Here is a 121,498-nt window from a genome sequence, read left to right on the forward strand (position 1 = left end):
TCATCCACAGCATGCAGAAACAACTCCACCACACTAAGCTTTATGTTCTTATTGATCATCTCATTTCTTTTTTTTTTTTTTTGTTACGAGACACATATTCTGTGTAATGTATCTTTTTAGAGATGATGATTTTTTTTTTGAGTCCGGTTTCGCCTTGCCTCCTATTTACTACCTTAACCTTCACTACAGGATCATTATTTTATGGACCGGATGTGGATGTTAGAGCTGGTAGGGAAAGTGTGCTGTTAAATTGCTTGTTAATGGCTTGTCATAAGTCGTAGGACCAATACTTTAGGATTTTACTGATTTCCTTTCTCATCTGTGAGAGCCTGATGCAGCGCTGCGTCAGAATTTTCACATTTTAGTTTGGCAAGAAAAGCTGCTGCATTGCTTCTTTATAACACATCTGATGGTTGGTGTCAGGACCCAGACTTTGGCTACGTGCTTTAGTTTGTTTTGTGTCACCTGTCTGCCCCGCCGTTGTCTCTTCCTCACCGCCTCTGCACAACTATTCCTCATGTGTTAATTGTTATTAGTATTTAGTCGAGCCACGTTGCCTTGAGCAGCACGGAATCCTCTGTTGTTGTTGTGTCATCGTCCTGTCGTCTTTTGTCTAGTCTGTGTCCCTGTTTCCTGTTTTTTTTTATTTAATAAACCCGTTTATTTTATGCTATCCTGCATTTGGGTCTATTTTATCCCTGTGTCCCTTGACAGGTTGGTATGTAAGATTTAATATTTGTGTTAGATTGGAAGGACAAATATAATGAAAACACTAATGGTTGAATTATTTTCATTGGTTCCTCGTGAAGGCCTGTATTTGTACTCTAGCTAGGAGACTGTGTTCACACTGGTCAGCCGTGCTGTTCTGTTTCCAAATAGAGCACTTTGATTAACTTTTTATTTCCATTGTATATTATTTGTTCAGTCTTGTTTAGATTATTTTGATTTATAGAACTGTTTAAGTTTATAGAACTTGTTTTTGTATTATTTTATTATTTATTTATTTATTTATTATTATTGTTTTAGGTTTGTTTCTTTATTCTTATTATTAGCATTGTGGGTTTAACCTGTATTTGCTTTAACTATTTTCGTTGGGTTAACTGAGCCTGATGATAATGCCAAATAAAATGTATTCTATTGTTTTTCCATCTACTCCCTGATGTGTATTTTTGTTGGCTTGGAGGGCCTGAGAACCAGGGGTCCTTCCTGGGTGTTGGTGTCTTCCTCGCCATGTGTTGTGCTCTTCACCTTCATGAGTCTGCTTGTGTGTGTGCATGTGTGTAAGGAAGGTATGCTTGGACAGTTTATCCTGACCCTTCACCTCTGTTTGTAGACTCAAGTTCCCTTCCTTGACTTTGTTGGTGACTCTTAGTGGGCACTGGGAAAGGAACAAATGTTGTATTTGCTTTAATATTGCTTTTATCATAGAATTGTTAATAAACAGTTTATTTTTCTATTGTAGCTAATGTCTCTGACCATTACTGGTGATTCGAATCTGTGCATGTTAATTCCCGATTGAAATTCCCAGGGTGGCGTAGTCAGACATTGTGAAGGTTGTTGTTCTGATCAATTTTTCATAGTCATTTGTTAACATAGCTTTCCTCCCCTTCTCCTTGACCTCATTAACACCTCAGTAAGAAGGTCTGCAGTATATACATTCAGACCTTTAGTGGAAGAGAGGCTCTGTTTCTCAATTAAAGGACATTGCAACATGCTGTTTCTAGGTTAAAGGACATTGTATCATGCTAAGCACTGAGGTGAAAAGTTTTCTGTGCTCTTTCTTCTTAGAGGTTATTTTAAGTATACCTGCTTAGGGTCTTTATAACAGATTCATAAGCATGACCTAAATATTTATGATGCAATTCTGCACAAATCCTTTGAGGACTTTGTCTTTATATGAAATACAAATTATTAAAGCATGTGCGAATTAAATTTGTACAATCATTTTTTGTTCTTATGTTGCAGATCATTACTTTGTTTTACTAACACTAGCACTTCAAGACATTTGAAAAAGAATGTACATTGTGCTTCTCAACTGTGTAAAAATAGGTGCACATTTGATTTCTAATTTGGCTTGAGGGCATTTGACTCATCTACTTGGCTGCATACATTCTTTGTAAAAATAAGTTAAGTTGTACTGGAAGAACATATTACCAGTTTTGATTTCCAGTGCACTTCAGGAACCTATTACAAAGGAAGAACGGTGAATGTGCTTCCCATAAGGTAATATGATGCATGAATATTTCATGTATAATAAAAGATTTCTTTTTTAATGAATATTACTGAAGACAAAAGTTCAGATCAAAAATTATACATCCAACATTCTCAAACTGACGACCCAGGTGAGGCGTCTCCTTCCTTTTCTTTTCATGTAAAGATATACTTCATAAAAAAATCATATCTTTCAGGTTTTGAAATAAGCCTTACATAAACTCTCTACTATTGCTTTTTAAAATATTTACACAGTCTTTATGAATGTGTCATGAAGGCCCAATTTTCTTTGGCCCGTTAGATGCTCAACCTTAAAGCTACAAAGACTAAAGCAATGACCTTAAATGATTTCTTTCAATTTCCAATAGACACCATATTTATGAACCTTATACCAATAATTATGTCTAGACCAAATGCAGTCTAGTCACATTCGATTTAAACTAGTAGTTTGGATTTTAGAGATTTGAATTAGCTCCACTCAACTGTATTCAGTTTAATGGATTAATTTCTATGCGTATATTTTATGTTTAAAGTCAATTTAACAAAAACCATTCCCATCCAAGGACGATTACTGTACACAATCTGATTTCATTAATTAGTACCTTTTTTGTTAAGGAATTAAACTAATTATTGAAATCAAAGAGTGTTGTGCAAAGCTGAAATACCTACCTACAGAAACTGCATCTTATGATGGATTTGGTATAAAACTAGGGATCATATTCAAATTCTGCATCCTATTGAACCAGATGGGGAGATTAAGGACTATGTATTTAAGACAGAACTGCTAAGACATTTTCCATTTCTAAAATACAAATTAAAAATCTGTTTTATTCAGTTTCCTGTTGAACCTCATGAATAAGTGCCTTGGTCCATTTAAAAACATAGTCTCCAAACAGTGTATCTGCAATTAATTTCAGAGGGCAGGATGAAAGGTAATGAAAAAAAAGATAGATGGTATGAAGGAATTTTGAATGAGAAAGAAAAACAGAGACAGGGTAATGAGGTCTAGGGAGCAATACACCGAACTAAGGGAAAAATAACAGGTAAGAAAAATGATAACAGATAAACAAAGGGATTAATGGGATGCTGAAGTAAAAAGAATGGAGGCAAGAAGTGAAGAGAGTCGGGAGGGCTGTGGAGAATGAGGAGAATGTGCTGGCATTTGGAAAGTTTGAAGGAGACATATGGCTGATAGCATGGCAGGAGGTCTCCAACGGTGCGTTTATCTAAGGGATTTTAATGGGAGAGGCAGCCAGCATCACAGCACTCCCTATGAGTTAGAACAGGTTCAGTGGTTCGGCAGCAGCCAAATGGTCTGTGTTAATGCTGGGCCACAGAAACATACGCTCAGCTTCAGCGCATTCGTTCTGATGCATCTTGTGTTATGCAAGGTGGCTAGAGAGAGAGGCAAGAGATAGGGAATTCGTCAGATGTGCAGAGTCTCACTTTCACGATAGCCATTTCACCTCAGCCATAGATGTAGCAGAAGCCTGTGGGTGAATCACAAACCAATATACATCCCTCTCTGAGCCATGACAGAAGCCAGGTATAATCAGTGGGCTGTTCCTTCAAACAACACACACACCCACACAAACACACACACACACACACACACACACACACACACACACACACACACACACACACACACACACACTACTGTCTGCACTGTCCCTGTAAGGACTGTAGAACAATCAGTGCTGTCACGGCTGATTTATAATCACACTATGTGCAGCAAAATATTATGATTAAAATATTTATTAATTATTCTACAGATGGATTAATTATTCCATTTGAATAAGCACTCACAAACATGCACACATGGCAGCTTGATGTTATGTGAAAGTGGAGTAGCATAGTTGAGATGGCTGAAGTCCAAGGGAATTTTTCTTTTCACTTCTATTTTCCTACCACACTATTTTTATTTTGAAGAACTCTGCACGTGTTGCTAGTAGTGGTCACAGAAACAGATTTTCAAGACAGAACCTCTAAAGGCTAAGAGTAGTGGCCATCATCTTGAGGAGCACTTCCATTTCTAAATAATTATATCAAAAGACTGAACATGGCCTCCATTTTCACCATTCAGAGTTTCCTTTACGCATTAAAAATTTCATTCCCCCATCTAACCAGTAGTTACACTGAAGCACAATGCCATCACTTGCACAAGGCTGTTATTAAAGCTAAATTATTTCTGTTCATTATTTCTGTAAATTATTTCTGATTGCTGTCTATATCAGTTCAAAACTTTCACCTGTAATATATAATGAAACACGATTCAAAAAACAAAATACCATTTTTAAGATATTATTTTTGGATATTTTAATATAGAAATGTTGTTTTTCAAAATGAAGTCAAACAACAACTAAAGGCTCTCTGTGGCTTTTTGTTGTATGATAAGTCCATAGATGGGTCCGTGAAGCAAGGAAGCAGGTTTTGTGTAAATGATCAAATTTAATATAATAGACAATCAGTGGAATCTCAAGTAGGTCTATAAGATTTTATTGTAATTACAATCATATACAGCTTCTCAAACATCATGCAAGACAATTCAGTACAAATATATACAGTATACTGTACATAATGGTACATGATCAGATAAAGGGCCTATTCTTTATTGGTTTGTTCCAGAATGTAAAAGGTTTGACTCTCTAATTCAGACTACAGTATATGATTTTGCCACATAAAATAAAATAAGAACAAGCAAGTGCTATTGATTTATTTGATTTATTTAGGGTTTAAGCAACCCTAGTTATTTTTTCTAGTTTTATTCTGTATATTTCCTTCAATGTTATCTAGCACCCTTAGGGATGGAAGGGGGTTTATTTGTAAAAGTTTATCCAGAATCATTCTCCAAACAGTTAAAAAAAAGACACAATATCATATGTTCTGATTACTTACTTTGCTCAATGGGCATACACAACACACACATCATTCTGTGTTACTCAATCCTACTCTGGGATGTAATCAATATTTAGAGTAGTTTAAATGTATCTAGGTATTCTAAATCCGCTGTGGATAATCCATTTTCACTTTCTAATAGTAATGGTTGTGCCTAATAAAGAAGTTAAATAAGTGTTTTCTTAATTCATAATCATAAATTTGGTACTGTTTTTACCACTTTTGCAACGCTGATGTCTGAACTCATTACTACTCATTCCTGACTGGCATATGTGCACTCAAAAATGGCTCGGTTCAAGGCTCATATTGTGCAATAAATGTTTTCATTTAAATTTCAGTTTTTAACTGATTGCCCATTGTAATAAATATATTGGGTGGAATAATACATCTGGGCATTCACTGTTAATGTCACACTGCCTTCATTAGACCTTACTGTTAACCCATACTTAATTTAGAAATACTGTAAGATAAAATATAATCAGCAAACATTTCACAATAGAGGGTGGGAATATTTCCCATGATCAAATGCAGCTATTTCTTATTCCAGTCAATGTTGAATTAAGCTTAATCAATGCACTTTACTGTATGTGAGTGTTAGTGAAGCAAACCCAAAACAGACTTGCTTTTTTATATATATATATATATATGGATGGATGGATAAATCGGTTCATTGGCATGGAACTGATGTATGAATTGGTATGAATTAATCATATGAATTAATAATTAAATTAAGAATATTTTTTCAACACAGCCTAATTCTAATGTAAGTGAACAAATCACAAGGCAAACTTGCTTAAAGTTCAGTAGACTTGATATCTTTAAAAACATTTTTCCTTACCATAAATGTATTTTAACTGTTATTTGATAATAAACAAACAAGCAAATAAATGCGTGTTTATGAGGTGTTTGACCATTTTGGACATGAAAGTCAAGCCTCATGAATTCACGTGCATTGTCCCATAGACATAAAGCTCTGGATAGTTGTATTGCAAAGCCATGTCTTGTTCTGCTCTATGTTGCTCATCTTGCATGTATTAAGCGAACAAAGTGACAGGAAAATCCAAGCTTCCAAGTGCTAAACTTTAATACATTTACTTCATTTTAATTTAATAACAATTTGTTATTTTCACTATGACACTCAATAGAGCTCGATAAGGTCAGACAGTCATTCTGTTTTAATGAACTCCACCAACAGGACAGGTGGATTGTGAATATGTGCCCCTCTCCAGTCAGATACATACTGTACAGTAGATTACTGCAGGATATATTATATATTAACAGGCTATATTATTTGAATCATCATAATAGCTTATTCAGTTTAAGCACATGGTAACTCAGTCGGTCATGACTCAAAAACATAAAAAAATAAAATGAAAGTCTCAGATCTTTATTTAGTTTTGAGAACAAAAATGAGGTCAGTGCTTTTTGGCAAAAGCAAGATATCTGAAGCAAGTTTTTGAGCTTGAAGATAATTACTCACCTAGCAGACTAACTGTTGCTAGGAGATGATATTGATTGGTGTGGGAAGTTGTTCAGGGGGAGGTATTGCAAAATGTTGCTGCTTCCTGAATGAGAAACTCTTCAATCCATCTGTGCTTTTTGATGTTTACTGTCCCTACACTGTGACTTCTTTATTCCTGCTATCTCCAATATGGGTATGATGCATTTCTTTTCAATGGGACTTTTTTTTTTCCTATTGATTGCTCAGCTGTTAAGTTTACTAGTTGAAATAAAAGTAAGGATTCTGTCTAGCTGATGGTAATTTTTATGAAAACTGCACATACATGATCTTTTATTCAGTTACCAATGCATACAGACGAAATAAATCTCAGGGAGCAATCAACAATTTTACCAATGCACTTAAGTACTTGGCAGCTTGCTAGCTTTGGATTATTTTTGAATATAAATCTGTGCATAAAAGGAGGTAAGAATTGCCTCACTTAAAGTTTAGTGTAATATACTGTAATTTAGAGAAAGTGGAGCCAAGGTGGATATGTGCTGTGGATTGCTGTCTGTTTTTTAAGCAGGTTTGATTGGGTTGAATGTATTGAACCTAAAATGCTCTGCTTGCCACTGATTAAGCCATTATTCCAAACCAAATTCAAATGTATTCAAATTGAACATTTCAGAATTTCCATAAATTGATGTTTTAATCATTTCAGTGTAATAATGGCATAATCAGAGGTGAGCAGAGTGTTTAATTCTATTCATACCTCCCTTAAAATTATACACAAAACACAACCACGTTTAAATAAAATGAATGTATAAACTTTCAACAATTATACTATTAGTGTAGTCAAAGCATTTCTTTAGTATTGCTAAAATATAAATTATCATTTTAACACACAGTAAAGTCAGGGAAATGTATCTATGGATGAACATCACAGGATTAATTTGCTTGTTCTTTGGTTGCCAATCATTGTGTTGGGTTAGCATCAACACCAGAGTGAGTCTACAGCACCCATTATCCATTGCACATCACACACCAAAAAAATCATAGCCACAAACACAATAACCTCTGTTACACACAATGAGCACATTTGTAAATTATGTTTGTACAGCACTCGTGTTCTAACATCTGTTGGAGGATTTGTTGATTATTATTATATCCATGCCCTTTTTATGTAAATTCCATATGTGAACAACACTGCTCTCTAACTATACATTATGTGACAGAATTTTAAACCGGACCATTCATGCGGCAGAATTTAGAAGATCTAAAAGAATCAAGGGAAGCTTGATCAATTCAAGATGATCATGGACCAGCTTCAGGCTTAGAGCCCTCAAAAAGTACAGTATTTGGGGTGGAGCAGTGGGGTGACAGCGGGGTCCCTCCAGTACACTACAGGCAAAGGCTTGGCCTCAATAAACCAGCTAATAATTGAGTCCAGTCGGACGACCTTAACCAACACAACCCATGCCAGAGGCCAAAAGAGTGGCCTCACCAGCTCAGCCAATGCCAGAGACTGACAGGACAGGCACTTCATGCCAGAGGTCGACCAAATGGCCCCCAAGAGTGAGCCAAGCCAGAGGATGATCAGGCTATCCCACAAGCTATGCCCAAGGCAGACATGACTATATAAATATTGAAACCACTCTGCCCCAAGACAGTGGAGAGGAAGCCTTTCCTCCTACTTACTGCCACAAAGAAGAGGCAATGGGGCATTGCAATGGGGTTTATACCATGTTCTGATTAAGCTGGCTGGAGTTTCCATCAGACCATGCATACCTTGGCTGGTAGTCCAGGACCCCTAAGAAGACAGAGTCATTTTCTATTTTAAGGAATACATTAAAATTTATATCAAAATTTAAAAGAAAAGTCACTCCAGTACATGTTTAGCTCCATGCATTTACATTAATAAATAAATAATTGATTAATAACAGTTATTAATAATAATTCATCAAAATTAATCAAAATGTTGACCATGAGTGTTGACCCTTAAGTTTCTCTTTACTTTTTCCACCTTTATGTCCAGAGTTTCTGTGATAGGTTCCAGATCAAGAAGAACCCTTTATTATTGTCTCATATTCATTACAGCACAGTGTACAGTTCTTTTTTCGCATATCACAAATTTGCAAGTTGGGGTCAGAGTATCAGCCATTATACTGCCCCTAGAAAGGAAGGTTAAGGGTCCTGCTCAGGGGCCCAACAGTAGATGCTTAAACCCTGATCTTTTAATCAACAACCCAGAGCCTTACGCATTTGAGCTACCACTGCCCGTAACAGTGATCAACAGTGTACTAATGGTTGCTGAACCACTGATGGATGGATGGATGGATGGATGGATGGATGGATGGATGGATGGATGGATGGATGGATGGATGGACGAATGGATGGATGGATGGATGGATGGATGGATGGATGGATGGATGGATGGATGGATGGATGGATGGATGGATAATCCATCATAAGCATGTTATATTTTGTTGTCCTTCAACTGCTCCCTGTTTGGGGTCGCCACAGTAGATCGTCTTATCCACATATTTGATTCTGGCACAGGTTGATACCTTCCCATTTTATCTGGGCTTGGGACTGGCAATGAGCTAACCCCTCGGTTGGTTCACTGGGTAAAACCCAGAACACAACCGCAAGATAATGGGGTTCTACAACTTGACCACCAGGGAACATGTGTTTATAATCATGTACATAAAAATACAAATGTGTTGTTCTATAAAGTCCGCAACTTTAGTATTAAAGAGCAAGTTTCTCACAGAGTTTATGCTAAGTCAAGTCAAGTCAAGAAGTAAACATTTCACATTTAAGTTTGTCACATTAAGCCACACAACAGTCATTTCAGCATCAGCCTCACAGTTTTTGGGTACATATCTATCAATTACATAATCAAGAAATAAATAAAGTCAACAAATATCAGAAATATTACATGGACATGCTGGGTAGACAAAATGTTTTATAAAAAGTATATAATTATTAGATTATGTACATATACTTCCTGGTTCCTGTTTTTGAGTTTTATATAAGATATACATTAATATAGCTACATCAAATTAACTTCATGTTAATATTATTGCTTGATTTAACTAAATTATTTGTTGTTATCTGTACAACAACTAGGTAAAATATGCAAAAGACATGTAGATGGTATACTTAAGTGCAAAAGCACAAGATGGTGTCTCCAAGATAGTGTCCTGTGATAAACCCCTTTTCATTTTACAGCTTGTCTTAGTAATAGCCACATCACTGGCAGCATGAAATAATAATTGTAAAATGTGACTCTCCCAGACATGTGATAATGAACACAGCCTTCTTTCTTCAGGATCCTTTACCCTCCTTCTATCTCAGTCTCTCTCTTACTGTGTCTCTCTCTGTGTTTCAGAGGAAGAAGCTAAATCTTTATGACAAGAAATGGAGAGAATTAAAGTGAAGGGACTAATTTGAATTGTTCTCCTCCTTCTCTCTTTCCTCACTGAAAGCTTAGCAGTCCAACAATCTGTGTGGGAGCCCATCAGCCCGTCAAGGGTAATGACAAAAAAAAGCCAATTACAGAGAACAGTAGGCGTGATAATGATCGATTAACAGCTTTCTTACCACTCATGGAATTAGGAAAACATCTGAAACTCATTACCACTTTAAATCTGAATGAATCTGATTGAATTTAATGAATGAGTTCTGTCTGGAAAGTAAAATGTGGATAAGGCCTGTCTGAAAAGAAATGCTTTCACTGGCTTCGGAATTTTACCCAGAAGAATAATTTGCTAATGGTTTTTCAACCAATAGCTTTACTAGTAACAGCATTTATATGGGCAGCATGGATTTACATTTCGTCACTGTCGGGCAGAATCCTCTTATTTCCAAAAGCATTATTTTTCAGGAAATTTAAAAAACGGCGTATTTTTTTGAGTTATTAAACATTGTATTGTTAAAATTGTTATTATACAGTACCTTATATTGCTATCATATACTGTTGTGTACCAACATTAACACAACATTTTCCCAAAGTCATGTTTTATCGGAGATACAATCTTTATGACTTGGGAGCAGGGAGATACGAGATTATGCTGTCATTGATAAGAATGGTACGGACACAGACGTCGCTGCTGTTCAATAAAGTCTACGGTCACATTGAGTCATAAAGCCTGCTAGATGCGTGACAGCCAAAGCATCACCCTTAGCTATCTGGTTGGCACGGACCAGGCTGAAAGCTTTAGAGCCTAGAATAACGCGGAACTTCCTTCCTTAACGTGGGAGAGAGAGAGAGAGAGAGAGAGAGAGAGAGAGAGAGAGAGAGAGAGAGAGAGAGAGAGAGAGAGAGAAGGAAAAGAAGGTGGATGTTGATTTGCATGAATCATAAGATCCCGCCGAAACGCCGGAATCATGGATTATATCTAAACCACGAATGATTTAATCCAGGATAGTGTAAAGCAGCATAAATGATAAGATAATCCATGAATGTTAATTGGAAAGATTTGGAACTGCTAAGAATGTTTTGCTCTCAACTGAGAAATATGCTGCGAAGCTCTTACGTGGAGTGAAGAAGAGGTGAAGTTACGAGAATTCTCAGACAGTTGAAGTGTCTAATGGAGTTAAGAGATTTGCGCTCAAGCTATTTTCAAGACATTAGATTGGTTAATAACTTGGGGACTGACCAATAGCATCGATATGTGAAAAAATATGAAATTGACAAAATTTGGACATTGGAGGCTTCTGCCCGACAGCGACGATTTGCAAATTCTTAACAGTTTAAACAACTAACATACTTCCTTGTGTGTCATCTGGGTATAATCAAATGAAATCTTAAAAAAGGCCTGTAATATGCAAACGGGAAAAAATATGTATAAAATTTTCAATTTGCATTAATTAATCACTCTAAGTTAAACTCAGTGAAAGAACAATTTTTTAGAGGCTCACATTGTGCCATGAATTGATGTTAAAACTAAACTACAAAATGGAAGAAGGCATTTTATTTTAAATGCGCACTGCTAGGCAATAGTAAGCTCATGTGTTTAAAAACATTTTCATCCGTCTGTCCTGTTTATCCTACACAGGGTCACATGAAACCCGGAGGCTATCCCAGGGGACATAGTTCACAGAGCTAAGATCACCCTGGATGGGGTTCCGACACAATCACACACATTCACAAATTCACACACTATGGACAATTTAAAATTGCTAGCCAGTTTCCAAAAAATGTCTTCGGACCAGGAGAAGAAAGCACACACACCATCTAAAACTTTTAAATCACGTAAATGTATCTACTTGGGGTATTTAGCAAAATTTAACATAAATGATGACAGATAACACTGCATTACTATTGTTCTACAGTAATGGGGAAAAAGGACAAAGTTTAAAAGAACTGCAAGTGTTCATTTGTCAAGATTTAAAGGCCACAAAAAATGAAATTGAAATTTCTACCGTAGGTGAGTTTTGGTAGCACCGAAGCATAAACGTATCATACTTAGAACAGATAAATTACTTTTTATACACTACTGACTGGGATATTATCCACTGATCCAACATTAGCATTTGTTTTATAGAAGAAATGAAATGGGAAAAGCACTGAAGCAGTTTTACAGTGGACATTTTTTTTAAACTAGAAAACCACCATACTCCCTAAATACCAATTTTTATCAGAAAAACTAAAATGTCCAGGAGGATAGGGACAGCCAAATAAATAGTAATAGTAATTAAAAAGTTCAAAATGAGATCTGAGACAGTCAGCCAGTTTTTTTTTTTTTTTTTGGTCATCTATTACTATATTTCCTGTTAAAAAACTACAGATAATTTATATTTATAAAAATGTATTTATAAAAATGATAATTTATATTTTAGCAATACTAAAGAAACTACAGGCTATTCAACCATGACATTACACATATAGAAAGTGTATTGAATTATAGAATATAGAATTGATTTCACACCACTTCTGCACCACTTCTGCATAATTTAAGACTATTAATTTAAGATTTTAATTTCAATCTTAGAGATGGTGAAGAATTTTTTACAGACACGCTTATTGAACATGTTTGGAAGTAGTCTCAGGTTTATATAAATGTATAATAAGTTTATAAATGTTTAAAGTATGATATGTAGATCATCAATAAATACAAATTTGTTTATTTTTAGCAAACTACTGTGATTTTAGAGTCTGATGTTAAAGGAAAGTAACTTCAGGTTAGCAAGTTTTATTCATTACTTATATGAAATATGATGTAAACCTTCTGATGTGTCATAAATGTACTTTTTAGGAAAAAATAAAAACACTAAGACACAATAATACACTTAGTAGTTATTTAATATTGTCCCCACGTTATGATACTTTTTTTTCCTTAATTTCATATAAAGGCAAAGTTACATAATGTCATCTCATGGGTTTTTACCTAAACTTCAGAATGTATCATTGAATTATGCAAAGATTATTTAAGTACCCTTTGAATAAAGAATCACAAATTTTCTTATAGCCATTTGAAAATCAGACAGCGGTATTGCTTTACATAACAATAACAGAATAAGAAAACAGTGAGCCTCAAAAAGAGTATCCTTGGTATTATAAATTGCATACCCTTTCTGTCAGCTAGTACTCATTGAACTTTCTGGTAGCTAGAATAATCATTCAATACTCCTACTGTATAAATTTGCCACCCATCATCTAATTGTATTCTAGTCTTCTATGCCCTAAGACGTTTACGCAGAATGGCAGGTAATATATGAGCCTAATATATAAGCCAAAGAATACTGGGGGATGAAGAGGGTATGATAGACAAGGAGAAGAAAAAACAAGATGGGGGCCATTTGTAATGGATAGGATAAGAAAAGACACAGAGGTAACAATGAAAAGGGAAAAAAGTGGTAGTGGTGGTGGGGTGGGAGGAATCAATATAGGCCTTGTACTTGGTATAATAGCTTTTTCAGTCTGAACTGGTGAATTTTTTGTATTTCTTCACTGATATACTCTATGCTCACTGCATCTACAGAATGTTTTCTTTTAATTAATTGCTCACAACAACAACAACAACAAAAACAATAACAAAAATAATAATAATAATAATAATAATAATAATAATAATAATGATGATGATGATGATGATGATGATGATGATAATTATAATACCAACAAGTGAATGTTGCGATGTTCCTCAAATGAGACAATGTTGGTTTAATTTTTATTGAAGAACTCGCATCTGCTGAGAATAATTACATCAAAGAAAAATTTAATTTTAAAATGTTTTAAATTGCTACTGATCTTCTTCCTTTAACAGCTTTAGGAGGGCATGGGAGGAAGACCTTCATGGACCACTCTCGGATGTCACATAAAACAGGTCCACTAATCCTATATGTGTGCTAGTCATTCTCTCGTTCAGTTTAAAGGACTGCACAGAGCTCATATATCCAAAGTTAAATGATCCCAAATGTTACCTGGTAATAGCTCTTTGTGCAATAGATGTCAGTGTGCTGAGGGTACCTTAATTCACATGTTCTGGACATGTCCTAAACTAGAGTGTTACTGTTGATCGATATTTAACACCCTTTTGGCAGTTCTTCAGCATAGATTAGAGCCAGAACCTCTTGTGGCATTATTTGGAGTTGCTCCAGAGGAGTCATATCTGTCAGTATCAATGTGCAAAATCATTGCCTTCTCTTCTTTGTTAGCATGTAGAGCCATCCTATTAAAGTGGAAAGATCAGCCACCAACCAACACATATTCAGTGGATTATTGAAACGATGTCATGCTTCAACCTAGAAAAAATGAGGTTTTCATTAAAAAGATCGTAAAAAGGTTTAGGGGTTATTTAATGTGATTATATTAAATATATTGAAAAATCAATACGAATATTAAAACCAAACGTACTACTGATTAAGACCTGTCCTTTTTTTTTGACTGTCTATAATGTGCTTTTGCATACTCTTAAGCATTTAGATACTGCTTTAATGACATTTTGATTACAAATTTTATACATTTCCACTGGGGATAGTAAAAGTCTTATATCTATTCTAAGTCGAGGGCTGAGTTTGTTTGTTTTTTTCCGAAGAACATGCTTGCCTAAGTTCACAAACTCTATTCTATATTACGATAAAGCATTCTATTTGGCATTTGGCGTACTTCCAGACCCTAACTGCTGAAAAAGCAGGGGTAATGTATGCATGACTTCAGAGCATTCATCCACTGCTCCATTCGGAATCTGTCTGAAGCTGCATAATGAAGTGCATTTCATGGTGGCACCAAAGAAGTACAGCTGAGGTGAGAACACAGTGATTCTTTTTCCATCTAGCATCTGCTGCTGGCAGTGCCCTCTACAACCCCCATGAGAACCACTAACAGCACTACTAACAATTGAATAATCACTGTGTACACTCATTAGTTAAATTAAATATGCCATGGGCTGTATTCTAATGCTGCTGTCTACTGAAGTTATGCTAGAGCAGATAAAGAGGAAACACTGAAGGTCCCATTTTTACAAAGTTAAAGGAATTTAATAAGTTCAAAGAAGTATCTTTGATTTTTCTCTGTGTATGCCTACTGCAGATATTTCTCTCCATAGTAATAGCACATAAATAAAACTTGACTTGTGTAGACTTTGTAAACTTGTGTTGGGTTTTTGAGTTCTGACATTGTGCATGATAAACTGAAAGTAGGCTAATTAAACAATATGCTGTTAAGCTTCAAATTCAGCTGTAGGCATTAAGCTGTGGACTAATCACAGCTGTGGACTAATCACAGTGCTGCAGGTAATCACAGCTGTGCAGATATTCAGTATAAAGGAAGGATGAAGAGTGGGGTATTGCTTTTAGACAACAGTCCTATAAACAAGAAATTAATATTGGTTAACTCGGACAAAGTATGGCCAGATATTCTGTATAATTTGGCTCTATTTATGAAAATAGTTCCCAAAGAACCTGCAATGCAACTGGATTGTGTGTTGCCTTCCAATGTACCAAGCTTTTGGTAGAATTCTTATTACTATTGCCTAGAATGTTATGTTGGGAATACAATCATACAGTACAAGCAATGAAATGTACTAGTGCTGTAATAATAATAATAATAATAATAATAATAATAATAATAATAATAATAATAATAATAATAATAATAATAATAATAACAGCAATAATAACATTATTGCTGTTATTGTTGTTATTATTATTATTATTATTATTATTATATTATAACAATAACAGCAATAATAACATTATTGCTGTTATTGTTGTTATTATTATTATTATTATTATTATTATTATTATTATTATTATTATTATTATTATTATTACTATTATTATTGTTATTAATAATAACAATAATAATAGTAATAGTAATAATAATAATAATAATAATAATAATAATAATAATAATACATGTAAATACTCTTGGAATGCTGATTGTCTATTCATCAAATTAGTGGAACAGATCTCACTAGTGTTTAAAACAGTATTTTATAGCACCAGCAACAGAATATATGACACATAGACAGGAATGAAGTAACACATGAAGTAACTGCACTGGACCAATTTTGTTTGTTTGTTTGTTTGTTTGTTTGTTTGTTTGTTTGTTTGTTTGTTTGTTAATTCTTTCTTCTGGGCTCAATTAAAACATTATTCCCACTAATAAAAGTGACACAAAAAGAGATGCAAAACTATGAGCTTAATTAAGTTTAAGAATTGATTGGCTGTTCTAATATTTTGGTTAATTGACTCTCTTTTAAAGAAAACCTTTACATTTATGGTTTTATGGATTAGCTGACTAAGCAGTTATCTGCTGTGGTTATGGTTCACTTTAGGTAGGCCTAGATGGAGTAATAATCATCATACTGTAAAAATATATATAAAAAAGGTTCACACTCCACAGTCGTGGTTAATGGCTCATGAAAGTAGACACACAGGGTTTTAATGTTAAGACTTTGTAGCTTTTCTGTTTGCACTTATCCCAATAGGTCCAATATTTCAGAGAAATGTTCTAAAAAATACAAAGGTTTCACACAAATGTTTATATCTTCAGAGTAAACGAAATCAAATGCATTTCTGCTCTCAGAGATGCTCCAATTGCTTGTCCGAAAGTTATCTATACAGAGAAAAGAACATCTTGCAGTGAAAGCCAAGTGTCCTGGCAAATTTTATATCAATAAAATAATTCATTTGATCGATATACTGATTAATAATGTCCAATAAGTGTCTTTGCCAACTTACTGGTAAAAGGGTTTTTTTTAAAAAAACCTTCCCCTTCTTAAATATTGTTTTTTGTAGATTGTCAGAGAACATTTCCAACAATCTACATAAAGCTAAACAACCTTAGGTGTGTGTTTGATTTTAGATTTGGATCTGGCTGTAGCTTCCACTGAATGATACAAAAGAAACACTGCTTTGGTCAGAAAGCTTCCTGTCAACTGCTTTGTGGATCTGTACTATTTCCCAACACAAAATCGCACACCATTGCTTTTAATTAGCAGGGTTCGCAAACCCTATTTGTTGCCCTGTTTACAGCTCACTGGAACACAGAAATATCCATTTATTTTTTCTGAGTTTAATTATACTTTTCAGGCTTCAAGTGAGAGGGAAATAAAATGTAGACAGTAAGGGCTGTAAATCCTGTAACCATTTCAGCATATGTGAAAGCCTTCAAAGTTAAAAAAAAAATTATATTTGAATATCAAAGAGTATTTTTTAAATTTCCTGGCATGAGATATTGTGATAGTGACTTTATTGCATTGCTGAAACATATCTGACAGCACATTTGTGACTGAAATGCAGAAATCATAACAGTAACCCACTTTTATGAGATACATTGAGTGCTTCGAGTTAAAAATGTGCAAATGGATCAAGAGTTTAACACAGCAAAATGTGACATCTTGAATATAGCCACATTTTTCTAGTAGTTCCTGTAGAATATGACAAATATAAAATTATTAAAGCTATTTCTATTTTTATTCATGTCAAAAATCAAATGATTTTTTTCTGCATTAAGCAATTATTTCCACAAAGAAGCAAACTTTCTGGCATTAAAAAGAGTAAAAGAATGTAAAAACATGCTGAAAAAATCATTCATTCATTCATTTTCTACCACTTATCCGAACTTCTCGGGTCACTGGGAGCATGTGCCTATCTCAGGCGTCATCGGGCATCAAGGCAGGATACACCCTGGACGGAGTGCCAACCCATCACAGGGCACACACACACTCTCATTCACTCAGGCAATCACACACTACGGACAATTTTCCAGAGATGCCAATCAACCTACCATGCATGTCTTTGGACCAGGGTAGGAAACCGGAGTACCGGAAGAAACCCCTGAGGCACGGGGAGAACATGCAAACACCACACTCACAAGGCAGAGGCAGGAAACCCTGGAGGTGTGAGGCAAACGTGCTAACCACTAAGCCGCCATGCCCCCTTATTCTAATCAAATAATATATATTAGTATAATAAATATTTGATTATTTTACCCATATTTATGTTGGTTTAACTTGTTAAGATAAGGTTAACCTGCTTAACATTTGCTTAATGTCACCCAAATGACATTCAAAGAGAATGTAAATCAGACCATGCTGTGTAATTATATTAGCATATATCTAATTATAGAATACATGGTTAATACAATCTAATTTAACCTTAAAGGTGAAAGTGGCATAAGCACACATCTTGATTCAAAAGTTAGATAACATTGTGCAAAACCAATGATATAGAATGTATTTTATTGATAAACCCTTTAGGTACCCTTACCTTTAGTGATCTAGGAACAAATCCACTGTGAAGATGTTTACTGAAGACATATAAACACAACACTGCTTATAGCAACTATCTGCTCTGAAACCTTACTGTTTATTGGCTACAGAGAAATCATGTTTCTCATTTTTTCTTGTGGCGGAAAAGTCTTTGGCAGAACAGCTGTGTTAGACATACAGCTGATGTTCTCAAGTCACTAGTGTGAAATCAACTTCAGGACTTTTTACACCTGTCATCTAATGTGTCATCAGTAAGGTTTACAGTGTGATTTTTTTTACATTCTGTCTGCTGTTGCCCTCTACAAACATAATTTATAATTCATATATATTATATATTATATATACATACAAACAACACGTGTGTGTGTGGGGAGGGGGTTACTCATATTTATCTGCTTCATCCTTTAAGATTACATCCTTCAATCTCTCTCTCTCAGCAGCAAACTCTTTTACATATGTTTGTCATATCAAGGCTTGTCATTACCATATTTCTATGCAGATGTAATAATTAAGATGTACTGTACATGTATAGTGTTATTTGGTACCATGTAAGAAACTTATAACTTAAAGGTTGTAATTATTACTATTACTACTATTAGTATGTATGTATGTATGTATGTATGTATGTATGTATGTATGTATGTATGTATGTATGTATGTATGTATGTATGTATGTATGGTTCATAAAATCCCATGTTCCTGTCTATGGCAGAAAATCAAAAGATAATAAATGGGAATCTTTTTATGCTTCTCCTCTTATTTGATCAAATACTGTTCTGGTTGTTAATTCAGAATTAGTTCTCATAGGTCATGTCATATTGTTCTTTCGAAATGTTTCTAGTCTTTCAGATATTCTCTTAATCTCTTTGGCTCCTGACTGTGTTCATTTCTATTTTTCACTTATTCCTCACAATGCTTAAATATTTTTATCTATCTCACTCTCAGTGTTCAATGTTAACAGATTTGTTCTTCTAGACAGCAACTAAGGGACATAAAGGTTAGGAAATGAAAAGATTGAGAGATGACAGTGTAACAGTTATTTTGCTCCTCACTCTTGTACTACAGTATTTAGCTTCCATCAGTCAGCCTGTCACACAGACAAATTTCCAAGTTAATCTGTAATAGAAATCCAATACAATAAAGGCTCCTCTAGATCTCTGAAGGATTACTTCATAACTCATGTGAAGTGCTGAATGAGGTGACCATTACAACTCTGGATCTGGATTTCACAAACCTTGATCTATAACTTAATTAATGCTGCACATTACATATGACAACCCTCACGCCACTCAATGAAGCAAGTTAACTATGTTCAAAGATTAGTTGCTTCAACTCAGCAACAAATGAGTATTTATTAATAACTGATTTATAAAACCTGTATATGATCTTTATATGTGATGACAAATCTTGCTTCATCACTGTCATAATTTAAAAAAACAAAACATTGTGTTGATTCTAGGAGATACCTAACAAGCTGTGGTTCATGAATGCACATTTCAATTTATTTATACAAACTCAGTCAAATTGAATGAACCCAAGATATCAAATAAATTTGTTGAAATATTCTCTCAAATATAAATTTCCCCCGTGAATGTGTGGTCGAAACAATTATCGCCGTTGAAAGATTCAGTCTGAGTAGAGATTGCATGTAAAGCTGCCTCCTGATGTCCAAGTGAAAACCACACAGAGAATTACCAATATACACATATGGCCGATATTAAAAACACCTGACCATTACACCCATTGTCATGACGCGGGGCAGGAAGTGGACCCAGACGCAGGATAGCAAAAATAAATACAGGGTTTACTAACAGAGGAACACGAAACACAACACAGACTGAAGACAAGACAAGACAAGACAACAGTAGATTCCGCGCTGCGATTCCGCGCTGCAAGGCACACGGCGAGGCAGGTGGGGGGAGCAAGGCACATGGTGGCGCAGCCAGAGAGGAACGAGCAACGTCAACAGCCGAGCCGGGGGAACGAGCGACGTCCACAGCCGAGCCGGGGGAACGAGCGACGTCCACAGCCGAGCCGGGGGAACGAGCGACGTCAACAGCCGAGCCGGGGGAACGAGCGACGTCCACAGCCGAGCCGGGGGAACGAGCGACGTCCACAGCCGAGCCGGGGGAACGAGCAACGTCCACAGCCGAGCCGGGGGAACGAGCAGAGCCGACGGGCCGACCCCCACCCCCGACGAACCGCAGCCAGTCCAACCTCTCAGGAGGGAGGGAGGGCAGGGAAGAAAAAAATATCCTCCACAGAACAGAAAATCCAAAAAATACGGGCCTGCAACACCCCCCACGAACAGGAAGTGGGGCAACGTCCTCCACGGAAACAAAATGTGAAGCGAAGTCAACAGAAAAAAAAACGAACAATGCTCCCACAATAAGCCGGTCCAAGCTGCTATCCTGCTGGGTCCTGGTGCGGCGGAATCTTCTGTCATGACGTGGGGCAGGAAGCGGAAAAATAGCAAAAATAAATACAGGGTTTAGTAACAGAGGAACACGAAACACGACACAGACTCAAGACAAGACAAGACAAGACAAGACAAGACAAGACAACAGTAGATTCCGCGCTGCCATCGGCTCACATTTATACACAAGACAATCAGATACAATTAGGTGCAGGCGTGGAAACAGGGCAGGGCAGACAAGGGCAGGGCAGACATGTGATGAGGAACATACACAAACAAATGCATAACACCCATATTTGATTCTTCCCCAAACTTGTGCCACAAAGCACAAAATTGTATTAAATGGCTTCATGTACTGTTGCATTTAGATTTTTACTGTAACTAAATGACCGAAAGATGTTTCATCATGACAATGCCTCTGCATGCAAAATGATCTCCATAAAGACAATGCATGCCAAGGTTGATATGGAAGAATTTGAGTGGCCTGGGCACTTGAAAAATCCATGCAGCCACATTTCAAAATCTAATGAAAGTCTTCTCGTAAGAATGAAGGCAAAGTGGTTTCTCCCTTAATTTATTTTTTTATTTAAATTGTCCCAACCATAAATGATTTCCTTTTCTATTTTCTCTCATTGTACATAATAAATCAGTTTTATATTATTTTAGAATGCTTTGTTTCTCTCGGTCTCCAAACCAGCTTAGTGAGTTCTGATTTTCTTCAAATCTGAGGACTTATAATTCTTCAAAGGAAAATATAAGAGTAATATTTGTGGTACCCATAAAATGTCATGGAAGGGAGCAGTTATTACCCTCATGTGGATAGGAGTGGGCTGTCAGATATAAAGGCAAAAGAAAGGCATGTTTACCACCAATAAGAGTAATAGTCTTACTTATTATGTCTTACGTAGCACCAACTGCTAAGGCACAAAAACGTTGAAGATGTCATAAAATACTTTGCAAATTAATTTATTCATTGTGATCATTTGCATGTCCAATAACAAATTACAAAGGATGCCTAAAGATATATATAAAGATATTATAAAGATAATAATAAGATAAACCGTGTACTCCGGTTTCCTCCCCCAGTCCAAAGACATGCATGGTAGGTTGATTGGCATCTCTGGAAAATTGTCCGTAGTGTGTGATTGCATGAGTGAATGAGAGTGTGTGTGCCCTGTGATGGGTTGGCACTCCGTCCAGGGTGTATCCTGTAGGCTCCCCGTGACCCGAGAAGTTCGAATAAGCGGTAGAAAATGAATGAATGAATAAATGTTCTGAAATCTGCTTTGAGACAAGAATGCTGTTGTAGTCATGAAATATACACAAAGGAAGAGGTGAAAGTTGGATAAATTTGCTTTACTTGTAAAAGTAACAAAACAAAGGTGATCAGGTGCTGGTCGATCAGTGATTAGATGATTAGTTTTAACAAGTGCATCTTAGTCACGTTTTACACACTGGAGTGAGTCAAGTGAGCATGCTGTCTCAATTAGTATAATCAGTTATGACGTGAGCTAGAACTTTGTCAAGAAAGACGAAGACTATCTGAAGAACTTAAAGGTTTTTTCCAGATTTAATTATTGTCATTTATACCAGTCATAAACACACACATGCTATCTGTACCTTGATTTTCTTTATTACTAAGCTCAGTGTGATTGTTCAGCAGCCACAGTGCAAGCTTGCTTTGCTTTCATGTTATTGCTGTTTTTTTTCAGACTCATTCTCACTAATGCTCTGTCGTGTTTCAGAACATTTTAATGTGCCTGATTTAAAATAGATGTACATCAGCTTAAATTGTGTCTATACTGTACAGTATACATGCTTCAAAGCGTGTGTATTCTTTTGATGTTTAGTGCATTGCAATGATGACAGGACTTACAACCAATTTCTACTTATAGTAATAGGCCACTAAACTCAAGCCATAGTCTTCTGAGGTTCTGAGGTGATACCGAGGCAAGAAATTATATGACATCCAAGTTTTCCAAAGAATCAATCAGTCTTGTGTGTGATTCATAAAAACAATGCAATGTGGCACTATGAACTGTGATTAAAGTCTAAAGGCTGAAAAAGACTTTATAGTTGGGACTTTGAGAGAGTGATTGAGTGAAAATGAGAAAATGAGAGAGTAGTCACAGCTGTGATGAAGCATTAAAAACTCTTTGGCTAATTCTAATGCTGTCTGTTCATTCAGTGCTGATGCAGGTGGCCTGGAGCTAATGCTGTGTATTTACAAAGTAGGAAAAACCATAAGGCAGAGAGTACTTCATATTCCTGTCCCATATGAACTCTCCATAACCATAAGAGAATCTAAATAACTCTTATAATCTTATGACTTGAAAGTTATGTTAACGTCAAAGTTACTTGTATACAGAGATGAATTATGTGCATGGTTAAGTTGGCCTATTGAGATGCAAATTATCTGTGTAATTCATGCCGCGCAGGTTGCTCAATATTTTTATAAATTGCAAATAACCCTTTTTATTATTCTGTGTCATAAACAACATAATAAATGTGATTATTGTCGGTATAATACTAAACAAAATCCAAAATCAGTCTGCACTTTTTTTTAGTTTGGCCCCGGTTTTACCTTGCATAACCCTCACATGTTATCCTGGCTTAGATCTTAAAACTAAATAAATAAAATACATTGGTCACACAAAAGGGGGGGGGGGGGTGTGGGTGGAAGAGACACCACTTCCAGGTCTGTTTCATGAGCACTGAAGATTACAGCTGGTGTTGTTGGAAAGCTAATGAAGTGCTCCTTTTAAATGTTACACGATTGGAACCATATTACATATAATGTGTGTCAGTCTTTGTACTGTCGGTTAGCGTGCTCTCAATATATTTTATGGCATAAAACATTTGGGAAATATGGTGCTCAAATAGTGCAGTTGCATTAGATGCACTATTAATAAAATGATGATTCGCACAAGTTGTACATTCCCACAATTCACACTGTCAATTTTTTTGCATCAAAATGCATCATGTCACATTTATTACACCCCTACGTTTAAACACAAGAACTCGCCTTATTATTTATGGAAAATAATCTAATACATTGATTTTTGAATGGGAACAATTATACAAATAGATATCAAATAAGATAATATTTTATACATTTCTTAATATCCTATTGATAAATGAATAGAACTATTTCTAATTATCACATTAACCACTGGAAATTTGGTTGAATCTAAGTCATTTTGTGTGTATCTACATCGTAAAATATACATTTCAGCAATTCATACTGTGATTACTTCAAATTGTAGAGCATTGTGTAGAGCAACAAGGTCATGAGTTCAACTCCTAGATGGATCATATACTCATTAAATGTATACCTTCCATGTTCTGTAAGTCCATTGGAAAAGGTGTCCTATAAAAGAACAACTCTAATGCAGTGTATTTACAAAGCAAACACTCATGTTCATCACTGCATCTCCATTGCTGCTATAATATTTATATAATCTGGCACAGATTTTAAGAGCTTAGTTATCTCATTAAAGTAAACAGACTGTTCATAGTGACCTAAAAGACCTTTGGAAAAAGTGGCAGTATAATAAATGATCATCATGTTGCCACCGTTGCGAGGTTAACAGGCAGTAAAACCGGTTGTGTACTGCCACAAACAGTGAAAGAGAAAAATAGCCAAGAAAAAAAGTAGGATTTTTTTTTGGATGCTGTCCCAAATTGTAAAGTGGCAAACTATAAATTTGTCTTCTATTTGTCAGTCTTTTGATCTCAAGTGTAAAGTCCATTTGACATGGAATCCAAAAATCAGGAGATGCTATTACTGTGAAAATGGTGAGGCCAACTGTGATGCAGATGCATAAAGAGAATCTGTGATTGCTGTATAATGTCAGCTATGACATGCATTTCTTTTGTCTGAACACTTCATGTTCCATCTTTTTGGGTTAGATTGATTTTAAATTGTGGCATGAGCAGTATTTTAGAACTACAGGCAATGTTACTTTAATGCCTCATTGCCTACTTACATGAATTTTAGAAGAAGACAGGAAACAGAGGGAAAAAATTGCTGTTGAAAATTAGACAACCAATAACAATAATAACAACAGCATTTTAGCCTTTAAGTAAAGCCCCTAAATAGAGGAAAGACTCTATTGCATATTTTACCTTTAATAAAGGCATATTTTACCTTTAATAAACAATCTTTTAAACAAAAATATATTTGTAAAAGAGCCAGCAGCCTTAGCAGAACCCAGCAGGGAAGTTGTGGCCAATGTTGGGAAAATAGCAGTTGATCAATTGAGCATTTATATTTGCATGACAAAGAATAAACAGAAATAGCATTACACTATCAATGAATAGTGTTACAGAACAGGCTATATAGTAGACTGACAAATGGGCTTTCACAAGCCTCTGTTTAACCAAAGGCAAAAGTGACGAGCACTGCAGGAGGTATTGAAAAGCAGTAGTAGCATGCTGTGTCAGGCTGAAGGAACCTCAGTGAAACAAAATTAAAGAGCTTAATGTAATCTGCCTCAGTATCTTCCTTAATATTAGGAAAGGCTCATGGCTAAATATTAAAATCTGTATTTTTATAAGTGTAAAATAATAGTGACAGAGATAACAGATTAATATTTTACACACACACACACACACACACACACACACACACACACACACACACACACACACACACACACACACACACACACACACACATTGCTGCCCATGAAGTTTGCTAAAGATCATGTGGACAAGCCAGTGGACAATTGGAAAAATTATTTGTGAAGGAATGAGACCAAAATAAAACTTTTTGTTTTACAATGAGAGGAAAATTTATTATTTTGGGGAAAAACAGGAAAATATTGAATTCCAGGATAAGAACCTTACACCGTCTGTAAAACATGGTGGTGGTAGCCCCTAAGATATCCATACAGTATATACTGTATGCATGTTTAGATGCTTTTCTTCTCACCATAGTTGGAAAGTGTTTTTTTGCACCATTAAACTCTGGAGATAGTTCTGTTGGAAAATCCCAGGAGATTAGAAGTTTCTCAATTACACAGACCAACATCCAAGTCATACTGTAGGTCATAGAGAACACACTTTTTCTTCATTTTGATGCTTAAAGTAAATTAACTGAAGCAGTATGTGTATGTGTATTTTATGAATTGTGCTGTTGCCACATGATTTTTTTTTTTTTTTTAAAAGATAAGGTTTGCAGGTTGTATAAACACTCCTTATCACCTGCAGCTAATCTTCTACTAGCAGAACAGGACACAGAGGGCTTGGCCTCTGTAACCCTATGGCTCATTATAATGTGCTCATTATTATGTGCTCCTGTCAAATTTGGAGATAATGCTCCCAAAAGCAAACCCATTTAGACTGTAGTGTCAGCGCTATAAATGGCCAGCTGACATGGAAGAATTTTGTAATGTGTAGGAGCAAGCAGATGAAAATATAAATCTACAGTACTGTATTGTGAAAATATTTTAAACAAAATGTAAGCTACGCCATCCTTTTGATTTCATTATTTATTGGTGACATTTAAGTCAGGTAATTACAATATACTCTAGTGCCCACTGGTGTTAGTTTGTTTAAGCCAGCTTCTATGACACATTAGCAGCAGTGATTGAGAAGGCACGTGTGAAATTCAATAAAGGGTTTTTTTTTAAATCATAAAAAATGTTAAGTATACTTAATTGATCGAGTGCCTTTGAAAAAAAAAGTAAATAGAGTTAGCATTGTTCAGTACAGTATATATTAGGAGCAGGGATGCAGGAGATCATATTACATTAAGGGTTCTTTCATTATACAAGCAGCATACATATGGTGTGATGTATGACATCACTATTCAATTTAATTCAATTCGATTCATTTGCATAGCGCTTCGCATTGTCTCAAAGCAGCTTTACAGAAGTACAGAAACGGAAGCCCATCCTCATTTGGGCAACACTGGACAGCAAATAATGTAAATGTAAGAGTCTGGGAGCTCAGTAAATTTCCCTTCATGAGATTTCCCTTTATCCTTATATATTAGGAGCTTTATACAGCTGTTCACTCAATGATTTCTTTTTACCTTTCTTTAAGTTAATGAGAAGAAAAAATCCTATACTCTGCTTGTGCTTATATGGAAAAAAGGGTACATCATTGTGCCATTCTGTTGGTTTGCCCCCTCCAGTAGGCAGAAAGTTTCATGTTGGTCAGATCTACAGAGACTGAACAGGAGACACTAGTCATGTAGACTGCACACTCATGGGACCTTTATGCAATTACCACTGTGATTTAATTATTCCTGTATCTATTTATCTGTTTCTGCACTCTGGCTGGAACACACACTATCTAACAGGCGCGCTTCATTACCCTCCATTAGGAGCCAGGCTGAAAACAACATGGCGAGGTTAATGTCTCACATGCTGCTCCCAAATGAGAGCTGATTGAGTACTGAAGCTGAGCGTTGGGATGAAGCAACTGTAGCACACCAGCCACCAATGTGGCAAAGTTACTTTAGAAGATTATGCATTATAGTTCTCTGGTATTTGGCATGGATGCCATAAAGTGCAGTTTTGCTGTTATAATGGTTATACTTGCTATTTTATTATAAATGTATAGTCTAAAGGTTCTATAAGCATTATCTTAACGGTTTAAATAATATGCTAGTGGGTCATTATTGGGGTTGGATATGAGTGGGAGAGATGTACAGCTGACTTCAAAAGCATTGAACATTAATTACAAGGAGAATCATAGTTACTGAGACCTTATATAAAATTGGTCATTCATGTTGCAAATTACTGAAATTTCAAATTCACTTGAATTCAATAAAAATGTAAATTTAATTAAATTTTAATTGTTGAGCACTTTTAACAATGAACATTGTCACCATACAGTTTTATAGAAATTATGTAAAGTCAGGATTTAAGATTTATGTACAGTAAATATGAATTTTGTATTGCCTCCCACTAATAGGTTTAGTGAAGAATCCTGATCATATTTTAATCCTTGCAGCATCATTTGTGAATCTGGACCACACATTTTTTTTGAATAAATACTGGGATAAATAGGATAATAGGTCTTTCAACCAGACAAGCATTTTAGATTGCCTATCTGCACAAACATATAAGAGTTGTGAATATGTCACTGGTTACAATAAAGCAAAGTCTAAAATACTTGAGCAATGCAAACTCTATTGACATCCACAAGAAAGTAAATGTACAAAGAGAATGAAATGTCTCTATGCACTATATGAAAGGCATTTTATATAGTGCATAAAGGAGAACCAGGCTGTTCAAGAAATAGCATAATAACCGATGACAGGCAAATTGCTAAAGCTGTGAAGAAAATCTAAAATATCCAAAGACCATCTGCAGTGGTCAAATAAGTCAACATTCACAGATGACTTTGAGAGGAGAACTGCAGAGGCTTCACAGCAGGATACGGACCACTAATTAGCACCAATACATAAAAAGTGGAATATTAAATAAATACAAAAAAGGACAGGATAAGGTTTAGAACTTATTTTGATACTGTAGATAGGGGTTGAAAGGAATAAAACATGATGTGACTTGTTTTCGTAGTAAAATAATCAACAGTGGAGTGGTATGACATGGCCAAAGTGAAAGCTAGATTTTATTATGTCAATTTTGCCCAAGTTAAGACAACAAGAAGACCTACGTACACATACTTATATATTTTTCATCAACACATTCATTAGCTCAATCATTGAACAAATCATTAGTAAATAGCTAGAAATGGTGTTATGAACATCATTTCACAAAGTCATAGAGGTTCACATGTAAACATTTGTTAATGTTTATATTCAGATAGACTAAGGATACACAGATATTACTGATATACACACAGTAGTGTGAAAAAGTGTTGGCCCCTTCCAGATTTTACATTTTTTTGCACGTGTCACACTTTAATGTTTCAGATCATCAAACAAATTTAAATATCAGTCAAAGATAACAACATGCAGTTTTTAAATAAAAACCAAAAACAAAATCCAAACTATCATCTTAAAACATAACTGTGCTTAACTGTGGTTTATCACACCTGAGTTCAATTTCTCTAGCCACATCCAGGCCTGATTACATCATGTCGAGATCCAAAGAAATTCAGAAACAAATGAGAAAGAAAGTAATTGAGATTACAATTACGAAAAGGTTATAAAGCCATTTCTAAAGCTTTGGGACTCCAGTGAACCACAATGAGAGCCATTATCCACAAATAGCGAAAACATGGAACAGTGGTGAACCTACCCAGGAGTTGACAGCCGACCAAAATGACCACAAGTGCGCAGCTATGACTCATACAAGATGTCACAAAAGACCCCACAACAACATCCAAAGAACTGCAGGCCTTTTCATGACAGCAAAAATGGCCTGCATGGCAGAGTTCCCAGACGAAAACCACTGCTAATCAAAAAAACATAAAGGCTCGTCTCAGTTTTGCCAGAAAACATCTTGATGATCCCCAAAACTTTTGAGGAAATACTCTGTGGACTGATGAGACAAAAGTTAAACTTTTTGAAAGGTTTGTGTCCCATTACATATGGTGTAAAAATAACACTGCATTCCAGAAAAAGAACATCATACCAACAGTAAAATATGGTGGTGGTAGTGTAATGGTCTGGGGCTGTTTTGCTGCTTCAGGACCTGGAAGACTTGCTGTGATAAATGGAACCATGAATTTTGCTGTCTACCAAAAATCCTGAAGGACAATGTGCGGCCATCTGTTCATGACCTCAAGCTGAAGCAAACTTGGGTTCTGCAGCAGGACAATGATCCAAAACACACAAAGTCCACCTCTGGATGGCTGAAGAAAAACAAAATGAAGACTTTTGAGTGGCCTAGTCATATTCTTGACCTGAATCCTATTAAGATGCTGTGGAAAGACCTTAAAAGGCAGTTCATGCTCGAAAACTCTCCAATGTGGCTGAATTACAAAAATTCTGCAAAGATGAGTGGACAAAAATTCCTCCACAGTGATGTAACAGACTCATTGCAAGTTATCTCAAATCAAGTTATCTTGATTGCAGTTCTCGCTGATAAGGGTGGCTCAACCAGTTATTAGGTTTAGGGGGCAAGCACTTTTTCACACAGGGCCATGTAGGTTTAGATTTTGTTTTCAATTAATAATAAAAACCTTCATTTAAAAACTGCATGTTGTGTTTACTTGTGTTATCTGTGACTAATATTTAAAATTGTTTGATGATCTGAAACATTAGTGTGAGACACGCGCAAAAAAATAAAAAATCAAGAAGTATGTGTGATATATATATATATGGCACATTAACAACAAAATGACCTATTAATTTTACACATTTCTGAATTGTCAAATGATGAATAACCGGCAATTTCCGCATACCTGTGAATGATATATTAATGAAAGGTATTATGGAGTATTGAACTAAATTTCATTAATATGCAGCAAAAACAACCCATTTTATTTTACTTCCCAGTACTTCAGTGGCTCACAGCATGTTCATCAGCTCTAATTGAGACTGGTGGATGCTGAATGGACTTCTCACGGCCAGGTAATGAAAACATAATTATAATGCTGTAGCCTGTTTCAGACTCTGAATATTCATGGTCCAGTTTAGAGTACCCTAGGTATTCTTTTATACTGACGTTAATTTGCCTTAACATTACAGTACTGCATTTTGAAACTATTTCCATTAATAAAGATTGACACAAAGAATTTAGACACACAGAATACTCATATAGTTTAAGCTGAAAATTACATTTGGGAATTTATTGCAAAGCTGTGCATACTCTTGTGTAAGACATCCGTGCTATAGTTACTGAACTAGAAAGAACCAGCTGTGTCTGTATGGTACATAAGAGGCATTGAGTAAATTGTAAACAGCTTGGGATTAGAGAGTTTGCAACAGAGCTAAAGTGGAACATCAATTTCTGTAAACATCCCTCATGCATTTACCAAGGAACGAGGCTTTCTTGTCTTAGACCTAGAGAGCACATTTGATGCAGCTGCCAAAGGCCTTTGTCTCTTATCTTCATCGGTATCCAGGGGTTCTTGGCCTTGCCTAATCCAGATGTCTCAGCCATTTAATATCAGATCAATATCAAACATTTTAATCAAAACACAAAGAATTCCATGTAAACTATCTGAGACAAAACCTTTTAACAGTGAAGAACATAATCATGAACATAATCATGAACATAATGTACTGTATAGGCATAATAATTGTACTGAGGAGGAAGGACTGTTAAATCTTACTATATAATATTTACAATAAAAAAAGACTTCTTTACTCCTCATGTTTTTTGTTTAGATCTAATCCTTCTTTGCAAATCACAAATGACTCTTTTTGTCAAACCCAGACAGCAACTGTACACTATACACACATGAACCATAACGTTAAAACCACCTGCCTATTATTCCATTAATCCACCTTGTGCTGCCAAAACAGACACATCAGCAGATGGACTCCACGAAATTTCTGAATGTATGCTGTGGTATCTGGCACCAAGAGGTTAGCAGCAGGTCTGTTATGTCTTGTAAGTTGTAAGGTGAAGCCTCAGTAGATCAGACTTCATTGTCCAGCTCATCCAACAGATGTGTGATTGGATTGAACTCTTTGTCATGTTCCTCAGACCATTCTTGAACGATTTTTAAAGTCTGACAAGGAGCATTATCTGGCTGAAAGAGGCCATTGCCATTCAGATAGGCATGAAGTATTTTATGTTCTGACACCTATTTGTTCTTGCCACCATTAACTTTTTCAGTTATACAATAGCTCTTCTATGTGATCAAACTAGCCTTCACTCCCAATGCACATCAATGAGGGTGCCCATGACACTGCCACCAGTTCACCAGATGTCCATTCTTGGACAACTGTTAGTACTAACCACTGCATACTGGGAACAATAGTAGATTTTTATTATGGCTGATCGATGTATATGAATCAAATGGGCTTAGTTAAGCATCAAGTCAATTCAATGTGCCAACTAATCAAGTTATTACAATACAGAAGAATACAAATTAAAATATCAAGAACTGTATCATCTTATCATCTGTTTTGAGCTTTTCATACCCTACAATGAATCTAACACTATAAATGTCTATGTGTTTGAAAATAGATAAGCCACAAGATTGTAGTGTTACTCTTGAGGGTAACTCATACTCAGGTTCAACACTACAATCGTACTATCATACCTCAGTAAAGTGTTGGAGACAGCAAAACAGTTGTCACGTTACCTTCCTATGAAACATGTTCTCCATTTAATTTGAAACAAGTGTCTTGACTAATTTTATATCAGACTATTTGTGTATACTTACTTAAAATGTCCAATAAGTCAGTTTCCATACAATCAGTTGAATGGAACACCAGTGTACTTCTAAAAAGGGTTAAAATGAAAACCATCATTTCACTAACACTTTTAAATATGCAAAATGTTATTTTCACATAAAAACTTTCAACTTTTCATCTTATAAAATGTACTTTTACTTTGTAATACTATATTTATCAAAAGATTATTGAAACTTTTTGAATTTCACTTGCCTTACACTTGTTTTTAGTTCAATACATCCACTTTTTAATAGAGAAAGATATCATCTCATTATGTAAAATTTCACAATTCAATTACGAGTACGGTTGGAGTACTTTCTCCAGCCCTGATATGGAGTCAGCTCTGCCCCTTGGAGACAGGGTATTCTTGTAGAGTGCTAAAGCTGTGCTTGTGGTTTGTGAGGTAGGTGTTGCTGGCTTGAGAAAAAAAAATCTCTTTTTTAATTAGTCATGAGAGTCCAGAGTACTCATAAAAGGGAACCTTCTGGAAGGAAATGAAAATATAATTCTGCAACTAATGACAAGAGCAAGGCAGAAGCCTCTAAGGAGGCGCAGACAAGAAACACAGTATAATATTTTCAGATGGACACTTTTTTTAGTGAAATAAAGAATAGTGGTGGAAATGTATTACAAATAATCCAGTGGCTCCCAAATGGATAAAAAAATAAAATGTGTGTTACATTCATGCATGTTTTAGTTCAAAAACAGTGATAGTCTTTTAGTCATATATTATAAATTTGGGGTTCTCAACTCTAGTCCTGAAGATCATGGTGGTTTTATTTCTGTGTAGTAGGCACACCTTATTTCAGGAGATTGCTTGGGTGGGTTGGGAAGTAGAAAACTTAAGACATTGCAAGTTTTGGGCCTTCGAGGGATAGAGCTCTGAACCCTTGCTATAAATAAAGCAGCTTTCACAAATAAGGTATATATTAGTTTTCAGTAAGCCAATGAGTCTTTGAGTGTAATGTAATTAATAAAGCAAAATTATGTTGTCCTATTAGAAGGAAAGCAATCATAATTCTCACAAGTAGACATATACTTATTTAAACCATTTTATTACTGTGCATACTCTTCATAAATCCAGGGAACGCTCATGATCTACACTATTTTTAACTAAAATGCATGGTTGCTTTGTCCCACTTGGGCCATAAGGTCTATGATAGTTCTCTAAACTACCACAAACTTTAATATTGTATTATACAAAAAAACAGGCTTACTACTTTAGTCTTAAAAATAAAAGTCAAAGTGTTATGGACACAAAGGGATTTAGCAAAAATCCATTACAGGACACAGTGGGTGAGTATCGTACACAATATTGTCTGACATTGAGTCCAAGGACCCATGGGTCCATATAAAGAACCAAAGACTTCCCATTCAAGGACAGATCACACTTATCACAATTAGATATGCAAATTGAACACGTCATGCATGGACAGAGTAATAGGTAATTTAGTGCTTGACTTCCCCCCCACAGCTATTGACATAACTAGTACATTCAAAGGACAAAGGACTTAATCTAGCACATCACATCATCTGTGTTGACATGATAGCTTTCCATGTGTCAGTGAAGAAACAGAAGAACACTAGATGAAATGATATTGCACAAGTGTCAGCTTTCTGTTAAAAAGTATTTTCCATGAATTTTAATATTTGTTATAATGTGAACATGTTTATATTCTGTACTGATAGAACTGCTGATTTGATTATTTTCTGATTAATCTCATGCATACCAAATAAAATTTAGTACTGATGCTTCATAAATAACATTATAAAGGCACAAAGTAATAATAAATAAGATAACAATAAATTACATCCAGGACACATGTCTTATGCTTTCGGGTGATATGATATAAGTTTTTGGAAGCTAAAAATGTTTTTTTGTTTTGTTTTGTTTTTGTGAAGCTAATAATATTTGACAATACCACTGAATCCGCAAGGATCTAGTTATGACACAATTAAATTTTACAGTCTTATCTAGAAATTTGACATACTTTGTTCAAAATCTGGGTTTGGTTTTATAACATTTTATAACATGTACATTTTAAAAATGTTTATCATGTAAAGAAGACAATTAAAGTATCAAAGTTAGGGCAAATTAGAATGTTCACACATACTGTAAGTTAAAAATTGGAACTGAAAAAAGACTCAAATAGGCTGTGACATTCAAGCAGTGATGGTTAATAATGGAACCAAAGTGACAAGTAAACATTGCCTACACCATCACACCATCTCCACAAACTCTGACTATTGACATAAGGCAGCTTGATCAATGTATCGGCGTGCCTCAGCAAAAATCAAGATCCATCAGACCAGGTTACATTTTTCTAGATTTTAACTGACCATTTATGGTCAATAGCCATAGCATTTAAAAGTGGAAATGGTCTTCTACTGTTCGACATGTTCGAAAATGATTTTCTGCTTGCCAAAATTGTACAGAGTTATCTGAGGTTCTGTAGCTTTTCGTCAGTTCGAACCAGTCTGGTGATTTTCCACTGACTTCTCTCATCAACAAGGCATCACCATTTACACATAATTCTGAGTAAATTTTAGAGACTGATGTGTGCGAATATTTCAGGAGATAAGCAGTCGTAGAAATACTCAAATCAGCCCGTCTGGCACCATCAATCATGCCACCATCATAATCACAGAGATTTCATCCTCTTTCTGATGGCTGATGTGAACATTACCTAAAAATGCCAGCCCATTATTTTATGCACTGCTATATGCACTGCTGTAACACACCTGGCTGATTAGAAAATTGCATGGATGAGTAGGTGTACAGATGTTCCTAATAAAGTGCTCCGTGTATGTGAGAATACAATGTGTACATATCACAGGTAAATCATGTGCTTATTCAAATTGGCCAAATTATGTCACTTCTATAAAGTTAGACTTCGAAGACCTCTTTCATCAAATAGACATCTCTTATCAAAGTGATCAAAACTTAATACCAAGCACATAAGCCTTCCTTCCTTCCTGAAAAACACAGCATTCAATTTCCCTTAGCAGAAGATTACATTGCATACTGAGCATTGAGCAATGTAAGTGACACCAACAGAAACGACTAAGAAGCAAAGACAAAATTTAAAGTGCCTATATTCAGGAAACAGGTGACATAACCCCAATATTAAAACATTATAGAAATGTGCATATGTATGCATATGATAGGAGAGAGAAAGTATCAAGCAGCAAGAGAAAGTGAATGAGAGAAAAACATGCAAGTGCATCTGTGTTTTTCCACACCATGGTTGTAGCACAATAAGCAAACATGCCTTGTGGGTATTTTTACCTAATGTGAGTTTGATGCAAATCTAATGTAGGTCTAATGTAAATGTAATCTTTATATGATAGAAACGCAATGAAGCAGGGGGTTACCAAAGGGATTTTGAGTGAGGCATGGTCGAAGATATATTACATGTAAATCATTTGCTGCAAGAGTTGCAAAACTAGCTGCATAAAATTGTACCTGAGAGACCGCTTAGTGCCACAAATTTGTATTCTAAAAGCCTAAAACGGTTCTCTGCAGCACAACCAGCAATCAAATTCAGTTGTCCAGTTCATACGTGCAAACACACACACGCACACACACACACACACACACACACACACACACACACACACACACACACACACAAACACACACGCACACACACACCTTCACTCCAACTACATCCTTCTCAGATCTAATTTTACTGTTTTCTCAGCATGATAGTGCCAATATAAGAAGATTGCATGCCTGCCAAGCCCAGGTTCTGGGAAATAGGCAGGATAGTACAGTCCCACTGCAGGAGTAAAAAGCTGATGAGGTTATTGCTGTCAGTGCAAGGAACAGCACAAAGCTTTTTTTTATACAAATTTGGCAAGCAGTAAATTATATATTGAACACCTTGACTATGAGGTTGTTTTTTTCTTCTTCTTAGAATTAAGCTCTCTCTCTTCTCAGTTTAATTTAATTTGTATATTTTATTTGAATTTAACACAAAGAAGCTTTGCAGAAATATAGATTATAGATTTAAATATTTATATATTTTTTTACAAGTAATGTAAAACATTCAGAATCTTCTGAATAAAATAAAAGTGCTTTTAATCTTTAAGAAAAAAAATAAACAAAAGACATTTGAGCTGCCCCATTTTTTAAACATTAACTACATTAATAACACAGGAACCTTAGGCAAAATGACATTTCAAGTAAAATAGAACTGGGCAGAATTTACTGAATAAAAGAAAAGTGCAGAGCTTTGAGCAGCTCCCTTTTTCCTCTCTCCTTTCCCCCCTTTCCATCTTCCGTTCCTAGTGAGAGAAATGGCCATGTATCTGTCCTGCCAGCAGTTTGAATCTTAATTGTCCTGCCAGCGTAATTAGGTGCATTACTGCTACCTTCTGCTCTGGAGTATGGAACAGAAACAATCTGTTTTTGGCTTGGCTTTTGATGACGCTCCTGTCGCAATATCTAAATTAACTGTGCATAAACGAAAGTTTTATCTTTTTATTAATATCAAAGAGCTTATATCATCTTATAATATTAGATTATAATAAGGAGATGCTTAATATGATAACATTAGAATTTTAACGGGTCCGGGCAGACCCGTCACTCGGTCCGGATCCGGACCACGGTCCACCATTTGGTGATGCCCGATATACAGTATATGAGTCGCAGAAAGCTTCAAGAAGAAGGGTCAGGATGAATAAAGTTGGCCTTTTTTTCAGTAAAATGTATATACAGTCATGTAAAAAAAAATAAAAATAGGACAACCTATTAAATATTAAGTTCTTAATTAAGAAATGTCAACATGTCGATTTCTGATCTTGTTTTAATTTGTACCTGTAGATAAAAGTGATGTAATTGCTTGCAATCAACAACAAAAAAACACTTCTCACTTATTAAGCAAATGAAATCAACAAAAATTAGTTTTTCAACTGAGGAAAAAGTTAGGACACCCTATGCATTAATAGCTAGTATTTCCCCCTTTGGCTGAAATAACCTCAGTGAGACCTTTCTTGTAGCCATCTACCAGTTTCTGACATAGACTGGAATAGAGTTTCTCCTACTCTTCAATGCAGAATTCTTAAGCTGTGTGATGTTTGAGAAACCTTCTTGCATGCACAGTCTGTTACAAATCACCCCACAGGATCTCAATAGAATTTAGATCTGGGCTTTGACTTGGCCATTCCAGAATTCAAACTTTTCAGTGAGTCCTTGATGGATTTTCTGGTATGTTTTATGTTGCAAGGTCCAGTTCCACTTCAGCTTCAATTTTTTGACAGATGGTCTCACATGTTCCTCAAGCACCTTCTGATACAATGCTGAATTCATAGTGGATTCCATGATGGTGAGCTGGACAGGTCCTGCTGCAGCAAAGCATCCCCAAACCATAACACTTCCACATTCATGTTTCATAGTTGGTTTGAGGTTCTTTTCGTAAAATGCTGTATTTGGTTTATGCCAAACTTGCCCTCTGTTATGGTTTCTGAATAATTACATTTTAGACTCATCTGTCCAAAGAATATTATTCCTGATGTCTTGGCCTTCGTCTCTGTGTTCATTCGCAGACTTCATTCTTGCCCTCATGTTGTTCTTAAGCCAGAGACAGCAGAGATTCCCTCCTTACACACCTCCCATGATTAAAGCTGTGAAGACTCTTTCTGTTCTAATAATTTGCACCTATACCTTACTGGTATAATTTTGAATTTGCTGTCCTGGCCCAGATGCAGAAATACAGGCTAAAAACAAAGCATTTCTCCAAAAATATCGCTTCTCATTAAAACCAAAAAGTTTTATTTTGGTCTCGTTCCTCCATAAATTATTTTTCCAGTAGTTCTCTGTCTTGTCCACATGATATTTAGCAAACTTCATGGGCAGCAATGTTCTTTTTGGATGTTCTTTTTCTCCTTTCTGCCTTGCAAACGAAGGTTGTTTAGTGTTCACCTGATGGCAGACTCATAAACATTAACATAACCTAAAGTAAAAGAGGCCTTTAGTTACACTTGGTTCCTTCCTGATCCAACAGACTATTACATGTCTTGCTTTTGGAGTGATCTTTGTTGGTTGACCAATTCTGGGGAGGGTTTCAAATGGTTATATATTTCCTCCATCTGTAAAGATTATTTCTTGCTATAGATTTTTTGAGTTAAAACTCAGTATAATTTTGTAATCTTTGCCAGCCCAATGAGCAACAATAACTCTTTTTTGCAGTTCACAGAAACCTCCCTTGTTTGTGCCATTATCCACTTCCACAAACACATGTCATGAACATCAGACTTTGATATATCTCTGTTATTTAAATTAAATAGGACACTCACTGAGACCTGATTGTCATCCCATTGACTGAAATCAGATGGACTCTAATTAAAAACCTTGAAATGAAAGACAAATCCTAGAGGTTCATATACTTTTGCCTCTCACAAATACAGTATAGAATATTGGAACATTCTCCTGAATCAAAAAATTACCAAGTATAATAAATTTGTCTGATTGGGTTCACTTTGTCTGCTTTTGGTACTTGTGTGAAAATCTGATAAGGTTTGGGTCATAATTATGCAGAAATATATATATAAAAGTATATATAGTAGGTTTACTGTATATTTTAGTCAATTATTTTTATATTAATTGAATAAATTATTTTTATTCAATAAATAAAGTACTATATATAGATATAGTATATTCAAATTAAATTCAAGTCTTTGTATTAAACACATTAAAATGTGTGTCAGGGTGGGTTATATGTGTGTCTTAAGCCCTACTAAGTTTAATATACTGTAGCTACAAATGTCGCTTCTAAAGGATATTGCATAATATCAATATTAATATTTACATCTTTAGTGATTCCAGTAATTTTAACAAGTACATTCAGAACCCTGCCGCTGATTTCTAATTAATGTCCAGATATTATATGATTTCTAGATAATGAGAAGAGTATTGTTGTACAGTAAATATATGAGATGCCTCCTCCTATGATATTGGTACATATTCTACATGGCAAAACGTTTGTGGACCTGATATTCGCAGCCATTTGTGGTTCTTTCCCAAAATGTTGCCACAAATTTGGAAGCAAACAATTGTACAGAATGTCTTTGTAAACTGTAGCATTACCGTTTCCCTTCACTAGAACTAAGGGACCCAAACTTGTTCCAGCATGACAGTGCCCCGTGCACACTAGGACTAGGTCCATGAAGACATGGCTTGCCAAGGTTGTGATAAAAAAAAAAAATTGAGTGGCCAAAACAGAGCCCTTACCTACACCCCACTGAAAACCTTTGGCATGAAATGGAATGCTGACTATACACAGATTGCTTGCCATCATCATCTGACCTCACTAATGCTCTTGTGGCTGAATACTGCTCGAAGGTCTAGAAGAAAGTTTTCCCAGACGATTGTAGCTTATTTCAGCAAATGGGGAATTAAATCTGGAATGGGATAAGACATATTTTGATATACTTGTTTGGGCTAATCCAAGTGTCTGTAAAATAAAGTGCATTAAATACTTGTCCAGCTATACAGTAGTTTCATGTACAGTAATCACTTTCAGTATAAAACTAATATTTATCAACCATTAATAGATATAGAATTCCTGTGCATTTAGAATTTCATGTACAGTATTTCATGTACAGTAATCACTTTCAGTATAAAACTAATATTTATCAACCATTAATAGATATAGAATTCCTGTGCATTTAGTATGATCTAGTATTATGTCCATTAACAGTAACAGTAAACTCTCTAGAACTGTGTTCTCAGCCCACTCCTGTTCACACTGCTGACAAATAACTGTGGTACAGTTCAAGTACAGTTCAATCAAATCATCAGATTTGCTGATGACGCTACATCTGTCCGCCTCACCAGCAACAATGATGAGTCAGCAGACAGGGAGGCGGTGAACCAGCTCACAAAGTGGAGTAGACAAAAGAATCTATCTTTTAAAGCTGATAAGATTAAAGATAAGGATAAAGGAATGATTGTGGACTTCAGGAGGACACAAGTGTGCCTTTAAATACCTTCACTGTATAAAGCTGTATCAGACAGTCCAACACTAAATATATTGTTTACAGTTTACTGTGTTCTGTGCATTTATTGTCATGTGTATTTATTGTTTTGTTCTGTGTATTAATGGCTCTGCACTCATCTAACACTGGTGTGTATTTACACTTCATGTAGTCTTTATTTCACCATGGTCCTAGAAAAATGACATTTTGTTTCAGTGTATACAAGTTGAAAAGAGGAATGACAAGAGAAACCCACTAATGTAAATGAATATAAATGCAGGTACATTGTAGTCTGTTTTTGTTTTTTGGTTTTTTTTTGGGGGGGGGGGGGGGTATGAATGATTTTTGCAGCAAGAACTGAATTCAAATCTATGGCAACTCACATGTCCTACTTTAAGACTTAAACATGCTCACTGATTTTTAAGATCGACAAGATCAGATCTGTCTCCAGCACTGTATCTATCCCTCTTTTTAAATGAGCTGCCTCTTCATTATCTAGCATGTCACTATGCTATTTTTCTTCTAGTCTGATCAATTATCATTTACTGTCTTTAGCATTAGTTAATATAAATAATGTAAATCTTTATGAACTTGAGGCTTCAAATGCTAGTTCCTAGCCCACTCTAGCACTTGTACAAAAAAACAACAGCAATATTTTGCTTTTGAGATTATGAATCCTTGCAGATTCTTTGTATGCGAGTTTGAAAATACTTTCTATTGTTTGGTAAGTTTCTATGAATAAGATTATCTTCAAAAGACTAAGCAGCATAGAACATTTTTTTTCCACCATGGATAAAAGAATTGCTAACAAGAATACACATTTAGATATAAAACTTATGGTTTGAATCAGAATTTTCCTAAATACTATTTCAAAAGTGGATGTTTTACAGCCAAGAGCATGATTATGTCAGCATTGGAATTGCTGCAATTTTGTAGATGAGTACTTCACACTGAATCACCAAACCTGTCTATTGCACATCAGTGCCTTTGAAGAGAAGCAAACCTTATAATCAGTCAAAAGAAATATTATTGCCTATAAGCTTCCAGGGCTTCTTTACAGAGTAATCTTTACAGGGAAAGTCTAACAATAACAATTTCTGCAATGTAACATATACCGAATTTTAAGCAGTCACCAGGTTGCAATCATAATGCGGTGTAAATGCGGTGTGTCTCAAGGATTTGTTCCATTTGAGTCAAAACTATTCATTCATTCATTCATTCATTTTCTACCGCTTATCCAAACTTCTCGAGTCACGGGGATCAAGGCAGGATCTCAGGCATCATCAGGCATCATCGGGCATCAAGGCAGGATACACCCTGGATGGAGTGCCAACCCATCGCAGGGCACACACACACTCTCATTCACTCATGCAATCACACACTACGGACAATTTTCCAGAGATGCCAATCAACCTACCCCGAGGCCCGGGGAGAACATGCAAACTCCACAAGGCGGAGGCAGGAATTGAAGAGTCAAAATTAGCTCTTTATAAATAAATCAAAGCTAATAAAAAGGCTACCTCTTGCAAAGTGCTCTTTTAAGCATTATAATGCATCATAATGAGCAAACTCATTAAGATTATCATGGTACTTTGGGTGACTCACAGTTCTATTGGATTTGTGTCAGGAACTTCTGGGACAATTCCCTGCCAGACTAATAGAGGGGGTGCTGGCAGGTGTTTCTGCTTGTTAAGGTTGAGTTCTCCCACCTGTTTCTTGTTATTCCTAATCTGTTGCCCTATTTATACCTGCCTTTTTGGATCTGGATTTGTCTGTCATTGTTGAATGTAGTGCTTTGTTTCTGCATGTTCCTGGCCTGGATTACTTATATCATGTCTTGCGTGAATAAATGTACGGAGACTTTTCCTGCATTTGGGTCTGATTCACAATGTTTCCTTGAAAACATGACAGTTTGGTTTCTTAATGAAGAGGTGGCACAAAAAATTAAAGATCGTTATTGTCTTTTAGCTCTAATAATAGAATGCAATTATTTGTTTAAATCTGTGTTCATTAGCATTGTAAATTCTCAGGATTTCATAAGAGATAATGTTGTATAAATGGTTAACCAAAGAAAACATGTAATGTGGTTTAATACAACAATTGCCATCAAATGTGCCTGCACTGAAGCTATGCAGATAATTGCCACTTGCGGTTTATCAACGAAACACGTTTAGCTACCCAGTAATTTTGTTAAGTCAGAATTGGTAAAGGCATCATGTTAAATAATAAGAAATTGGGCAACCACTCCTAGTTTAGAACACCAATGCAGACTTTAACTCTTACACTCACCTGTACACAAGATTACCTGTTCCCTGTGTACTGTAGCTCAAATCAGTTCTGTCTATTAAACCCCTTACATTGTTGTTGTATTTGTCGCCGTGTTCATGCGCAATTCTAACTTCTTTGTGTTTGATCTGGTTTTGCCTACATTATTTTGTTTGATTGGCCACTCCCTGTTTACTGGTAATGACTCTGTCTGTTGACTTACTGTAAGGTTTGCTCACACTGACTTCCAATTGCCTCATTCATTGATTCAGAATAAATGCCCACTAAATTTGTATAAAAATCAAGGATGACTATCATGGAAACACTTTGTCAATATACTGGCTATGCACGACTGCATGAGAATGGACTATGCTATTTATTTTTTGTTCTGCCCCTGAAAGATCAGGATCTAGAATAAAAAGTCTTGATAATTTCTGATTATAACATTATCACATTTTAACATAACCGTTTACTATTCAACCTTCCTGAACACTTTAGTAAAAAACAAGGGAACATTTTGCGCTTAAATTTTTACAGAACCAGACATTTGAACTGATCTAATCGCCTGCCTGTGAGCATACAAAAAAAGTTAATTATCCTTGCTTTATCTGCACACTCAATGATATACAAGCTTCTGCATTTCTTCTAAACTCATTTTTTAGCAGAGCGCATTGCTAAAGTCCCTTATGTACTGTCGTTCTGCATGATCAAAGTATCAGATCAGTGAGAGAACATGAGCGCAAAAGTTATGATGAAAATGGATCAGGGACCTGCTGCAGATCAGTGGACCATAACATATGCTGGGGATGCAGATTCGACAGTGTCGCATTTAAACTGACATTAACTGAATCTAATAGATAAGTAGATATATAGACAGACAAACAGGCAGATAGATAAATAAATAAGCATTAGTGAGCTGAATGTGTTCTTTCTTTTTCTTCTTTCTCCCATATAACATGCAAGCTAAATGTGTTTGTCAGTCACCTTGCCTTTCCAAGGCAACTTTTTTTGCTTCTTGTTTTTAATTTCTCTTCTCCATTGCCCCATCAGAAAAGTGCATGAATTAGTGACTGAATGGATTGAATTGGATTAGCATTTATATGAAAGTGTTTCTCGCTGAGACTGACAGAGGGAGACACTCTCTCTTGGAAGGCTCAGTGTGGTGCCCACAGATGAGGAATAGGGTAGGCGGATTGGCAACCCAGTGAGGAAATTAATACCTGCACCAAACGAGTTAGAAAGGAGAAATTAATATTAGCTTTAAAATATCTGTACTTTCTTGAAAGAAAGTGGTGAACATGATAGGTTAGTATCACTTATCTAAGAAAAACGAGAAAGAAGGAGATAGTGGATAGTGAAACTCCTGCTTACATTCTGTCTTTAATAAGAACAAAAAGTCATAATCATTTAATAATTTCAGCTGATGAAACACTGAAGTATGCCTGTGAAGTCGTGCCAGACAGGTTGTAAGGAGCAGGAAGCAGACTTGTTGTTTATTACAGGAAGCATTCATGCTCACTTTCAAAGGGACATTTACTGTGACAAAGTGTTTTTTGAATGGCAGCATTGGATAAGTAATCAAAATGGCCCTCAGAGAATGCTCTCATGTTAGAGGCTTTTATAATTCACAAATAAAAGTCTTTTTGTGATTATCAAGGATGTAGTGAAGAATGCACAGTTCAGAAACAGAAGAGTCACTGACCTTTCTCTGCAGATCAAGAAAGTTGGGCCATGCTCGGCCAGACAGAGCAAGAACATGGTGTAACAGATGAATTATTCATACACAACATAAACACTTCAACTACAAACAGAGAAATGAAGAGCCATTACCAGAAACAATGTTATTTCAAGCCAAAGCCATATGTAAATGAACCAATCTTGTCATTTTTGGATAAAATAGGCCAACCGTTGGCAGTTTTAAAAAAATATTTTACTGTTTCAGTGCTATCAACTCATTTGGGTCTTTTGTCACGCTCTCCCGCCACACATCATATTTCTCACGCAGAAAAACGTACTATTTATCATATATTTAACATGCCGCAGCACCCAAAATGTATCTGTCCGCACCGCTGTCTCTATGGAACCGGGCAGGAATCAAGCGCGTCTCCCCTGGAGCTCTTAGTCGAGCCTGACATTTATCAGCCAATCAAAAATGAGGCTACACAATAGCCAATCAAAAAATAGCACAATTGTATATGGGTAAGATTTAACGCAACAAACAATGAAAAAAAAAACATATTCATTAGAGAGGCTATTTTTATTTTATTTTATTTTATTTTATTTTATTTATTTATTTATTTATTTATTTATTTATTTATTTATTTATTTATTTATTTATTTGGGGGGGGGGTCCCTTGCCTGTCTTCAAATCTTGAGAGCCCTGCTGTTTAATGATGTCATTATTTTCACAATATTGTTTCCCAATACCTCTATGAAAGGCTATTAAATGTTAGGAATGTTCTGATTAAGGCAACATATCAACCCCCAAACATATCAACACTTCCAAGGGCAACAATTCAACGGGCAAAAATGATTGCATAAACATATAATATTATTCTACCTTTTCATGTATGTTTTTCATACATACATTACAGTAAACTGATTTTAAATGCATATCACAGCTTGTTAGCAAGTTTTGGTGAAAACTCAAGGTCAGTCATGATACAACATCCCTGGAGCAGAAAGGGTTAAGGGCTTTGCTCAAGGGCCCATTAATGGCAGCAACCTTAACCTTTTAATCTGTTCAGTAACCCAGAGCCTTAATTAGTAAGCAACAGTTGACCAAAAATACAATTGGAAAAGGAACGCTTTATCCAGAAAGGGCACTTTTAGACATTTAAAATAATGTGGAATTTCCATTCATTTTCTAGAATACCTTTTAATAATACTTTACTCTTTATGCATTATAATTGCATCCACTGGAACTAACAGGCCTAGCCCAAACTTGTTGCACCATGACAATGCCTCTGTGCATAAAGGGAGCTCCAACAAGACATTGTTTGGCAATGTTAGCACAGAAAAACTTTAATGACATGCACTTAGACCTGACCACAACACCACTGATCATCTTTGGGGATTCCTCCAACTCTGACCTGCTGCTAAACATAATACTCTAGAAGACCCCAAAGATCATAATTTCAGAATATTAGACACTATATAAAAAAGCTTGAAAAAAGGTTTTCTGTTAAATAACATACAATCCATAAGACATCACTTATTGCTTGTGTTGTTGATTTTATTTATTGTTCATTTTCCCTAAGAATGCCATAAATTCTATAGTTGATTGTAAATGATAAATTTGAATACAAGCCTGTTATACTGATGGAATGGCTGAAAGTCACACTGAGATGCCTATTTCCTGTTCAGATTTTTATCTTTTCTCAGCAGTGTTTACTAGTAAATTGCAGAATTTTCAGAATTTCAGAGCGGTGAAAACAAATTCTCTACTTTCTGTAACGTACGTGGAATTTTTATTTCATAGTAATGGATCTGGTAGTAAATTGGGAGCAGATCAAAGTTTAATGTCCTTGGCAGAGCAATCAGGTACTCCATAATTAGGTACGTTTAAAAAATGCCTCCTTTGGTTAAAGAATTACTTTTACAATGATAATTGGGGTCAGACGTTAGATGGCTTAAATAAATAGAAGATCTGATTTGAGCCAGTGAATGTCATGCTTTTTACAACGATTTTACAAAATGACCCGAAAAGATTCTAAATCTTTTATTTGTTAGAGCATTACACTGTCTGTTTCTAGCATCCACTAAAAAAAATTTAAGTAGAGAAAGAACAGATAGTCACTAAAGGGACATTCGGGTAGTGCTTTAATCTCCGCATAGCTAAATAAATAGGCAAGACTATTGTGAAGTGAGTGCTCTGGCAACAAGATGCACTAATGCAGGTATCAAAGTGAGAAGCTGGTTCTAAGGGAAACAGTGGAGGAAAAAGAAATAGAGAGTGAGACAAAATGTGAATAAGGATTAATCTTTAGTGCAATCTATACCATTCTGGGCTTTGGGTATTTACCTTTGGGAATTGCTCGAGTTCATCGTGCATTATAGGATATCTATAACTACTCCAAAGCATCATAGGAACACAGGAGGTTTTGTTGTCTCTAGATAACCCTTCCTTCCCAATAGGCTTATCTGATCCAAGATGTTAGGAACCTAATTTTGTCTCTAACTGGAATGGACAGAGGGGGCTGAGAATGCTATCAGCAAACTAAATTAGCTTTAATTAAAGCCGTTAAGCAGAAATAGCTGATCTGTCAATCTTTGCACATTCCTCTGTCAGGTGAGACGGTGGGAGAGATGGAGGAGCGGTTGGTTGGGGGCACCTGCTAGATGTAAATAGTGATTCATTAATTACAAGTGCCTAAGAGAATACTCTTGAGAAAGAGGGGAAAAGATGTAAAGGGGAAGATGGGCAAATGCATTTGAAAAACTTCATCCCAAGGCTATAGGTTAGTGTTTGTAGTGTGCTGCTGCCCTCTGTGGGTCACTTGTCCTTTTCATCTACCCCTGGCTTTGTGTGGTTGAGCACTGTGAAACCTTTTGAAGGAAACCCGGGGACTGAGTGCTGGAGGGAAACGAGTAAGCCATGGAAGACCAGCACACCAAAGAGGAGAGGATTAACAGAAAGTAATAAATCTCCCTTGCCCACTCCTTCTGGCTGGCCCCTCTCTCTCTCTCTCTCTCTCTCTCTCTCTCTCTCTCTCTCTCTCTCTCTCTCTCTCTCTCTCTCTCTCTCTCTCTCTCTCTCTCTCTCTCTCTCTCTCTCTCTCTCTCTCTGCTTCCAGGCAGCTAAGGAATTTCAATGCACTGCCATGACTATATTGTTGCACTTCAGAGCACACACAGACACACATACACACACAGAGCTGAAGCTCACCCCAGGATATTTTGCATGCAGACATGTCGTGTACTAAAATAATGATACTAGGTAAGGAATTATGGTATATCCACAATCTAACCTCTATAATGAGAACTGTGTTTAATCAACAGGCTCTTCGCATGTCAGACATAGCTCTCAATAGTCAGTATAACACCTTGATGATGGCAAAGTAAGACATTTATTAAACGTAAAACAATAAATAATGAAACAATGAACAGTCATGATCTGCATAAATTCAATTATTTTAATACTTAAAGACACTGTGTGATATGCATATATTCCAAAACATAGAATATACTGTACACTATCAAAATAGGTGGCAAATCAGCAGGGCAGTTTTTTATTTCCACCCAAATTATGTGTTGCCGCTTCACAGTTCCTGGTTCCCCAGTTCTGTCACTGTTTTTGTATAGTGTTTGTGCATGTTTTTACATGAGTTTCCTCTGGATTCTCTAGTTTTCTCATACTCCCAAATAGATATGAATAGATAGAGAAATTACCCTTACCGGCGGATGAGTGTGTGAGTGTGTGTGCATCATGCCATGCTACTGTTTGGGTCATTCCTAATTCAGATCTAGTATTCCTGAGATGATGGCTCCGGGTACACCAGTGGTTAATGAAAGTGTGGTGTCTATAAAGTCTTCCCACAGAGATTTGTTTTCTTTTGATTACTTTGATTATGAGAATTACTTGTGCCTGACATACAGTCAGGTGCAGAAATACTTGGACTTTGACAAAAGGCACCCATAGGATATTACAAGTAGCCAAAGGAAATTGGACAATCTTGCAAAGTGTTTTATTGTCTGATTATTATTATTTGGAAAATGTTGCTGTTAATTCTCAATATGAAGTCTAAAGAGCTGTGACCAGCAGTGAAGCAAGCCATCAATAGGCTGAAAAATCAAAGCGAACCTATCAGAGAGATAAGTCAAGTTAGCAAAAGTATTCAGATTAGCCAAAGCAACTATTTGGTACTTTCTTTTTAAGAATGTTTTTGATAAAGGTCAACTTATGAAATGTTAATTTATATAAACAAAAATTGCAAATGCTTGGCAAGCAATGACTGTCTGGAGTCTAGAACCCATGGGCATGTAGTGTTTTTCAATGGTGATGCTCTGTCAGATATTTTATTTACTGCACCTGTATTCAGTTCTTGCTTGTACTTGTGTCTTTTGCCTTCAGTTAGTGAAATACATATTTAGTTGGATGCAGGTCAGGTTTAGTCATCAGATTTAACATTGCACTTATTTGCTTTTAAAAAAGTATTGGGTTGCTTTTGAAGTACACTTCTGGTTATAGTTCAGCTGCACTGTGAAACGTTGTCTAAAAGGTTTTGGAAGTACCATCCAATTTGGCTGAATGTGAGCAGATAATATAAACATTTACATTTACATTTACAGCATTTGGCAGACGCCCTTATCCAGAGCGACGTACATAAGTGCTTAAATCTCTAAAATTGAATACATTAATGCTGGTTCACTAGGTTACATACTTAAGATTAAAGTTGACATGAGTTTAAAACATTTGTTCAAAGTTACAATGAAAAAGTGTCAAAAGTTTTTTTTTTTTTTTTTAAATGCAAAAGATAAGGAAAGAAGTGCTAGTTGAAGTGTTTCCTGAATAAGTAGGTCTTCAACCGCCGCTTGAAAATAGCCAGTGACTCAGCTGTCCGGACCTCTAGGGGAAGTTCATTCAACCACCTTGGTGCCAGAACAGAGAAGAGTCTTGTAGTATACTTGCCTCTTACCCTGAGAGATGGTGGAACCAGTCGAGCAGTGCTGGTAGATCGGAGGTTGTGGGGTGCAGTGCGAGGAATGATGAGGGCTTTGAGGTAAGAGGGAGCTGGTCCATTTTTGGCTTTGTAGGCCAGCATCAGTGTTTTGAATATAAAGATATATATACTTCAGAATTCATCCCTGCTGCAGTCACATCCTCTGAAAATACATAGAAATCAATTCCACTGGCACTCATATAAGCCTATACCATAAGATAAGGTAGTTAATGAAATGATTTGGGTCATGAGCAGTTACTTTCCTTCTCCATCTTGTCCGTTCCAACATTTAGATACAAGAGTAGCTAAATCTTATCTTCTCTTCCTGCTTTTATGACTTACTGTACCAATGGTTTACATCTTGTGGTAAACCTTCTACATTTTCTATGGTAATGACTTCTCCGGACTGTTGACTTTTGCATAGCATTCATACATGTACCCTTACCTCATGGTGGTTTTTTGTTTGATGGGGCTTTTCTTCACCTAAGAAAAAAATCTTCCACCACTGTTTAACATGATTTGCCAATCCTTTTTAATCCTTTTTAATCCTTAAGTTTCTACGCTTACTTTATTGCTTGTAATAATGCACACAATAGTTCATTTTGGTCACATGTTATTGGTATCTCTCTGATGGGTTTGTTTGGATATTTCAGCTTATCGATGGCTTGCTTTTCTAGAATATCTCTCAATATGAAGTCCAAAGAGCTGTCCTACAACAACAACAGATTCCAAATGCAAATACTACACTTGAAATCCCTTACTTTTAATAGATTGAGAAGAGAAACAAGAGTTTCATAGAGCTGTACAAATAATTCTTACTTATAGATGCCAAATAAGTTGAGAAAACAATAGAAGCCATTTCACATGGTAATTTCTATGTCCTTACCATTAAAATCTTAGGTGATGGCAACATGGAACAAAGACAGCAATCAGTTCTAACAGGTGTTAGAGATTTTGTCCTTAGTATGGTTTCAAAGAAACAGAGTAGCAATTAGCCATCAATTACATGTCAAAATGTCCTCAGTATCCTGCCTTAAGAAAGAAAATAATAGGTTACAGCTGATGTGCTCTTCCTGAATCGTCTATTTGCATCCAAGAATAAAAAGCAAATATCGATATAGGATTTTCAATTGTCTACATATTTAGATTCTGCCTGGCCTCATGTGACACAAATTAAGTATTGGATGATTTGTTTCATACACAGAGATTGACTTGTATTTGTACTATTCACAGAAACATTTAGACCAATTACCATACACTGTTACACTATGGCACCTTCTTAAGATCTGGTTAAAATCCAATTATAAATGCCTATGATAAGGAGTATTTAAATTTCCAAACGGCATTCAATAGAGAATCATTAAAGAGAGGTTCTCCTGTTCCCTGGTCATTCAACCATTCAACCATGGAAAAAATATCCTCATTTGTTAAACAATTTCCTTTACAAAGGAATGATAAAACTACCTCTGATTAAAGAACAAAAAGTAATTGTGAATTATTTTTAGATGAGAGACGGGTTCTTTTGAAGATGAGTTTAATCAATTGTAATTAATTCTTCTGGTTATAGGCAGTAGAGCCTGACAAGTCAGAGATGGGGGTGAGGTTATTGAACTGAGTTGAAAACCCATTAATAGCTAATAAGGCCATGATAAAATAGATACAAATGTCTGAAGCTGAATGTAACCTCCCTGATGATTAAGACTTGAAAAGGATCTAAAGACTGAAAGGCCTGTACCTTTGCCAGTGATGGTATCTTTATAGCCAGTTATTACAACAGCTTTATCAGATTGGTCCGTGTCTTGAGTTTGCAGTTTGCTCTCATTCTGTGTACCTGTCTAAATGTGCAAAGAAAAGTTCCCTTATTGAACATCTGGTTTTAAATTATGTGTCTGTAATGCCAAATGATGCAACCATATGAAAATGAATAAGAAAAGAAATGAAGAAGTGGGTGCTGGAAATTATTTGATGAAGGTGATTGTGAAAAAAAAAAGCAGTGCAGATACTGTAATCATGTCAAAAATTAAATCAATCTGAAACCTATCCAGCTTCTTACCTAAAACTCCATGACCACCTAGTGCTTGTCTAATCACTACTTTTCTGCATTTATTTTCAGCAGAACTGAAGTGCCAACTTGTCATTTCTTTTTATTTGCAAAATTCTGTTTCATAATGCAGACTATGCAATGAAACACTGCATTTGCATTTCAGTACAGGAAATAAATACCTAAATATACCATATATGAACATACAGTTTACTCCAAAGGCACATAGTTCAGCTTAATAGGCCTATGAATCTCATGCTATCCCTGCTGCAATCATTCCACTGCAGTTCAAAAAGACAAATATTTCTCAATTTCTTTTGTATGTGCGCCATCTGGTGGTGATGTGATATTAACAACAAACTGGTTCAGTAGTGACAAAGAACACAAAAAGTGATAGATTTGGTGAAGGATTTATCAAACCTATTTTTTAAACTGTTGCTGTAATAATAAATACTCTTTCAAACTTGTCCCAGGGCTAAGTCACAATATGTTTACATTTAGGACTGTTTGACAAACCCAAGATTTCTTACCTCACTCATATTTCTGAAACAACATAAATAAAAACCTGTCCTCAGTCTCTCATGTTCTGTCAATGGGTTTGAATATTTTATGTTGTAATAACATATAGATTTTTATTCCCCCTTTATTCCAATACATAAACTTAAAAACTGGCCTGTCTGGACTTGTTAAGAAAGACAGGTCTTATCAGCAGCCCACTTTTATAGCATGTATACATGCATGTAAGACGAATTTCATCGAAGTTCAATAATCTTTTCAAAGAATTTTTTCAATAGATTGATAAACAGTGACAAAGCATTTGTAATCAAAGCTCCAAGCTGTATACATTTATGGCATTTCAGACACCATTATCCAGAGTGACTTACAATTTCTTACAATTTATACAACTGAGCAATTTAGGGTTAAGGGCCTTGCTCATGGGGCCCAGCAGTGGCAGCCTGGTAGACCTGGGATTCAAACTCATGACCTTCTGGTCAGTAAACCCGACACCTTAACCACTTCAGTGTGTCAATACTCTTTATAACTTGCCCAAATCAACTTCCACTCACAACATGGAAGTGCATAACACCTAAGTCAAACAAGTAGGCACTTGCTGACAAAGGTATCAAAGTTTCTGTGCCTTCATTTGAACTTTGATATGACGGATAAAACCATTTCCTAAACAAACATATGCCTTGCTGTCTATCTAGCAAAGTAAACAAGGTTTCATTATCGTCAATTGCTACATGAAACGCAGCATTTGTCACAGTATTTTATAAATGTTTCTCAGGCTTACACATATAAACAAATATTATTAACATCTTCTGAATTGTGTCCAATCACAACAGCCTATGAGATAGTTCTGCTGATGAAGTCTACATCTTCTATGTGAACTCATGACATTGATCCACTATGCAGTCATACAGCAAACTTCACATGAGCTAGCAAAGTAATTGTGGCCCTTAAGGGCCCAGGTTAGGGATTGTGGGAACAGGTCAGCTAGCTTGGCTTGTTAAAAAGTATATTAAAATAAAGCAATTAACTCCACTTCAAAGTTCTGTGTATGTTCTTACAAAACCATGTCTTAATCTAAGGGGTAAAAAAAACATGTCTTAATCTAAGGGGTAAAACTTTCTAATAATATAGATGTATTCGACTGCACAGCTCAGTCATAAAATAGTAACTGAACGATGAAGAATTTAATTTTAATAAGGTGTTTAACGGTTATTTAAATATTATCTTTTTATTTTATTATCTTACCATCTATAAGACAAAAGACGACTTTTATTTTGAAAAGACGTACTTCAGGTTTCGTTTGTTGATAGAGTTGCTTCGTTCAACGGTTGTTTACTGGTACATTGGCTGTGGATATTGTCCTTTTGCTTTTAGATCACTAGTTTAAAATTATTATTATTATGATGTACAATGGCCAGTGCTGCCAGTGACATTAGTCAGAGACCGCTTCAAAATGCTATGAGACTAGTAAAAGTGGCTATTCAACTGGATTCGGGTAATAAACATAAGGTATCTAATGTCAGATTACAGACATCAAAATAACATACCGTACTAAATAGTACCCAAGTCTGATAGCTCTAGACCTGTAATAATGACTGCATGTCGTTGTACTGTTTGAGTATTTACTAAAAATAAATAGCACTGAAAATGCCGAGCTAAGCAGTTTGTGAGGATGTGGCTGCTGTGAATCATGCTGTTAAGTAGAATCATGTAAAGGATGTTAGACCAGACAGATCTGTCCAATAATCTATTTAAATTAGTTTCTGTCATCCTTACAGTGCCATAATCATGTGTTTGAGGAAACTAATTATTTATTTATTTCTCCTTTTTCTTCTTCTTCTTCTTCTTCTTCCTCCTCCTCTTCTTCCTCTTCTCCTTCTTCTCCTTCTGCTTCTGCTTCTGCTTCTTCTTTTAGGAAGCTTACTGTGAATACTTGAGGAGTGTCAGCTACATCTCTCATACCCTACTTCAGGATGCAGCATGTAAAGGTGGAGTTAGTGGTTTTAAAGTCACAGTACTTTATTTTTTATATAAGCAATAAAATGCTCAGAGGGAAGGGCACGGTGTACGTAGATGCAAATGAAACAATTATGTGTTGGTATGATGGAGATATAGAATTTTATTTATTTATTTATTTTATAGGAGGAACTTCTATTTAGTTTTCTACTAATATACAAATACAGCCACTAGTGGAGAAGGATTTCTTTTTTTCCCCTCATATCCTGCAGCTTTCATACAACCAAACCAATAACCAGACAAGCGGTTATTAGTAATTTCACATATCAGAAAGGACAAGGCTTAACCACTTAATATGAGTTTGGAGGGATTTCAGTTGGAATTTTACCCAACACTATTAATTCAATTATGTTACTATTGACCGTGATCCATTAATCCTGTTTAAGATATTTATTTCATTTGTTTTTTGAAGTCTTGTCGTATTTCGGTCAGATTCCACCAGTTTATAGTGTTTTGTTGCACATTTTTCTCTGAATTGTTTGCCAGCTGTTGGAGAGATGGAGAGAGTGGAAGTGGAGAAGATGGTAAAGTTGGCTGAACAGTGCCTAGAAAGAATAAAGTCCTTTATAAGCAAGAGAAGTGAAAACTTTCCTCCCAATTCTTCTACAACCCCGGTCCAGGAATCCTCACTTGCACAGATAATCCCTCAAACCATTACCCAAGCCTCAGGTGAGCATGATTCTTTGCAAATCCGATACGTGTAAATGCTACACCATGAAAATTCAAGTGTATTTCTTGTTTAGGGACTTTCAGTACAGCAGCGGTGGACCTGAGTAAATTATACCTGATTGAGGAGAACTCTCGACATCACAGAGTGTTCTCAGAAGGTAAGGGGGAGGACTGTTTTTTCCTGCCCCCCGAGCTGTTCCAAAAGCTACATGTTCTGGAGTCACAAGATAAAAAGTGAGTCACTTATTGCTTCATAACTGTTCCACTAAACAATCGTTGGGGTGCAGAGTCCCTGTATTGGCCTGTTGACCATCAACTATAACATTTTATCTTACTTTTCTAGGGTACCTTAAAATTTCACATAGCGTACATTGATGTGCAACACAATATAACCGTGAAGTGAAAATTAAGTTACCCAAAACATTTGTGTATTTCACACGTATTCACATACACTAACATCTTCACTTAACTTCTTGTCACAGCTTATTAAGTTAAGTAAGACCATTACTTATTGATCTCAAATTTTGTCTAATGATACTTTCAAGAATTATTGATCCCCCAACTTATTACACTACATTTTTTTTCAGGGGTCAATGCAGGGGCACAATATGTAGAGCAAATGTTCTCACTTGAGAGGTTTCCTAATCTCAGTGAAATATCTCTAAAGAATCTTACACAGGGTTCTGTTGCCAGTTACTGCTCATGATTCAGCTCACACCCTTAGAAGGTCACTGTTGTTATTGTTGTTTTCAATAGACCTTTTACTTTATTTTCATGGAATAGGTTTTTAATGTTTTAGCGTAGTTATAATTTTCCTTCTAAGTTAATAAGCCTTTAATTTTTAAGCCTTTAATTTTTAAGCCTTTAAAACACAATTTCAGTGATTAACATTTATTACTAAATGTTTTTTAAAATATATTTATTTTATATATACTTTTTATTTACATTGAATTGAAATAAAAAAAAAAGCTCTAATTTCAGAAAGTGGCAACATTTGGCTCAGTAATTGGTGTATTTTAAATGGTTTCTTTATTTTGATCCCTTTATAATCTTTCTGAGAACAATTCAAAATCCTATCTGTGGTGCAATCTACATGTTTAGGTGTGTGCTGTGTGTAGACGTATATCCAAGGACCTTCAATGAAGAAAAGAAAAATTCATATCTCAAAGAGCTATGATATGGACACGTTCTGCTATCATCATGAGACCTTTCAGTCTGTTTAGCTATTTTTATTTTATGGTCTAGAACACTGCACAGATCTGTCCCTGGGATATTTGCTCTGTCTATTGACCTGAGAAATTGATTTGTCGTGTTTATTGGATTTTTGATAGAGGATGGATCCATGCAGCATGTCTGTGAAGAAAGTGCTGTTTGATATCATTCCAAATGTCATCAAGATCAGCCCTTACTTTTATCCACATGGCATCAGCAATTCCCAAAACTTAAGAAATTATCATTGTGTCATTGTGTTTTTGTTGTTGTTGTTGTTGTTGTTGTTGTTGTTGTTTTAAGTGTTATTTGATATTAAATATGAATGTTAATTCTCAGTTTCACATGTTCTCCTCCTGTCTGGGTTTCCTCTGGGTTCTTTGGTTCTCCAAAGGCTGGCTTCCCATTCAGTTTACTGTATGTAGCACATCATGGAATGTTTTCCTGGGTTAGGCATGGGATCCACTGTGACCCTGACCATGATAAATTGGTTGTTAAAGCTAAAAAGAATGATTAAGAAGTTCATACCCACTATTATAAAAATTGAAAGAAGAATGCTGATTCACAAGAGAAGGCATGTTACTCTCTCTCTCACATTAGATGAGGAACAAATAAGAAAGATAATATAATTGTCTCACAACCCAAATTTTGTGTTACAGAGAATTAACACCTATTGAGGAGGCTTCATGTCTGAACCAGAAACTAAAAGCTACTTATGAGGCACGTCTGGCAAGACTTGCCCCCGGTCAAGCCACACAGAAAACATCTCTGGTAAATATGTCTTCTCAAGCAGTTCTCTTTCTCTTTCCAGTTCTCTCTCCTTTTGGTTCTCTCTTAGAGGTGTCTGATTAATTTAACACTTTTCACATTCATTCATGTCCTCACCCTCAATTTCATACCCACTTTTAGAGTATAGCTGCTTGGTATAACTGACTTATACCATAAGTCCTTTGTACACAAATCCAAACATGATGTCCTTTTATGTCAAAATTCCCCACTCATCCCTGATTTTTTTTTTTTTTTAAAAACTCTTATATTAAATATAACTTAGCTCTCAATGTAGAAAGGTGGTTTGAGCTAGTTTTGGAATGATCATGGATCATGGCTCATTCCAAATGATGGAAAGTTTTTTATTTTTCAATTCCATGTACAGTAGCGTTCTATAGGTTTTTTCACTCCAGTAGATGGGGTAGGATCAGTATAATAGCAGATCCTCCACCTATATAGTAATATGATATTACTCGCTCTGGATAAGGGCGTCTGCCAAATGCTGTAAATGTAAATGATATACAGTATATGCTCAGAAGTAGTTGGACACCAATATTATGGTCATTAATATGGGTCCCCCTATGCTGTTATAACAGCCTCCATTCTTCTGGGTTAGCCTTTCACTAGATTTTGGAGTTTGGGCTGTATTAATTTGCTCTTTTGGCTTCAATAACAATATTTAAGTCAGGCACTGATGTTCTTTTGAGAAGGAAATTTGTCTTCTTACACATCAGCCATTGCAAACCATGTCTTCATGGAACACACATGGGCAGGGATGCACAGGGGTCATAATGAAGCAGGTTTGGGGCATAACCTTAGTTCCAGTGAAGGGAAATTTAAGGCTACAGCATACAAATACATTTTAGACAATTGAGTGTTTACTATTTTTTGGGTAACAGTACTGGGAAAAACAAAACAAGGGTGGAATGGTGTTCACAAACCTTTGTCCATATAGTGTAGTTATTAGCCTGTTTGGCTGGTCACTTGTAAAATTTGGTCCTAATATGTTCAAGCATAAAATAAACTGCTGCAATAAACACCAATATTATTGTACACATTTGAATAATGGACTTTGAACAAGGCCCTTCACCCTCACAGGGGTGCTGTGAAGATCCATTAACTGAAGTCTATGACAAATTACATTTACTTCATTATTTTAAGCTAGTGTATGTTAACCTGGGTACACACATTATAACGGATATTATAGCCAGGGGAAGCAAAAACAAGCTATTTGCAAAGTTGGTCTTAAGTGATACACACCATAAAGGTCCACATTAAAGAGAACAATCCCTCTGCAATCGTATGTGTTTACATAAAGGTATTATTTACTTTAAAACGGTGATGTGTCTGCGGTTTGTTTGCGTCCCTGACCCCATTACCTCCAAATCAGCTGACAGTGTTTGTTGTGTCTTGTCAGTTCAAGACTAGCATGTAGTATAATATAAAACTTTTCTGACACCCTTTTCTTGTTTATTTATGAATCATAGTGCTTAGGTTTATTATAGGGCATGAATAATGTCGAATAAAGAGGCTGAGCATGTTACGATATTATTTCTATTAACAGCAAGAATTCAACAAGAATTTAAATGTTCCTACTGACCCAAAACTTAGCAAAAACTTTCACTTTTCAATTTTTTGGGTGTAAATGGGAGGATATTGTTGTAGCTGATCACAGTGTTGTGATTGGTCCGTGGAGTTGTGTTCTGTGTTCTGAATGGCTCTTGCAGATGAGCTCTGTGTCGTGATTGGTTCGGTGGTAAATTCACGATTTTAAAAAAACAACGGCTAGGAAACATTTTTTCAAAGCGTTCTGTCGGAATCGATTCATTTGCGGTGCGAGTGTAACGTGTCTCTTTTTCGACACGTCTGAAGAAAATATTATTCTTCTTATATAAAAGTTAGAGTTTTTTTTTTAATTATGTCGTCTGATCTGATCTGATCTAGTCTAATGAAATTTCACAACAATCAGGCTTCACTTAGGGGGTTAATTAACTAGGACGGGGAGATATTCGATCCTAATGTAATTCTCAACCCGATCGACCAAGAGTAAAGGAGTAGAGACGCAACAAATAAGTAACATCAGGGGTCCTGTTTAGCATACTATCTACTAGCAGTGTGCTAGCCTTGTGCTTTTGTAACCATGTCAACGCGAGGTCACGGGCCTGATTGTTTTTTATGGTAATGAGCGCGCGAGTCACCTCTCAGGTGACGCCTTAGCTTTAGAATCGATTCAGCCGTTGATTCACTCAGTGGGCAGATCAACAAATTAGTGGTGGGCAAGTGTGTCATTCCGTTCAGGCTGGTGTTCAGTTAGTCTTGAGTTTTACTTGATATTAATGTAGTTAAGCTTTATTGCAACTTAAGTTTGGAACCAAAGAATCAGAAAATGTATCGACGAGGCGGACAAACTCCCTTGGGTCTCCCAACATACTGGAAAAAATTCAAAATATTTATGAAGGTAATATTTCATTATTTTCAGTTTAATCTCCGGTTTATTTCTGTTAATTAGCCTAAGTGGGCTATTTTAGCTAAGTTAGTTCGACCTGTTTTCCATAGCACGGCTAATGTAAGGTAGCTTAGCTGCTTATAAACAGTAAAGCGTTACAGTTCATTTGTATAAAGAATATAGACATTTGTGCCTATTTATCATTGTGAATAATAAATAATTACAAAGGTTTAGTAATGTTTTAAATAGTTACAGAGATGGGCCTCCATAAACAAGCACAAGGCTGAAGCTATTCTGAGCTTAGTCCAGAAGTCACTAAATCAAACATTGATTTATTTTGTCAACATTACTAATCTAGTATGTTTGGTATTCAACAAAAAATAAATAAATAAAACAAATTGCTTAAGAAAGTCTGCATAAGCAGAAACATGACAGTTTGGCAACATGGTGTCTAACCCTAAGTGATAAATCATTTAATAATATAGTGTCTCTTTTTTTGATGGTTCATAGTTTTTGTTTTTTTAAACCTATTGCTTATGACTAGTGCACCGACTCTGAACAGATAAAACCTCTATAGATTTATTTTAAGCAGAGAATAAATAATCCTTGGGAAATAATCAGTGAAAGTCTTTCCTTTTTGTTTTTTTGTTTTTAAAATATCGTGATGCCTTAAAAGAGAATCTGAAAAATAAATTGCACTTGTTATGTTCACAAAATAAGTCTCTGAAGTCTGATGGGGTTTTTTTTTCATCCCGTACATTGATTGTTTCTGCTAGAGTATGTTGTGAAGGTTCAATTTGCTCTGTTGGGTTCACATCTGAATCCCAGTCTGCAATCCCCTGGTCTGAGATTTTTACACTCTGGTGTTTTTTGTTTCATTTTTGCTGAAACTGTCTAGCCTTAAGAAAAATAAAACACATTACATGATCTTTGTGAACTGCTGAAATGATCTGTTTCTAATGGTAGTTTTTTCCTCACAAAACAGACTCTCTCGCTTCAGAGACAAATGATGGAGAACCTGATTATAGCCAGAGCCAGGCAAGATGCTGTATCCTTTTGTATGTACATGTCAGACTGCAGACAGATGCAAATATAAGTATTTAGCCATTTTATGAGAGAGAATTTAAGTTCAACATTACAATGAATAATTTCATACATTTCTGAGAGTGTGCTTGTTTAATCTTTTTTGTTTTTTGTTGTGTCCTGGGGGTGCACGGCAATATGAAACTATTATGATAAATTATTAATGATCCTTGTTTGCCTGTACGTTAGACTCTACATACGTTCTCTCCTGCAATTCATTCAGGTATTCTGACAATTACAGCACTTCCAAAAGAATAATTTAACCATATTATTTACATGTGATTTGTGTAGCATGTAACTGTTTCTTTATTTGATATGCAAAGATGTGTGAATTCACAGAACAAAAAGCAATAAACATTTGAATTGTTGGAATCATACATCATCAGTAGGGTTACAAACAACACTTTTGTTCTGAAGTAAAATTTAAGTTATTTGAATTGGTGCAGATAAATTGCACTATACAAATATGGGACTATACAGACACAAAATAATCAAAAGGAAGAAATTAAGTCTGAAAAGCACTTGTCTTTATTTGTTTCAGAAGCCTTAACAACAGATTTGTGTACTATGAAACACTATAGGACACCATAAATATAACGTTTGTCTGAATTTTTCACATTAACCGTAGTTTTCCTGAATAGCTATAGCTCCAAAGGAAGATGGAAGAGAGACGACTCAGGCTACAGGAGCAAGCTAACAGGTAACTCTTTTCACCTTGGAAACACCTTATAAAATCACCTGCTAATAAAAGGTTTGGATGAAGTATGTTTTAAGTTGAAGCCCATGCCACCAGTCAAAAGTGGTAACATGAAGCATAACTATGAAACAAAACCACTGTCTACTATAAGCATGAACTAATCGCTACCCATAATTCAGTAATATTAGTTTCTATATTACTGAATTATGGGTAGCGATTAGTTCATGCTTATAGTAAAGACAGTGGTTTTGTTTCATAGTTATGCTTCATGTTACCACTTTTGACTGGTGGCATGGGCTTCAACTTAAAACATTCATTTGCTTTATTAATAAAACCAGTGGGGATTATAAAAGTCTGAACTCTGTGATTCTATGAGCTGTCTTCAGCTAAATTATCCACATAAATGCATATGTTTGGCTTTGATTTGATTAGAAAATTAAGGTAGAATATCGTAAATCCACTATTTTTCCAGCAATATCACGTATTTGATAAACTGTTAGTCCGTTAAACATTATGCCTCTCGGTGCTGGCAGTAACATTGGCATTAATTTTAAATAATAAGCAGAAATGTTAAACACTGTAAGCTCACCTTTATATGATTTGTACTAAAAGTTATTGGGAACATGCCATATTTTTGTTTATCGTGCAAACTTTGAATAAAGGACCTGACCAAAAAAAAAAAAATCACCTGGTTGCTTTTCTTTTTAAATCACCCTTTTTACTTGATTATCAAAAATAGTGGTTCTCTTTTTTTGCAATTTTTTTTTCCTTTACTATTTGCTATAATAACTTTGTGATGTGTATGATTTTCATTACAGGAAGTTTTCATCTTCCGTGATGTTGACACCCGAGGAGCAGGAGCAGCGTGTTCTGTATGCAAATATATTGGAATATGAACAAGATCATGTGAGTGTATGTGGTAATTAATGTAGAATTCTCCAAATAAGAATAACTGTATGTTGTTTGAATAAGGCAATTAATCTCTCTTTGATACAGACCATTTATTAAATGATGTTTGGTTCTTCAGGATTGGCCTAAAGTATGGAAAGCTAGCCTGAAGAGGAATCCAAATGATGCAACTTTGGTTTCAGGCTTGGTGACCTATCTTCTTGGGTATGAAAAGCTCAGATATGCTAATTATGTTTAGTTCAAAAATATGTTTTTTAAATTAAAAAAAAAGTAGTTTAGCTTTATTATCTATTATATTGAATGTTTAGAATATTTTTAATGCCATGTATTTATCTTGGCCAAAATTGATCAATCTTTCTCATTTCCAAGCTGCCCAGATCATCCTGTTGTGAAGCTATTGAAGAAGCTTCAGTATCAAGTGTATAACAGGCTATATCCCATAATAAGCCAGACTGTTCCTTCAAGCCCAAAACCTGGCCACTCTGTGTCTTTAAAGCCTTCACACAGTGCACAGAGCTTGTTGCTCCCTCGTAGTCCTCCAAGTCAGCTCAAGCCTAGCTTAATTCACAGCCTGTCCGACGCCTCCATCTCGCTCTCACCACTCCCCGACCTCAATGCTAACAATACAGCATTCAAAATGGATTCAGAAGAGATACCGACCCCAGTCCCTCCGGACCGGGAGAACTCCTTTGAGGATCTTGAGCAGTATATGACCCAGCTGGACTGGGCTTCAGCTTGTGCAGATGACACAGTTTCTGATATGACCTTTGAATTGACCCAAAGTGACATGACCACTGACATTCAGGACCTGGAGGAGCGTGCTTTAAAAGAACACCTGAAAGCTACAGTCAAAGACATTCACAACGCAATTGGTGAGCAAGTATGCATACGTTTAAATCAGGACAAAAACATGACCCTCTACAGCTGCTGAAATGATTCTGTGATGAATTACTTAATTAATGCTTTAGTCTTTCTCTGCTTTAGATCGTCTGCTCTCCCTGTGTCTGCTTTCATTTGAATGTCTCAACACAGCAAGCGCCAAAGACCAGTGTGTAGCATGCATAGAGGAGGTCTTCTTCACCCCAATATGGGGCCCTCTACTGGCACTCTTTAGGTATTTCGTTTTTGTAGCATATGATCTTGAAGAGAGTAAATATCCATTAGTTAGATTTAGAGTGGTACTACAGATTGATTTTAATTATTGATCATTATCAAATGTTGCACTAATAATTTTTTTTTTTTTTGGTAGATTAGTCCATGGACATTACCCTAAATAAACTTAAATAACTAAATACAGTATGCAAGGTTTAAATAAATGCAACATAATTATAAAGCAATTACAGCTGTTGCCTAACGCACAGAGTATGCATGGGTTTAGACAGCATTTCGCAAACAAGAAAATTGGCAAGTCACTTGCTCCAGCGAGTTATAGCAGAGAAAACACTAAAATGGGGGAATTGGGTGCACTCCAGGAGTCAAGTAGAATAAGTTCCATCTAGTAGGTTCATTTAGGTTCTTTTAAGGGAACTTGCCTGGTCTTGAAATGTTTCTTTTGAAATTATAATGCATTTGCAATAAGGAGCAGCACACTGGTCTGCTGAAGAAATAAATACCATCTATGCCAAGAGCACAATTTCAATAAAGTATACAGGAGTTGGAAAAGAAAGCAAAACTTTCAGATAATGGTTTAAAAGGGCTACATTATTTTTGCAAGCAGCTTTTGAACATTTACCAGTTTTGATTTGTGTGTTTTCTCAGTCTAAACAATAGATGGTGCTCTTAAGTTAAAAGCAAATGAAGTCGCTCCGAATTTCATTTGAGTGAATTGGGGCATGGAAGCCTTTATTATCGCCACATATACATTACAGCACAGTGGAATTTTTTTTCTTCACGTATCCCAACTGAGGAGGTTGGGATAAGAGAGCAGGGGCAGTTATGATGGTGTCCCTGGAGCAGGTATGGATAAGGGCCCTGCACAAGGGTCAGCTTTTGAAACCCAATCCTCCAATCAACAACCCAGAGCCTTAACCACTTGAGCCACCAACCATAGGTCTCTTCTTGAAGCATCTCAGGTTCCTCACATAAGTGTTTTCCCATTTTTAACATTCCTGTTTCAGATAATCAGTTAAATACCAGCCCTTCCTCAGTTAAAGTTTTCAGAGCAAAATACTAGTTCTGGTTACTGCAGGATGGGGTACACCGGGACAAGGGTTGAAAAACTGATATGGCCTGTTGCAATAAAGGTCATTTGTAGCCTTTTAAATGCAAAACACTATTTAGAACATGTCAGTATAAACATACCAGGTTTTGGCAATATAAAAATCATATATTCTGTTGTATGAATAACATTTTTTTCTGTAAACTAGTTCAAGTTGTCCTTCTAAAGGCTCACACAAATAATTTATTTTTCAGTTTTTCTGTACTTGTACAGCACTGTATTTAGGTTCTGTTTATGAATACTTTAGGAAGGTGTACCGAGATCGAGAGCTGGCTTTTGAGAGCAGTGTTCTCCTGTACCAGAATGCCTCACCTGCTGATGTTGGTGTAGCAGATAAACTATTCCCCAAAGACACTGCTGTTTTGCAGGGTTCCTACCCATATGAGTCTGCAGTGCAGGAAATAAAACTGCTGTGTAAAGGCTGTTGTCCTCAAAAGAAGCTAGAATGCATAGGTGAGATCCCTGACAGTGATAAAATGAATAGTAGTAAATAAGTAATTAACTGATCTAATGATTCTTATTTTGTGTCCCACTTCAAGCAATGGATTTGAATTTTTTTTTAAACTGATTTGTTGTTGTTTTTTCCATTTCAGTGAGAACATTAAGACTCATCTGTGCATGCGCTGAGCATTACCGTCTTCTTCAAGACAATGATCCATCACCCAAAACAGCAGCCATGTAAGTAGGACAAGTTTGGCTTGTTTACTAGTAGGTGCTCAGCTTACTTTAAAACAAAAGTTGGAAATGGATGTGAGGAAGTTAGTGTAGAAGATTTATAATTGAGTATGCGACCTCCTGCATATCCTTTTGGCAGTCTGTCAGAATTCATCAGACCACACAGAGGTTAAGCATAGCAGGAGGGCTGTCTCAGCCCTAGGCCCTCAGCGGGATGCTCTGAAATGGTGAGCGTGCTACTGTATGTGGGTCGTGCTGTCTGGACCGTGCTCCAGCTTCCACATGGTGTCACGGAAAGTGACAAAGCGCTCTCGGAAGAAGGGCCAGAACATTAGTCAATTACCTGTCAGGGAAAATGGAGAATTCAAGTATAACTGAAATAGTTTGCCTAAGGTTGGAGGTTATTTAATCAGTTTTTGAAAGAGTATTAAAGGTGGCATCATCTCTGCTTGTTTAACCATTCTGTATGAGCTTGAGTAACTGTTGTTTATGAATATCTCAGGAGTTTCTGAAATACTTGTACCAGCCCATTTTTCTCCCCATTTTGGATGAACATTAACGAAAGCTCTTGTTCTGTAAGTGCATGATATTTTGCACTGCTGTAACATGATTGGCTTAAATGAGCAGGTGTACAGATGTTCCTAGTAGACCATGAATGTACCTATTTCCTATATTATTTAAAACATTCGTGTGTCTAACATGTATAAACTGAGTCAAATTCTAAATGAATATGGATTGGGAGTGTATGCTTTTATTTCCAGTACAGACCGGACAATAGAGTGGTCAATGCCTCAAGGGCTCTCCTCCTCCCACCCCCAATCTTCTAACCCTAACTGAACTTTTTTTTTTTGTTGACCCACTGTGGAATTTCCCTAGTTTTCCAGATTTCCAAAATTTAGTGGCTGATTTGGATTCATTGTTTAAGAAGTGAGTTTTTGTGTCCTGCTTTAAATCAATGGTTCATTGAAAACTCATAAAAGGTCATATTCCCATAGCTGCATGTGGTTGAATTTATTAAAAATTTTCAAAGGCGATTTTGGTGCTGGATGATGAATATGGTTTTTAAGTGGCAGCAGGTATTAGAGTAATTTGTTGGCCTTATTTTGGTTTAGTGTGTGCCTGACTGTAATGGAATTTGCTCATGCATGTCTGCACAGGAACAATTAAAGTATTCCAACCCGTTCTTGTTCTATTGCATTGTCTCATTTCTTTTTGTCTCTTTATTACACATACTAACATTCATTTAAACAGCTTTAATTTTCCCTCTTGAACATTATTTGTTCCCACATACCCTTGTTCTTTGCTGCATTGTCTCCTTTCTGTTGTTATTAAAAGGAAGAGGGAAACTCATGGTGCATTGTCTGAATTGGTCTTGGATTGTGATTGTGAGGTTTGACCAGCATAATATCCCCTTCACATTTTTTACTCTCTTACTTTGGGATCTTTTCACTAAGCTGTGAAATTTTCATTCTTTTTCCCCACATCTTAAATATCAGTAGGATTTTTGGTACATGAATACACCCTTTTATAATTTGGCAAACCCAAAAACTGCAAAGTTCAGCTATTCCCGATTGATCCAAGAGAAACTTCAAATTATCACATTTAGTCATTCAGACATGAACCTGAAACTGAATGTGGATGTTACTAGAAATTGAGAAATATTTCTATAAGTCTGGAACTACAGCTATTTTGGCATGGGTCCACAATGTGAAGCTTTGTTGCTATGTCCACCACTCTCTTGCTTAGCTGAAAGATATCCGGTGTCCTCTGGGCCAGCAAGAAAGGGGACACCCAGGTACTTTCTCACGCAAGCACTCTGTGACCCTTAGAGCATGTGAATGCTTGTGGTTATTTGCGAGTGGTGACTCTAAGGGATTTGTATTATGCACCATCTGAAATATCAAGCATGATAGTGGCTTTCGATAGTTCTTATACAGGAGGAAGAATAAAGTATTTCTGTACATCTTGTATTCTGATTTATCTGATTTTTGTTTTTTAATTTTATTCTCTCTTACAGTGGAGCAGATGATCTGTTGCCTATTTTGTCATATGTGGCTTTGCGCAGTGAACTCCCTCAGCTAGTCTCTGAATGTGCTGCACTGGAAGAGTTCATCCATGAGGGGTGAGTCCCAGAAACTCAGCACCCATTCATTCTTCTATAGTCTGAAATGTGCAGTATGACTAGATAATATGAAAGCAGTTTTAACAATAGCAAATTGGTGGACAAAGGCAATTATACACTCTTTCAATCATTGGAATTAGTATATGAATTCCACTCTTAATGCTGTTGATTTGCAAATTGCAATAGTATTCAATCCCACAGCGTTAGCTCCTGTTTCCTTGTTCTCTTGGATTTCATCTTGCCCCTGCTCTTGGGTGCTAGGGTGCTATTGCGTGCCTTCCGTGACCACAGCTCTGTTTATCTGCGTAATAGCCACCCCTTTTTACAGCCTGGTTAGATTGGCACTGATGAGGGAATTTCCGTCACACTCTGGTTTGCCTTTTTCCCTTTCTATAAAATACAAATAAAATTCCTCACAATGTTTGTGTAACTTGGTGGTTTAGGAATATCTGAGGACAGAGCAGTTGAAACTTGGTGTGCTGTATGCTAGAGAAGACCACATGTGACTCCTTAAATATTCAGACTTTAATTATTAGTACACATTTTGTCAATTTAAATTGCAAGTTTGACATTTGTTCCTGGTCTTCACATTTTGCCTAGCTAGACTTATTTAAAATGCCTCCATTTTATCATATCTGATATCATTACTCAACCAACTGCCCTAAAAGATTGTGTGCCATGTATGTTATTGTTGTACTGGTATTGTCCCGTTCCCCCCACCCCCAACCCATGAGATGTTGGATCAGTTTGAAAGGGTTTGTAAATTCTTTCCTCAGGTATCTGATTGGAGAGGAGGGCTACTGTTTAACTTCAATGCAAAGTGCACTGAGTTATGTGGAGTCACTGCACTTGGGTGAAGCTTTGCAGCTGGCTGCCAAACCCACCTGAGTCAGGTAAGAGATACTGCACAACTCCTTCCTTAAATACACTGTACACTGAGTCACAGTAGGTGTGGATGGTGCACACTCATACTCAAGTTATTGAAAGCAAAATTTAATTTAAGCTCTATTGTCACAAAATTGTTCTTTTTCTAAATACAGAGCATTTTATACGTTAAACGAAAAAAAAAATTTTATTTATTTATTTTTCTCATTATGTTCCAAGCATGTAATGCCGTGTTCTGTAGAATACAGGACAAGGGGCAGGCAAGTTGGTGTTGCCTGAGTTCTCCCCAGAAACACACAAAATGTTAATAAAAGCTGTGACAGCTCTGTTGTGTAACCTTAAAATGCACTTTTATTAAGCTTTAAAGAAAAAGATCTTTCATCAAGCTCTTGTAGTGTGCGTGTTTTAAAGTCACAACCTTAGTATTGTGTTTTTACTGGTGTTGTGATGTAAACCACTATGAACTTGGGTATTTTCTTATAATGCCATGTATTGATACCACAACAATTTTCCAACAATTTTATTTGTATAAAACCATCATATGCTGCATTAAAACTAAAGATTTATACATACACACACATTTAGATGCATCCTTTTTTATGCACTCTCTAAGTACAAAACATTATAATTTTTGATTGTTTAGCCTGTCACTGTAAATCATCTGTTCTCTGAATTGCTTGTGTGACTAGGTTGTTTTTTGTGTTTACACAGTGGTAAGGAGATGCATATTTTGCAAACCGCCTGCTTTTCTTCCTAGTCCCTCAGTCCAGGGCATGAACTTCTCAATCCTACTCATCAAAGCTGCAAAATTAAACACCCATCTTCCATTCAGCACAGACCATAGGAGAGGTTACACACACTGAGATTTCCAGCCTCAAAAGCATGAGAACTCTGAATCCTTCTGTGTTGCAGAGTTACGTCCCAAATGGTCTCGGGTCAGAGGAGTGGAATCAGGTTGACGTTATGAGGGAATTGTTTCGGGTGTATATCTCATTTAGTGGAAAAATGAAATCAAATTGCGTGCATAATTTTATTGTTTCTTCATCCTATTTTGTTTACCTCATAATGTAGTTGTTTGAAGTGCTTTGCTGTGACTGAATAGAAAGCTAAAACACTATTATAACCATGTGCATTTACCCAGGCTAGTATAGATATTTTCTCAAGAAGTGTAATGGCACAATGTTCTGTGACTCCTGGACATTCATTTGTAAAGAGATTGGTTATGACTAACTTTTTTCCCTCAAATTTTGCTGTTTAAGTTTGTTTTAGCATTGTTTAAACCTTGAAGAAAAACTTTTGGCACAGTATAGTTAATGCAACTGAGTATGTTTTAGGCAAATAGAATCCAACTAACTGTTTTTGGGACCTGTATGCAATGATGTTCTCCCAAGGCATTGCAGGTGGGACTGACTACTATAGTCACATCTGATCTTGAAAGAAGAATGTTATGAGAGATGTTCCAGACATTAATTTTTATGTCTTCTTTTTCTCTTTTTTTTTTCTCCCCCCCTCCTTCCTTTTTTTCTTTTTTTCCCCCCGGGGTTTATAGTAGGTGACATGTATCAGCACTCTGAGAAGCTGAACACATGGTCCTGGACTGCATATTTAAACAATACTGGATATTACTTTTCCTGGATATTATCTTTTAAGGTTTCTTTAGTACATTATTAAATTGCACTACACCCCACCACAACATTCTTGTTCTATACTGTTTGTACAGCCAATTATATTTATGGTCATGTTTACTGTACTGCTGCTTTAAAATGTTTTACTGAACTAAAGTTCCTGATATTTACTATTGTACAAAAAAAGTGTTTTCTTTTTTTCAACATTTCAAAAAAAAATTGTATCGAAAAAGGTTTTGAAACAGTTTCGCCAACATTCACTTTTCACCTGAAGGTTTAGATTTTATAAAAAATTTTTTTTTTTTTTTTTTTTTTTTTTAATATGAAACTTTGATGCATCAGTGTATTTTAGACTCATTGCAATCATGCTAACTGTAGAAAAACCTGTTGGTGTATGAATGTTATACCATGTATCTAATGTAAATATGTATCTAACCTAAAATAACAAATATCTAATATAAATATGTGTTGTGGTTTATGTGGATCACTGAATGCCATCATTTCAGTCTGTTGTATGTTTGTTGTATTGCATCTGTTGGTCTTTAATGTAGATTTGTTGAAAAGCATGTGTGGGAGTGTATGATAGGATTTGGATTTTCTAATAATAAAAACATGAGTAATCAGATAAGTTAAGGCAAAAGGTTGTTCAACTTTGTTTTATTGAAAATGTCTTGATTTTCAGCTTTGTGTGCCAGGAATAAAGAAGAAGCAGATTTATACTATGTAGCAAGATTTTTCGTGCCAGGTAAGACTCGATAAAACATGCCATCAGAGGGAGGTGTAGCCAGTAACCTCTGGTATGCCCTCTCTCATGCTTATTGTTAACTGTTATAGCCTCTCTCTCTCTCGGAAAAATCCACTCTTGACTGACTAATCATCCATAAATATGTAATGTAATCAATGGCATCCATGATTTATTTATTTTTTTAATAAAATACTGAGTTGGCTGTTTAAATTTAAACTTTTTCATTGATGTGTTGGTCTGTCTTTAATTTGGTTAACAATTTCCAACATTACCTACAATGCCATTTGGTTAACTGCTTCCATTTGTTTAACTGCTAAAAGTGGTACTCGGCATATCTGCATCACATTTTAGGATTTGAGTGTTTTCGCTACTTGTGTTGGATTTGTCATCACTTTAAAATTGCAAATTGGAAATAGTGAATGAGAAAAGGAAATTTACTCTTCTGTTTTTAGGACTCTTATCACTATGTTCAGAATAAAATACCATTTGAAACTGTACTACAAATGTCCTCCTGTGTTTGGCTAATCACCATGGCAGACAACCATTTCTTTCAGGAATAATGATCGCACTGACCAAAATACTGCACCAGAATTAATACACAGCAAATATTTAAATATAAATGTAACATTTCACTGTGGAGTTGTAGCTTGCCATAGACAAGCTTAAGCCTCACACATTATCAAGCTTTGTTTCCTTTTCCAAGTAGAATTAATAGTTTATCTTCCTTGCAAATTAAACATCTGCAAATCTGCAATACCACTACTTCCTAGAAATCCTGCCTTGAATCATGAAAGCGGTACATAGCGTGACTTGACTCACTGGCTCTCTGTGACCCCTGATGAGATTATACAGTCCATTCAAGTATGCTAACAGTCAAGTGACACATTAAAAATGATTGTAGTGGATATGATACCAAATCGCCCAGGGTATGGTTTCAATATAGCACAATAATGAAAATTTGTCTCTGATAATTATTTTTCAGAAACTGATGTGAATACCACATTGTCTCATGAAAGGGTGGTGTTGCGTTTCACAGAACGATGTTTAGTTTTTAAATCTGTTCCAATATTTCAGTTCCTGTTTATTTTAAAGAAAGCAAAGAATTCCATTTTTAATGGTATCCAGATGAGAGAAGCAGAGCTCACACCCTCATACCCTCATAAGGCACAGGTGACTCACCCCCTTCAAGACCAAACACGTGTAGGTTTGCAGAATCCAGGCACTTTTGGATATCTCTCTGGTCTGTTCTGTTGCTCTGTTCTCAGTATTGATGATAAACAATGGGTTGACAAGGAGATCAATTACTACATACAAACAGATATTATGATGCTGCAGAAGTCATGATACGGTCTTCTGCTAATTTGCTTCAGCCATTTCCTATTATCGCAATCCAAACCCTGTCTTTGGAATGCCAGATGCATCACTTTTGTATTCTTATGTCCAACAATTTGTATACAGAATGGGATAAAAAACAGAAATGATGAAATTGGGTCTGGTGAAATTTGTGAGCCTAACTGGTCACCAACCACTCCTGTGATTTAATTTTTTTTATTGGATATACAAATACAGATTCAAGCATACATGTAAATTACACCATGACTGTAAACACACAAAAATGATTTACCATCTATGAGATCTCTCTTATTTGGATACTTGGACATTCTACTCTTACATTTCTGTTTATTTTCAGCCAGTGTGGCACAGGATAAATGGAACCACATAAGCAGAACAGATGTAGACTGAAGAATATTTGTGAGCAGTGCAGGGAGTCACGCAAGGGAGATCAGATCACTCCTCCAATCCTAACACTTTCTCATCAACCTGAAGCCTGGATTAAACTATAAAGCTGGAGTGCAGTCCAAGATATTGCTTCTTTTTTCATTCTCACATTACCATGAAGTCTTTTTCTGTGCTTCTTCGGTCACACGGCTTTTTTCAAACCAAGCATACTTTTACATGGCTAAACACTGCAGACGCTGTGCAGTTCTACTGTTTATTGTATTAGTGTTACCTAAATACTGTGGAAAAGCATTTGCAATTTTTAAGCTTTGTGTATTCATTGGCATGCAAACTAAATAACACAGATAATCAACAATAATCTGGATGCAATAAGAAAGTATAACTAATGTGCTGTATTTCTTGTAGCCTGAAGGGTGCTCAGGGATGCTAAAGATCAGCCTCATCGCTACAGGATGACAGTTTTTAGGTCAGCAGGGCAGTTTATGGTGTAGACAGTGTGAGATTTTTCCTTCCTTTCCACCAGTGCAGCCACAGCCTCACCTAACTCCACATGATTCAGGTACCCTGGCCCCATGCGTTCTGGGGTTCCAACACCTGTGTTAATCTTCACCTGCAATGTAAAAAAAAAAAAAGAGTTTGAGCTTTTGAGTAGCACAGAAATCAGACATTATCAGATTTAACAATTAGTTCACGAGGGAAGCTTCGAGACTGCTTAACAGACCTGATTAAGTTTGCAAGGAACCTCTGGGTACTCTTCTCGCAGAATCTGACAAAATGCCAGCGTGCTGGCTGAGCCCACTGTCAAGAAGCCTGTGCCTGGCATCAGCAGCTTTTCCCCTATGCCCCCTGCAGGAGAGAAAACAATGCCCAATATATGTGAATGCTCAAAGAGGTGATTTTAAAACAAACATGTAAATATTAAATGAATCCTTCTGCAACATACATTTATGTCAGTTAGCTATTAAATACCGAACCTAGATTCTTACTCCTTTGGTATATGCATATTAATGGCACCCACCTGTAATAAACGTGTAAGTGCAATTGGGATCGTCTCTCACCAAGGGGAAGAACGTTTTCCATGATACAAATGTGCTAAACAGAAGTGTCTCAATGACCTACAGTAATCACCAAAAAACAGAGGCAGGTTTTATCAAGGATGGATATATTGTGTATTAATGGTTAATAATAAAAAGCTTCAATACTTACTTACAAATGATCAATTCCTGACTATATGATTTCCATTTCCTGTTTGCACAAGTGTCTGGACATTCTGAAAAAGAGCTCATAAGTATACTCACCCACTGGAGTTCTTTGAGTGGCTGCGTGTGTGGAGGTCCACGCTGCCACCAACTGAAGCCCAGAGATGACACCACATCTGTAATCTTTCCCACAGACTTCAAGAGGGTTTGCTTCGCTTCTTCAGCCTCCTCTTCTGAACCTGGACAGGAGTGCAATTTTTTTTTTTTAATAAATCCATCCACGCTGACAAAAAATGTCCTACGTGTGCTCACTGAACGACTTTTAAGATAAAAGACTCACCAACATTCCCTACCAGAGTCGTCAGGTTGCCTTTAGTGGAGGGCGAAACAAAGCCTCTGAGCTTCTCTAGTTTATTCTTGTCTCTGGAGATCACAGCAACCTTAAAACCTTTGTAATAATAAAGGGAACGTTATCTGTATGGTATCTTTTACACACTATGAAGCAGCAGAGGGTGCTTCAAATCAAATACACTTCATAGCAATTAACAAACTTCTGTTTGTACAGTGAGGACTTAAATTCATCAGTGAAGTCATGCATTAAATCAGCTGCCAAAGAAGTTCTGCAAATCTTGCATTAGTCATGAGAGGAGACTAAATAAATAATGCAATTCTAAAAATCTTTAATGCTAAAATATGATACTCTCATTTTGTTTACTGTGGAGTGTGAATTCAGCTTCAAGTGCTTGCTTGTTCTTACCTCTGTCCAAAAGTGCCTTCACCAGACCCGAGCCCACAGTCCCCGTTCCACCGAGGGTCAGAACCACGCGCTCCCGGTTCGACATCTCCATACACACGCACGCGCACACAACAAGCACCTGTCCTGTACTTAAACTCACAACTCTCACTGTGTGTGTGTCTGGATATTGAATGATCAGAGGCGAAGATGCAGAGTTTTAAAGAGATCGCGGGTAAACTGTTCCACCCTCCAGGTATCCTAACCACGCCTCCATGTGGGCGGCACATTATTTATATTATTATATATATATTATACTAATTATAATATAACACATCATATAAGAATCAAACACGGCGGAATAACGTCCTTTACGTAAACAAAAGGAGGAGAATCCTTTTGAATGTGCAATGCATGACATTATAAAAGTTTGTTTGAATTCATATTGAAGACAGTGGGTTTTTATTATTCAATTAATAAAGATGGGTTTTATGCGTTTTGGCGCTATCTGGTGGAATTATTTTTACACTGCACCCTTGCAATTCAATTCAACAAACAAACAAATAATTATTTATTTATTTATTTATTTATTTATTTATTTATGTGTTTGTTTGTTTGTTTGTTTAAATAAATTGTACATTAATTTAACCCACATCTGTACTGTTAAGTTTGCTTTCTCTGAAAAGACTTAAATTCTATCTCAAGCTCTTTGTGATTCTGATTCTGATTCTAAATGTCATTTACAATTTCTCTGGTGCACCATATTTAGAAATGTTATAATTTTTTTTTTTTATTCTTGTCACCCAATACTTCATGCATAAATGTAGTGATACCGCTCATAGTTTTAACATTTGGTGATGGTAGAAATTTATTTTATACTTAAAACTCTCAAACTCGTTAATAACGCAAAAATAACAGATTAGATTAAACGCTTTGTGTGTAAAATAAAATGAATAAATAAATAATAAAATGGGATTTTTTTGTACATATTTATAATAACCGAACATTCGTACTTCGAGAACGACGTCTTTTAAAAGTGTAAATTGCACCTTTTAATGCAATTTATTTATATTTAGGAATTGGGAAATTTCTTTCCTAGTAGGAAAAAAGAACTGTTTGAAAGATTCGACTCTCAGAACTCTATAAACACTTTGTGTAAATTTCGGCGCTGATCGCAGTGAATTATCACTTCTACTTTCAAATTTAATTAAGCAATAATAAAACTTTAATTCCTGCCGAGAGTACACTTTTTAGTACAGTTTTGTAGTACACTTTTTACTCGATTCAGAACCGTTTGTGATTCACTCCGAGGTCGAAGTGCCACGTGACTCAATTTCCGGAAGTTGCGTCAAAAAGTTGTTTTTCTGATTTCACTTCAGCTTCGGTCATTTTACGAAGCGTGCTGTTGTTCAAAGTTATTTTTTTCCTAATATAACTCTACTTTAATCCGTAAATTCGAGGGCGGTGGACAAATAACAGGTTATTAATAGTTTTATGGATGATAATATGGTTAAAATGGATCATATTCTGCCTCTAAATTAAAAAAAAAAGTTAAATTTTTGTCGGCAGTAGAAAGTCTCAGTCAACTGACAGGAAAGTAGGAAAATGTCTCTGTTTTAGCCAAACAAAAGGCTGATGTTGTGTATAAATAGTGTCTGAGTTGTAGTTTGTTATTTCCCACAGTCTTTGTCGGATATAAACAGCTTTCGGTTTTGTTTCCAATCTTGAAGCTAAATGTTCATACAAATGACACTGAGCTAATTTTGTTAGCTGCTTTTAACGTTTTTCTTTTTTTTTTTTCCAAAACATTTCATATGAGAATTTAATTTAAAAGTGTATGTTAACGGTTTTTTTTAGTTCACTATGTTATTTTAATATAGTGTAATATTTTCGTTTGTTTATTTTATTTATTTATTTATTTTCACACGTCACGTATTAAAAATCCATACAAATAAGTCATGTTTTCAACGACGATTGAAAGCAAAATGAATTTTAAAAAAAAGTTTTAAGGTGTATTCTAAATCCGTTCTGTGTCCTGTTTTCTGTGTCAGGATGAGTTCTGGAAACTTGAAAAATGGGATCGGGTACTTGGAAGATTATAAGGCCAACCTTGAACGACGACTTCAACAAGGCGACTGGGATCTGGTGTGTAAAGATGAAGAGTTGTGTAAGGAAGTTGAGACAAGTTTGTCTGAATGCAGTAGCCAAGGCATCCACCCTCAGCTTGGGTTAGACACGCTGGCGGTGATAGAAACCTCACTCCGAGCATCACATCACACACACAGCCAAAATAGGTTGAAAAGTCTGGTTAAGGCGTTTGAAGTGCTGGAACTTGCAGCACTAAATCTTTATTTGTGCCCATGGCGGAAGGAGTACAAGGTTGTGAAGGTATGCTGATTTGTTTTAATTTTGTTTAATGTTTGTGAAACGAGATATTAAAGCTTGATTTTATAATCTGTTCAAACGTATATAAGTTTAAGCAGGGAGTCCAACCTCCTTCTTTTTAGATGTTCTCAGGTATGTTCACTCACTGCGTCAAACCTGCTCTGACAGCACAGCAAGCTAAAGAGCTGTTTGCATTGCTCGGATACCACCCGGGAGGCAGCAACGTAGAGGAGCTGAGATTAACTGCAAAACCAGTTCATTCACACACCCTTATCCAGCTAGCATGGGCTTTCTTCACAGCACGTATAGAGTGCCAGCTGCTGCTTACTGCTGTGCACACCTTGGGTGACCGCATGGAATGTGTGCTCCAACTTATTCACGAAAGAAAGCTTGGCTGCACTTTTCAAGTAGCACTTGACAGTGCAAAGAGAAAGCTGGAGCCTGATCCAGCCCTAGATGCAGCTCTAGATCTGTACACAGACAACAACCTGGCAGAGCATGGTCACATGGCTTCACCACCCAGTCTTCCTTATATTCCACCCATTGAAGATTTTTTAACAAATAAGATGTTTCACAGTAGCATTTCTCAGTCAAACCTTATTCAGAGGAATGAAAAGAAGTCACAGAATGTCTCCATTTCATCCCTAACCCATCATATCAATGCAACACAACAGAAGACTGGCTTAAGTCTAAATATGTGTGAAAATGAAAAACAATTTATGCCAACGCATTATGCCCAGCTATGTGCATCAAAAGAAGGACAAATAGTGTGTAACTGTTTAACTTCATGTGACTTGCATCATAATCAGTGCCTCCAGTGCAGAGAAGTTCATAGTATGGATTGTCCTTGTTTAAGGAGCTGCAAAGAGAAAGGCCATGAGGTCATTTTTGCACAGGAGCACATGATGAATGTACTATCCCTGACTGGAAGGGGGCAAATCCAAAGCTGGGAAAAACCACCAAAAGACAATCTGAAGCAACACAGCTGTACAAACAAAACTAGCAATGATATCTACTTTGTGTGCCATGATTGTCATTATATTCATGATGAAAATTGCGAGGAACTTAAAAGGTGTTTCCAAATAACCCATAATGTGCAAAGAACAGGAAGGTTACAGCCAGCTCAAGTAGAAAGACAGGTGATTCCACATACATGTTTGAAGGTAGAAGGTACAGACTATGTATTGTGCCATACTTGCAACAAATCCCACGATTACCTTTGTGATGAATTACAGATCTGCAAGGTGTCTAGCCATAATGTGATATACATGCTTGAAAATAATGAAAAACCAGCTCAGGCCATGCCCATGCCTTTACACAATTGCTGTGCATCCACACAGCCAGAGTTTGCTTGCCACACCTGCAGAGTTTTCCATGGTGTTTCTTGTGATGCTAATCAGTGCCAAAGACACCATAATGTACAGAGTCTTAAACATGTGTGCTGCACATGCTCAGACACTAATCTTTTCATCTTGTGCAGGTATTGCTGTGCCCAACACTGCAAAAACTGTTGGTTTAAAAACCCGCTCGAATGCAAATGCGGCAAGCCTTTTGAGTTCTCTGCTGTATAAAAGAATAAATAACTTGTATTTATCTAGCTGCTAAGGCACTTTACCAGATTTACCACGTTTTCACTTGTTACTTTAGCCAAATTATCATACCTACATTTACTAGATAGACCTAAGGACTTGTATGAATTATAAGAGGTAATAAAACAAAAGCCTTATGGGGGAGAATATAATAGCAACTTTGATTTGTGTTATGAACATGTTTTACGGAAAAGCAATGGTATTGTCAGACTACTGATATGGTTCCTAAAAACTCCGAAGCTTGAGTTTAATGTCTTAATCTCTTTTAAGTTTTGTTTTCTCTAGAACAAATAGTTTTCATTGCTTGGGCAGTGGTGGCTCAAGTGGTTAAGGCTCTGGATTGTTGATCGGGGATCAAGCCCCAGCACTGCCAAGCTGCCACAGTTGGCCTTTTGAGCAAGGCCCTCAGCCTTTACTGCTCCAGGGGCTCTGTATCATGGCTAACTCTGTGCTCTGATCCCAACTTCCAAAGTTGGTATATGCAAAGACAGAATTTCACTGTGCTGTATTGTATATGTAACAAATAAAGGCTTCTATTTTGTTTTTCTGACAGTGCGCAACTTCAAGCAAAACGGTCAAGAAAAAATGTCAACAATTACCGTGGCATAAAGATAACGCACATCACATATTTTTGCATCTTTTTCAGGTGTGCAGGTCTGTGATTTAAACTACAGTTGACACCTTAATCAGCTTGGTAATAGCGTTACTAAGTTAAATAGGATTCTTCACACAAATGAGCATAAATTTATTAAAACTGAAATAAAAAGTTTCAGTTTAAAGCACAATCATTGGCAAGCTTATGTATATTTTTTAATGTTTCTCATTGTATTCCTCCCAGTTAACATTGATAAATGTTTTACTGTCCATATGGTCAATATAAAGAACTCCATCAAGGTGATCCATCTCATGCTGCAGTATCCTTGCTGGCCAGCCACTTGATTGCCAGGTGACAGGCTCGGCTTTTTCATTCAGTCCTTCAGAAAGAAAGAATCATCAGTGGGTTACATCACTAAATAGTTTCACATAGTAACTGTTGTCCCAATATGCTATCCTATCTCTAACTTAATTGTTAGCATTTATCTGTTTATCTTCAGTAAACACTTTGTCCTGGTTTATATTTTATACCTTTTTACATGAAATGTCATTGGTCTTTTTTGGCTTATGATTATTATTATTACTTTTTAAAGAAATAAAAACATGGTGTTTATATTGCATTCAGTGTATTGTGATCTGAGATTCTGGCAATAAAATAAAAAGTATCAGAAATATTTTATTTAGTTTATTAATCCAAAATAAAGTTTACTGTCATGTGCATAGACAATCTCCAACATGAGGTGCCATAATCACTGAAATATTTGTGTGTGTGTGTGTGTGAGAGAGAGAGAGAGAGAGAGAGAGAGATTCAGTTTTAATGATCATTTATGCTGTTGGTTACTGAGATGTGCTGCCTGACAGCTTCAGGATCCTACACTGGATCCTGGGTTCAGGTTACTGCTTGGCACTGGGACAGATGATTAAGACATTGGTCTACTAGTTGGAAGTTCAGCGTGTGTATAAAGCAGAGATTTGTCACCTGAAACTTCTACAGAGATGTATCGTGGAACAGAAGCAGAGAAGCCCGAGATGCTCTCACAGGCCTCCTGGAAGTTAACAGTCTGTCCATTCAGCACACGGAGCTTTGGATTAATAAACACCTTGAGGGGAACTGAGACCAGACCACGGGCCTCGATGACAGCTGGTGAGTTCTCCTGCAGCATTTTCTCTGTATACTCCACAGATATGATGCGCAGAGGAACCCCGAGCTGCGGCGCGCTCAGTCCCACACACTTCAGCCTGCGCATCACCGTTACCATGGTGCGGATCACGCGTTGCACATCTGGTCCCTGCACATCTGCCGGCGCCACATGTGAGGCTTTGCATCGCAACACCGGATCTCCGACCTGACACACGTGGCTGTACGGAGGCGCTTTCGGTGCTTGTATTTTCCTCTTAACATACTGCAGATACGAGCGCGTTTTCACGCCCATGGAATGAGCCCGGAAAGGTGCAGTGCACGTGTATGAAGTCCTGCTGGAGGATAAATCAGCCCTGACTCTTAACAAACAAGCTAGACATGTTCTCAATTGTCTGTTCATTATCACTGCAGGTTAGATCCTCTGTGTGGGAAATTTCAAGAGATGAAATACAGAAAAGCAAAATGACGCACAGGCTGGAGTTAGATGAATAGATACTCCTAAACCTTTCCTCGTTTGTTTGCCCTTACTCGGATCCAATATGGCCGCCAAACAACCTCGGGATTTTTCAAAATAAAAGCACGAGATCCTTTGATAGAAAATCTATCGTCGTAATTTCCTGTAAACACTCATTTTGACTTTTAAGGTTTGACTAGAAGATCTTCTATTTTATAGTTCATATTTCTGGAAATCAATAATAATAATAATAATATAATAATAATCCAAAACGCTGTGATTGTCCAATTAAATGTTCAGATGAGGGTCTTGCTCTATATTAGCAGTCCGTCAGCAGTAAATATTTGGCCTTACGTTCTCATCAATCACAATTTATTCAACTATCACTTTTAAATATCCTCTCTGTTAATGAATTAATTATCTCACTATGCTATAAACACGTGATTGTTTTTAATTTGATATCTAATCACTAAAATAAAATTATTTCACACTGCAAACACAGCTCTGTAAGCAAAGCTAACTTCATATAGCAATTCTAGGGTTTCTTTTATACAGTGACTGCAATAAAATTTTAGTTCATAGATATCTATGATTTTAGTTTAGTTCATTGACCTGAATTGGTCTGCGTAAATTGAACGCACCTACAAACGCCTCGATGTACCGTCACGTGTCCTTTAACGGAGGTGGTGTTGTTATTGAGAGACAAACATGGCGCAGGTGGACTAGCATTGCTGACGATTTGGAATAACACAACCAGACGGATTTATTCATTTCGTTTCTTTGGAAAAGCTCGATCTTGTACGATGCAAGGGTGAAATGGTCTCAATCTTGAATTGTATCACTTCTACAGCTTCGTTGATGACTAAAAGGCGACCAGGACGCAGGAATACATTCAACGCCATTCATAAACATTTCTATAGGACTTCAAACCCTTGAGTGTTGTCTGATATCTGAAACCATCTGTTACGGCTTACAGCAGAGCATGGCCAGTAAAATGAAGATGAGCAGTGCGTTACCTAAAGGTGTGGATAGATTAAAGGAGGAACACAGAAAGGTAATGAATAATTATTCAAGCTCTGTGCACGCTTTTAAGTGTGTGTGTGTGTGTGTGTGTGTGTGTGTGTGTGTGTGTGTGTGTGTGTGTGTGTGTGTGTGAGTGAGAGAGAGAGAGAGAGTGAGTGAGTGAGAGTGTTTGTGTGTTTTCACACGACTGCAGATCTTACTTGTTGATGACTATATAACCTGCTTGTAGTGTTTTAAGTGATCTCACTGCTCTATTAATCCACCTTGACGATGAAAGAAGACGCTTTACGACGCTTTCTAGATTGTTCTAAACTATCACGTGTTTTCCTGGTTGCTGCAGTCGCCACTCGGGAAGACGACGATCACAATATTTATGCAGTATTTCTTTCAGTCAGTTGTTTACATGCAAACGACAGCAAAAAATATTGTCTTATTTTCGTGTTTATTTTTTTTTAATACTTAATACACACGAGGAACCTCGCCTTTGTTTCAAACCTGCACATGTTGTTGTTAGACAAAGTCATTGTTGTTGGTGGTTTTACTCTCATGCTGTATGTAAGCAAAGAAGAAGAAAAAAGTCCACATAAGTAAAATAACTGAGTATATAGAGCTCATGTTGTACCAACTACTAGATGGTTGTGTAGCTATTTTAAGTTGCTCATGGAAAATTGACCCCCTGCACAAATGGAGAGGATTCTGTTCCAGTGCAAAAGCTATCATTATCATTATCAGAATCAGAATCAGTTTTTTTGGCCAAGTGTGTTGACACACACAAGGAATTTGGTTCCAGCTGTTTGTCACTCTCAAAAGTACAGACATAAATAATATTATACTATACAAGACAATACAGACTATACATGATAATACAGATGTGATACAATTGACATTATGAGTATTAAATATGAGTACAGAATATATGACTGATCAGTTATGTACATAAAGTGTTGGAAGTGAAAATAACAATATTGTGCAATATTATGCTTTTTGTACAATATATAGCAGCAGTAGTGTGTAACATACACAGATGATTTGATGACTGACAGTTCTGATAATGATATGAAGTACTTATAGATATGAAGCAGTGAATATAATTATGGTGAGTTAATCAGGGTGATTGCCTGGGGAAAGAAACTGTTCCTGTGTCTGGCAGTCATAGTAAGCATTATTATATTTCACTCCTGATCTGCTTTTTAATTTAAATGTAAAGCAGAAGATTTATTGTCTTGCTCCTATGGTTGTTGAACTCTTTAATGAACACAATCAGCAGAGCAAAAAGAAGTACAAAACACAAGCAGTGTCTTTTTTTTTTTTTTTGCAGAAAACATTCCATAATCAAAAGCAGAACCTTCACTGGCTTCATGGCTACTGATATCTCTGATTTTAATAAGCAAGAGACGGCTAAGGTCAAAATGATATAATAAAAGAGCATTTGTGCATGCATTTGTGTCTGTGATGTACTGAAAAACACTCTCTTTGTTGCATTGCTCTTACGTTTCTTGATATTGATATTACGCTGCTTACTAAAAAATTAAACACTTCCTTTTTGTCAGATATTAATGGAATTTCCCCTTTGCATTGCAGTTCTATTTCACTTTTGAATTGCAATACAATCGCAACCATAATCTCTCTTATAGGGGAGAAAACACTGATAATTCAAATATTGTCCATGTTAAAGAATAATTCAGTTTAATTCAATTTAATTCAAATTTATTTCTGTGGCACTTTTTACAATCGACATTGTCTCGAAGCAGCTTTACAGAACATAAACATAAAAAAAGGTTATTATAAAGAATAATATAAAGAAGATAAGAGTTCTTCATACACGTACAGTATATACAATGTTTGTCATCTTTTTCACACTAAACATGAGAGCAATTTGTTGATTTGTCATGAACGTGAGTAGAGAGACATTATATTATTGAGTAGTGAGAGATTTGTCCTTAATACATGTGATAAATTCTGCTGTTTGTCAAATCGAAGTGAAATAAATGTATTTACTGTATGTATATGGACACAGCTCGTCGTCGGTCTACAGTGTTTTTTTTTTTTTATTTGTAGCGGTTTTAACAACGGATGTTGTCTCCAAGCAGCTTTACAGAACATAAGAAATATAGTACAAAACCTTCATTAATATTAGATAGATTTAAATGTGTATGTATTTATCCCCAATGAGCAAGTCTGAGGTGACTCCGGTGACGGTGGTGAGGAAAAACCCCCTTAAATGGAAGAGGAAGTAAACTTGAGAGGAACCAGACTCAAAGGGGACCTCATCCTCATTCGGGTGACATCGGAGGGTGTAATTATAAATATACAGTCTGATAAATGTTGTAATGATGAGGAGGTTATTGTCCTCAAAGCGTACATGGAGTTCACGTCTCCTCTTTAGTATCGCAGAGTCTAACTGGAGCTGGTAAATGTCTAGATGTCTCAGGATCCTCACAGAGTCGGCCTCATCTCAGTGGAGGTCCAAAATCTTCATGGCATGGAAGACAAAATACTCTTTATGGGTTTTATTGCCTTGTTTTTAATCCCTACAGCACTGATTGTTTAATTCTTAATCATTTATCTTTTCAGAATTACTACAAAACCTGGCACCAGGACCAAGTAGTTAATAAACATAATTACAAAAAAGTGATCATAGAGAATGATGCACACTAACTGTTTGCATCCTTGGTCAGTTTTAATAAGAGTTTTTAAACAAAATACATATAAGGGACAGATGAAGGTTAAAAAAACCTAAAAAACCTACAACATTGATAGGTACTTCATTTGGTTTATCAGTGATCTGTTTTTTTTATAGCTCACGTAAGTGTGTTTGAAAATTTTTTTTACAAGCTGTTTATGCTGAAAATATGGAATTTCCTCGGTTTTAAACACTTATTGGTAAGTGATGCTATATATAAGCTCCTGTGTCTAAATCAGCTGTTTGATGGAAAGTTGTTTAAAGGCGTTGGGTTTTGTCCCCTCCCCTCAGTACAACTGTTATAACATGTGTCACTATTCCAACAACAGGTGATGAAAGACTGCCAAAGTCAAATTACACATTGGTGAGTGTGATTTCTCATTTCTTCTGTCAAAGCACCCATGAGCATTATACAGGCGATCCCCAACTTCACTACCTTTTTTACTTCCTTAATGAATTTTAATTGAGCTTTTTATTTCTTAGCTATAAAACTAATCATGGCTCTATGTGGATATTACACATTGTCTAGATAAAGAAATGGAGAAAGATGCATTCTCGTTCCTGCAATGTTACTCTGTTGTTTTCAGACATTGTTACACAGCAATAGACGATTACTTACTGCGTTGTTTTTTTCTTTGTCTCTACCAGGAGAAAAGTGGAGAATGATTATAAAAACCTACAGGAACGTCTCAGCACATTGCCTGATAAGCTGTCCTATGATATTATGGTATATACGAAGCGTGACAGTTTTGCGTGCTTTTGCCCCGTGATTAGTTTTAAATTTCTATGTAATTTACAGAATATTTGTGGAGATGGATTGTCTCTGTTTGTCTCTGCTTTATACTAGTGTAATCCTTTAATCTGTTCTATTACTGACGTGATGCAGGTTTTTGTAAAGATTTATAATATAATATATTCTCTGTCTGTCATTTTAGGTACCATTTGGTTCTTTAGCTTTCATGCCTGGGAAGCTGGTTCACACCAATGAACTCACAGTTCTCCTCGGAGATAACTGGTTCGCAAAGTGTTCGGCTAAGCAGGCCCAGACACTTGTAGAACACAGAAAGAAACGTGAGTTATGTTTGGATTCACTGGACCCTCTCTGTTTTTTCCACAGTATTGTGTTAATGGGCTTTTCGACGACAGTTAGGTCATTCGCATAGTCTTGGGTCAAATGTCATGTCCTACTCTTCCTTCATGCTTTTTCGTAGATGTTGATAATAAACTGGAGGATCTGCACAAAATGATGAAGAGTTTTCAAGACAGAGCTGGCTTCACAGAAGATCTTGAAAGGATGGCTTGTGTAAGTGTTTCAACTTCTTAGGTTTTTATACAGCTCATGAAAATCTTTGTAATAACAAATCGCTGTGTTCTCTACAGGACAGAGGAGATTTTGTTGACATCAGAGAAGAAGTGGGAAAACAGGAAGCACTTACCAAAGGTAACTCTACGTACACATATAAGTGGTGCAGTAGACTGTAGGATGTTCACTTTGTTTTATGACGGTGGCATTGACCAAACTGTAGAACAGTGATTCTTTTGTCGGTAAATATGGGGAGTGTTCCAGGAAGCAGAATTACATAAAAGATAAGATGCAATGAGAATGCAAATGAAGATTCATAAAATCTACCATTGTTGTTACCTTGACAGTGTATGTTCTCAAACTGCAGTATTTTAAAAGGCCAGAATCCAATCCTGGGCAATGCATGTACATTTCCATATTCTCATAAAAGTATTGAATATTGTGTGCCAGGTAAATAGGCAACAGAACATCAAAAATTACTTTATAGGTTTTGTTTTTTTGTCTTTGTGGGTTTTTTCTCCATAAGTAGCTTTAGTGTTAAAACAGTATCGTTATTTGCGAGCTTGACGGCAACCAAACCGACTTGACTCCGAGTGATTGGAGCAAGTGTGTCCCTGCGAAGTGTGTGCAAAAGATTCTTTGTCTGCACTGTTCTCTGTCCTGCTCTTTTTCTCTTAATAATAAGCATGCTTAGTAACACTGAATACACTGTATAAACTCTGGCCACCCCTGTGGCCACCCCTAGAATGAATTTGAATTTGAATGCATTATGAAAATTCACAATAGATAAATAAATAAAATGAAGCACACACTGCAGCCACCAAAAAAATGAGTGATGATATCGTTACATTAACCAGAAACAAAACTAAACAAGTAGAACCCACACTACACTGATTTTTTTTTTTTTTTTTTGGTGCCACCGCAAGATTTGCTGTGGCCTCCTCTGGCCCCTTATATGCTTATCTAATTGCATGAGGTATGAATTTTGATTCTGCATAAATATAGAATATTAAAAAGTAAACAGATCATCCACTATTAGATTATATTTTATTCAATTTTCGTTGAATTAGTTTTATTGTTATTGTGCAGTGTGTGTGTGTGTGTGTGTTTTAATAAGGTAATATTAGTAATAATCTTCCGCTGTCCATTCAGGTATAAGCAGATTTTTTTTTTAATAAAATATTTGGTACACATGGGTTACACAATAGGTGCACATGGGTTAAAGGGTTAAAAAAATAATTTTTTCAAAGAAAAAAAAATAACCCAGCCAAAGGCATACAGTGGATTCACAAGAACGTTTTTACTTTAGAAAATTAGTCAAGCTTAATTTAACAGCAGAATAAATTAACAGCTGCAGAAAGGTCCAGAAAGTTATTTAATTTGTTTATTTGCAGTTTCTATCATCACTACATAAAAAAGGGTTAAGAGCCTCAGGCTTAGCATAATCCATTGAAAAGGTAAGTGTGCTTTCTGCAGTATGATGAAGTATTGTGTAATTTGACAGGTAAACAACGTGTGGCAAACAAGCCCAACTCCAAGCCTAAGGAGGAGTATGTGGTGCAGATAGAGGAGGAAGAGGAGGAGGAGGAGGGGAAGAATGTAGATGGAGGTAACAGTAAAGGTGTGTTGACGGAAGAGGAGCTGTGGGCACGGCTGGATGAGCTGGAGCGTTTGGAGGAGGAGCAGGATGAGAGAGAGCGGTGAGAAACTCCCTTGTTTGTGTTTTGTGTACCAGAGGAGGTGACTAAAACACTTAATTGGCTTCAGCCTTTTTAGGTCAGAGCCTATTACAGAAAAGTAGAACTCGTGGAAGTGAATGATGTTGCATAAACTATTGGCGGAAAAAAAAATAACCTGACAGATTTGCTTAAAAAAAAAAAGCAAATTTGTCAATCCTTTTCTGTTAATAATGTTATCAATGTGACTCTCAAAAGTATAGACATATATAACACTATACTATACAAGATTACACAGGCTATACAAGATTACACAGACTATGTATATAAGTGCTCTCTCCATTTTCCATCTACTTTGTGGCTACAGTGAAGCCTATGATCAAACTTCAACAGCAAATCAGTCCCCTCAAATACACTAATGATGCTTAAATTATTAAAAACAGCAATATGGACTTAATCATGTGTTTAGCAAAGTAGTTGTTGACTTTTCTTTTGATTTCCAGGTGGCCATAAATTTATTTTCCTGGCAGTTGTCAGTGCTGTTGTCTATATTCGTTTTTTTAAGTTTTATATATATTTTAAATATATTAATTAACATGCTTATCTAACATACCTCAGAATGGACAGCACAGATACCAATGGTGAGGACACTACTTCCTCTTCATCAGAGGAAGAGAAGGAGGCAGATGCTGGCACTGAGGTCCAAGTTAATGGACATGAGCCACATAGAGACTGTGCCACTGCCACTCACACAAGCCAAGTCAATGGCATCAAACCACAGTTTGAGGAAGATGAGCAAGAAGAAGAAGACGAGGAGAACGACAACGCTCTGCCAACTATCTATTTCAGTCATACGGTAGAGCCCAAAAAAGTAAGTCACTACAATATCTGTTGCTTCTTTTTATAATTGAACACCTTTTTAGACTTGATTCACTGTATAACTACTGCTTTAGTAAGTCTGAGTAATTTTCTCTGTTCATCTTCTGTGGTTTAGGTGCGAATAAACACAGGAAAGAACACTACTCTGAAGTTCAGCGAGAGGAAAGAGAAGAAAGAGCAGGCCAAACGCAAAAAGAAGAATGGCAAATGCAACGGCCATGCTGTTCATGAGCATCATAAAATCACAACTCCTGCTGATATCTACAGGTACCAGGCAATGCACTGGTTTACAGATTTCTATCAGAGCCAGGCCCAGAAGGTATTTTAGAGTGACCCCAGTAAACATGCAGTCTTGTCTAACTTGAGATTTGAAATCTGACTCTTGGAGCCCTGACATGAAACTGGCATCCCAGAATTAGTGCCAACCAAGGATCACATGGTTGCTTGGGGTCATGCGAAACACTGAATATGCCGCAAATGATATTGGGCATGCATGATTATTGATGACTTTCCCTTCCAAGAGGTGGCAGTAGTGTGTGTTTTTAAAGAAAAAAAGGCTACAGGGTCACAGAAAAATGACTCCAATCACACAATACTGTTATTAATATGCTGAAATGGTGTGCCATCTATCAGTATTTGTACCTCTAGTGTCTGTCTCATAATGGCCTCCAAAGCTACTTTGCAATGTGCTGTCAGACTAGAGGTACAAGGGCAGACTAGCGACAAGGGCAGACATGAAAATGACCTGGCATTCAAAAACTACAGCCTGTGGTTTTCTTCAGCTTTGGTATCAGGGTCTTTAAACAGCAGTGTTCGACTCAATTGTTGGTGTTTTATCATAACTGTGTGTATGCGTGCACACAGGGTATTTGTGGATGTAGTAAATGGTGAGCCTGTTCCAAGGAAATCCATCCTGAAGTCTCGCAGTCGTGAGAACAGCGTATGCAGTGACACCAGTGAGAGCAGCGCAGCAGATTTCGAGGAGCGCCGTGCTTTTGTTAACCGCGCACACAGCCACGACGACGCCACCCCCAGTGACACCAGCGACAGTATTACTGAAGAGGACAGCCCAACCAGAATAAGTCTTTACCCTAACGGACGATTCGAGGTACTGAAGACCTGTGTAGCAGTTGAAAGAACTTACTGTTAAAATGGAATACAAATAGTGCAAATATCATGTGACCTTGTGAACTTAAGCTCACTGTTTTTCAGGCTTTTTCAGGTACTGTGATTGAGAAAGATCCATTGCCCTCAACGATCCCCCACCTGACGATAACTCCTCCTGCGTTACCCACAATCCTTGAAAGAAAGCAAGAAGAGGTGGGCTCAGAAGTGCCGCAGGAGCCACCCAAATGGGTGTCAAAGTTCAAAGCTGCCCGGCTGCAGCAGAAATGAGGCATCAGACATTTAATGGTTGTTTTTTCTTTTTTTTAAACTCCCTTTTTTATGAAAGTAATAATTGGTGGTCTTGCATACCTGTCCTGCCTTTCTTTCTCTTTGTCTTTGCTACCTTCTCAAGCCAGTTCAGTCATTTTCACTGAAATACATTACGTGCTATGCATTTTCTAAACATCCGCTTTATTCTGTCTTGTCCTGAGAGTAGGAGGTACAACTCTGCACAAACATGTCTAGTGTATCTGCTCTGCTGGACTGGCTAGGCACTATTTATGGCCAGTTTACTGGCCAGGCTGCATATCTCATTTCTTCCATGTATACCTACTGCCTTCACATTGTGTGTTCCGCTAGGCAACATCTATGTGAATATATAACAGTACCATTAGAAATCTTGTGTTGTACACACATATGGGAGCAGGTTATTGCCTTTCTGATTTTACTAGCTACTCTGGTGACCTGTCTGATGTTTTGTACCATAAGAATCTCAACCTGTGAACGGTCCGCTTTAACTTCTAAACCTTTCTATATCTTCTATATTGATTTTTTTTTGCTGTCTCTAGTCTTTGGATGTAGATCAGCTTTTTGTGATTGATTACAAATGTTAACCAGAAAATAAATGATTTTGCCTATACTGACTTTAGTCCTGTTTGTTTTTACATGACCCAAAAGTGGTTAAGTTTGTGTTGGAACTTACAAGAATGCACCTTGTAAAGCCAAAAAAAAAAAAAAAAGCCTTAATTTTTGTGTTCTGTAAAGCTGTGCTTTGGAGATACAGCCACTAGAGGGAGACAAAGTTCAAGTCTTTGTTCTCAATGAACCAATTACACTGTTGGTGGTTCAACCTAGAGCCAGTAAAATTGCTCACCTCAGAATTATTTGGAAATATACTCATTATCTTCAGGAGGGAAAAGGGATCTCTGTGTACTGAAAAGATAACTGATATCTGTATGAGTATGCAAGTGATGCAAAGGCACATAATTCCTGAAAAATTTCTGTTTGTAATTTCACTTAACCATACAGCACTATATATATTCATAATAAAGATTGGAAAATTTCAGTTAGCTTTGTTATTTGGTCTGTCTTCTGCATCATGCGAGGTTATGATTATCTTAGGCTGTTAAAGCCAAGTCTATCATATCAGCTTCTCTTAATCATGTTTTCAGCTGTTCAAGGATGAAGATTTAAGAGTAAAGCTTTCTTAGCAATTGCATTACATGGGATATCCAAGGAAGAGCACCCATATCCAAATTTAGCACGTCTATATTATATTATATAGTCCCAAGAAAAACTATGTGAACCCCTTGAAATAAACTCTTTTTCTGTATTAATTGGCTATGAAATGTGATCCGATCCTCATCTAATTCACACAAGTAAGTCGATAACACAAACAACTTGAATTTCTTGTGACTTTATTGAAAATACCTTTTGAACATTCACAGTGCTGAGGAAAAAGTAAGTGAACCCTTGTAGTTGATAGCTGGTCGAACTTCCTTTGGCAGCAAGGACTTCAAGCAAGCACTTTCAGTAGCTCTGGTTCAGACCTGCACAACGTTCTGGAGGAATGTTTCAGGATCTCTAAGGGGATATTGTCTGGGCTCTGACTGCGCCACTCTAAAAGGTGTATTTTGTTTTCTGTCTGTGGTGAATTTACTTTGATGCTTAGGGTCATTGTCTTGCTGCATCACCCAACTTCTATTAAGATTCAGCTGGTGGATGGCCACCCTGAGATTATCCTGCTGGATGTTTTTTTTAAACTTGGGAATTAATTTTTACCCCTAAATGATAGCAAGTGTTCCAGGCCCTAAGGCAGTGAAGCAAGCCCAAATCATGATGTTTTTTCCACCATATTTTATTGTTGGGGTGATGATTTGATGTTGGAAAGCTGTGCTGTTTTTGCACCATACATACTGCTGAGTATTCTTCCTGAACAAATCAACTTTAGTCTCATCAGTCCATAAAACATTTTCATTTTCAGGAGAGCAGTGCCTTTCTCCGTGGTGTTCTGCCATAGACACCCTGTCTGTTCAAAGACTTGCATATGGTAGATTCGTGAACAGAGATGTTTTCAAGCCTGTGGCTGTTACTCGAGGGTTCTTCTTTACCTCATTGAGGATTCTGCGTTGTGCCTTAGGAGTCGTCTTGGCTGGGTGCCCACTTTTAGGAGCCACAGTACTAAACTTTCTCCATTTATAGACAATTTGACTAATAGATGTCTAAACACTTTGAGATTGTTTTGTATCTCTTTCTAGCATTATGGAGATCAACCACTCTTGATTGTAAGTGTTCAGAGAGCTCCTTCTTGTGAGGCAAGGCTCACATCATTTGATGCTTCTAACAAACAGCAATCTTAAAATGTTTGTCTTTTTATAAATTACTTTTTGTCTTTTTATAAACCACACTATAAACAAACTATATTAATTTCATTCATTTGAACCCAGGTGTGCTGAATTTACTTACATAAATTCACTTTCATCTAAGTAATTAGTCTATGGCTTCACTTACCTTTTCCTCCAACACTGTGAATGTTTAATTGGTATGTTCAATAAAGACACAAGAGATTCAAATTGTTTGTGTGTCGACTTAAGCACAGTGTGTTGGTCTATTGTTATGAATTGGATGACAATCGGATCACATTTTGATGACGAAGACACACGATTTCACACGCTATTTCTTCATGTAGTTAATTGAAACATCTGATACCCATCTTGAAGGAACAACCATTAGAGATAATTACACACTAATTAGTAAAGTGCAAAACACATCTACTGAAGAGTATCAACATGCATTTGTCTGATGAGGATAAACCTCAGTATGCATAAAAAGCTGTACCGTTACCCAGTGTACAGTAGCTCACCTTTGTGCATATTGTCCTTCAGTCCTTTATCAGTAGTCAATTTCCCAATAATATCAGCAAACAGTAGCCTTTTAGTGGATCTACATATACTGGCTAATAGGGCTGACACATTTTATGTATGTGATTAGAGAACACAGAGCAAGAATCTGAAAGCACTCCTTAATACAGAATTTCTCCAGGACCCAAGGTCACAATTAATTGTGGCGTATTTTCTTCAGCTTTCCAATGGTTCGATTTCTCTGATGTTTTCCATGTGAGATTAAACTAATTAACCACAAAGACATAATAACATTTCTTAAATCTTTAATATATACCATGTATTTCCCTTTGTGTTTTCTGAATATTCTCAGAAAATAAATCTGGTCATTTCCAGCTGCACAGAAGACATGCACACCTGTTCTGTCTCCTCTTCCCAGCCCAGCTTTTTATTATCACAGTGCATATGTATGCCTGCTTTCGCCTTGAAAAACAACAGATCACCTTGGACAGCTGTGCTGCCTCCCCCGTTTTCGTGGCAGAGCTGATGATTGACAGCTGCTCTGACAATTCCATTCAGCCACCACCTGCTTGCTGTCAATCAAGTTTGCCATCCTGGGGCTATTGACAGAGCTGTCAGCCTGTGTGAGACATGTCTGTCAAAGCCCCTCTATACAGTTAGACCGGGTACCTTTTTTCCTCTGTTCTTTTAGTCCCCTGTTTACTTTCCCCTTATTCCCATTTGAAATATGAGTTGATCGACAGTTTCTGCCTTTATATGTTACCTTTTTTTTTATTTTGAAAGTTAACCTGGACATTGCTATGGTATTTGGATTTGGATATTTGGAAATATAATAACGTATTTTCTCCATATCCATTATATGTATGCCTTGCCATTTGGAATTCCAAATGAAAAGACTAAATCACTTTGTGTACTATGTGGTTAAGATTGATTCAAATTACTGAATCATATTCATATGGATGAAACAATTCGCAGAGGTTTGAAAATTGAAAGAACTATAACTCATATCCGTGCTTGACATGCTTTGCCTGAATTATTATAGTTGCACTGAATGCTGTCCTGGAAATTTACCATCACCATGTTAAAAATTTGACAGTTATTGTGACAAGGTACTGAAACTGTCTTCATGTGCATTTGTTTCTGCCAAATTCATGTACTCCATAGTGTAATGAACTCATAATTTATCCTTGATGTATCCCTCTACACTGAGCATTTATCATAACATCAGAAGCTTCATGCTATAATTTTGGAATGTTCATGTGAACATACTTGATGATCTTACGCATGGCATCTGGAATCCATATCAGTTCTAGTCAAAACTGTAGAAGTCTGTCTGTTGATTACTGATTATATATGTTTTCAGAAACTGTTCGACTTTTTAAGCACTTTATAGCCTAAATGGTATAAAGAGTTGTCCGTCTCTTGTTTTGGGAAAGAAAAAAAAATTAAAAGTAGGACAAAACTGATGCAGCTTGTCCCAAATCGTTGTACGTAACAACACAACACAGACAACAGACATATTTCTGTAAGGGTTATTAATTCCAAAATAGTACTTTTTAATCAATCCTGTGAAGTGTGTGTGTGTGTGTGTGTGTGTGTGTGTGTGTGTGTGTGTGTGTGTGTGTGTGTGTGTGTGTGTGTGTGTGTGTGTGTGTGTGTGTGTGTGTGTGTTTTTATTGTGTACTACACAACTGAGACAAACACAACACAAGTTTTATTATGGAGCTGCCAAAAGACCAATCCACAAATCTCTGGAGATGTACTAAAGGGATGATCACTGTTTTTCCAAAATATAATTCCTTTATTGTTGCTTTGGTGATGGTACTGAAGAGTAATGTCTAGCATGTCAGTCCAAATTTTCCCTAGGTGTTCAATTGTGAAGGCTATGACATACAATTAACTTCATCCTCATCAAACCCTTCAGTGAGCCCTTGGGTTCTGTAGATGGGGCAGAGCCACCCTGAAGGGGCTACTCTCATTGGGGGGGAAAAAACAGTCCATCAAAGGATGATGATAATGAGTCAATAGAACTGTACACCTAGCCTACCTTTTACGGGGACAAGTAGGCATGAAGCAGCAACTAAAGTAGTAAAGAGCAACCAGTCTTTTTCCTTTAATTTGTCAGCCATTTGTCAACCATTCTGTTTGATGCAGAGCTCTGTGTAGTGAGAAAGTAGTGAGGGATTTACTAGACAGAATTCAAATAGAAACTAACTATGTTAAAATGATCCTGGTGGTCCAGCAGCAGGATCACCGCCACAGCCTGTATTTGATTTCCAGTCACGGGACCAACACAGCCCATAAGGTGTTAATGCTCATAGGAGGGCATCTAGTGTAAAAAACAAACAAATAAACAAAAAAACCTGTGCCAAATCAAATATGAGGATCAGATGATCTGTTGTTGTGACATTGAAGAGCTGAAGGACAAGAACAATAACAACAACCCATTATCACAGATGAAAGTTTGACTGTTATATAGTTATTACACCAAGCTTCTAAATAATGTAATCACATCCAAGGTGTATTAATGTTTCACACCCAGTGTACCTGGGATTGGTTCCAGAACCACTGCCATCATGAAAAGAATAAAGAGGTTACTGATGATAAATGAATGAATTAATGAAGTATGGCCATGAACAGGTAAACTTCAATGGAAGTTTAGATATGTGTTTGGGATTTTAGCTTAAATAATCTTTCTTGTTTGAGGAATATAATTTTTATAATTAATTATATAATTTTTATAATTAATAAAATTCTCACAATATGTTTATTCTCTATATGTAGCCAAAACATCACCAAAGAAAGATTTTTTAGAATTTGGTCACATTGTATTTTCTAACTTAACAATAAAACAACATATTTGCACAAAACTTTGTGGTTTATGGCTAACAATTTTAGCTTTCTAAAGTGGTTGCTTTAAAAAAAAAACCTAAGGGAAACGTTTAGAGTAATTTGTGTTTGGGAAGTGTGAAAAAATTAGAGAGCCTGGAGGAAACCCATGCAAATACATGGAGAGCAGAATCCGAGCTCAGAATCAAACAAACCTTGTGTGAGACTTAAAGATTCAGTGCTACCTGTGCTTCAGTTTTGCCCTAGATTAAACTTTTACTTCAAAAGTTTACTTTGCAATTTAGAGGTGACTGAGTTCAGTCAGGTTTTCAGATAGGTTTTATTTGCTGTTAAAAAATAAGTGTAAATATGAAAACATTACTCCGATTTGCTTAACATTTCAGACAGTGTTCTCTAAATTTGATCAGATGACTTGAAAATTGAATGAAAACCATTTGACTGTTCATTTGATTGCTCATTCTGGGTTTGAAGCTGCCACTAGTTTGACTTGTGTACAGTGGAATGCAGAGTGAAGTATAATGATTTAATGATTCCTCTCCTTCCCTTCACCCTATCTCTCCTCAATGTTTGCGCTTGCCATCAGCCCAGCAGAGCTTAGCTCAGACTTGACAGATGACGAGCCGCAGCCCCAGGGCTGACGCTGTAATCAAAGTCCTGTCACACTTGTCAATAGTCTGCTATCACAGCAACACTGGTTGTGAGTGATGTATAGAAGGGTGACGGAGGGGGTTATCCCACACTTTGAATAAAAAAGACAGGTTGTGTAAATGCTAGGTAAACCAATATAATACTAAGTAAATATGCAGTACCTCTGAGGATTTTTTTTACATCAAGATGCCATTGTTCCTGCTTAAAGTTATGCTTTATTTTAACCCCTTATTAAATACTTTTCATTTTACCAATTTTGAAATACGTACACCTATACATTTCAACGTTGTTTAAAAAAAAATAGTATTAATCTGAACCGTCAATGTTTTGGTTTTGGGCAGTTAGAGTAGCTAGGTAATGTGTTTATTAAACACGGATGGTGTTTTTATTTCATTATCTTTCTTTTCTTTTCTTTTCTTTGGTGCTGCTCACATCTCTTTTCCCTTGGGTTTTATTTCCCTTTGTGCTGTCCTTAATAAATATTATAAATATTTGTTCTTTTGTACTTCTCCCGCTATCATTATTATTTGCCCCAATATGTTTTCTTTTCTTTCCTTTCTGCCTGTATATAATAAATTGAATTATTTTCCATCGTTTCTGTATTTTTGTACTTTTGCCAACCACACACATGCTATTATTATATCCTAAATGTTGCACTCTCCACCCTAGATAACATCTGGCGTCATAACATCCACTGAGAAAAAAATAAATCTCACATTTATGGCTACATTCACCCTTACAACATTTGGCACTCATTCTGAATTACAACACTTCCTCTCGAGGAACTCTTAAAGGTTTGAAATTGAACTAAAAAGTACCCTCAGGAACGAAGATTTCATGAACAAATCAACCAAAATACCGGTACTATATTTGGAATTTTTAATTAATTTAATAATGTGGAATTCAGTGAAGATTGTGTGAATATGTGCAATGGCATATTACAATAATAAGAACGTTTTCTAAAATGACTAAATTTCATCACGGCAAGGTCTGTTTTAGAATAACGTTAATTATTTGCTGTACCTCAGATTCAAACAAGCAACTACGCGTGTAAATTATGAACAGTTATTACGTTTATAGAACATTTCTTTACTAGGCATTGTATTAGACAAGCAAATGTAGTTTGAATTTACTCCTCCACAAGTCTCTCAGAGAACTGAACTCACTGCAACTATTAAAAACAAATAACACACACAACAATCCTATTTGCATAATATTTTCCCCAAAATATTTCACGATACGATTGATCCCATTGCACAAAGGGCCTTTAATAAGATCAGTGTGTTTCCTGTCAGAAAGTGTTCAGAGAGAAACCCTTAACTACCCTTGCATAATGCTTGTATTCGCTATCGTTTTTCTAGACGTGTCATCTTGTGAATGTGATTGCATATACTGTATGATAAAATACTATGTAATGTAAGCATAATATTTGAAAAAATAAAGAAGGATCTTGTGGGGTATCAAATATTCAAACATTCCTTTTTTATAGCTATTTATTAAAGCACATTTTTAACAGGAGTCATATTTGCCATCCATTTCTCAGAAAAAAAAGAGTAAAGACAAAAGTTAAAGGTTTCAAAGTGAAAATACCTACTTCATATCACATAAGAATGATCATTAAATTGTAGGCTTCTATCTTAGAGCACAGAGATACAGAAGCTGACAGAACGTGTGGGAAGTTTGACGAGGAGTTGACAATATCATAACTAGATGACAGTTTATTCATAGATCATTTCGGAAACAAATGAAGTGCTTGGCAAACTTTATCAAACTAGAAAATAAGCTTAATGATTTGCGAGGATACAGAACAAAGAAACTTAAACATATGTCTGTCAAGAAAGAGCCTACACTTCTAAACATGATCAAAAAGCCTACAGATCAATCCTGAAAATGTACAGATGTACAGATCCTGAAAGATAACAAACAAGGTTTTAACATGTCTTAAGATTTTATATGCAATTTATAAAAAGTAAATTTAAAAAAACTTCAAAGAAAATGTGGAAGATACTATATGCTTATAATTTATTTGGTTAATTTACAAATTAATAAAATCATAGTCAAAAATATACAACAGGAACACAGTGTAGCCCTCTTTATGCTCTTTGCTAATTACAAAAAAAGAGACACACTGACAAAAATGATATCCAGCAGAGCAGTGTTTCTTCATTACACTTCATTTCATCTCACACTCACTGTAATTATCCATGCTCTAACACACCTGATTCTCATAAACGCCTTTCATGAATTTATTTTTCAAGCATAAGTGACAGCATAATTGACTAATTCTGTACAGATTTTCAAGTGGTCATTGTTAATTTTAGTGACAGTTTTCTCAAATTAGATTTCTGTAAAAGTTTTAGTCCTAAATAAGACTCTACAAAACTGAACTTATATTTAGATTTACATTTACATTTGTCAGATGCTTTTCTCTGCAGCAATTTGCAAGTGAAGCAGAATCCAATCCAATTTAAATACCAAGGATATTGTGCACAAATATATATATACATGCTGTACATATGTACATACACACTGACTATTTCTATTTACCTAAACCTTTTAACTTTTTATTACTGTAAGTATATGTGTTTCTTTGATGTTATTCATCTTACTTCCAGTGCAATGTCACCTTGAATTTCCAATATAGGGGATTAATTATACAGTAGGAGCATCTCATCTCATCTCATCTCATCTCATCTCATCTCATCTCATCTCATCTCATTGAAGTGAGCATGTGCTGATACTCAGAAGTGCTACAAGACTCACAGATCTGATAGATAAGAAAGTGTTTTTTTAATTTTTTTAATCAATTAAAAAAAGAAAAAAATACTTTAAAATACTTTTAAAGGTAACAGCAATTTTAGTCACTTCACACAGCCCTGATAATTAGTTCCAAACACAATACAATGTATGACAAACAAAATAACAAAATTAATTTAGTCATATATTTAAATGAAAGTGACAGAAGTCACCAGTCAAAGTGACAGTATGTCAAAAGCATGTTTTGTTGCATCGTTAATATAATTAACTTTGATTCTGAACCACTTCAGGTAGGACAGACACAGATGACACTTCTCTCACAGCTGCTGACATTACTGGGCCATTTTTATCTGAGAGAACAAGTCACCCTGCCAAGACCCTGATGTTCACAGCTTTGACAAGATTCCACACCTCTTTGACGTGTCTATATTCTGAGGGCTCTTGCCAACATGTTATCACGTCTCACAGTCATTCCTCAGCCCTGACCTGACACATTGAAGGTGTGTATAGGACATTCTGAGACGAGCAGAATGACAGACTGTTTACACTCCACGCAGTACAGTGCAAAAGTCACAGGCCAACATTTTTTGTATCAGTTTTGTTTTCACTTTTTTTGAAAAAGACATTATGGAGGCTGTATTAGATCATACCTTCAGAGAGTAAAACTAGTCAGATAAAAAACTTTGTCTTGAATTATCATTTGAAACCTTTTGAAACCTACCTGTCATTTTCTTTATAAAGCTGAATGACAGGTTTAAAACTCAAATACATTATCATGCAGCATGCTGTTATGAAGGGTAATTTATTTTAAGATGCTGTAACCATGTTCTATAAAAATACCAATAAATATATTATTAAACTAATAAGTATATTAGTCTGATCTTCAGCTGTCCAGTTTCAGTTTGTTTGTGCCTACTGTGGTCTCAGATTCCTGTTCTTGGCAGACAGAATTGGGGCATGAGGTGATCTTCTGCTGTTGAAGCTCAGCCAACTCAAGGAAAGAAGTGTTGTGGATTTTAAGAAGCTTTTCTGCTTACCTTGATTGTAAAGACTGGTTACCTTATATTTCATGTCACCTTGGACCAGCTAGGCATTGTCTTCTGACTTCTCTCATTATTTCCTTCCTCATAATTCTGCCCACTGAATGTTTCAGTTTTCACACCCCTCTGTATAAATTCTAGAGAATGTTGTATGTTATAATCCCAGGTAATCAGTAGTTTCTGTAATGTTGAAACCAATACTGGCACCGAAACATTGGCACTAACAATCATCCCTTGTTCTCAGTCACTGAAATTCCCATTCTTAATGTATATGAAATCTGAAATCTTCTGAAATCTGCTTCACAAGATTGGCTGATTGGATAATGAATGAGCAGGGGTAAAGATGTTCATAATAAAAATTAAACAGTATGTTTTAAACTGGATTTTTTTTGTATATAAATATCCAATCTTTGTCTATCCTGTATATTGGGGTATCTGGGATATTAGGGCATATATGAGTGCAAAACAAAATCTAAAAAAAAAAAAGAAAAATGTAGTTGCATACATTTGAAAAAAATGTTCCAGACAGTGTTCCAGCAAAAGCAAAAAATGACAAGTGTCCAACACTGTGCTTATTCTTCATATTATCTACATCCATCTAACATGATGGCCGTGTCTGTGTGCATGTAGGCTACCTACTGAGTCTTCCTGTGTTCACCATCTGTGTCCACATCTCTAATCCTGCTAAGTGCTGCCACTGCTGTTGAGTGAGCAGCTTTCCACACAAAGAAATGACAAGTCAAACAGCTCATCCAGACAGGCATACACATGTCTTCTCCCTGATCTTCAAAACGCTGGATTTCATCTCCTACAATGTGTGAATAAATGGGACAGGAATGTGGCGCTTTGGCAGCTCCAACCGGGAGTGTCACGCCAAATCGTGTCCCCTGCCATCTCTGGATGGACGGAACAGCGCAGGAGGTCACAACCAAGCACTCAGCTCATTTCTGGCACGTCGCATTTGAGAGGCTCCTGAGCAGGGAGACAGCGAGGCAAAGACGAGGGAAGGACAGTGACGAGACTGATGCCACATTGGCCGAGCTCTGATAGAACATGAGTAGGTGTCTTGTCACATCAGCTTCCTGCTCTGCAATGTCAAAAAGGCCGACTAGTTCAGTATTCGGTTCAGTTAGGCTGCCTGCATACTAGAAGTGAAATGTTGCATTTTCTCTTCTAATGCAGTTTGACTTGATACTGATTCCAAGCAAGCAGTTAATAGGATGGTAGACTTTGTGAGGTGTTTAGCTTTATTTTTCGTCAAATTTGACAGAATTATGTACAGTTCAACACGAACAACATTCATTTCTTATTCCTGCAGGAACTTATCCACCCTTATCCAGAGTGACTTACATTTTATTTCAATTAATTCAACTGAGGAATTGGGGGTTAAGGGGCCCAGCGGTGGCAGCTTGATGGGCCTGGAATTTGAACTCATGACCCACCAATCAGTAGTCCAATGCAGGCAGGAATACACCATGCACAGCACACCAATGTATTGACACTTAACACTTTTCTGGAGGTGTTAGTCAATCTATAAGAATAACATGTTTGTACCACATAGTGGAAGGAAACCTGTGTGAACACTGGAAACCCAAGTGGACATAGGAAGAACATGCAAAATTCCACACAAACAGTAACCAAAGCTCAGGATTAAATCCCTGAGGATCTGCTGCTGCATTCCCTGAATGTGAGACAATAGATACATACACAAAAATAGTAATGCTCATACAGTATTTGAATTTGAAAAGAATTGTATTTGAAAAGAATTGTCATTTCATACAGTCAGCATTTTCCCAAGTTGGGCATATTGCTTAGGGTACTGGGTCAGATGGCAAGAACTACTGGATTGTTACACAGCTTTTGACATGTTATTTCAGCATGTAGCTCACTATAATTGGTGTTGTCAGCAAGCATTAATTTAGTGATACATGACTTCACACACTGAAAGGAGCATCTTTAGCAAACGTCAGATCTTATTCTAGAATGTTCCAGGCAGTTATTTAAGGAAATGGCCCAGCAAATGATTATTCTGGAGTCTTTCTGGAGCTTTTATTTTCTTTTTTGTAACATTTACCTTAACTGTCAAAATATTATAATGACAAAAGAAACTTTTGAAACACCAAAAGCAGTCATGATTTAGAATCATTCTCAATGTGGGGTCTGTGAAGCATCACCATGGGGGACTGTTTTTTTATTATTATTATTTTCTTACATTGATGGAAATCACAAACCATGCTTATCCAAGCTGTTATACATGTTGTACGATTGCTCTTTTCAGGCTAGTCTTAAATGCATTAAAGGCCTTTTTCTTATTAACCTACATGACAATTATGTCTAAACAGTGTATTCGGCTGGTGGAACGTCCAGGAATAAAAAGCTACAGTATACTCCACTGTGATGGACTAGTGTTTGTTCCAGTGTTCCCGGGATGGTCTCTGAATCCATCAAAAACCTAAACAGAATAAATCACTGATGAATGAATGAATGAATGAATGAATGAATGAATGAAAGCTGGATTATGTTCCTAAAACAAATTTGTGTTGAGACACTCAGTGGAATTTATTTTAAAACTAAACAGGTGACTGCAAAACGTTTAAAAACCTCATTTAATGGTATTCACTTAACTGTCCTTCGAGGATGAACTCATTAGAATGTTGGTTTAGAAATCCTCATTTTATTTTCATCTAGCCTCCTTTTCAAAAAGATACACTTGAATATTTCTTGAAGATGACTTGGTGTGTAAGTCAGTCCGGATGGACTCGTTGGACAGTGAGTACAGCCACCTCCTCTCTGTCCCACAACTCGTCTAGAGCTGTCACACACTGTCATGTCATGTCAACTCAACCCATAATAAGATCTGACATCTAAGGAGAGACTGAGCATGGTCTCAGAGGAGCTGAAGTGAAATAGAAAGTCTAACCAATGATTCATTTATTGGGTTTAGTCCATAAAAAATATTTAACAGAAACATAGATTATATTACAGGAATTTAAAGCTGTGCACATCAACTTACGCAAGAAGCACATATTATCTGTGATATTACACTGCGTTGTGGATGAAAGCGTCAGAAACGATTAACAAATCGTTCAATTTCCCTAATATTTTTTTCTGAATAATGTTTTGAATAAACTGTTTTTCAGCTCCAGCTATTTGATAGGCATTTCTGTAAAAATCCTTGTTCAAACTTGATCTGATCGGTTTGAAGCTCATCACGCTGTCAAAGCCAGCTTTCTTCTCATTATCTGGAGCCGCTGTCGTCAACATACACTCTCGAATTAGATTGACATCCAAATCCCTCAAATACACAAAGCAATTTAGATGATATTCATCAAAGTGGTGACAGAAATACATAGACAATAGGCACTTCTCTTTCTTTTTATATCTCTATTTTTTATCATAGGGATTAAAACAAAGCAACAAAAACATAAAAGAATAAGTGACACAGTTGGTCAAACCAAATTAACCAGAAAGGCTTCTGACATTTAAGTGCTGTATGGCCAATACTTTGCGGCTCATTTTGAAACCATGTAAAGCAAATAATGTGCAAAATAATAATAGATGTAATTAATTAAGATTATTCAACAGATGTTTCAACAGGATAATACATTTGTAACTATAGTACCATTAATGTGTTGTATTGCAATATCGCAGATATTTTTGTCAATGTCTAGCTGTAAATACTGCTGTGATATATACACACTTGAAGACCACACTTAGTCCATGGCCATATATGTCTTTTATACTAACACTGGGGAAATTATTGCATAGTGTATGTGTTTATGTGGACAAACAGAGAGTATTTACAGTAAAATGCACCATAGGGAAATGGTTTTACATTAAATAATACCTTTAAGGTGAAAAGAGATTTGTAATTATGGGAAATGCATTATTATCAGAAATGGCTCCTAGAAAAAAAGCTAAATAAATAGTTAGATATTTTACTTTACTAAAATGCAGATGTTTTACATTATAAAAATATATACTGTAAGAAAAACCATAATAGTGAATAGTTGTTGTTTTTTTTTACTGAAATCACATAATCATTAAAGTAAACTTACAGTAAGACTAGTCATCTTACAAAAGCCAGTAATATTTGCAATATATTATTCTTTATATTATAAACAATACCATATATTATGCACCCACCCAACACTTTAATGGTGTTGTAGGGAACACCTGTACACCTGCTTATTTATATGTAAGGTGTATAATGTATAAATGAGCAGGTGTAAAACTGTTCCTAAGTGGGTGGTAAGTGTTGATCGTATATTAATATTTTAGTTCTATGGTCATCAAATTGCAATGGGTCTGTGTGCTGTATAAAATTGTAAACTACCTAACAAACCTATGAAAATAATACTGATTTTATGTAGAAACAAATACAAACAGATTTAAACCACAGGAAAGAGTTTCAAATAAATAATATGATTAATGAGTCATTATGAAAATTATTAAACTAGCCCTGTACAAATGAACAACTTACAACAAGTCACTTACTTGAACTGTATAACCTCATCAGTATTAAGAAAACCAAAAAAAAGGCATCATGTATCTATCTATCTTCTATATAATCTTCTTAGGAACTGTGTGATTATCATATACAAATCGTTTGAAGAATAATTTCTACCAGATATTTATTTTATTTATGATGTTAATGTACATATTATGATAATATACTCTTTTGTATTTTTTATTAACATACAATACACATCCTGTACAACAATTACACAATAATATTCAATGTTTCAGTTTTTATAAATTCCTATCACTACATGAAATGTTTTCTGAGCTGCTAATTAAGACCAATAGCACGGTGTATACACTCAGGACAGCTACCTGGAACCTTCAGCAGATCATAGGAATGACAGAACAGTTTGATCCAAAATGTTCTTTGAATGCTTTGCAATTGTCTTGTTGGGATTTTTACAGGACAACTTAGCCAAGTCCTGTAATCTAAAGCCAAGATGTGACTCAAGGTGAGAGATGTATGTTGAACGTGTTTGGATTTGGGTGGCACATTCACTGCAGAAGAAAACAGGGTGACCAGAGTCAACGTTTTTCAAAAACTTGGTCCTGCCTGTGCGCCTCAGCTGGTATTTCACATTAGCTAGCCAGTGGCTGATGGTTGTCATGGAAAGACCTGTGACATGTGAGATGACCATTCTTTCTTGAGGACTCAAGTCTGATATGATGTACTTCCCATCAGTTGTCTTTCTGAGGCAGGATGAGAACTGGGCTTGCAGAATTAACAAGTGTTGAGGATTCCACTGCGACTGCCTACCCTTGCGTTTGTACAGCATAGATGCATCATCTCCTGCGTTTGGCATGTGAGTCTCGTTAATACATGAACTTACTGCTTTATGGGATGAAGTCTGCGACTTTAAGGCATGAGTGTCTGACAAATTCCGTAACATGTCTGATATGTCTGAGAGTGCACTCTCATGCACTGGGCTGACTGGAGTGCACTTTATTGTATCAGTTAAATCAGTCTTGGTCATAGCAGGAAGAGAGTTTAACACTTTCCCTGGGAGAGAAGCAGTAACTAAACACTGGTTCCTTTTGCCTTTGGATAAATCTATAGGTTGGTCTTTGTCAATCTGGCAGATTTCTGGATGTAATGGCTCTGGTTTTGAGGTGGATATCGGAGCTGAAGCTACCGCAGCCCTTTCTGCCATGCTGTTGCTCATCTTTAGAAGCATATTCATGGGATCCTTAACTGGCTTCACAGGATTGGCTGCTTTACCTAAATGAAGATTCATGACTGACTGAAGGGCATTTAAAGGACTAACAAATGGTTGTTTTGGCTCTGGGTGAACAGTTATTACGGCGCTGTCGTCACAAAAAGCTAAAGACTCGTTACATTTTTTTGATTCCCTCTCACTTGTATTATTCTCAGAGACAGTAATCTTGTTACCTTTGATCTTTACTGTGTCATGTTGCTCTGCTGATTTCCTGTCTGCGCTTATAGTTGAGGTGGTAATAAAATGCCTTGCTAAGGAAACTTGTTCATCTTTATCCTTTCTTGTTTCCTCAGCAATGTTCTGTGTTACTTTCTTCACCAATTCCTCCATAGCATGCAGGTTTACTTTGGGTGAAGGAGCTCTACGTTGAGGGCTGGAAGAGAGTTCACCTTTGTCGGTGCATGGAACTTCCACACTGTTCACCAGTTGTTGTATGGAGGAGTTGTAGAGAGAAGGCTTCATGTTATTCTGGAACTGATAAGCAGCATGAATGCTCTGATATCCTCCCCAGCTGGGAGTGCCCTTCTGTGCTTTGTTAATGGCAGAAGTAACAGTGCTTTCCAGAGACTTGAGAATATCTAGGTTCATTTTTGGACTTTCCTTCAGGTCCTCCTCAGTAAGATAATCAAATGTTGAAGGAATACTGTACTGATCATCTACATTGTTGTATTTTTCTGGTTCTTCACAATGCATTTCCTTTAGGAAGATGTTTCTTTCAATTTTTGACTTTTTAAGAGGAGGAGTTGCATGTGGTGATTTAGTGGTTCCATTTGGTGAAGATGTAGGGGAACCTTGCTTCTCTATTGGTGTCTTCTCCTTTTTCATTTTACTTCTCCCAGGCAAGGAAATTTGTTCGGAAAAGCATTTGTCCTTTTTTTGGAGAGTCTGACTGGCTTTAATAAAGTGACCTGTCTGCATAATATGAGCACTTAACTGCTGTAAAGACTCAAACGATTGTCCACACTCTATACAGCTTAAAATCTGTGACTTAATATGTGCAGTGCTGCTCATACCTTTATGGTCCATGACACTGTCCTTCTTATTAACATCAGAAACATTGGGAAGACTAACATTTACTGTGCTTCCACCAGAAGATGCTTTTTGATCAGTGGCATTCAACTTAGTTATACCTATATCCACAGGTACTCTCTTTCTCAAAGATGATATAACTTTAACAGCCGCAATCGATGTTCCAGGTTCCTTCAGAGGCACTTTTTGGTAGTGTTTGGTCTTGATCATATGTACACTGAGGTCTTGCAAGGATTCAAAAGAGTGACCACAATACATACAGCGCAGTACCTTCTGAGCATCCTCCTTACCCTCCATTTCCATTAAAGATCGTTTGCGTGGCTTGGACCAGCTCTTGGCCCCCTTTTCAGCCTTCTCATGGTTGTCATCTCGGTAGTGGCCTGTATCATTCATGTGAACTGTAAGATCAACCAGTGTATCATAAGATGCACTACAGCTTTTGCAATGAAACTTGCTTGCCCCACTAAAGATGGACCCATACACCCTAGCACTTTGGCGGTAGAGCTGAACAGTGCTGAAAAGATTAGTTTCCCTTTGTGAATGATGCTGTTTTTCAGAAACCTGCTGCAAGGTCTTTGCAACTGCAGACTGGTGCCAGTCATAGCAATTACCCCCAGGGCTGCTGCTGCTGCTGCTTGTCTCACTTCGTTTCTCTGTACATGACTGAGAAGGATTAAGACTTGGTGAAGACCAAAAGGAATTAGAGAGAAAACCATTATAAATGGCTTTTATCTGTTCCAGACTATCTGAACCACACACTGATTTCTCAGATCCCTCATTAAGACAGTCTTTCATTGGTTTGTCTTTATTATTAATTGAGCTGCTTTCAACATCTGACATGGGTTCATTTGCCTCATTAATGTGTAATTCACTGTCAGTCTCAGAAAACTCAGCAGTAGTGGAGCAGTGTTCGTCCTCTGATTTTTGGAAGACATAGTCCTTCCTGAAGTTGTTGTTACCCAGTGGTTTCGTTGTGGTTGTTGAATCTTCCTTTGCAAAGTCCACATTCTGCCTGGCAGGTCCTTCAAGATCCTCTGAATCATAAGCTGAAGGGGGGAAAAACGTTGGATATATCAGATATGTCAAACCATTTTTATATAAATTACATAGTCATTTTGCATTCCTTCTATAAGAAACTATAAAGACACTTATAGCCTAAAGGCATCTTTTATGTGAAATATTTTCAGCAGTACTAGAGGACATATAGAATAAAGTAGTAATTTTATATGTCTGACAATGTGTCTGACAAGTTTATGGGCTCATGATCTTGCTGTTGGCCTGAAGCAGCATGTCACCACTTGCACCAACTTATACAACTACTAGAACTTATTACATTTAATCATCACTGGTGTTTACATGGTTCATCAGATTATACTGTACCTCAAGCCCTCAAGAAACTGTCCAGGGTGCAAAATACCTAAGCAGTGGGTAACACTACGTATCTGCACCAAATGTGTTTTTTTTTTTTTTTTTTTTTTGTCCCTGTCTCGGTTATCTATACCAAATAAATTAAAAGGCAAATTATTTCAAACTTCAAACTGCTTTATAAGATTATTTCATTCTACACACATGCACAGCAAATACTGCACACATGTTTAAGTCTTGATAAAATTCAACATTTTAAAAAAGCCTTCTTGGCTACTTCATTTCAAATCTATCAACTACTTGGCCAGATATGAAGCTGTCAGAATATAAAGTTTCGTTTCATTTTTGCTTGAAGAAGCCAAATGATTTTTCCAGTCATTTTTTGAGCTGAACTATTTAGTGACTTCTAATGAGTTATTGGGCATTTTATAAGACTGTCCGACTGTCTACCATTCTAAGAAGAAGACAAGCTCTGTTATGATAAGTATATCTTTGGAGTCTATCTTAAAATGTAACTTCTCTACATCAAGATTCATCATAACAAATTAGAAAAATTGCTGTATCTTTTTCTACTGTTCTAAAGTGCAAGCCTAAACAAAAAAGGCCTGCTTACACACACAAAATTGTTTAGTCATAGTCCATTCCTGTAAACCATTTGTTTTTAGGAAGATAAAATGAGTGATATACATGGTACATTTTACGAAAAGTATGCAGCTGCTACCACTTAGTCGACATCACACCTGTTCGCAGGAATAAATAATGAGAAGAGAAAATAAGGAAAAGGTGGACAGATTGTAGTCCACGATGAGCGTATACAAGGGAAGACAAAAGACTGCAACGCATAAGCCAGCTGTCACTTGAAATCCTTTCTGATGACTGTTTACCTTAGACAGGTGATATGTGGGGAGAAAGGTGTCTGGCTGACCACCTTCATGTGACAGATTCGATGGGACATCGCTGTCCCTCTTGGTGCCAGCTGCACCAATCCAACAACTCTTGGAGTGACTATTTCCTTTCTTGACAGCCTGTCCCCTTCTACTTTGACATTGTCTTACTGATGCTGTAATCATTCCTATGAAAGCCACATCAAACTTTGACCTTCTCTGTTCCCCTTCATTCATTCTTGGTGTGAAGTTCATGTCAAACTGTTTATAGTGGAAGTTGTTATACCTGTCTAATATTTTGTTTCTAATTCAAACCCGATTCCAATATACCCTTGCACACAGATAATCTCTCAACTACTTTTTTTTTGCTTTGATTGTACACACAAGATCTAACAGGACAGCTAGTGTGAAAGCACAAATAGCTCTCATTTCAACTGATAATACACAATCTTCAGAGACTGTGCTTTTCTCATTTAGCCTCTCACTAGATGTCAGCCAGGATGCCTGTAGGATTGGGACTTTAAAGGATAATTGGCAGGTGCAGGCCAGTCTTATTCCCCTTTAGATTTGGATTGTCACTAGGTATCCATTACCTGCCAATCTCCTCTGATCATTCCTGGCAGCCTTGATCAAAAGATGTCATTTGAACTGCCTGGTTTGGCATGGATTCTGAAACAGCTCGTAAAGAGAATGAACCAGGTGTAAATACAATGACATGATCATTTTCCTGCCCACTCATATCACAGAGACAATTATAGAGACACACAGTAAGCTAAAAAAAAAACCAAATTCTCTTTTTATTTTTTTAGGTCAGTGCCAATAAATATGCTAAAATGATCCAAAGTAAAAACCCAAAAAAGTTTTTATGCCCGAGTAAAAGCAAATGAAAAGCTGTTCTTATTAAACTCCATAACTATGAAACCATGCAAAGTCCTTTCTACAAGTAAAGAAAGATTGAATATTAATCCATCTCGAGAGGCAACTATCATAACCAATTATTCCCTCAGGCTTGACTGACAACCATGATAATTTATTTCGTTAATAAAAAGTGATGTGTGCACCAATCTCTGACAAAAAGGCAGAAATAAGCATTTTCAGGCATTATGCTTCTTTTGATTTATGAAAGTATAATGTCTGGAGCTATGTGTTTGGCTTTGGGTCACCATTTGTAAAAGCATCAAAACTTAAAACATAAAAATCCAAATTTAAGCCTAATTACTAAAAACCAAAAAATTCTAAAAACCAAATAAGCATTACTGTATGTAAGGAAGCATGGAGAGCACTACTCAGCTTTGCTGTAATTCAATACATTGAATAGCAAATTTTTGCTTCTGTGTAATTCTGATTTAGAGTCAGTGTTACTATACAGTACATCATTTGAATGACTTCACAGTTGGATAGTGGGCTTTGTTTTCGATCGGCAAACCCAAATTTTGTTTTCTAAAGACAACAAATTTTTAGCTCATGTGACAAGTTCAAAGGTGTAGAATGCATGATATAGATTGTTAATGATAAGTTGTTTATCCCCAAAGACAATGCTAATAGGGGCATTTATCCAAACAAAATAGCACAGCAGTAAGAACACTCTTTTATGTTATCACTTAGTAACAGACATTAATGACTTCACTAGAAGAATACCTGCACATTCATGCAGTTATCTAATAATCATCCAATCATGTGGCAGCAGTGCAATACAAAAAAGTGAGAGCTTCAGTTACTATTCACAACTAACCTCAGAATGAACATGGACGTAGGTATCACAAGGGCTGGTTTGAGTATTTCAGAAATGGCAGAAATGGTGTGAAAAACAAATACTTTGAATGAGTGACAGTTCTGTGGGAACAAACACCTTGTTCATAAGAAATTCTGATAAAATGGCCAGGTCTGTGCTGTCAGGAAGACAACAGTAACTCAAATAATTACACTTTACACCTGTGATGACCTGTGAAAAGCATCTCAAAACATAAAACCTTGAAGTGAATGGGCTACAAAAGCAGAAGACAACATCAGGTTCCACTCCCGTCAGCCAAGAACAAGAAGAATCGAGCCTATTATGGGCTCAGACACTTCCAAACTGGGCAGAGAAAAAGATTAGAAAATAAATCACCTTTCTTCAACTGACAAGTTTTAATGCTTCTCTGCCCATGGGTTACATCAGACCTCCTGGCAACTCAGACCAGTCTGGTCATTCTCCTCTGATCTCTCAACAACAAAGTGTTTCAGCCTCCAGACCCTTTAATCACAGAGGGTTTTTTTGTTTTGTTTTGTTTTGTTAATTTTGTGTAAAATCCAGAGACTGTTGTGTGTGAAAATCCTATCAATTCAGGAGCTACTGAAATACTCAAACCGGCCCATCTGCTGCTATCCATGCCATGATCAAAGCCACAGAGATCACAAATTTTCCCAGTACTTATGTTTAAACTCTTGATTAACTGAAGCTCTTGATATTGAGTGTATGTATGTATGCAAACACCAGCCAGTTTATTATACTGTATACCAGCCAGTTTATTATACCATATACAATGATCTAATCAGTCAGTCTTCACCTGTCCGGATTTGTTAAGCCTCAGATTCCTGTGTTTGGCCGATATAGGGTCTTCTGCTATTATAGCCCATTTTAAGTGTTATGTGTTCTTAGATACTTTTGTGTACATTATGGTTGTAAAGTGTTTATTTCAATTACTTAAGCCTTACTGTCAGCTTAAATCAATCTGCCCATTTTTCTAAAACCACTGTCATTAACTCGGTGTTTCCACCCACAAAATGCTTTTGTTTGTTTGTTTGTTTGTTTGTTTGTTTGTTTGTTTGTTTGTTTGTTTGTTGTGCTATTCTGTGTAGGAGATTAGCCTACCTCAGGAGATTAGCAGTTTTTGAAATATTAGATTAAAAAAAGAATGTCCCTACTGAAATTCTATCTGAACCAAAATACACTTTCAGGGGACGTATCTCTCTCTCTAAATATCACTCTACATGCCTTTGATTCTCTGTTCCCCTTGACAGTGGTGTGTCTGATGTGCCTCAGCTGCCAAGAGTGACTGGCAGCGATTCTGTATGACTCAAAGCCAACAGCTGCTAGATGATGGTGTAGCAACAAAGGCTTCTACCAGATGGATTGGAATCATTATTCCTCTCCAGAAGGAAAAAGGTGAGACATGTAGAGTAGAAATATTACCATTAAACAGAGCAGCCTCTTTCTCTTTGTCTCAACTGAAGCACAGGCCCCAAATAACACTTTCTGATGAGCTCATAGCAAGTTAGAATAAAATACCATCTGGTAGTTTATTGTTATATACACAGCTCCTGCAATGACGGACCACTACAGAATTGGTGTCTAGTAACAAACAGATAGAAAGCACCACCATTCATCATAGAACACACATCTAAGGCTGTCTCTGTCTCTTGAATTCTCAGGTTACAAGCTTACATGGCCCGTCTAAATAATATTCACCTTGATGAATGACCCTGCAAGCCTCCTACCTCTCATTAATCTCTTTCCTTAAAGGAGCATCCATCACTGAGCTGTGGGAGAGCACGTAGGGTTCATACTGAGGCCAGCCAAGCTTGAGTGATGCATGTCACTCTGAGCTGCGGCTGGAATGCACAGGCAAAAACAAATGCTTATTGCAGCATGTATGTACCTTCAAGCACAGAAAGAATTCTCAAGAGAAAATGCACACAGTGTATATAAAATAATAAAGTAAAATGAATTATGTTACATAGCCTAGGCCTAAAAACTATTCTGAACAGCTGAAGTATGTATGAGTATGCATTACCTTAAAATTAGAACATGCTTGCTCATTCTTTCAACATGTAATACATCTCTATCTACAATTAATCAGGATCACTCTTCCTTCTGTAGGCCTCCCGAGTCTCTCAGCAGGATGACTAATTTTTCAGAACTGCTCTCACTTTCCTTATCACTCAACTCTCACCTTATCACTCGACTCCACTTGGCACCGTTTTATATCCTGTTTAACAACCTCCATGCCGCCCACCCTTTTCTCTTTGTCTTTATTCCAAAATGTTTCTTGTGTCCCATCTGCACGGTACTTTTCTTACTTACCACCTTGTGTCTTTGGAAATTGAGTGTGATAGATGAAGTGTCATAGTGTCAAAAATAAAGAGTGGTGGCATGATTAACAACTCTGTTGAGAGGGTAATTGAAGGTTTGGCATGGTGCTGATCTTCTCCACCAGGGTTTGAGTTTCTGGACCCCTAAGGGATATGTTGAGTCACTTTCCTAAAATGGAGCCTACATGAAAAAGCACCTCCCTGGAAAAAGGAGGCACATTCCTCTTCTCCAAAGAGAAGATTGATGTCTCCATTGTCGTCCCAGGGAGGAGATGTCAATCCCACAGTGCTGCCACAGAGATGAAACTCACATGTTCAGACAATAACAAGTGTGTAGCTTTGCTGCAGATTTTATTTCAGGGTTAGATGGGGGAATTCACTGCTAGATGTACGTCCATACTTGGAAATCATTGGGAATAGGTGTCTTAAATAATCACATTGAATAATATATATGAAAGCTGGGGATTTAAACAGGAAGGCGAGGTGGAAAACTCTCCTGGATTTCCAATAGCTCATGGCCTTTCTGGCAGGCCTCACCCCTGTGTCAAGAAGCTCAAAAGGCACACGTCAATCATTATAGCAAGCTACACCATTATGGAGGTTCATTATGAACACATGAAGAAAAGATCATTTGACACTGTGGGACTGCAATTGAAAAAAATGTTTGTTATGTCTGTACCTATTCAAAGACAAATTGAACATAAGAAAAAGTATATACAAGGATAAAACTATTCTATCCAGAAAAATGGTTAAAAAAAAAAGTTAGTTAAAAAAGGTGCAGAATATGTAGCCTTGAAGGTGTCACTCTAAAGAAAGGAATGTAGAGGGTATAGAGTAGTGTGCCTGTACCAAATGCCACTGTAGACACTCCCATACTGTTCACATAATTATTAGTGCCTGATCTTGTAAATCTTGCCCTGGATACATTAGATGAGCTGTGGTGTGAACTAGCTTCACATCATGAGGGCTGATGGCCAAAAACCTTTTTTTGTACTACAAAATCATGGGCTTTGATAGTGTTCATTTCATCTCCATCATCACATTCAGGCTCACTATGCAGTCTGAATAATCTCCTCTGCATTTCTCAGGCACTGGATTTCCTCCCCACAGTAACAGTGAACAAGGCCTAGAATCCAGCCCAAAGCCATTAAAAATTACAGTTACTAAAACATGTTTTGGTAATAGCTCTGTAGCATATCTAAATCTGTCATTTATGAACTAATCAACCTTCAGATAGTCTTAGAGTCAAAAACAGCAACAAGTCTCGAGCACAAAATACATGATAGGTATGGTACTCTAAAATGCATACAAAATATGGTCGAAAATATTTGCATAAAATGATTTCATGTATTAATTTCCTCATAGCAGTTTACGGCAGCTGCATTCAAGTCATGTACCAAAGCTCATTTTTCACCTGAAATTTTAAATTAGGTTAAAGCAATAGTTAAGGCCAGCAGTAGCAGCTAATATCTACTTGATTACATCAAAGTACCAGAAACCTAATTTGACTTGGTGACAGGGCACACAGCTCGTCATCTCCGATCATTACAGCTGTCAGCAATCCATCAAGTTTACAGCTAATTGGGTGTGCACTAATGAAGCTGGTAAAATGACTTTTTGTATGAGAGAGAGGGAGAGAGAGAGAGAGAGAGAGAGAGAGAGAGAGAGAGAGTTATGATAGGGAAGAGGGAGAGAAAAGAAAAAGTAACAGACAAAGAGAAAAAACATCAGGCTTCTTAAGAACACAGTGATATGAGGTTTTTGAAATTCAGCTCCACATTCTGGAAATATTTTTAGGCTGCCCATTCAAAATTAGTATAGAATGGAAAATTAAAAACAGAATTGTGTAATTTTAAAAGAATGTAATAATAAAAAGATAAAGAATGTAATAATCAAAAACAAACGTGCAAAACCATTTCCACTACTTGTTTAACACTATGAAATTGTGCAGATCCCAGTGAAACAGTGTGATGAAATAAAAGGCCAGGCATGTGTATGGGAAAAGAATGTCTGTGCTCACATGGCCTTGCTCTGATTGACCATTAAAGCCTTTGATGGATGAGCCTGTCACGGGGATAACAATTAAATCCAACATGAGACAAAGCTGTTCTGACAGGCCAGAGTAACGGAGCAAGCCGTAGCCATCCATTAGGCACCCAAAACCCCTCCACCCACCCCGCTCACCCAACGTATACTTACTTACACACACACACACACACACACACACACACACACACACACACACACACACACACACAAACACACACACACACAAAAACACCCGCAGTTGTCTTATTATGTTGGCAATGTGACATAATGTCCAGTGACATAATAATTAATGGCAAATAAAAACCTTAAGCTCACAATGTGCTAACTCTACAAAATTTCCTTACAACAATACTCATTCATTACTAAAATTCCATTTCTTTATTGTATTAATAAACCAGCCATGTTTTCAACTCATAGTGGCACAATCTCTTCATCTGCCTTTTGTGCCTTTGTTTTATCTGAATGATCCATGATGGGAAAATTAAGACTACTACCAATGAAAGAATACTATTTCTTTCCTTTTTCAGCGTGGTAGAGATTTCAGAAGTTGTAAGGACAAGTTCAGCACAACAGCTTAGTAAAGTCGAAGAAGAGCAGATGTGCTAAATGGCACTAAACTAAATCTTAAAGCACTAAAGCTTCGTGGTGTTAGACTGAGCTAAGATTTTTGTTTATTTGCATGATCATTATCACAATATAACGCTAGATTTAATTATCGTCTAATACTTTTATGACTGTAATTGCTTTCGTTGTTACATTTCAGGTTTATGGATGGATGTATGGATGGATTTGCGTAAACACAGAGCGCGTTACAGGGAAAGGAAGCAAAGGAAACCGAAGCAAGAAAAATAAATAAATAAAAATAAGGTTAATGAAGAGAAAGATGGTTTTCAACCATAAAACAAAAAAGGATACCTGATGTAAACAGACGAATAGATGACATACCTGGTGCGCGCTTGGGTGCTCGCTGCTTCCTCCTGGCCATGCTTATAGATACGGTGCGCTCGATCCGCTCCTCACCAGTTCCTCCACTTATTTCAACCCCCAGCTACAAGCTATTACTGTCTCTACCGCGCTAACGTACATTCACAACGTTAAAAACAGAGCAGGTGGATGGTTTGGAGCTGCTGTCCTTTGTCTCTTGTCTCCCGGTGAAACGATATGCTAACAGGAACGAGTCACGCGCCTCAGAGCGCGCTCCGGGCTCATCACGTCACTCAAAAGTCCTCGAGCTAGATTTCCCCCAGCAGAAGTCGGACACTCCCACGCCACGTTTCTGTTACGACATGCTTCCTATGATCCCTTTAATACACTGATGATTTCACTAAAACTCAAGGGCGTTTTATCTCCTATATTCATTTCATTCAGTATCCATTTTTAATTCTCTTAATTTCCCTGACTCTGTCATCTTGAGATTTATGATATAAATTAAATTTCTGTGCTTTAGTGAGAATACAGTAAGTTATACTTCTTTCTTATTCTTCTTTTGCACAGAAAAAAACCCTCTTTCCTCTATATCATCTTCCACACTGCTGCCAGAAGCAGAGAGGTTCATTGATTTCTACAACACATGGGTGGGGAACAGCTAAGCAAAGCCAATAACAACACTAACACCGAACCATATATATATATGGAAATATATATTAAATATATATATAAAATATATATATTTAGAAATTCATTCAATTTTTTCTAATTTCTACTAGACGTACACATGCTAACATCGTATAATATAATAATACAGGCATACATCCAATATATTTATTTGCTTGTACATGTTTTATGCTGGTCATTGTGTCATATGCTTATTGACAGAGAAGAGAATAACTGCAAGTTAAGCCAGACCATAAATAATAGAAGTCAGCTGTAAAAAGTTGGGGAAAATAGTGATTTATGTTATATTCACATTGGCTAATGGATAGTCTTTGTCATCATCTTGTTCATTCATTCATTCATTCATTCATTCAACTTCAGTAAACTATTTATCCTGATCATGGTCACTGATGGCTCTACAACCTATTCACCTATCACCTACAAATGGGAAATACACTTTGAAACAGATTCCAGTTCATCACACTGAATTACATATAGGGGTTCATTTTTATCATTGTCAATCCACCTATAAGCATGTTTATAGACAGTGGGATGAACCAAAAGAACTTGTAAGAAACCCACATGGACATGGTGAGAAGATATAAAACTCTGCACACATCCAAGCTCTAGATTGACTCAGAGAGCCAACAATTGTACAATTGTAACAATTCCTGGAGCATCACTGTGCCCATATAAAATTCTCAAAAGAAATAAAGTAAATAACCCATTAGGCTGGTATATCCTTTTTCTTGAATCTGTATATTAAAATGGATAAGCACTGCTGGTTAACAAGTTGTAACCATATCTTGATTCTTGCTTTTGAAAGTTCCACCTCTTTTTTATGTAGTGTTGTACAGTATGGTGTCATGTAAATGCTAAAGAGTCCTCTGGAACAATGCCATTACAGAGACATCCCTGCCCACTCATCACCACCAGCACCACCTCTGAAGCTCATGCCTGTCACCCAGCATCTGATATAAGAAGGGACACCTGCCAGCAGGATGCCCACCCTTCTCAGGGTTCACAGAAGTGTGTGTTTGAGCTACATGTCCATCACTGGTATGAACCCTCCATTTGGTCTCCTCCTGCCCTTACCCTGGCCATGTTTTAAGAGGTCCAGCCATATAGTTTGATCTGTGACAAGCAGATGACCTTTTCCTTGAGTCTGATGTCGAGCTCAGTAACATCATGCTGTTGCAACACATCGAAGCAACATGGCTCACCTTCACTGACATGGGTTATAAGTTTCAAAATCTGTTATGACAGAATGGAAAGTGCGGTATTTAGAGTGCTATCAACAATAAAATAGAACAAAAATAAATTGTGTTTTAAAATTGTGTTTTTGATTGATTGATGGCTTAAAAAACTATATTTTGGCTGACTGTAAAAAGCATCATGGTGGCAAATACTGGTAATACTGAATAATGTCAACTCGTACTCAAAATCAAGCCTTTCTCAAGTTCTATTCTTCAGATATCCTTGAGAAAATCATGAAAATAAGAGGAAATGAAAGGAGGAATATTGATACTTTTTAACAAATGAGGACTTATGAAGACATCTTTCTGCCCCTAAAACTAACTTTAATTATTATTTATTTGTTTGTTTGTTTGTTTTAAATACAAATTATTATTATTATTATTTAATAGGACAATTTGACTGACTGGTAATTACCATATATATTTCTTTGTTTGTATGTCATTTCACGTATTCTGATCTTTTTTCATGTCATTTTCCCACATTACAAAAACATGCCAGTAGGAGGATTAGAGGTAGGAGGATATGTGTGCATTGTGCCCTGCTGTGGACTAGCATCAAATCAAAGATTTTTTTTCCATCTAAGGCCCAGATTTTGATATTCATTAAATAGTGGATTCAGCTATGTCACTATTCATTAAATAGTGAAATCACAAAAATTTGATCATTCACACCATTCTACATTGTTGGACTACACAATTGGACAAAGAGAATAATTAGCATAAACCCGGATTGACCAAACACTGATGTGTGTACACAACTCAGTAAGAGCAGTATTAACAGAGATAGTTCTGAATAAAATCATGTTATCTCATTTGTTATAGCCAAAGAACACCTGTCAAAGGAACTTGATAAATTTTCATGATAAATGCTTACATGCATCTATTAGCACTGGGATAACCAGGTCACATTATTTCAAATAGTAGGAGCAATCCACAATCTCCAGCTGAATTCTTCACACAGTTAGTGGAATAGTGGTCTAATTCTGAAAGGAAGACCCTCAAGGCACTGGTTGACAGTTATTAAGACAAGAGATGTGTAACCAAATATTCCAAAAGAAATGACATTGTTTGTTGTATAGCCTTTATGAACAGAAACATCTCCATGAGGTCTCATTATTAAGCTTTGCAGAAAGCTTGTTTTTTCTAAGTGGGTTGCAGCCAAAGTACTGTATGGTCCTTGATAGGGCTTAGATAATTAAATATTGGTCTTAAAATATAAATGTGCAGATGGAGCATACAGTAAAAATGCAAGTTTTGACAGTGACGTGAGATCATGCTCAGTTAGGCCCTATGGTGAGTTGAGCTTTGTCAGGTGAGGGGGTGACAGGGCCGTATGGTGGAGCTCCTGTCTGTGACAGGCTGTCATTGGGAGATGTGTGCCATGTGGCTGTCTCTCAGACTGTCTGTGGGGTGAGGGATGACCTCTCCTGCTCACTGGGGCTTCACCAGGCGTGCCATCACTGTCTCTCAAGTCCCGTTTTGACAGCAGACATGACGCCCAAGACACATCAGCCACATCTACAGGTAGATCCACTCTGTGATGGCACTCAGTGATGGCTTGTAGCCAAGAGATGGAAGGGGGAGAGGAAGAGTGTGTGTGTGTGTGTGTGTGTGTGTGTGTGTGTGTGTGTGTGTGTGTGTGTGTGTGTGTGTGTGTGCGTGTGCGTGTGCGTGTGCGTGTGCGTGTGCGTGTGCGTGTGCATGTGCATGTGCGTGTGTGTGTGTATGTGTGTGTGTGTGCGTGTGTAAATGAATAAATCCCACTTTCCCTAAAGTGTGTGAGTGATTTTGCCTTGAAAGGATTTTTTTAATTTTATGTGACAAGTAAAGTGCTTTCTAAATCATAATCCAAATCTACAGATCAATCAGGTCTACTACCTGTCTTACGATTTTGGACTGTGTGACAAGGGCTCAATGTTATTTGTTTGCTGTTGTAATAGTGAAAGGTGGGTGTAAGATGATTTAGAGGATATTTTCACAGCTTATCCATCACATGTGACATAAATGCATTTCTGCAATTAACTGTCCATCCTTATGGGGTAATTTAGTTTGATTTGTTACTTGATTTATGACTCAGCAGAAAGTCATCAACAAATATCCTTGACATTTCTTAACTTTGTGAAACAAAGAAATTAAGGGTAAGAGCAATAGTGACAAGAGGGAAGGATTCGAAGATTCCTTTGTGAACAGATGAATGTGTCCGTGCAGAAATGTATTTCTTAATCACACGTAGACTTTCACTAGTAACACATAATCTGAGAGCTACACTAGTACACTAGTCACACTTTCACTAGTAACACATAATCTTCATATACTGTACAGCAGTTTCCTGTATAAGTGCTATATTTTTCATATTATGTATGCACAGGTACATATAGTACACACTGAAACTCATAAACCTGTAATGCTCAGAAAATACTGTCTTCAGCCCTATTACATAATTATCATTGTCTTGTAATTCATATGCATTATTGTTTTGTATATAAAACTGAACTTTGAATGAAAGTATCATAAGATTCAATAAGATTTCAACCAAGTGTAATAGGATAATATATTGTAAACTTAGTATTATATAGCCTTTTCTGGGTTAATGTTTAATGCCTGTAATAGGATCTGTACATAAATTATATTTAAATCAATTAGAACAACAAGAGTAGAAAAAGGTATAAAACCTATAGTGTATCTGCAGTATCCTACACATAATTACCAATATAGTGCAAATGGAAACAGAGTGAAGCAGTGTGAGATGCTTTGTGATGTGAACACATCCTCCTCTCCCAGCTTTGATATCAGACTGTGGCTGGACATATTTGCAAGCTCAGCACTGTTTGTCTGCAGTAATTCATCACTAGCCTCTGAAGTATTGAAAGCATCAGCATCCGTCAACAGCTTTCTGTCAATGGTGTCTGTGTTTTTAAAAGAACACAAGAATTATTTCACATCAGGAGCGCATGTAACGGGCCACTTACTCCTAAAAGGATAAAAGATTGGCAGATTGTTCTACCTTGGCACAACCCATCAAATCTGAGACAGGAGCGAAAATGATAGCTGATGAGAATGAAAATTAGCACTAGTAATACATTAGAAAGATGGTTCAGTGAAGAAAAATCTTACACAAAGTTCTGGAATATAAAACACCTTTTAAAAACTACCTCAAATAAACTTGATAAACCTAGTATTAATATACCACAAAGAATCTAGGTCAATCTCATGACTAAGCTCATGACTTAATGAAACAATCATACAGTATAAAGGCCACTATAAAATGTTTGCTTTTGTCCATGTATTTGCATCAGATTTAGTAAAGTTTTATTCAAATGATTTTATAATTACAAATAATATTATAGGTTACACAAATTATATTGTTTAAGGCAAATTTGTTATTAAACAGTTATTCTATCATATATGGTATGTTAATGATTAATAATGTTATGGGTACCATAATTAATTGTGAGCTTCCTGAAAGACTAGAGATTTTCTAGCCTAGGCGGTTCATATTTAGCTAATCAATGTGGGTTCCCCGATGTATACGAGGACTTTAAAATCATCCCCACCTTCTACACCGCAATAGAATCTAGGTAATTTTTGCAAGTGTTAAGTGGAGGTCATAACTCTGATTCATAAGGAAAGCAGTATGATTTGAGACATGTGAAATACTGACTAGATTATAGTTCAGCTATGTGAAATATACACTAACTGACCACTTTATAAGTTCACCATAATAATACTGGAAAGGGCAATATTCTTTTCAGACTCTTGTCTATGTTGAACTGATTGCATCGCAATATTCTGCAGATTGGTCATGCTGAACGTGTGACTCTTCTTTTGCGCCACACTGAAAATTCTTGTTTCTATCTGATAGGAATGTGGTCTTCTCCTGCAGCTAATCCACCTAAAGTTCTGCTTGTTGTGCATTCTGATATGTTTTTCTGCTCATTGTGTCTGGAAAGAGTGGTTATTTATCAAGATGTTTCTGGCTGTAGAACTGATGCTTTTTGGTTGTTCACTGATTATGTGTGTGTGTGTGTGTGTGTGTGTGTGTGTGTGTGTGTGTGTGTGTGTGTGTGTGTGTGTGTGTGTGTGTGTGTGTGTGCGTGCGTGCGTGCGTGCGTGTGTGTGTGTGTGTGTGTGTGTGTGTGTGTGTGTGTTTAAAGCTGTAGAGACTGTTGTGTGTAAAAATTTCAGGAGATCCAAAATTTCTGAAATATTTAAACCGGTCAATGATGCCACAGGTCTCTGAGATCACATTTTCCGACACATTGCTTGTATCTTTTATAACCTTATGCATTGCCCAGCTGCTACATGATTGGTTGATTGGATAGATGCATGAATATTCATGTGTACAGATGTTCCTCCTTGCCAATTAGCATGCATGTACATTGCCTTTATCAGTAAGATTCATAACAGATGAAAAGGGAACCCTTTGTTATTCACCTGAGTGGCGGCACGGAACCCATCTCAGGTGCGAAAGAAAACAAGTAAACGACGCGATTTGCTCATTCGTTCCTCTCCGCTTTACTCGTGCACTCTGACTCCAAGGGCCAGGATCAGATCTGACGAGTTTATTATTTCCCCCCGCGCGCGCGCGCTGTCTTGTTGCCGTGTCCTCGCATTTGCGCCCGAGCAGCGCGCGGATAGACGGACGAACGCGTGTGTCAGTTGAAATGACACGCGCGCCACTTCGCCGCGCACCCGATGCTCTTGTCACGTCGCCGTGCGCGCGGCCCGGGGCGCGGTGTGCGAGCTGAGCTGAGCTGAGCTGAGCTGAAGTGAACTGAACTGCACCATGACACAAAAACACACAGCTCGAGTGACGAGGCAGTGATGAGAACGAGTGACTGACGTTCTCATGATCTCCAGCTGCCACATCAACATCCCGACATCAGTTAGATTTATCAGCAGATGTGCGGGAGACAATCCTCCATATACTGTAGATTCAAAGTTGAATCTCTTTGCTTTGGGTAACAGCAGCATGTGGCAAAGAATTAGAAGCATCACTGTTAAATGTATGCATTGTATGAATCTTTATAAAAAATAAAACCTATATGCTTTGTCATCACTGTTGTTGACTGGATTT

General features: G+C 36.6%; 6 protein-coding genes across 12 annotated transcripts; 3 read left to right on the plus strand and 3 right to left on the minus strand.

The window, feature by feature from the left end:
- Nucleotides 1-52,718: 52,718 nt before the first annotated feature.
- On the plus strand, nt 52,719-69,702 carry vps9d1 (VPS9 domain containing 1). 3 transcript variants are annotated; one of them, XM_027161911.2, is made up of 16 exons: nt 52,719-52,934; nt 53,341-53,413; nt 53,928-54,110; nt 54,185-54,344; nt 55,979-56,090; nt 59,519-59,581; nt 60,264-60,316; nt 61,132-61,225; nt 61,341-61,426; nt 61,592-62,094; nt 62,207-62,336; nt 63,688-63,893; nt 64,034-64,118; nt 66,133-66,237; nt 67,014-67,130; nt 67,834-69,702. In XM_027161911.2, exons 1-15 carry the CDS (start codon nt 52,836-52,838, stop codon nt 67,123-67,125), a joined length of 2,064 nt encoding a protein of 687 aa, XP_027017712.2. In that variant the 5' UTR covers nt 52,719-52,835; the 3' UTR covers nt 67,126-67,130; nt 67,834-69,702. The 3 variants fall into 3 exon arrangements, with proteins under 3 accessions (XP_027017712.2, XP_027017714.2, XP_027017716.2); XM_027161913.2 differs by having other exon boundaries at nt 61,132-61,219; XM_027161915.2 differs by having other exon boundaries at nt 52,846-52,920.
- A 1,286-nt stretch (nt 69,703-70,988) lies between these two features.
- si:dkey-238o13.4 (uncharacterized protein LOC560780 homolog) lies at nt 70,989-73,324 on the minus strand. Its single transcript, XM_027161922.2, has 6 exons — nt 73,189-73,324; nt 72,772-72,879; nt 72,531-72,670; nt 72,251-72,347; nt 71,954-72,078; nt 70,989-71,842 (listed from the first exon to the last, which is right to left on the minus strand). Exons 1-6 carry the CDS (start codon nt 73,277-73,279, stop codon nt 71,678-71,680), a joined length of 726 nt encoding a protein of 241 aa, XP_027017723.1. The 5' UTR covers nt 73,280-73,324; the 3' UTR covers nt 70,989-71,677.
- spata2l (spermatogenesis associated 2-like) lies at nt 73,283-78,352 on the plus strand. 3 transcript variants are annotated; one of them, XM_027161919.2, is made up of 5 exons: nt 74,488-74,643; nt 75,216-75,552; nt 75,672-76,688; nt 77,692-77,792; nt 78,021-78,352. In XM_027161919.2, the coding sequence occupies exons 2-5, from the start codon at nt 75,217-75,219 to the stop codon at nt 78,034-78,036; spliced, it is 1,470 nt and encodes a 489-aa protein (XP_027017720.2). In that variant the 5' UTR covers nt 74,488-74,643; nt 75,216; the 3' UTR covers nt 78,037-78,352. The 3 variants fall into 3 exon arrangements, with proteins under 3 accessions (XP_027017719.2, XP_027017720.2, XP_027017718.2); XM_027161918.2 differs by lacking the exon at nt 74,488-74,643 and adding an exon at nt 73,283-73,420 and having other exon boundaries at nt 75,672-78,352; XM_027161917.2 differs by having other exon boundaries at nt 75,672-78,352.
- On the minus strand, nt 77,869-79,535 carry pdf (peptide deformylase, mitochondrial). Its single transcript, XM_027161923.2, has 2 exons — nt 78,712-79,535; nt 77,869-78,112 (listed from the first exon to the last, which is right to left on the minus strand). Exons 1-2 carry the CDS (start codon nt 79,271-79,273, stop codon nt 77,949-77,951), a joined length of 726 nt encoding a protein of 241 aa, XP_027017724.1. The 5' UTR covers nt 79,274-79,535; the 3' UTR covers nt 77,869-77,948.
- A 454-nt stretch (nt 79,536-79,989) lies between these two features.
- On the plus strand, nt 79,990-88,917 carry uri1 (URI1 prefoldin like chaperone). Of its 2 annotated transcripts, none has more exons than XM_027161921.2 (11): nt 79,990-80,381; nt 83,363-83,397; nt 83,682-83,760; nt 83,969-84,104; nt 84,245-84,336; nt 84,414-84,474; nt 85,841-86,036; nt 86,631-86,883; nt 87,007-87,158; nt 87,795-87,999; nt 88,104-88,917. In XM_027161921.2, exons 1-11 carry the CDS (start codon nt 80,310-80,312, stop codon nt 88,284-88,286), a joined length of 1,464 nt encoding a protein of 487 aa, XP_027017722.1. In that variant the 5' UTR covers nt 79,990-80,309; the 3' UTR covers nt 88,287-88,917. The 2 variants fall into 2 exon arrangements, with proteins under 2 accessions (XP_027017722.1, XP_027017721.1); XM_027161920.2 differs by having other exon boundaries at nt 79,991-80,381; nt 87,756-87,999.
- A 12,459-nt stretch (nt 88,918-101,376) lies between these two features.
- On the minus strand, nt 101,377-114,820 carry tshz3a (teashirt zinc finger homeobox 3a). 2 transcript variants are annotated; one of them, XM_027161365.2, is made up of 2 exons: nt 114,518-114,820; nt 101,377-106,249 (listed from the first exon to the last, which is right to left on the minus strand). In XM_027161365.2, the coding sequence occupies exons 1-2, from the start codon at nt 114,555-114,557 to the stop codon at nt 103,287-103,289; spliced, it is 3,003 nt and encodes a 1,000-aa protein (XP_027017166.2). In that variant the 5' UTR covers nt 114,558-114,820; the 3' UTR covers nt 101,377-103,286. The 2 variants fall into 2 exon arrangements, with proteins under 2 accessions (XP_027017166.2, XP_047677990.1); XM_047822034.1 differs by lacking the exon at nt 114,518-114,820 and adding an exon at nt 110,930-111,213.
- Between the last annotated feature and the right edge of the window lie 6,678 nt (nt 114,821-121,498).

This window comes from Tachysurus fulvidraco, chromosome 13 (genome assembly GCF_022655615.1).
Source record: "Tachysurus fulvidraco isolate hzauxx_2018 chromosome 13, HZAU_PFXX_2.0, whole genome shotgun sequence".
In the NCBI taxonomy this organism is placed as follows: domain Eukaryota; kingdom Metazoa; phylum Chordata; class Actinopteri; order Siluriformes; family Bagridae; genus Tachysurus; species Tachysurus fulvidraco.

Bases quoted from the DNA above. Each gene is read 5' to 3' on its own strand.
- vps9d1 (XM_027161911.2), top strand. From the start codon at position 52,836: ATGGCCAGTGCTGCCAGTGACATTAGTCAGAGACCGCTTCAAAATGCT. The intron at 59,582-60,263 runs GTATCCTTTTGT...GAATAGCTATAG, and splicing joins CCAGAGCCAGGCAAGATGCT to CTCCAAAGGAAGATGGAAGA. The intron at 64,119-66,132 runs GTAAGTAGGACA...TCTCTCTTACAG, and splicing joins TCACCCAAAACAGCAGCCAT to TGGAGCAGATGATCTGTTGC.
- si:dkey-238o13.4 (XM_027161922.2), bottom strand. From the start codon at position 73,279: ATGGAGATGTCGAACCGGGAGCGCGTGGTTCTGACCCTCGGTGGAACG. The intron at 72,348-72,530 runs GTGAGTATACTT...TGATTACTGTAG, and splicing joins CACTCAAAGAACTCCAGTGG to GTCATTGAGACACTTCTGTT. The intron at 71,843-71,953 runs GTCTGTTAAGCA...TTTACATTGCAG, and splicing joins TTCCTTGCAAACTTAATCAG to GTGAAGATTAACACAGGTGT.
- spata2l (XM_027161918.2), top strand. From the start codon at position 75,217: ATGAGTTCTGGAAACTTGAAAAATGGGATCGGGTACTTGGAAGATTAT. The intron at 75,553-75,671 runs GTATGCTGATTT...CCTTCTTTTTAG, and splicing joins AGGAGTACAAGGTTGTGAAG to ATGTTCTCAGGTATGTTCAC.
- pdf (XM_027161923.2), bottom strand. From the start codon at position 79,273: ATGAACAGACAATTGAGAACATGTCTAGCTTGTTTGTTAAGAGTCAGG. The intron at 78,113-78,711 runs GTGACAAATCTC...TTCTTTCTGAAG, and splicing joins CATCTCTGTAGAAGTTTCAG to GACTGAATGAAAAAGCCGAG.
- uri1 (XM_027161920.2), top strand. From the start codon at position 80,310: ATGGCCAGTAAAATGAAGATGAGCAGTGCGTTACCTAAAGGTGTGGAT. The intron at 84,475-85,840 runs GTAACTCTACGT...GTAATTTGACAG, and splicing joins ACAGGAAGCACTTACCAAAG to GTAAACAACGTGTGGCAAAC. The intron at 86,037-86,630 runs GTGAGAAACTCC...AACATACCTCAG, and splicing joins GAGCAGGATGAGAGAGAGCG to AATGGACAGCACAGATACCA.
- tshz3a (XM_027161365.2), bottom strand. From the start codon at position 114,557: ATGGCCAGGAGGAAGCAGCGAGCACCCAAGCGCGCACCAG. The intron at 106,250-114,517 runs GTATGTCATCTA...TCCCCCCTTCAG, and splicing joins AGCACCCAAGCGCGCACCAG to CTTATGATTCAGAGGATCTT.